This window comes from Pinus tabuliformis, chromosome 5_2, assembly GCF_031772625.1.
Source record: "Pinus tabuliformis cultivar Carrire ecotype Pingquan chromosome 5_2, CPIR1, whole genome shotgun sequence".
NCBI classification, from domain to species: Eukaryota; Viridiplantae; Streptophyta; class Pinopsida; order Pinales; family Pinaceae; genus Pinus; species Pinus tabuliformis.
Window position 1 is genome coordinate 1,110,338,034 of NC_142306.1, and position 144,179 is coordinate 1,110,482,212.

At 39.2% G+C, this 144,179-nt stretch overlaps 1 protein-coding gene across 1 annotated transcript; it reads right to left on the reverse strand.

Annotated features, from left to right (window-relative positions):
* Positions 1-11,512: 11,512 nt before the first annotated feature.
* LOC149163112 (chromatin remodeling protein EBS-like) lies at positions 11,513-12,076 on the reverse strand. Its single transcript, XM_089435348.1, has one exon. It carries the CDS (start codon positions 12,074-12,076, stop codon positions 11,513-11,515), a length of 564 nt encoding a protein of 187 aa, XP_089291474.1.
* Between the last annotated feature and the right edge of the window lie 132,103 nt (positions 12,077-144,179).

Genomic DNA, 144,179 nt, shown 5'->3' on the forward strand with positions numbered 1-144,179 from the left:
TGCAATATTTGGTTAAGTGGAAGAACCGTCCCATTGAGGACAGTTCATGGCTTAACACTAGACAGATACAGCAGGCAGACTATTCAGTCAAGAATCTCATGGACGGGAGTCATGAACCTTTCTTACCCCGGGAGCCTGATGCAGGAGCATCCAGCTAAGGGCACCATGACTGGGTGTTGGTCTCAGCTAAGGAGGAGAGGTTCATCATTATTTACATTTTATTTATGTTTGTTAATTAAAAACAGTGTTAGGAACTTGTTTTATGTCATTGTCAGTTAATAGGTATTTAGGGTCAGCACAGTTAGGTGGAGGTGGTTACAGCCACACCGTTGTCTTGTCTTTCTTTTGTTTATTTTACAATTATTTACTTAAAAAAATCAATAGAAAGAAATATATTATCTCTGTATTCTACTGAACGAGAAAAATTAAAACAACAAGATAGTTATCAACTGTATAACTGAAGAAACAACTGCAAACAGTTTGCATAACTATATTGTAACATTACAAAACAGATGTACCACAGTGTGGCAAGGGTTCGACATTTTCAGCACAGAAGAATAATACAAAGAGAGATATTTTTCATTCCTAAATCCATCTGTCTAAATATTGTTTTATTATCTAATTTCTATCATCTGTAACGTAAAGACAACTATAAAATTTACCAGAAATCCTTCCAAATTAAACAGAGACTAAGTTCCAGTAATCAAGTGACAAGCAGAGATACAACTTTTAAAATCGAAGACAGACAGAGGCACAATATCAACGCGAAGACTGAGCATATAGTTCTAGTCATATCGACAAGCTACAAAAGTACCAGAGAATGTTGCAGCCAAAGCTGTTCATTAAACAAATACAACCACAGAGGAGAGCATTCATAAAAGAGGTAACCCTATACAACAAAAATTCTTTTCATTCATCTTTAAAAGCGTTACAGTATCAAAACCTACATGTAAATTATATAAATACAAGTTCTAAATTCTAGTGACCCTAAGGCCGAACAAACTCTCCTTCGGGAGCAGAACAGAGAAAGCAGGGTTAGGGTTATAACCCTGGAATCATTACAGACCACTGAAGAATCAATGAAACCAATTACAACTGAACTCGAAGGCCAAATTTCCATCAACCAGATGATGATACAATAGAGACCCAAGTCGACTGACTACACTACGGAAGGAAATGGCTAAAGAAACCCTTGACTAAACTAGTTGCAATAAGGAATGATCCTACCGGTTCCATTCGAAGGAAGGGCCGAGTGGTAATCCAACCAGAAGTCACAACGACCTATAAAGAAACCATAAAAAAGCATTAGCATCGTCAACTAAAGGTTAAAGGAGGAAAAGGGATGAGTAACAATAAGTGAGAAGAAGCAATGAAAGGACTTACCAGTTCGATAGTCAATGCTGGATGAAGGAACCCACACTTAGGCTGCGGCCATTGCAAGAAACGCTGCTCACAAGGAGTAATAACTATTAGCACAGAAGAAAAACTGTGGATGTAACATTTAGCAGAGAACGAGTTAATACCCTGCCGGAGTTGAGCGAACGTAGAGGAAATGATCCTTTTGAGGCTGCAACTTGTGTTCACAACATGTAGACAAATCAAACAAAAAATAACTATACAGGAAGCTGAAGAAACCATTAAGAAATCTGAGTAGAACGCATGAGGAACAAAGGAGAGACAGTGAGCACTGGATCACCGAGAGAGCAGAGAAGCCCTCACAACTATGCCAACAATCAAGTGCTAGAGCCGAGCTAAGGAGAATGTGAACACAAACACTGAGCATAGTTACTCACTTGCCAACAGAGAAGCCCATAATCGGCATGAACAGAGTATCATTTTGAAACAGTTACAGTCACCCACAGAACTGGCGAGCAGAGCTCTCACACCAAACAGAGCAGAACAAAAATGATGGAGAACAACAAAAGTGTTAGGGTTTAGCCAAGAGCGAGAAGGAAACCCGAGGCTAGGACAAGTGTCCTCTCAGTGTACAGGGTAATCAATACAAACATCAATGCAACCAAAATATCAGCGCTAATCCCTATTTACCAAACTAATCACATAATTGTTGATTAAATCATTTGTTGATTAATTATTATTGTGGTGATTAAATCATAAGTCACGGGCTGGTCCCATCAAAGCTCCCCTAGGGATTCTTCTCCTTCAAAATTTGAAATCATGTGAATAAACATATCTTCTTTCTGTGCATAACCTTCATTCCTCTATTCTATTGTTCTTCAAATTTGTGCTCAAAAATGTTTCCTCCTAAAACAAAAAATACCCCATCAATTGGGACTTTAAGATCCATTTATAATCCTCTCCAAGATTGTCTTTCAAATCCCATCAACTTTTCATCATCATTATTTATTCTTGTTGAACATCCTTCTAGCATCAAACCTCTTTCCTTTAACCATTACCTCCTAAGCTCTCTCTACTTCTTAGCTTTTGGAAACTCTTGCAACCTTTGTTAGTTACATCCTTTGTCATAAATATCTTATATTTTTTCACTAGTTTTTCTTCATTACATGCATTTGTTAAGCCACTATCAATTTGTAACCCCTTCTTTTCTTAAGGGTTGTACATCTATTTCAACCATATTCCCTTCAAACCACACCCTTATCATCACCTATTTATCTCACCACACCAATAAGTGCAAAATATAGTATACCTTCTTCAAATAAATAAATCTTAATCTAAGTCATAATTTCTTTTATTAATCTCAACTACAAACTCCACTATATATTATTTTACATTAATACCCCTCCTACAAAATCAATCACAATAGTGATATGATAAGTTTAGTTTTTAATGTACAACTAAATTCTAAATACTACATTCCACTAACTAAATATTTACCATCTATCATGCCATCTATCCACTGAGAGAAAAAATTAAAAAACATATTATTATAAGAAATTTTTCCTTGACTCATCTATCCCTTGAACTTGGTAAATAGGATTTCTCAAAATGATTTTTTTACACAAAACAATTATGTTGAAAGCTCAAAATATTTGATATTTTAAATTCAAAAAGTTCATCACTAATTCAAATGTATCACTAAAATATTCATTCCAAATATACAAATAAAATATTCACAAACATATTTAACTTCACAACACATATACAATTCAAATGAATACTACTTTACATTCAACCAGTTGAAAAGCATTAGTCTTAAATTTACCATCTCCTAAAAATACTTAAACATCTTAAACAAAACCTATATATGAAGACATTGATCTTTGAAATTGTCTCACAACCACAACCATTTATAAGAGTAAATCTGTTCTCAAAATGGGGCACTTAGGCTTCTTGTCTAACTTACAAGAACCTCTCCCACTTCCAAAGCTTTAAGGATTCCCAAGTCTTATTGATTAACCAATGCAGAATTGATAATATGCTTGAAATTATAGGTGTATGCTGATGTTTATTTTAAACTATTTATGTGTTGTAAATGATTTCATTTAAACTAATATAAAGCATATAACAGTGAACAATGCAACAACAAGCATCACACATAAGACAAAAATTAATGTGGAGTTCACCCAAAACTCTTGGGCTACATCTCCTTAAGCTCTAGTCAACTTGACTAGGATCTCTGGGAATATGGCAAAGTCCTTTTACAAGCTCTTGGCTCAACTCCACTGTTTTACACAGGAACAATGGGCTCAAAACACCATCTCTCCCTCGCTCTGAAGCTCTCGACTCTCGCTTTAGCTCTCGGCTTTGGCTCCTTTGTCAGTATGTGGCTTTAAAGCCAATCGACGCTATTTGTTTGTTTCCCCTCCTCGGGCTCTCTGGCTCCGAGCCTCTGTTCGCTCAAATCCCCTCTGAGCGTTAACCAATCATGGCATAATGTCTTCAGGGAAGGTGGCCACCTGTTCTGCAATGGAAGGGACTGTCATTGCGTTGAAAATCCCAAAAATATCATTCTCTCTTTACACAGAGGAATACTCTAAAACACGGGAAAAACTGCCAATCTACCATTTATCGGATTTCAAAAATCATTAACTCTGCCCTAGACTCTCATCAGGTCCACCTGTAATCACTATCACAAGTTGCAATGCCCCTATGCCGTGGTTCCTTTTGTATTTGTAAAAAAACATTAAAAACACTGAAAATCCAACGAAGGGCTTTATGGTGGACTTCAAATAATTATGCAGCAAAATTTATAACCCTTTCAGGTCTGGTCGTATCGCATCGACGCATATATATATGTGGCCCCACTCCATCGTATTACTCCAACGCGATATTGTGATGCGATTGATCGCAATCGCGTATCGCATGGACCCGTTCTCTTTCCATATGGCATGGCCTATGCTAACGCCAATCTGTCGACACTGATATCGGTGATCACAGTATCGCTTGGCTCGGGGTCCCGCCTTAAGTCCCATGCCATCACCGAATGTCGATCTACCGATTTCGATGATCGCAGTATCGCTGAGCCCGGTCCTTATGTTATATCGCATGTCTACCTCTGACTCAATATGTCAAGGATCAACGATCGAGGGTTTCTCCCCTTTCCGCTTAAGTCCACTCCTTTGCCCTGGTTTAATGCGATTTCCCTTCATAAGGGTTTTTTTTTGCCCATTTTAGAGGATTTTTCCTCTTTTTCTAAAGAACATAGGGCATCTTCTTTCTGCGATAACTTCTACATCCTAAGTCCACTTTTTCCCATTCAAGTTGTAGTAGATTCAGAATGAAAAGATCTCTGCAATGGGGCTATTTCCAGGAACTTACTTGGACTTTCATTTTCCTCAGTGAGGAACACTTAGACTTAGGAGTCTATCCAAAATCCATTTTGGATCATGCCTTCCCACTAAAAGAACTTTTGGTCTCCAAAAGAGTGATATACTGATTTGAACAATACTTGAGAGTAACAACACCCTCTTCTTCCAGCGTACATATACTTGCCTTGCATAGTGCCTCTAAACCAAAGCCTTTGACCACATTCCTTCCTAGATATGTTGGTCCTCCTGGGAAGAGCTGCCTTCTTCTTTGTCTTCCTACAGAACTCATGCTTAGATGGTCATAGAAGGTAGTTTGAACTTCTCTGCCTTGATCATTAATCCAAGGTGGCTCAAACAAATGTGAAGTAGACCTGCTCCACAAAAATTTCATTTGTACCTTTTTGACAAGCTGTCAGCAACAACTATTAACAACAATAGGAATACAGACAACAGTTGAATGGACTAAATTCTTGGTTCAACAAAACAAACAAATCTTGTGAACACCTCCATGTCTTACATCTGCATACAAATGATGGACTAGACAACAAGCCCACGAAACATGCCTTTAAAACAAATGACCCTTCAAGTCAAGCATGTAGAAAAAGACCATTAGGACTCTTTTCAAAAGATGAAACATTTCATCACTATCTCCATCTTGGAGACCAAGTCAACTTTCCTCAAGTCAACATTAGATGCATGTTTACATCAAAGCAATCAACCCTTCAAGTTAATTACACATACATGTTCAAATACAAGGAGAACATCAACATCCCTCTGTTCATGCACATCATGCTTATGCATGAATTTCACCCTTCAACTTTCACTTAAGCACTCTGTACTTTCTAAGCTGAAATGAAATATAATGTTGCAGCAACAAAGTGAGTCTCCTACTGAACCTTTTCCATTCACCATCTTGGTAGAAACTTGCAACTTGCATCTCATACAAAGAAATGCAAATAGATGCATCAATAGACATGCAACCTTAATTGGAAAATAACTCTAACCATTTCTTACCAATCCAGTTCAAAGGTCTTTCCTTTGTCTACACAACAAAATCAACAAGTGAATCATTCTCAAGCACATCTACCATGGAAACTTCATTTCCATTTTTGCCATCGTCTCTTTCCATTTTCTCCAGCTTTTGTGGAAACATTGTTGGATTCAGAGTCCAACACCTTTTAGCAAGATACCCTTGCTTATGGCAGTAAGTGCAACACATGTGCATCCTCTTGACAACATGATTTTCCTTGTCCAATGGACCTTTGGCTCTTTGCTTCTTTTCCTTCAAAAGTTTCCTGTATGTGGCAATTCTCTTCCAAACATCTAGAAACATGATGGTTATCCAAACCACAAAAGGAACATGCAATTTTTTTCCCATGCTTATGTGGGATTTTACCATGCTTTGCAAAATCAAAAGGAATATTATTAGAACCAGATTTATACCTGCCTCTTTCACCTTTATTGCCTTCATGAGGAGGTGAAGCAAATGAAGAAGTGGCTCCCTTTGGAACACCATCAATCTCTTCAAGGCTGTTAGAGTTTCGACAACTCTCTCGTTCAAGTGTGTGCTTCTGAACACCTGCATCCTGCAAGTGATGTTTCAATCTATTACATTCCTCCTGAACACAATCTTCACACTCTACATTGCAACCCCTTCTTGGAGTTGTTTCAATGGCCTTCATGTCAGCTTTGGAACTCTTTCCATAAGACTGTCCATAGCCAAGACCAAAATACTTAGGCCTTTCCTCTACCATTAGTGGTTCAACAATACCTTGTGCATGCTTTCCCAAGCCCTTTCCTTCATAGCCCATCTTGGACATTAGCTTGGAACCTATGCCTCTAGTATGTTTTTCAAAAGAACCAATATAAGCATTCTTAGAGGAATTTGAAGGCAAATTTGAATGGTTTACTTCTTCTTCAAGCTGATACTTGACCAAGGCTTCTTTGGCAACAAAGAGTTGTGACTCCAACTCATGCATCCTTTTCACGTTCATGTTTGCAATATGAAGTTGCCTCTCCATTTCCTACAGTGTGTCGAAAAGCAACTGCTTCTCTTCCTTCATGGAATTCAACTACTCTCTAAGTATGCTGCTCTTCCTTCCATCCTCATACATTTCTCTCACCTTGTCCATCTGATGAAAAAGTATTGCTTCAAGTCTCCATCATAGAGTCTTGTGATGAAGGAGGAATTTGAGGATTCACTTGTAGAGGTTGTCATTATACCAATGAACAAAAGAACTTCAAACAAGATTAATAAAGAGCTTATTTAAGCAACCTTTTATGCTTTAAGGACTACCTTGAGGTCATTTGGGATAGAAGAATGCCTTTAGCCCTTCTTCCTTCTTGTCCTTCCTGGATTGAGATATCAATAGCTTTCCCTTCACCTTTACAAACTCAAACAATAGTGACTCTGCAAAACAAGCATACAATCAACCTTTTGTTGTTCAAACACCTTTCAGACAAGTAGTGTTTTCTTTGTCAATCAAGCATTCTGATATAACCTTCTTTGAAGGCGGGGTTAACCAAACTTTAGGCCCTCATACCACCTGATCTGAAAACGGGCACTTAGGATACTTTTCTAACTTACATGAACCTCTCCCACTTCCAAAGCTTTAAGGATTCCCAAGTCTTATTGATTAACCAATGCGGAATTTATAATATGCTTGAAATTATAGGTGTATGCTCATGTTTATTTTAAATTGTTTATGTGATGTAAATGATTTTGTTTAAACTAATATAAAGCATATAACAGTGAACAATGCAGCAACAAGAATCACACATAAGGCAGCAAATTAATGTGGAGTTCACCCAAAACTCTTGGGCTACATCTCCTTAAGCTCTAGTGAACTCGACTTAGCTCTCTAGGATTATGGCAAAGTCCTTTTACAAGCCCTTGGCTTAACTCCACTGTTTTACACAGGAACAATGGGCTCATAACACCATCTCTCCCTTGCTCTGAAGCTCTCGACTTTCTGGCCCTTGGCTCTGGCTCTGGCTCTCAGCTCTAGCTCTCGCTCTATGCAAATGACAACTCTTGGGATTTTCACTTGACTTCCAAGTGACTCCACTCAGCTACGCTGCGCATTAGCTCTGCATTCTCTTTGCGTTCCATTTCTGCGCTGCTCTCTTTCGCCTTAGCTTTGTTCTTTGGCTTAACCTTCTGTGCTCATGTCATAGCTCCTTTCCCCTCTGTCTTTGTCAGTCTGTGGCTTTAAAGCTAATCGGCGTTCTCTATTTGTTTCCCCTCCTTAGGCTCTCTGGCTCCCAGCCTCTGTCCACTCAAATCCCCTCTGAGCATTAACCAATCATGGCATAATGTCTTTAGGGAAGGTGACCACCTGTTTTGCAACAGAACGGACCGTCATTGTGTTGAAAAGCCCAAAAATAGAGTTCTTTGTTTACATAGAGGAATACTCTAAAACACAGGAAAAATTTCCAATCTGCCATTTATCGGATTTCAAAAATCATTAACTCTACCCTAGACTCTTATGAGGTCCCCCTGTAATCACTATCACAAGTCGCAATGCCCCTCTGCCATGGTTCCTTTTGTATTTGTAAAAATACATTAAAAACACTAAAAATCCAATGAAGGGCTTTATGGTGGACTTCAAATAATTATGCAGTGGCATTTAAAACCCTTTCACGTCGAGTCTCATCGCATGGGCGCATATATATATGTGGCCCTGCTCCATCACATTACTCCAACGCGATATTGCGATGCGATTGATCGCAATCGCGTATCGCATGGACCCGGGGTATTTCCATATGGCATGGCCTATGTGGACGCCAATATTTGTGATCGCAATATCGCTCGGTCGAGGGTCTCGCCTAAAGTCCCATGCCATCACCGATGCCGATCCGCGTGCCTCTCACCTGATATGTCGGGGATCAACGATTGGGGTTTTCTCCTCTTTCCGCTTAAGTCCACTCTTTTTCCGTGGTCCGATGCGATTTCCCTTTATAAGGGTCTTTTTTTGCCCATTTTAGAGGATTTTTCGTCTTTTTCTAAAGAACAGAGGGCATCTTATTTCTGCTATAACTTCTGCATCCTAAGTCCATTTTTGCCCATCAGAATGAAAAGATCTCTGCAATGGGGCTATTTCTAGGAACTTCCTTAGACTTTCATTTTCCTCAATGAGGAACACTTAGACTTAGGAACATATGCTCTAAGGGGAATAATAAAATATCTTCAATGACAATTTGAAATGATAGCTAAACCACAACTATAACAAGAAATATTCTGTAGTAAGAAAATAGGTGATATGGTTGAGAAAAATATGGCAAACACAAAATTTTTCATGACAAAGATCCTTAGCTTTGAGAAATATTAATTTTAATCAAATTCACATTTATAAATTAATATGGAGAAATTTTAGAGACAAAAGAAGCCAAATGGAGAAATATCTAGTTTGAAGATAATGTCATATAACCCTTTAGAGATATAATGTTATATGTCAATAAGGTCTATTAACATATTCCATGCCTAGCAACAAAGAAGCAAATAAGAACCTATGCAAATTCATATTTAATAAAGTCTCTTAACAAACTTCATTGGTAATTTTACTTAACTCACTATACAATGCCATATATCAATGAGGCTTGTTAACATATTTTACCCATTGTAATAGAGAATCAAAATAAAATCCTATCTAAATTAGTATTTAATAAGCTCTAATGCCATATATCAATGAGGTTTGTTAACATATTTCACACATGGTAGCAAAGAATCAAAATAAAATCCTATGTAAATTAGTATTCAATGAGGTCTATTATCATATTTCACTTGGTAATAATGGTTCAGAGTAAGTACTTGTGCAAATTAGTAGCTATAGATAAAGTTCAAAAAGTAATGTAACATAGAAAAGGGAAAATCCCAAATCCTAAAGAGTTTCACAACATATTTCCTCCATAACATTTGTATCAACATTTGGCATGAGATGAAGGAATATAGAACATTTTTTGCCACTCACACCTTTAATGCCACTTAAGAAGAAGATTACAGTAGCAACTAATGGCTAAAAGAAATATTACAGTAAGTAATTTAGTTTAGTCATTACCAATGTACACATCATTAACATATATTGAGAAATATGAATTGTAATCAAATTCACATATTATAAGTTAATATGGATTAATTTTTAAGACACAAAAGAAGGCATTGTTAGGGTGAACTATCCTACTAGTTTGAAAATATAGTGGCATAACCCTTGAGAAATAAAATGTTATATATCAATCAGAAATATGCATATTTAATCAATAGTAACAAAGAATCCAAAATAGGAACCTATACAAATAGATATTCATTCATTCAGTAAGTATATATATATATATATATATATATATATATATATATATATATATATATATATATATATATATTTCTACATGACACCATTCTACTTAGAGTGTGACACTACTCTATTTAGCATGTTGATATGGAAATTATATTTGCAATTGAAGCCTGTTGTGGGAAATAACATATGCAATTGTGATTAGAAAACTAGATTCATAGCTTCATAGTTTAGACTTGTAGCCTTCCTACCATGCCTTGTTGTTTTTGTCTCTCAATTTTGTCTTCTCTCTCTAGTGCATTCTATTTCATTTTAATTTGCATAAGGGACACAGTGCCATATATCCATTATAAGTTAAACCAGAAATGAATATATATATATATATATATATATATATATATATATATAGTTTTAGATAACATGGCATAGAGAGGCTAATCAATATTCAATAAAAAAATTCCAGTGATAGTTTTACATAAGCTGGGATAGAATGTCATATATGAATGAGATGTCTTAACATATTTCACTTCAGAATAGGAATCTGTGCAAATTAGTATCTACAGATGATGTTCACAAGTTAATTTGTGAGATGGAAAGGGAAAATGGCAAAGCCTCAACAGTTTCACTACATATTTCCTCCATGCTTTCTCATATACTCTTAGTGTCTAGAGTTGAAAGCTATCAAGGAATGAAGAACATTTACAATATCCAATTTGTATCTCAATAACACAAATGTCATGGAGTGAGATTTGGTATGAGTATTTTTGGCTAAGTAACCAGATTACCAACATTTGTATTAAGTGGGATAGTATCCACAAATGCAAATATGGATTTTTGATCTCTCTGAGTGATTTTGAAATTAGAGATCATATTTTCATTTGTGGATTAACCTATAATGGATATATGGCATTGTGTCCCTTATGCAAATTAAAATGAAATTGAATGCACTCTAGAGAGAAGACCAAATTGAGAGACAAAAACTACAAAGCCTGATAAAAAGGCTACCAGTCTAAACTATGAAGCTATGAATCTAGATTTCTAATGACAATTGCATATGTGATTTCCCACAGGGTTCAATTGCAAATATAATTTCCATATCAACATGCTAAATGAGTAGTGTCACATACTAAGTAGAATGGTTTCATGTAGAAATAAAAAAAACTTTAACCTAAATCTTATGCTAAGTAGAGTGGTCTTATGTAAAAACAAAAAACACTTTAACCTAAATCTTTCCATGGAAAAACCTCATTCATAAAATCCTCCAATAATATAATTGTGAACTTTCATAAACAATTACTGTCAAGTAACAGTAAAATAATAAAGCATAAATCATAACAAATTGTTTGCCCGACCATCATTAGATCATTCCACAGCAAACTGTTCATAAACAAAGCAGAATCTTCATGCCAGGTATATAAATCACAAAAAGGTACCGAATTTATTCGTTATTTTAACCTATTTCAACGTAAATTCATGGGAATGTGTGCAGATCCACTATTTGTGTTGGTCACGAGTACGATTACGATAACGAGCAAAACACATGGCGGGGCAAGTAAATTCTGGAGGATTTCCCGTCAACTGTTGTTCAAGCGTGAGAGGGCCGACTCTATACCTGCCATTGCATTTAATGCAATAGTAATCAATCCTGTAACAACTCCCGCTCTCCGTTTCGTATTCGAATCTCCAGAAGTAGGTGGGCCCATCTCCATCTCCATCTCCTGCGGCGGATGAGGATCGTTTCATGGAGTCTTCTATGCTCAATACATTACAGGTTCCCACTACACTTGTCCATTCCTCCACCGTTTCCCTATCAGAAACCAGCAACTCATTCACGCCGTGGAATGGCTGCCTCCCTGCCTTGGTCTCCTCAGGCCTCAAGCACCATCTGACGTGGACTTTATGTTTGCCCTGCCCAGAATTGTCAGGCTCAAACTTGGTGATTTTGACGACTGATGTGGACTGCCCACATCGGAGGCGCACGAAGTCGTCCACCATCATACTGTCTTCGGTTCCGGACTCTTGGCTGCTCGATTCAGCGACTTGTCTTTCCGGTGTCATTTTTTTGGATAAATTCAAGATGTATTAACTGATCCCACGTCTGCCCTCCCTGCATAGAACGTCGAATCCGTTAATTAAAAAATGACGGTGATGGTAGTAGGGATCGATTAGGGCAAGCTAGGGAAAGATCTAAGGTTAGATGCAAGATTGATTTATTTAGGGCTAGCCACAACATTTGATGGAATAACAGTTTTATGAACCCCATGATTTTAATAGATACTATTTTTTTTTTTAGAGGTAAGAAATATGGAATAACAGTTTTATGAAGCCCGTTTTGTTTTGTAAGAAGAAAGAAATCAACCATTTTCTTAAATCTAGGGGATAGGTTTATTTTTTTGTTTTTTTTTTAATTCAAGGAAAGAAATCAATCTTTCTTAATGAGGGTTACTCTTAGGCTTGTGATAGCAGGCAAGACAACAATATTTATCAAAATCTTAAGTCTTTTCAACAATTAAAAATCCCTAAACAAAAATACAATCTAAATATTTACAATACTAGAAAGATTTAGAATTACTAATTAAGTTAAAAGTTTTCCAACTATTTTAACCCTACATAAATTTTCTCTTTCCAAACAAACCTAAACAATATTTGTCCAAACATTGCACCTGAAACTTAAAAAATCTCTCATCATGAGAAAATGATCTCTACTACCCATTTTCACCAAACCCTAAATAATGGATACCTGCATGGATCTTGTTGAGTTTTTAAGTGCAATAGATAATAGCACAATATTTCTGGTAATTATTTCTAATGATGTTGATTTTCTAATGATATGTGCATTTATCTTAAATTATTTAAACAACTTGTGGTTATACTTTTCAATCTACAAAAAGCTCTAAAGTTGCATGGAAATTTGATCTACATAGGGCTACCCACAATGTTGGATAGAATAACAATCTTATGAACCAAGTGATATTGTCTAGGACCATAATAGTCAAGTATATAGATCTATTTTTCTTTTGGAGCAAAGAAATCAACCTCTTTCTTAACCTAGGACCACAAGTGTATAGATTTTTTTAGCTTCATGGAAAGACATTGGTCTTTCTTAACCCTAGGGTGGACTAAGGTTGAGGTTGGTGGTAGAATACCAAAAATACAATAATATTTATCAAGGCATTATACATTACATGACACTAGGAAGAATATGAACTAATGTGAGAAATATAAGAGCCATTCCACCCAACCATGAGAGATAACCCTAATCCACATAATAGATCTATCTCAATCTTAAATCTATTTGACAACTAAAAATCCTATAAAAAAATTCAATCTAAATTTTACAATATTAAAATATTTTCGGTTACAAATTACCTTAAAAGTTTTCCAATATTTGTCAAACTTCTATGGTGAAACTTAAACAATCTCCCTCCAAACATATCCAAACTTTGCTCCTCAAACTTAAATAATCTAGATCCAAACAAATTTGTCCAAACTAATTGAAACTTAAACAATCTTGATCCAAACTTTACTCCTGAAACCTAAACAATCTCCTTCCAAAATTTGCTAGCAAAACTTAAACAATCTCAATCCAAACCTTTCACCACTAAACAATCTCCTTCCAAAATTTGCTAGCAAAACCTAAACAATCTCAGTCCAAACCTTTCACCACTAAACTTAAACGATCACTTGTCCAAACTTTGCACAAGAAACTTAAACTAGTCCAAACTTTGCACCCTAAACTTAAATAATCACTCTCATAAGAGAAAATGATGTCTAGTACCTAATTTCACCAAAACTCAAATAATGGAAATATTTATAAGTTAAACTCCAGTTTAAATTCAATATTTAATAAATATAATATGATCTAAAATTTAAAATTTAAAACAGTATATATTAATATAATATGAAATAATATTTATTTATAAAAATAAAATTATAAAACACTATTTATTTTTATGTGTGGTCCACTTACATAGGAGATCCATTGCCCCAAATTCAACTAAAACTATGAGCTAGATCCTCCCATTCCACTAGAAGAGGTGGTCTTCTACTAGGAAGGTGATTTTAGCGAAGGAACTCCAAGAATTGATATAACCCTTTGTCTTTTATCTCTTTATATGTTATATAGCTAGCCTAGATTCATCTTAAGTCTATATCTAACAACTGCGATCAAATGTCCTTTACATCTCTTGGGTGTGCACTTGGTAGATTGGGACATAGTATGGTTTTATTTTTATTATAATAATTAATTTTATATTTTATTTTATTTTTAGTTTTAGTTTTATTTAATTTGACCAAGTCTTAAAGTTTTATTCATAAGTATCACTATTTTTTTTTAATTTAATATAATTTTTTTTACTGGATTACATAGGGCCTTTATAAGCAATAATTTTATTTTTTTATTTATTTTTAGTTGAGCCCACATGTAAATGTTTACAACACATTACACCACTAAATTTAATAAATTCCAGTTCATTCCCTCTATATCCTAGGATAGTCGGTAACCCTTTTCAGTCCACTATTTCAATACAATTTCAATAATAATGCACATTAAACAACTTAAATTCAAGTTTTTAAAATCCTCTAGGAAGATAGGGTGCAACCATTTTCTTTTAGATTTAATTTTTAAAATGTTATAAAATAAATTTAAAATAAAATATTTATAAAATATTTTGATTTTGATATGACTCAAGTGGTACTATGGCCCATCGTATTTTAACAAAGCCTATTTACAAGTTAATAATATTCATAGTAAAATGGGGGTGAACATCATGGTTAGAATGTTTTAATAAAAAAATGTTATAAAAATAAATTAAAATTATTTCCAAAATAACATTATAAATATAATTGGGGAGCTTAGTTCTCAACCCATTTTTTAGCCTATAGTTCAGCCTCCACAACCTTAGATTCAAAATAGGCCAAGCATTGATTCCTTATGCCTTGGCACATATAATACCACCGCCTCAAGCTCCCCTTGTACCTCATGTCCTCACCCATTTCAATAAAATGGTCCTCATTCCTCAACTATTGGACACATCCTCTAGGCTTCCTCACTAAGGTCCATCTGCTCCTTGTATTTCTAAACATACTACTATCCTTGCTCAATGGCCTGTTAGGTATTCTAAACACACTACCAAACCCCTGAACCTATTGCCAATAATGAAGAAAAAAAGCTCAAGTCACTCACTCTCATTCCTCCCATATTCTCTCACTCTTTGACATTCCATTCTAATACCAGGTATTCCTTACCAAACCCTAAATTAAATCATTATCTATAACATGATTTTACTAAGGTGCCTCACACTTGAGGAGGTCAAGTTGTGGCCCACATTTATCTAGTAGACATTTAGATAGTTATAGAGAAAATTTTAGGTGTTGGTTACTTCTAGCGTGCCTACTAGAAGTGTCGTACATTCTACTTATATGAGAGTAAAGTTAGTGCTAAACTGTTGCATGGTTACCAGGGTTGGTCTTTTTGCAAAATAGGGTATCCACTTTATGGCATGAAACCCTTACTCTATCATGGTTATATTATTGTAGCATTTGATTACTTTACTAAATGGCTTGAGGCTATGCATACATTTAACAACACTTGAAATGGATAAATAATTTTTTTTGAACCAAGTTATCCCACTGTTTGGTGTTCCACAAGCAATAGTTATGGATCAACCAAAAACATTTCCTAAATCATATGATGACACAACTAACTGCTCATCTAAATATTTCCCATGAAAATTCCACTCCCTACTATCCTCAATCTAATTGAGAGGTTGACACAATCAACAAAGTTCTTAAGACTATGCTTAGCATGGTAGGGTCCACAAATCACACTAGCATTTTCTCCTTTTCATTTCTTTGTGGTCGCAAAGAAAGTGAGGAATGCTACCATATTTGCACCCTTTGTGTTGGTACATGGTCTAGAAGCTATCCTCCAAATGGAATGCAAAATTTTATCATTAAAACTTGTTATGAGACTTCTTGGTGCCACTTTAGTATAGCCGGAGAGTCTTTTACATCTAACTCTTTTAGAAGAAACACTACCCTATGGTGCTTGATGCGGGAGCATCAAGACCATTCTGAATTGTAAATATGGGGTAAAAAGGGGGTGTGATAAATTTTAATATTTTGGTATTTTAAATAAAGTAGGAAGTGAAGATTATGTAAATATTCTTCTTCTAAATAAAAGGGTATGAGGGAAATAGTTTAGGAGCAGAATTTGGGATAGAATTTCTATGTTTTCAGTTAAAATTAGGATGAGAAGGAGGATAAAGCTTCACGCTTTAAATCGTTATGTAAAAGGAAAAGCCTGCTTTTGTAAAAGATAAGGATAAAAAAAATGCCTATCTTTGATTATAAAACAAAAGGCAGAAAATCTCTCAAGAAAAGAAGGAAAGAGCGCGCCTGAGCCTACTTTAAGGCAAGAAACCATGCGCTCTGCGTGAATTTTTATTCAGGCCTCTGTATATATATATATTCATAAGATTATGGAATAAAGTGTGTGGGCGAGGTGCCAGAAGTATCTATATGAAATTGTTCTCTGGCGATTCTAATTTTGTTATGTAGTCTATTATTCTTTGCATTGGGAGGTGGAAGCGTTTCACTGTTTCCACGTTAAACATGGGAGTCGTTTCTTTTCCAATTAATTCACAGTATAATTGAATTCATGGCATGATATGGTTATATTTTATAAACGCCGCGCATCTTATTGTTTGTAATGCAAATGAAAGAATTCATAGCAGGCGTGAATGACCTTTTGTTTCTCTGATTATTATTCGACTGTGGGTATTAGAACCAGCGTTCTAATTTCATCTCATTACAACCAGATCCAATTCCTCTGTTTTGCGCAGAATAATGTTTCAACATTATAGTGGCGTCGAGGAGACCTCAGGAGCGGCGTTGTGTATTCAGTTTGAGAATACCTGCGGTTCGTAGGGAGACATATTGCAACAGGGCCGAGTTCTGGAATTTGGAAACGAGCTCCGTCATTCGGAGGTGGAGCAGCTGCTAGTTATGTCAACCGACGAATAGCGGAACCACGGAAATATTAACCAGTGCATATGAGAGCATCGGGTCCGTTGATGAAAGTCTTTGTTTGAACAGTCGTCGGCTTGCATATATGCGTCGGATGTGACAACAAAAAGGGCGGAGGTATATATAACCGACGGACATATATATACATCGACCTAAATCGCAGAAAAGGAAGAGATATAACTGTTGGTCATAACATAAGAGACTTTGCTATGGCAAAAGCCAGCGCATGCAACCGTCAACAGTTGTATATATAACGAGTCTTGCATATGGTAAGGCCGGGTAATATCTCCATACGAGCCTTGTCTTTGGTAATCATGCCATGAGTATATGTATAGATAAAGTGGATATAGATGTTGTGTGAGGTATCTCTTTTAATTTCCCTCAAGAGCCATATATATATGAGCCTGTCCCCGATAAGTTGGTTATTTTGGATGCGCATGACCATTCTCAGTATGTTTCTTTTAAGAATTCAACAAGAGCACCGTGGGTTAAACAAGTATGATTTTTATAGCACTGTGTGATAAACAAGCATGGGTTTTTATAAATTCCACATCAGTGAATGAGTTTTCTATGCATGGTTGTCGAGGATCCTGGTAGGAGTGGCCTGGGGGCGGCCTGGGCTGCATCAGGTGGTATCAGAGTGGGAATACTTTGCTGAAGATGTTTGTTTTTTTTTTAGAACTAAAGTGTGATGAATGATTTTTAAATTTGATATGCAAACTACACGAGTGGATTGCAGAAACAAAGGGAGGACAAGATCATGCAAGATCTTAAAGGTAAGATGATTTTCTGATTTGAAATTTGTGAATTGAAGTTTATGGTTGCAGAGAAGTGGCAGTGAACCTGAAGAATCCAATAAGGAATTGGATAGAGAAGACAACTGAAGTGTTCTCAGGAGAGAGAAGGAGATTGCAGAAGCCTAGAGGGAGCAAAGGTGTTGCTCAGGAGAAGGTTCGAGACAAAGGACCGTGCTTACCAAAAGACTTAGTAAGGAGAGCTTAGTGAGGTAAGATTGCAGCCAGGAGGACTAGCTGTTGCAGAGGCTTGTTGCAAAGGAGAATCAACAGAGGTTGAAGAAAGTTGCAGATAAGAGAAACCTGAAAGAGCAGTGGAGAATGCTCGAGAGGTTCCAGCAGAGGACCAATGATTACCAAAAGACCAGATCCGGAGGGAAGGATTGGTGAGGTAAGTGGCAGCAAGAGAGTTTGCTGTGGTAGAGGCTTCATGCAACTCATAGGTGAGGAACTCATGGCGAAGGAGAAGGAGAAGATGACTACTGATAGTCATAGCAGGGGTTCAGGAAAAAGCCACGGTAGAGGACATAAGAAAGAGGATGCCAAGGTAAATGGCAAGAAGATGAGTCCAGAGGAAGTTGAAATGGAAGAATACATTTGTGAACCAGAACAAGGAGAATTTCTGGGAGATAGTGAAGATGAAGGCTTGAAGACTGAAACTTCAAGTAGGACCAAAGGGTCATATATTTTTAAATCTGACAATTTGTGGGTGTTTGCAGGTGAAAGACAATTGGCTGATATTGTCGTGAAGAAGGAAAAGCAGAAGGTAGATGGGTCTTATATACAGCTGGAGAAGGTGATCATGGAGAATCAGAGAAGAGATCTAGAGAAATGGCACATAAATGAGATGACTGCAGGAGTTCGAGAAAGAGAGATTGCAGTAATGAAGGTACAATTGCAGGTACTGGAAGAATGGCTACAAGAGCAGAAAAGGAAATGGATCTTTCCACTGAAGGGAAAAAGAGTGATTTGGCAACAATTGCAGAGGAAGTTGGGGAAAATTGAGATTGCCTTATTAAAGAAGGAGCTTAGAGTTCTTATGCCAGAGATGGGAATTAAAGATTCCAAATGCAGATTTGTTCGAAAAGAAGCAATGGAAGAAGCAGTCAAGACTGAAAAGTCTCATGATTTAAAAACTAATGAGTTGCGCATGTTTGCAGGTACAGAACAGGAAGATAAACAAGCTTTAGAGTTTGTGCAAGAAGAATTGAACCTGAAGGCTGTTCAGATCGATAATGAGTTAGCAAGATCTCAGAAGCAGATGGAGAAGAAGGAGTCTAATCAGGATGTTGATGCAGAAAGAGAAGGACCAGCTGATGATTGGTCAAACACTAGTGGAGGTGTGCAAAATCATGTGAAATTTCCAAGGTCTACTCCTAATGAAGTTGTTGAATTGTATAGGAAACTAGATCTCCAGAGAAGAGAGTTGGAGAGACAGAGGACTTATTGGATGAAGAAACAAGGGAAGAGAGTCTTTGGGAATGACAGTCATAAAGCAGAAGATGGTAAGAAGGAAGGACTAGCTAACAGTCTCATGGTGAAGGCAAATCAGCATACTGATGTGCTGATTGGGATGGAATAGCATACTGAGATACTGGCAGAGGGAAGTAAGGCACTGATGCCTTGTGATTTTTATTTTAACATGTGTTTTGTGAATGCATGAATTGTCGCCGGTGCTGAGAAACATTTGACTCAGCAGAATAGTCAGTTAAAGAGAAAAGAAGTTCTCTGTTCCAGAAAACAAGAGGGGGTGGATGATCGGGTGGCAGTCAGAATAGAGACGAGCATAGAAGCAAGAAATCAGCAGCTTGAAGATTTATTGGACCAAGAGATTGAAAGCATCAGAAAACTTATGATTACAGTATCCTGGAAGAGGCCAACAACAACAAAACAAAGGAGAAGCAACAAAAGCAAGACAACAGAAGATTACAAGAATGCAGCTAGTGGAGCAAGGCAGCATAAGATATGGAAACCTGGAGAAAGACAACAAGGAATAGCACATGATGACTTGTAGCACAAGATATGGGATCCAGGCATCCATAGATCCAAACACATGATCAGGAGATCATGATTAATTTTAAGGTTGGGTGTATGATGCCGGAGATCAAGACCATTCTGAATTGTAAATATGGGGTAAAAAGGGGGTGTGATAAATTTTAATATTTTGGTATTTTAAATAAAGTAGGAAGTGAAGATTATGTAAATATTTTTCTTCTAAATAAAAGGGTATGAGGGAAATAGTTTAGGAGCAGAATTTAGGATAGAATTTCTATGTATTCAGTTAAAATTAGGATGAGAAGGAGGTTAAAGCTTCACGCTTTAAATCGTTATGTAAAACGAAAAACCTACTTTTGTAAAAGATAAGGATAAAAAAAAAATGCCTATCTTTGATTATAAAACAAAAGGCAGAAAATCTCTCAAGAAAAGAAGGAAAGAGCAAGAGCACGTCTGAGCCTACTTTAAGAAAATCTCTCAAGAAAAGAAGGAAAGAGCAAGAGCACGTCTGAGCCTACTTTAAGGCAAGAACTCAGGCGTCTGTATATATATATTCATAAGATTATGGAATAAAGTGTGAATTTTTATTCAGGCCTCTGTATATATATATATTCATAAGATTATGGAATAAAGTGTGTGGGGGCGAGGTGCCCTAAGTATCTATATGAAATTGTTCTCCGGCCATTCTAATTCTGTTATGTAGTCTATTATTCTTTGCATTGGGAGGTGGAAGCGTTTCACTGTTTCCACGTTAAACATGGGAGTCGTTTCTTTTCCAATAAATTCACAGTATAATTGAATTCATGGCATGATATGATTATATTTTATAAACGCCGCGCATCTTATTGTTTGTAATGCAAATGAAAGAATTCATAGCAGGCGTGAATGACTTTTTGTTTCTCTGATTATTATTCGACTGTGTGTATTAGAACGGGCGTTCTAATTTCATTTTATTACAACCAGATCAAAATCCTCTGTTTTGCGCAGAATAATGTTTCAACATTATAGCGGCGTCGAGAAGACCTCAGGAGCGGCCGTTGTGTATTCAGTTTGAGAATACCTGCTGTTCGTAGGGAGCCATATTGCAACAGGGCCGAGTTCTGGAATTTGGAAACGAGCTCCGTCATTCGGAGGTGGAGCAGCTGCTAGTTATGTCAACCGACGAATAGCGGAACCACGGAAATATTAACCAGTGCATATGAGAGCATCGGGTCCGTTGATGAAAGTCTTTGTTTGAACAGTCGCCGGCTTGCATATATGCGTCGGATGTAACAACGAAAAGGTCGGAGGTATATATAACCGACGGACATATATATACATCGACCTAAATCGCAGAAAAGGAAGAGATATAACTGTCGGTCATAACATAAGAGACTTTGCTATGGCAAAAGCCAGCGCATGCAACCGTCAACATTGTATATATAACGAGTCTTGCATATGGTAAGGCCGGGTAATATCTCCATACGAGCCTTGTCTTTGGTAATCATGCCGTGAGTATATATATAGATAAAGTGGATATAGATGTTGTGTGAGGTATCTCTTTTAATTTCCCTCGAGAGCCATATATATATGAGCCTGTCCACGATAAGTCGGTACCGTAAATGAATGCATATATATTTTGGATGCGCATGACCATTCTCAGTATGTTTCTTTTAAGAATTCAAGAAGAGCACCGTGGGTTAAACAATTATGATTTTTATAGCACTGTGTGATAAACAAGCATGGGTTTTTATAAATTCCACATCAGTGAATGAGTTTTCTATGCATGGTTGTCCAGGATCCTGGTAGGAGTGGCCTGGGAGCGGCCTGGGCTGCATTAGTGCTCATAAAATACACATCAAAGAGCAATATGACAAAAGTGTCAAGTGTTTGGTACCTGGCTTGATCTCAAGTGTAGTTTCAATAGGATACTATCTATAGCTGTGTTGACAGGCATAAGAGAGAAATGATTTTTTTAAAGTTATTTAATGAAATAGTTCACATAGACACAACTACTGTTAAAAAAAATAAAATACACATTCACATGAAAAATACCAAAACCCATGAAGTTGTTCAATTTATTTAGTACATATAAACATAACATATAAGACAAACATCCAAGGAATAGTCTTGTAACATTCATGATACATTCATGAAAATGTGTTGGCTCAATGAACTTTAATTGTTAAGCTAAAGGTCCAAGTAAACACTTACAATGGTGATCCACTAGCTCTAGTACTGGAACACTAAGTCACTTCTTACTTCTCCAAGTAATGATCTTCTCTTCTTTGTCAACTTAGAGAAGCAAGGCTAGCTCTCCAAAGCCTAATCCTCAAAAAAAACCCATAGTTATGAGGTTGCTTTTATAAGAAAAAAAATGACTTTTGATATGCATGACTCTTGAATTACCCTCATGACTCTTGGACTCCTAAAAAATTTTGAATTTCCAATTCACTCATTTGTAGCATATGACTTTTCATATTCCACATGAGTTTTTTAAAAACTGGAAGCTTTCGAGTCAATTATTGTTCAAAAATGAGAGGGCCAACTCTATACATGTCATTGCATTTAATGCAATATTAATCAACCCTGTAACAATTCTTCATCTCAGTTTCATATTCGAATCTCTGGAAGTAGGTGGGCCCGTGTCCATCTCCTGCGGTGGATAGGGATCGTTTCATGGAGTCTTCCAATCTCAATACATTACAGGTTCCCTATACTTGGCATTCCTCCACTATTTACCTATCTGAAACCAACAACTCATTGACGTTGTGGAACGGTTTCCTCCTTGCCTTGGTCTCCTTAGGTCTCCAGCACCATCCGACGTGGACTTTATGTTTTCCCTGCCCATAATCATCACACTCAAACTTGGTGATTTTGACAACTGATGTGGCCTGCCCACAACGGAGGAACACGAAGTCGTCCACCATCATACTGTCATCGGTCGTAGGGATGCCAAGGAATTTCGGCTCTCGGCTGCTCGATTCAAGGACTTGTCTTTCGGGTGTCATTTTTTTTCAATAATATGAAGACGTATTAACTGATCCCACGTCTGCCCTCACTAGCAAGCATTGAATGTCCAATAGTGTCACTCTTCTATTAATTAAAAAATGATGGTGATCGTAGTAGGGATCGATTTATTTTAGGATTCAGAATAAGAGATAAGTACAAATGAGTTTAAAAAAATGCTTTAGTCAGTGCGAATTCAATAGAAATAAATAAATAAACTATTTTTAATTTTATATAATAATAAAGTTTAGAATATTAGAAATGTAGTGTTTATGAAATAATATTATTGCAATGTATGTAATAGTAATTAAAATTGTATTAATGCACATGTAGATTTTTATAAATAGTATAAGAGTGTTTATGATAAAGATATTTTTGTTAAAATATTTAATATGAAAATTTCATTCCTTCAAAACTCATTTTAGGTTAGTTCTAACTATTTTCAAGTAATTAGAATCCAACCACACTTTAGCCTCTTAGGTTTTTCAAGTATTCAATGAACGAGATCCAATCATTTCAAGTATTCAGTGAACTCGATCCAACCCATTTCAATTAATATATTAATTTCTATAGGCATACTACTTTCCAAGCTTTGGAAAGCTCTAATATTAGATGGAATATTGATCTACCTTGGGATAGCTACAATGTTGAATGGAATAAAATCTTATGAACCCAATTGATGGGGCCAGCCCATGTGGTTCAGGTGCAAACAACCGTTGTGAATATAATAATGTGGTGGATCTGTTGGATAGTTATGTGGGTTGATTTATAATCTGCGCCGTATGGATTTGTTTTTATGAGGGTTGTACCTTAACCCTCTGTGCTTTGAACATATGTCCTCCTCTAGATCCCACGAATCCATAAGGGTTTGGGGTTTTCACCCTTTCGCGCCCACCTCACTCTTGTTATTTCGCTTAATCTTTTTGCTCTGCAAGCTCTGTAACTCGCGGTCTTTTCCTCTGGGTGCGGTTTTGTTACTTGTTTGCTCGGTTCGCTGTTACGACTCCTGGTTACCCTCTCAGCTTCAGTCGTTGTTTGGTCCGATATGGCCCTGTTACTCCGGCGTTCTATAATTGATTTGGTCTCCGCTTGCATGTCGAACGTTGTTGTGGTTTGAGTTTTCGTTATTTTCTTTCCTTAGAGGGTCCCCATCTCTGCATATGTTGTTTGTACCGTGTGTATGATTTTGATTTTCTTCTGTTGACAATGTTCGCCCCTGTGACTACTGTTTGCTTCCGGCACCGGTTCGGCTCCTCTTCACGGTTCTTGATAACTCGATGGCGGCGTCCTCATTTGGAATCTCTGCATGCTTATTCGGTAAGTTTGGGTTCTATGGCGGAATTTTTTTGTAGCCTTCTTTTCCTATTCCTAATGTTGTGGCTCCTTCATGAGCACGGGTCCTCTAGGGGTTGGGTGGAAGTTATGGTTCTTCGAACAGGTAGGGCTCCGTCGCCTTTTGTCTGCTCGCCTTTTCAGAGGGTTTTTTCTTTTACCCGGTTTATACTGTCGCCTAATCTAATTCTTCCTGCGCATGTTCTTGCAGGTGTGACTGTTCGTGGTTACCGGTGTTTGAGCTTCCGGCAGTTCGGCAAACACGGGTAGTTTTCCTTTTGGTGTTTGGCAACTTGTCTTAGGGTGTTTCGACTTCAACTGTTGAACTTGGTTACTGGTCTTAGACTGCTCTCCATATGTGCTTGACTCTTGGTTAGTTGCTGGGCCTGGGTATGATGGTGAGTTGCTGGGCGTGGGTATGATGCTAAATCTTGTGCGAGTCGGTTTCTTGTTTGCTGTAGGGTTAATGTCTTCGACTGTGGTTTTAATTTAGAAGAAACTTATATTGGAAATCTATACATATATATTTTGACCGACTGTGCGATGTATTAGTATGAATTTTAATGACTGTGCGGTGTATTCGGTGTATTCGTATGAATTTTAATTTAGGTGAACGACAAGGACTTGTATCATTTTTTTCCACATACCTGTGATGAGGCTTTCTTTAATGGTCGGGTTGTATGAGCTTTGGCTACTACTTGTGGTCTAGCTTGTTAGCGGCAGTCTTGCATATGATACTCTATTTGCACAAATGGAAGCACGATAGGAATATATATATATATATATATATATATATATATATATATATATATATATGCACATAATGTTTTTCTTATTATTACTTCTCTGTTCTCTTACATGAAGTCGAACCCCCGCAATGGTTTGTTTCACCCATTTTATAATATTATCTACAAACAGTTTTGTAACTGCTAGTTGTGTTGTTGGTTATAAAAGTTGTTTCATACGGGGCTTTTCCATAGCTAGTTAGTACATTCTGTTTTACATGTATTTCTCAACCGTAATATGGCTGTTTGGAAAACAAAAACGCTACCTAATCACTACTGTTACTAATTAAAATTAAAAACCATAACAATATTGTTTTTCTTTGTCTTTTTGGCAATTTAAAGAGTAAAGTAAAATATATAAAAAAAAAACAAAGACAGATCTACTGTCCATCCAACGAATTGTGTCCTCTGTCCTTTTCGGATCCTGCATCACCAATGATATTGTCCATGATCATAATATACCCTTTTTTCTTTTATAGGAAAGAAATCAACCTCTTTCTTAACCATAGGGCTACAAGTCTTCTTTTTCTTGTTTCAAGGAAATAAATCAACCTTTCTTAATCCCCTTGCTATAGTGAGTGAGGTTTGTGGTAGAAGGAAGTAAAACAATATTTATCAAAGCATTATTAGTCATCATGTCCCTAATTGACATAATAAATCTATCTTAATCTTAAATACATTCAACAACTAAAAAAAAAAGGTTCTAAACTTTTATGTTAAAACTTAAATGTTCTATTTCCAAACTTTGAAGTTAAAACTTAAATAAAGAACAAACTTTATTGTTGAAACTTAAACAGTCTCTGTATAAACTTTGCACCTCAAACTTAAACAATTCCTCTTCAAGAGAACATGATCTCTACTACTTAGTTTCACCAAAGCTTAAATAATGGATACCTACCTCCATCTTGTCCAGTTTTCAAGTGCAATGAATACTAGCACAATATTTCCCAAAACTCATAATTACTTCTAATGATGTTGATTTCTAATGATATGTGCATTTATCTTAAATTATTTAAACAAATTGACTTTATTGTTTTTAAGCTAGGGAAACCTCTAATGTTGGATGGATAATTTATCTACCTAGGTCTAGCCACAATGTTTGATGGAATATAAATCTTATGAACCTAGTGATATTGTTCATGATCATAAATATTCACTTATATATATATATATATATATATATATATATATATATATATATATATATATATATATATCTCTTTTTTCTTTCTTTCACACTAAATAAATCAACCTCTTTATTAACCCTAGGGCCACAGGTATATAGATATTTGGTTGTCTTCAAAGAAATTGGTACTAGGGGAACAATACAACAATATTTATCAAGGAGTTATAAGTCATCATGTCACTAGTAATAATTTGAACTAACGTGAGAAATATAAAAGTCATTACACCCAATCACCATTGATAACCCCAATTGACATAATAGATCTTTCTCAATCTTAAATTTATTCATCAACTAGGGAACAATACAACAATATTTATCAAGGAATTACAAGTCATCATGTCACTAATAATAATTTGAACTAAGGTGAGAAATATAAAATTCATTACACCCAACCACCACTCATAACCCCAATTGACATAATAGATCTTTCTCAATATTAAATTTATTCACAACTAAAAGTCCAGAAAAAATACAATCTAACTTTTAGAATGCACAAAGGGTTTAGAATTATAGATTAACTTAAAAGATTTCAACTATTTTAACCTAGTATAAATGTTCTAAGTCCAAACTTTGCACTTGAAACTTAAACAATTGTTGATTAGGAGAAGAATATCTCTACTACCTAGTATCACCCAAGCTTAAATAATGGGATACCTTATTGGATCTAAGATATTTATAAGTTTAACTCTTTTTTAAATTCAATATTTAATAAATATAATCTAATTTAATAGTTAAATTTTAAAATAGTGTATATTAATATAATATGAAATAATATTTTATTTATAAAAAGAAAATTATAAAAAAATACATTATTTTTTTATTTTTATTTTTATGTGTGGCCCAAGTACATAGGTGATCCATTGCCACTAAGTCCTAGGAAATTATGCCCACACATCCAACAAAAACCAAAGAGCATTGACCTTGTAGTCTCCCATTAAATTGACATAACCCTATGTCTTTTATTTATTTATAAAGTATATAACCAACCTCCATAAATCTTAACTCTACATCTACCAATCCCCCATAGGGATCAAATGTGCTTTGCATTTCAAGAGTCTACCCTTGGTAGATTCAAAGTTAAGATGGACTTAGTATGGTTTTATTATTAATTATAAATAAATAACCATAATTATTAATTTTATATTTTATTTTATTTTATTTTATTCTATTTTTATTTTTAGTTTTGTTTAATTTGACCAAGTCAAAATGTTTTATTAATAATTATCACTATTATTTATTATTATTTCATTTTATTTTTATTTTATTTTGACCCATTAAAAATGTTTACACCAAATTACAACATTACTACATATTGATGCATAGAACCTCTCTAGTCAATTAATTTTAATATTTTATTATTTTTTAGTTGATCCCACATGTAGATGTTTACAAAATTTTACACCACTACAACATCTCCCCTTTACCCTTTTTATTTTAGATTTAATTTTTAAAATGTTATAAAATATATTTAAAATAAATATTTTGATTTTGGAATGAGTTATGGTTTTTGGGAAAGTGGTATTGATTAACCATGGTATTTCTCGGTATGTAGTATTAATAAGCCATGATATTGGCCCTTGGTATTGTAATATAATATCATTTTAGCATGATCTACACCTATATTAATGTTTATGTTATAACATTAGTTTTTATAACATAAATAGAGCTAAGGAAGAAATAACAAAGATAGAAATTTGGGAATAATGAGAGAAAGAAGGCCTAGGGTTTCTATTAATTTTGATGGATACTAGGAGGAACAAAGGCAACTACTCGAGACTAACATTGTAAATATAATTGGCCAGCCTATTTGTCAACCCATTATTCAACCTATAGTTCAACCTAAATAAACTCACATTCAAAACATGCGAGCATTGGTATCCATATGTAGTAGTACATATCTACACCACTTACAATACCCATTAATGATGGTTGAAAAGATATAATCCAACCACAACCTTTATGTTCAGTTCAAGGGTAGCCAAAAGCTTCATTGCAACCACCAACTCCTCCCCTTCAACCTCATGTTTTTCACCAATTGTAATGAAATGCTTGAGGTGTTCTCCCATGCCTCAATGATTAGACCAATCCTCTAGGCTTGTTGACCAACATCGTCCATCTGTTCCTCAAATTTCTAGACATACTATTATCCTTGCTCAACCTACTCCTCAAGTCTTCCAAACAAGCTACCAAACCACCTCAACCTATTGCCAGCAATGAAATATAAAAGGTTCAAGTCTAGAGGTCTTATTCCTCTCATTGAGTGACATCTCATCCTCCCTCTCACATATTAGAATGAAAGTGCATAGATGTTTTCATATTTAGTTTATAAGCTTATGGATTACATTTATTTTCTCCTAATGTTTGGTTTCATTTATCATCACTAGTTTATATAAACTTATGGAAATTTTCTATATTTATAGATATGGTTTCCAAACTAATTTATCGACAAGAGTTTTGGGGCTTTATGATATGTCTGTTATTTATTCTATTGAGGATGCATGTACATTTTCCATTTTTGAGGATGTTTTGATTGTCATTATGCCAAAAGATGAAGAAACAAGGAGTATTATGGGGATACAGGTTTATTTTATGTTTTTGCATGATGGTGGTGGTTGTAACACATATAAACATGTATAATGATCCTTTTTTTCTTTTTTTTCCAAGAGGCATGAGAGCCATGTTTGTTTATGCATGTTTTATGGTAACTTTGATTAATTTATTGAGTTATATGGTACATATGATTTATGATGATCTTATTATTATGGTTAAAATTCATATTAAATGACTTATTTTATGAAACAAGGGGGTGTTGGAATAAGGAATTATTGAGAGGGAGAGTGAATCATTAATTAAGAAGCTCTATTCCTTTTCTTATTATGCTTGTAGTCCCTTCTTTCATTATTTTACTTGTGAGATCATACATTCACAAAAATAGTAAGCCAACAATATTTGAGACCCACAAGTTCAAACAACAATCACATGAGTAACATACATTTGACAAATAGTCTTTCACATTGAAACAAAGATGGAAAAAACCACCAACTTTTTTGTTTGTTTATGATGTAAGTTAAGCACCCACTTAATTACATCTATTTGTTTGTGAGAACCCACTCAGCCGAGGCACTAACCCCCTTTGGTTAGCAAGCACCAACTTGCCAAGAAGCACGAAGCACCAACTTCTTCCTTTTTGAGATCCCTGACTAGCTTACGGGAAGAACCATGTGAAGCACAAACTTCAAGGATTTGTTGCAAGCACCAACTTGTAACTCCTTGGATTTATGCAAGCACCAACTTGCATGAGGCACCAACCCCCAAGCCTTCTCAAGCACCCACTAGAGATGGAAGCACCAACTTCGTGTATGTAGGCTCCAACCCACACTCACATTGGAACTGAGTGTTTTGTGTAATTTGGTAGACACTCTCCCTTATATCATCTCTATTTTCTTCTCACTCTCCTCACTATGCTCACTTTGTAACAATCAATCATTGCATTCCATGCAGCTATGTTCTCTCCTCTTCATGAGAAGTAACTCAACTCTAGGACTTTTTCTCTCCATAGCACACACACAACTCTCATTCTTATTTCTCTTCAGAGTCACCTTTGGCCTTTCTTGCACCACACGCAACTTCCACCTTTCTCACACGAGCGCAAGCAACTTCTACATTTCTCACATCACCACAACCAATTTCTACCTTTCTCATAGGAGCACAACTCTATAGGTCTCTTACCTCTGCATAGGAACTCTAGGCCTTTCTCTAGAGAACTCGCTCTCTCTTAGCCTTACACAACAATGCACACACATTTAGATTTTTCCCTTAGCTCTCTTGCAACTATGTTACTTTCCTCCCATTGCTCATCTCAGATTTTGGGTTTTGTTCCTCTCCAGCCCCATGATTGATGTTGCCACTGTGTCCTGTATTCAAACTCTATGACTGTACCTCAGCATGGCTCAACAATTCTTCTCTTACATCTCACTTGGTCACTGCGATAACCATGAGAATGGGAAATTTCCAGTTTCTCCATACTCAGAATGAATTCTAAGTCCACCTCCACACTCCAATCATGCACAGTACTATCTGTGAACAACGCTCATATCATTGAGGTTCTCCATTCTTATTCATGGTTTGGCACAGCTTGAATGTCCTATGACATGGCTTATTGGTGGACATAGGCATGGCCTTCCTTGCCATTTTTTCATCTCGCGTGAGCTTCTTGCCTGAGTGAAGAATCAAAGATCAACCTTGCAATCCTTGATCGCCTAGGTGTGGGAAGATCCATGCTGAGACATTAATTCTTAGATGACCTGCACATTACTTCATGAGTCCCATACTTTCATTTAACTCACTAAATATGTGCATTGGAGCATAGAGATGGTTTTTATCAACTCAAGGTAGACCCAACACTCTTTCCCGAATATTGTGGTCCTTGCTACCTTCACCTATCGATCTCTGATAGTCTCCATTACTCCTTACACCAACTCCCATGTTTCTACATTCAACTCACAACTCCCGACCCATACGCCTTTAACTTTATGTACTGCGTTATGAGAGAAATTACACATTGCAACTTCATAGTAGTGCAATGCTCTTGTTGGGGACCAATCTTCCTATGCTATGCTCTGCGTGCTTGGCTCTATGGATTTACATGACCAAGAGCCTGCCCAATATCGAAAGCTCCCTCCATCGCAACTTTTCAATAACCAACTATTCTAAAGTTTAGATATCCTAATGCTCTCATTGTCGAGCTCCTTCTCCTTAACCTTTAACGCTCTTATTACCATAGGGCTGATGCATGTGACTTGCCGCTTAGCATTAAGGTGCTAAGCCTTGAGACTCCTCTCGATGGCCATTCTCTCTTTGTTTATTGCTCTGTGCCCTTGGTTTTTTTACCACTGGTCACCATGTGAATGTAGAAATTCCCACTGCAGATCACCTTGTAATGCAATATACTAAAGCAAAACACTTGATCTACTTCTACAAACAATTTAGCGAAAGATTAATCGAACATGAGGAACATCAATAAGAACACATATAACTAATAAGAAGGAATCAATCACACATAACACAGAAGAAATATCCAGGGGAAAGAACTAGCCTAAAACCCCATCTCTGTATTATCATACAAGTGGAAATATAACCAGTATTACAAAAAGAATCAGCTCAAAAGCTATCCTGCTCTCTTTGCAATACCTCTACTTCTCATAGCCAGTCAAAGAACTCTATCTAACATTTGGTTTGCCCTCCAAGCCTCCTATTTATTTGCACAATTTTGATTGGGGTCCAGTGCAACCACTTGTGTGAATTGGCCTCTTCACATGCTCACTAACCTCTGATCCAACTACGTAGTCATGAAGGAGATGAATCCTCGCCATGGATGAGATTCCTTTATAGGAAAAATATTCATCCAACTAATAGTACATTGTCCCTTCTTTGATATCAACTAGGTCTCTTTCTGAACTGACATGCATGAGTTATTCATGAGAGAATCTTGACTGATTTGAAGTGCAACAATTATATGCAAGCATGCATTAACTAAGTGAACTTAATTTAAACAAACTGTTTAAATCAATTATAACTGGACTTGACTCACTTAACTGAGCCAACTAATTACTACTCAAATTAGAACTCATCCTTATCTCTTTAACTGATGGATAAATTCCTTAATTAATAGACAAACAAACAAACTTCCACTGACCTCGCTGTTGGGCTAGAAACATACTCTGATGCTGAAGATCTATCTGCTACTGACATGTGCTCCCTCTCTGACCTCTCAGCTGCTGCAACACTCCATGCATCTTGCACTGTTGCACACCTCTTTGTGCCAACCTCCACTGGTGCAACACTCCTATGCCTCTTGCATCGTTGCAGCCTGCTAGCTCTACACAGTCCTGGGACTCCTGCACTATAGCTCTCTCTGCTGCTCTATCCGCGTCTGTCTCTACCCAATCAATCAGTCCTGCTACTCCACATCGGGGCTCCTATAGAAAAGTCAAATCAAAGAGGTTGGATACCTCAAAGATCCTACCCCTCCTCCTTGGGACGATCACTCCACATTGCCCCACCTCCTACCTAGAGGTATGGCTGCATGTGATCCCTTTGCCCACCTGGCTCGAAGTTTCCCCCTACTGGAGGTCTCTGCATGAATAGATGTCTCTACTCAATCTCCTCTCAGCTTCTCTAGTTGTGGCTACTCCACAACCTCTTGAAGCTGCTTCACCAATCGTGGCTCCTCCACAATCATCTGAGACTTCTTCTGGTGCTGCATGTTGAGAGGTAATTTACTCTCCCTCTCAACCACCAAGTATCTAACCTTTGCCTTCCTCCTCAAGGCTTTGCATGCATCTTGTACCTCAAGTGCATATAGGTTCTTGGCTAGCACACCAATCTATTTCCACTTTCACGCTGTCACGAAATTTTTTGGAAAAAGAGCTTATCTTAAATCAGCGATATCTCCCTCATCCGAACTCCGATTCACCCGATTTTTTTTTGAATTTGGGTTTTTCTCCGCAAGGAATCCAAATCTGCTATTTGTTTCTGAAAATTTTGTACAGAAATTTTCAGATATGCTCTGCAAACTCTCAGCCCAAAAATCAAAACTTTGAAATCTCCTCTCAGTATATGGTTCTCTCGCTTGATCACCTTTGCTCTGATACGATGTAGAAATTCCCACTGTAGATCACCTCGTAATGCAATATACTAAAGAAAAACACTTGATCTAATTCTACAAACAATTTAGCGGAAGCTTAATCAAACATGAGCAACATCAATAAGAACACATATAACTGATAAGAAGGAATCAATCACAAATAACATAGAAGAAATATCCAGGGGAAAGCACTAGCCTAAAACCCCATCTCTGTATTATCATACAAGTGGAAATATAACTAGTATTACAAAAAGAATCAACTCAAAATCTATCCTGCTCTCTCTGCAATACCTCTACTGCTCATAGATAGTCAAAGGCCTCTATCTAACATCTGGTCTGCCCTCCAAGGCTCCTATTTTTTTGTGCAATTTTGATTGGGGTCCAGTGCATCCACTTGTGTGAATTGGCCTCTTCACACACTCACTAACCTCTGATCCAACTATGCAGTCCTGAAGGAGATGAATCCTCATCATGGATGAGCTTCCTTTATAGGAAAAATATTCATCCAACTGATAGTACACTGTCCCTTCTTTGATCTCAACTGGGTCTCTATCTGAACTAACATGCATGAAGAGAATATTCAGTTATATGAAGTGTAGCAGTTATATGCAAGCATGCATTAACTAAGTGAACTTACTTAATTTAAACAAACTATTTAAATCAATTATAATTGGACTTGAATCACTTAACTGAGCCAACTAATTACTACTCAAATTAGAACTCATCCTTATCTCTTTAACTGATGGATAAATTCCTCAATTAATAGATAAACTGTTGCATGTCCTCACATAGACTTCATGTTTGATTTTTCACAACTAATTAACTCATGGAGAATTAATTAATTTATTTTCAAACAACTGTTAAGTTCAAATTCGAATTTTACTTCCTATTTTTAGTCCAGGGACTGACTAAATTAGGAATCCATCCTGAACTGCAAAAGATAGAATGTTATTTTTAGCATTTCCATTTTTCATTCCCTGTTGCTCAATCCAGCAGTGGTACCCAAACTGCTATTTATAGCACTTCTATTTTAACAATTTCTTGTTGTCATTTTCAACAGTGACAACCCACTATCACAAGCCCTCTATATCATAACTTTTTCAAGATCCAACCATTTTAATTTCCAATGTCTTCAACCTTTGATTATTGACTTAAGATTTGATGTCATCACTCCATGTGGTGACTCCTTAGTGGTGACATGTGTCACCCATTTCTAGCCTATTAGCCTATCTAATAAGGTTGAATATGCCTACCACATGTCTTGTCATACTGCCACGTCATGCGGACATCAGCTGCCACTGTACCTTGTGAGAGGTAATCAAATGTTTCCATGTGTCCTTATCAGAGAGAATGAGACACTGCCATGTGTTCTTATCGGAGCCAATCATATGTGTCCATGTGTCGTGCTAGAGGAGAGAGAGGAGGACTCGTCAACCTTAGTTTTTCACCAAAATCATTTGTTAATTCTCTTGTGGCATTCCTTGTTTCTTTTAAAGGATTATCAACACTTATTAATATTGCAATATTTTAAAGGTTGCTCACTTGAGAAAGTTCTCATATTGCGATCTCCGATATGTCGATGTTCTAATACACCAATCTCTGGGATTTTGATATCCTCCATCCTCTGATACAACTTGCTTCAATGTATCGCACCTCTGATATTCTCATATAGTTGATATGCTGACCTCTAAAATTCCAATGCACTCATATGCTGATCTCGAGGGTTCTGATCTCCTAATGGACCAATATGTTGACCTCTAACCTTCCAATCTCTTGATGCGTCGATACGTTGACCTATGATCATTGATGCTCCGATACAATAACCTCCAATTGCCGATGCACTGATATGCTGACCTTCGATTACCGATGCGCCGATATGATGACTTCCAGCATTCCAATCTCTAATATGCCGATACATTGGACCGTCGATCTCCAATATGCCAATATTCCTTCTTGCCTAAGGCTTCAAATCCTTGAACTTTAGTAGGCCATAACTTTTGAACCATGATTCCATTTCTGGACTTCCACATATCATTGGAAATCTCTTCCAGAGCAAGCTCCAATGGAGAGGGTCCAATGAAGGCTTTAATCCCATTTTCTACCTCAAATATGGATTCAATCTCTCTAACATTATTCTAATCCTTGACTCTCTCAACAGTTGGAATCATAACCGTCAAAGTGATCCTCTACATTAAGCTTGCAAGTACCATGGACTTCCTTATGGACCATAACTGCCAACATTTGTTGCACCAAGCCATCCAAGCTAGTCTGGTTTACATCAATTCCAACACTCCTACCAATATTTAAGTAATCCCAACTGCCCAACACATCTCCCCATCATGATCATTGACATCAATGCCAACACACTTGCAGATTCCTTCACTAGGCCATTGGCCATCCTGACAATGCCAACTATCCAACAATATCCCCCTTTGGAATTGATGGCAACACTCCATCCTTCTCTTCATGTGATGGCCAAAACGCACGCTCCTTCCACACATCTCATTGCATGAGACACCAATGGCCTAACTTCTTATGCACACGCCATCACAGCTTCTCCACATATTCTCTCCCCCTTTGACATCAATGGAAAGGGGCTACAAGATATATTTTTCACCTTATGCAATTAATGACTGTGAATACCAGAATCTAGGTGTTGAGATGTGAATTCTACTCTGTAGACATCTCTTTAAGGACTCATTGCTACTGCTGCTCCATAAACTGGGAATATTTGATATGTTCCCCCTAAATAGATACTGCCTCTAATTTGAATGCCTCTAGTTTTGGACTTCTTATGGCTACTCGCTCAATACTCTCCACTAATGCATATTTTGTATCAATTTAAAAAAAATTGATACCAATTAAACTGCTCATGGTATTGTTGTTGCTGCAAATACCAAATGATGATGCATTTCGGCTTGTTCTTCTTCGCTATTGTTGCTTCATCTTCTATGTTCACTTCTCATGAGCATCTTTACAGTCAACACTACCCCCCCATAGTTTAAGCCTCTATGCGGGGACTGATCCTATGGACCTGACTTGACTGTGAGATTCATGTCATTCTACACTTCTACTGCAGCTCATCTTCTTCTCACAACATAAGATATTGTTGCATACTCCTTATGTTGGCTACACTCCTACTTCATCAATGAGATGCAATTTTCTTTTCATTCCTTTTAGCTTCCTGCATCTGACTTATTCAACCTCCTTTGAGGCCATTCTCTTCCTTCACTGAAGGAAAATAGAGGATCTAATCCCCCTGAGCAGATAATCCTCCTTGTTCTTCAATACCTTCCAGCTTCATTTATCCTTTTGTAGAGCTATATGTCTCACATTCTGGGACTTGGATAGGTATTAAAACCTACTTTTGCACTCACTAGATTTGTTCCCAAAATTATTACATTTGAAGCATTCTACTTCACTTAGCAAGGGAGAGAAAGCATTGTCATTTCTAAGAGAAGAATTCTGATACTTAGAGGTCCAATGCGTATTACATATGGGATTTTCATTTATTTCAACTTTGATCCTTCTACAATCAATGGCTTTATGTCCAAAGATATGACACTTATAGCAATGACCATAAAACAAATAGGCATTCCTATTGTTAGAAGAATTATGGGATTGTGCAAGAAAATACCTTGGTCATCTCGCTAATTGGTTCGTTCTCCATTGACAATTTCCTCTTTGTCCGGTGGCTCCTTTGTCTTCATTAAATCTTCCATGATGATTCCTCTCATGGCTCTGTGATTCGTTGAATCCTATGGACCTAGAGTTTACCTTCCCAATAAAATATTCTTATGTCTTAGAGTATTCAAGATCAGTTTTGATTTCTGAGAGCCTTTGACTCTTCAGGATCTGATTTAGTCTCTTTGTCCCTTCAACAAAGTTTTCATCTAGACTCTTCTTGGTCTTTGCTTTCTCAAGATTGGTTCTGAGAGAGACAACCTCTACTTCAAGAATCTGACAGTTCTCTTCCCATTCTTGAATCAGGTCTTGAAGAACTTCTTATTTTCATTTGGCCTCCTCCATCTCAAGCTTCAAATAAATAATATCATATTTTCATATTTGTGAGATCGTTCCCCTTTTCAACTTGAGTAGCTCCTGTTTCAACTGCTTCTTCTCCTCTTCGAGTCTCTCATTGTTTCCTTATTTTTATTTCAGTAAAAGGACTATAATCTCGTTGCTCTTTATAGCTTCTTCAAGATTTTCTTGTTATAGGAAAAATACTCATTATAATACTTATGCATACCTTCCTCTACACACTACAGCTATTCCTTCGTATGCTTATTTGTCTTCCTTTCTTTCTTTAACTCGAGGGCACTGATGAGTTCCTTGCTTTCTTCTGATTTATCTTAGACTTGTTTCCAAATTTTAGATTCTCTTCCCTTTTAGCCTTTTGTTTATAAGGGAGATTGGAAGAGAAATTTCCAACTTTTCCACAGTCAAAATACTTAAATGGAAACTTCCTTGTATATTTTCCTGAGTCAAGCTTCATTTTTCTGTCTAGTTGAGCCAACTCCTGATCATATTCACAACTCGAGAAATCTTGATGATATTTGTGCTCCTTTCTATTCCTAGATACTTTGAACACTGCTTCCTTGACTTCTTCACCAAGTCCTCTAATCATATTAGTCACCTTTGTAGGAATTTACAGGGTAAGTTCGTCAAACATAACACCAAAGGACACCGCTCACAAACATATCATAGATCAATACAACAATATTCTTGACGTGGTTAAAACCATCAAAGAGGGAAACAGTGCATGGCTTGAGCCAACACGTCCACTTTAGGCATTTTATTAATAAAATAACGAAAATTTACATAAGCTGCTCTCATGAACGATTACCCTACAAATGACCCTCCATGCTCTTTAAATAGAGATCATGGACCAATTGGGTGTTAAACCATGGATCAAGTGTTGGTAATATCAAGGAGAGAATGAAATATCAAATCACGTCATGTCTAGAACATATCGTGACCATCAGATTATAATTTACAAAAATACATAGTAAATAAACAAACTTTATCTAACTCTACACTAGACCAAGTTATACTTGACTATTTCCTATGTGTCGGAATATCCTAACATCCCCCTTTAAGAACAACTTGGGATAGGATTGAAGGATGTACAAATATGACACAATAGGAGAAGGAAGGAGGCATTAGAGCCTATCCTCCCTTAGTGACAACTTCCTGAACTCTAACCATAAATCGAAGTTTAGTAAACTTCGCCTCTGTGAGAGCCTTTTTAAAGATGTCGACAACTTGATCATCTATTGAACAATATTTCACTTCAAGAATATGGTCATGAATGAGCTTTATAATGAAGTGCATGTGTAGTTCAATGAGTTTTTTGTGCTGATGTTGGATTGGATCTTTGCATAGTTGAATGGAACTTTGATTATCACACCAAAGTGTAGTCAGATGCTATTGCTAAAAGCCAAACTCTGACAAGATGTGACGAAGCCACAAGGCTTCCTTACTAGCTTCTATGGCACCATGATACTCTCCTTCCGCTGAAGAAAGAGAAATGACACTTTGTTTCTTGCAAGACCATGTAATAGGTCCTGAACCAAGAGTGAACACATAACCTGCCGTAGACTTCCGATCATCAGGGTCACCAGCCCAATTGGAATCAATGAAACCAACCAATAGAGGAGATGCTTCTGCATTGTAATGAATCCCAAACTAAAGTGTACCTCGAACATAACGAAGTATTATTTTAGCTGCTTTCCATTGACTTTCATGTGGGTTTTGCATAAACCAAGCAATAAGGCCAACATCAAAGGAAAGGTCAGGATAAGTATGGGTCAGATACAAAAGTTTTCCTACAAGTTGATGGTATAAGGTGGCATCAACTTCAAGGGAAGTACAAGTGACTGAAAGTTTGGCTCTAGACTAAAAGGGAGAAGGGTCTGGCTTACAGTCTTCCATGTGAAAATGGCGTAGAAGATCATAGGCATACTTGGACTGGGAAAGGGAAATACCTTCCTTGGATTGCAGGACTTGAAGACCAAGAAAATAATGCAAGTGTCCTAAGTCTGTCATTTCAAATTTCTTCTTAAGGTTGGACTTCACATGGTTTATAAGGTTGTGATCAATATGAGTAAGGATAAGATCATTAACATAAAGAACAAGAATGATAAGGGACTTGCCCACTTTCTTGGTGTAGACAGTATTGTCAGAATGACACCTAGAAAATCTAGTTTTATGCAAAGGTGTCAGGATCATAATATTTCTGCAAAGGTATTAGGATCATAATTCATTGAAGCTTGAGCCATTAAAGAAGAGGTTCTATCGAATTGAGAACATGTACGTCACTGATCTGTAGGATCACTGACAAGAGCACCTGCTGCATCCCAAGTAGCATGGACCCATTTTGGAAGCTGAGGAGCTGAAGGAGGATCCTGAGAAGGTGGGGAAGGATTGTTATCCTTGATGTCATCATTTGAAGAAGAAATATTTTCATAAGTAGAAGGGATAGAGAGAGGTGGCACATCTGTCAAACTAGGCTCGTAAGCCGATATATTTTTAGCAAACTTTATATCTCTTCTAATGATGACATTTTTGGACTTAAGTGGAATAAGTCTATATCCTTTGACATCTTCAGAATATACAACAAAAATACATTTTTCACTCTTAGCTTCTAAAGCTTTATGTTTCTCATTTGGAATATGGGCCCATGCTTCACTTCCAAAAACATGAAAGTGACTTACATATGGTTTAATTGAGCTCCATGCTTCTTCTGGAGTGGTATTCTTTAAAACCTTAGTAGGAGTGCGATTTACTCTGTAATTTGTACAGTTAATTGCTTCTGCCCAAAAATTAAGACTAATTCCTTTCAATTGAAGCATACAATTAGCCATTTCCTTTAAGGTGTGATTCTTCCTTTCAACTACACCATTTTGTTGTGGAGTATATGGAATAGTATGTTGCATTTGAATTCCATTCTCAGTGCAAAAGTTTATGAATTTTTTGTTAACATATTCTCTGCCATTATGAGATATTAGCTTAAGAATTTGATGTCCAGATTGTTTTTCAACAAAGGCCTTAAAGGCCAAGAACATGTTAAATACTTCACTCTTGAGCTTTAAGAAGTATACCCAAGTGCATCTAGAGAAATCATCAATGAAAGTTAAGAAATACGTATAGCCAGAGAATGAAACAACTGAAAGTGGACCACATAAATCACTAAGAACAAGTTGTAAAGGGGCTGAGGTATGCCAAGTGGCACGTTTTTCAAAACTATCCCGATGATGTTTTCTGAGTACACATTCGGAACAAACACCATCTCTGCAAGATACCATTGGAAGACCTGTCACCATATTTTCTTTACATAGATTCTGAAGGCAACGATAGTTTAAGTGACAAAATAGCTCATGTTATGAAACCAGCTCACAAAAAGATAGAAAAGATAGATAAACGCCTTAGAAATAAGCCTCTTTAAGGGGGAAATCTCCTTTACATTACACAAATGAATAATTCTTAGATGATTCAAATGAAAAAACCTCCTTTCTATATATAGGAGTTTATGGGGTCACAATATAACCAAGATGACCTAACAATAATAATATAAAGGCACAAAAATAACAATAGAGGGATTCTATGGGACACAATAATAACAATATGGGGACAATAGGGGTACAATAATAATAATAAGGGATACAACGACAATAGTAATGGGGGGATCACTAATATTATAGGGACCTAACATGCCCCTCTCCTTCAAAAAAGTGTTGTCCTCAACACTTGAGTAGTTTCGGATGCTTCTGTATAAAATTCTCATCCTCCCATGTGGAATCTTCAACAAGTAAGTTCTTCCACTTGATGAGATACTCTGAAATTGATCTATTTTGTAGCTGTCGAGTTCTTGTTTCTTTGACTGCTTCAGGTTCCAATATGATTTTTCCTTCCTCATCAAGTTATGGCAATATTGTCTGAAGTAGAAGCTTGTCACCTATAACCTTCTTTAAGCATGAAACATGGAAAACTGGTTGCACTCAAGAAGCTACAGGAAGCTCCAATTTGTATGCCATAGTACCTATATTTTGCAACATCTTGTATGGACCATAATACTTTGGTGATAATTTGTTATCCTTCTTAGCTTGATTGAGGGACATTTGTTATATGGCTGTAGCTATAGGAATACCCAATCACCTACATCAAAACTTCTTTCGCTACGATGTTGATTTTCTTGTTGTTTCATTCTATTCTGTGCCAAGGTGAGGTTATCCTTTAAGAGCTGGAGAACTTGTTGCTCAGGCTCAATGTGATCTTCCACTGCTTGAACCTTAGAATTTTCTCTTAAATATGATGTGATGGATGGTGGATGATATCCATAAAGTGCCATAAATGGGGTCATTTTTGTTGCAGTATGGAAGGAAGTGTTATACCACCATTTAGCAAGAGGCAACCACTTGATCCATTCTGTCTGTTTATCAGATACAAATAAACGAAGATATCCTTCCAAAAATTTGTTTACTATCTCAGTTTTCCCATCAGATTGAGGATGATAAGATGAGCTATGAGCTAACTGAGTACTAAGACAAGAAAATAATTATGTCCAATAATTTCCAGTGAAAATGTGATCTCTGTCACTTACAATAATCTTTGGGTTTCCATGTAGCTTTTTAATTGTTTCCATAAATGCAGTAGAAACTGTACTCACTTTAAATGGATGAGATAATGCACAAAAGTGTGCATACTTGGTAAGTCTGTCCACTACCACCATGATAACACACTTTCCTTCAGACTTGGGTAAACCTGTGATAAAATCCATTTAAACCTCCTCCCAACATTGGCTTGGAATGGATAAAGGTTGTAATAGTCCTAGAGTCTTAATTGTTTCAACTTTATTTTGTCAAACCAAACATTCCACCACAAACTTTTGAATATCTGATTTAAGGTCATCCCAAAAAAAATCCTTCTGAACCCTGTGGTAGGATTTGAGAAATCCTGAGTGCCCTCCTAAGGGAGAGGTGTGCAATTCCCTAAGAATATTTTGTTTGAGTTGGGAATTCTTACATAGGTATACCCGATATTTGTACCATAATGAATCATTTTTCCAGATAAATGTATCAGATGTACTAGGATCTTGTTGTATCTTTTGAATGAGTGCCCACACTTCCTCGTCATTCTTCCATTCATCCCTTGCTTCATTTATCCAATCTGGTTGGACAATAGAAATGGCGCAAGGAAATGCTTCCACATCCTCATCATTTCTTGAGAGTGCATCTTCCACAACATTTTGCTTCCCTTTTTTGTAGATGATTTCAAAGTCATGAACCAACATCTTTGTGACCCATTTTTACTACTCTTCTAAAGATAATATTTGTTCTAAAAAGTGTTTAAGACTATCATGATCTGTTTTTACCTTGAAGTGTCTTCCCATTAGGTAGGGTCGCCATTTCTTAAGTGCATGTAGTATTGCCAACATTTCCTTCTCATAAATAGCTTCGTGTAAATACTTGCCTTTGATTGGACGACTTTTGAAAGAAATGGGTCTTTCTTCTTGCATTAAAAAAACACCGATTCCATTTCCTGAGGCATCACATTCCACAATAAAGGTTTTTCTGAAGTCCGGTGTACTAAGACTGGTGCTTGGCACATTGCCTTTTTAAGATGTTCAAAGGCCTTTGTTTCTTCTAGAGTCCATGAAAATGCATGTTTCTTCAATAATGTTGTTAGTGGTGCTGCTATTCTCCCATAATTCTTAACAAACTTGCAATAATACCCTGTCAACCCGAGAAATCCTTGTAGATGCTTTATGGATATGGGGATTTTCCATTCCTTAATGGTTTTAATTTTGCTAGGGTCTACCTTAACACCTTCATGAGATACAATATGACCCAAATATTCCACCTCTTGTACTCCAAAGAAACAATTGGAGATTTTTGCATATAATTGTTTCTCCTCGAATAGTTTGAGCACCATGTCAACATGTTGGACATGATCCTTCCAAGACTTGTTGTAGATTAGTATATCATCAAAAAGTACTAACACAATTTTTCTAAGGAAGGGTTTGAAAATGGAATTCATCAAACCTTGAAATGTAGAAGGTGCATTAATAAGGCCAAAAGGCATGACCAAAAATTCATAATGACCCTCATGAGTTCTAAATGTTGTTTTTGGAATGTCTTCAGTCTTCATTTTTATTTGATGATATCCTGAATGAAGATCCAACTTGGTGAAGTAAATTGATCCATGCAATTCATCCAATAATTCATCAATGACAGGAATGGGAAATTTATCTTGTGAGCTTGTTGATCTCCCTATAATCTAGACACATGCGCCATGATCCATCCTTCTTGTGAATTAATATTACTAGAGTAGAGAAAGAACTTTGAATAGGTTGAATTATACCAGCCTCTAGAATTTCTGCAACCATACGTTCAATTTCACTCTTTTGGGCATAGGGATATCTGTACGGCCTGATGTTTTGAGGAACACTTCCTAGAATCAAATGAATAACATGATCATGATCACGAATAGGTGGGAGACATTTGGGTGTCTCAAATACCTTGGAATGATTGTCCAAGACCTTTTGGAGATCTAGAGAAATAGATGATTTCGATGTGGGAACCTCTAGCGAACATAACTGTGCAATTACACCTCATTGTTCCTTCTTTAGAAGCTTTGTCATATCGTTAGAGTTGATTATCTTTCCTAGTTTCCCTGCAATACCCCTTAATTCAACTTCCTTTCCTTCTGCAGAAAATTTCATCAAAATTTCTTGAAAATTAAAAGCTATTCTACCCAAGGATTGTATCCATTTGACTCCTAGTACAACATCAGCACCACCCATTGGAATGGAAAGCATTGGGCTATTCAATACATATTCTCCCATGGATAACTTGATATTATGGCACTTTCCAGAGAAATTATGGTTCCTCCACTTGCAACCATCACTTGACACTCTGGTGCTAGATACAGGAAGCAATTCCATTCCTTTGCTATCTTACAATGAATAAAATTATGGGTACTTCTCGAATCAATCAACACTATTACCTTTTTCTTCTTGATATGTCCTTCTATCTTGATTGTTTGAGTAGTGGTAATTCCAACCAATGCATTACAAGATATGGTCGGATTCATTTCTTCTTTATCTAGGGTTTGTTCCTGGAGTATATCCTCTTCTTTTGACATTTCTTATTCCTTTTCTTCCTCCTCTTCACAATCTATGTAGAATAATTTCTTCTCAACACACTTATGACCTTTAGTGTATTTGCTATCACAACTGTAACAAAGCCCTTTTGCTCTTTTTTCTTCCAATTGTTGTGGTGTCAACCTTGTAGGTTGTGGAAGGCTAGGGGCAGCAACACCTCCATCTTTATAGTTGTGAGTGTTAGGCTTCCTGGTTGCCATAATTTTGCTTTCCATTTTTCTTGCTAACCTGAATGCCTTCTCCAATGAATCAGGTTCCCAAAGGCAAACCTCATGTTGGATATTATCCTTTAAAGTCCCTATGAACACATCAATCCTATACTCCTCTAGAATATCTTTTACCCTTATGTTCAATTTTTGGAAGTCCTGAATGTGCTCCATCATTGAACCCTTTTGTTTGAGATTTATAAATTGGCTAAAAAAAGTGTTACTTTTTGTATCCTCATAATGTGCTATCATTTCTTCCGTAAAAATTGCCCAAGTGACAATTTGCTTATGAGAGCAAAGCCATAGATACCATACAAACTGATTTGGTTCCAAATATAAGGTTTCAATACGTACCTTTTGTGTGTTTTGCACATTTGGAGATTGAAAAATATCTCCATCTGTAGTATCCATGTTCCGAGATCCTTTCCATCAAACTTCCTCACATCGATTTTTGGAACATGGTGGGTCTTCAATCCAACATTAGAGTCTATGAAATCATGATTAACATTTATTTTGTTCTCATCATGAGTTTCCTTTACTACCCTTTCACCATTAGTGACCATTTCTTGTAGCAACTTATTCAAATTTATCTTCAATTCTTCCATCTTATCATCCATGCCATTCATCTTAGCTTCCATCTTAGAGTGCATGCCATCCATCTTAGCTTCCATGTCATCCATCATAGTTTCCAAGCCGTCCATCTTAGCTTCCAAGTCATCCATCTTAGCTTCTACGCCTTTATTTAAACCATCCATCTTAGATTCTACCTCCTCTTTAAACCATCCATCTTATTTTCTATTACCTTTTGTGCGAGTGAAATTTGTTGCACTTGGTTTCGTAATATTGATATATCATGTTGCATTTCTTCCTCTTCTTCATGAGTCATGCTAGAGCTTTTAGGTTGCTTACTAGGTGTTTTTATTTTCTTTCTTCGAGGCATTAATTACCGATAATAATGCTTCACTATGCCCTTTGAATTCCTTCAAACTAATTTTTCAAACCAAGCTTATGCAAAAATTTAAAAAACACACACCTTTTTTCACTTGTAGGAGCTCGATATTGAATCTAATGTACCTCTGTAATTTTGGATTTCCCAATTCTAAAATTGTGACCTGTAGTAGCCCTCTACATCCTCTTTTCAATGCCACCAGTCTGATCAAAATTGGATTCTCCAAGGAAGAGTTATGCCAAATCTGCCACGGTGACGTGATTATAGACTAGTTCACTAGAGCGAACTTGTATGATGTACCATGTGTCACTGTTTCTACCTTAGTACCTGAAACTAATACACAGAATATTAGACACTATCCTATTTCTGAAACTTTTTAGGAGATTTCAATCTGATGCTCAAAACAAAAGTTATGATGATTTTCCCTAGGTCACCTGTTTGGAATGTAATTCAGGAGTCAGCAACAACACCAACTTCCTTAGATCATATCTCTGCAAATATAGTGAGAAAAGCTCTGAAATTTGGATACAAAGTTCCAAACGATTTTGGTACAAATGGTTTTTTTTTAGCTTCTAAAACATCTCAGAATAAAAGTTCTAGCCAAAATGGTACAATGGCCTATTTGGAGCATTGAAACCCTAAAATCCAAAGCTCTGATACCAAATGTTATGAAACCAACTCAAAAAAAGATAGAAAGTATAGATAAACGCCTTAGAAATAAGCCTCTTTGAGGGGGCAGCCTCCTTTACATTACAAAAATGAACAATTCTTAAATGATTCAAATGACAAAACCTCCTTTCTATATATAGGAGTCTACCGAGTCGCAATATAACCAAGATGACCTAACAATAATAATATAAAGGCACAAAAATAACAATAGAGGGATTCTATCGGGCACAATAATAACAATATGGGGACAATAGGGGCACAATAGTAACAGTAAGGGATACAACGACAATATTAATGGGGGGATCACTAATATTATAGGGACCTAACAACTCATGCCAAAGTTAGCCCTCTTCATCATTATAAGCAACAAATACCGAGGGAAGATTTGATGACCTAAAGTTGTTAAACTTATACAACCTTGTAGAATCATCAACAATTCCAGTAGCTAAAATATGTTTGGAATCTCTTACGTCCTTAATTACAACATCGTGAGGTGAAAATTCAACAATTTTACCTTCACCTGAATGATTTATCTGATATACAGATAGAAGGTTGCAGGATAAGGTTGGAACACATAATACATCTTGTTGGGCATGGAATCCCCCCAAGGCATGTTTTGGGGCTCAAAGCCCAAGTTTTGATCTAATCTTGTTGTAAAGTCTCCGCGAATTGCAGGTGCAGAGCGCGAAATGTATGATAGAGTCACAGGGTTGTCCACCCTAGTCTTGTAAATGTAATGTCGGCCTTCCCATGGTCCGCAGACCATGGGATTGTATAAATAGAGTGAGGCTGTAAGTGTAGAAGGAGAAGAAGTCTAAGGGATTGAGTCGCAAGTGTAAAGTGTGTCTTGGGTTGTAGAGTAGGAGAAGGATCTATAGCTGAGTGCGTAGAGGCCTAGTATTTCGCAGTGGAGTACGCGGATCCTTGTAGCTGAGTGCACAAGGTAGAGTCATGTTTGTAACCAAAGAAGAAAATAATAAAGAGAAGTTTACCTTAATTTTGTGTATTTATTCTTGGGTTATTACATGTTTGAGATAAATTGCGATTATACTATTTATTTACTGCGTGCACATGTATGAATGATTTTGATGCACCGAACTCCTGTGCTCAATCCAATTAGGTTACAATTTATAGCACAAACAACAATACAAACAGAAAAATTCTGTTTATCTTTAAGAAGGCGGAATGTCGAAATGAAAACCCTGTTACAATTAAAATGAGAACTAATTCTTTCGATTTGTTATACAGGCGCAGCCTTCCAATTCTTTTACCAACGCATAATAGGTAACATCCACTGGTTTCAAATGAAACAAAAACATTTGCCACCTATCTACGTTTCATTCTTTGCAATTTACAAATGTCATCAAAACCATTTACGCCCCATCTGTGTTATTAGTGTTGCAATTAACGAATAAAATAACCATATATCGATTGAAACATTCCAATGCAATCTATTTCATTTGCCAGAACGTAAACATCACTAAATCGTTTTATATCTGTGTTAAAACGATTTTACACAATACATCTATACCCAAAAACGCTTTTCCACTGTAGATTTACGTTTTAGCTTTGCTGGTCTGGAACAGGAGGTACTAAAACTTCGCTCTGCTCCATTAACTTAGATCCCTCTGCATTTTTTTCCAATCTGCCGTGATTTGGAATGGCGCTGTCAATGATTGACTCCTCCCGAAATGGTATGATGTTTCTGCAACAGAACCAATGCTCTCTGGTTGACTTCAGCAAGTGCTAATGACGGTGATCGCGACAGGACTAATGATCCGTGCTCCTGGCGCAACTGCTATGGGATACCAACAGAAAAACTTTCGCTTGATACAGCTCAAAATCCCAATATTCTCTCGTGTTAATCTGATCATAATAAATCTACAAAAGTTCAGTATAAACGCATCTATATCTTCTGAGACCCAATGCCAATAAACATGTCCATCTTCAATGTAGCCCAATGCATTTCTAGAGGAATACTGTGGGGGTTGTTTACATACATAAATTGCCACAATTCAAACAATTCATAAAAAAAACACTCATATCAATCTTCACAGCCAACATACATTGAGCGCACACGCTATTTCTAACCATCAACCTTCGCAGAACAAAAAATTGCCTTTGATCCCTGTTCATAAGAACGATCTCGGCTTTTTTCCAAAAAACAGAGTCTTTAAAAAAAAAACAGAGTCTCTCCTATTATTCAGAGCTTTTCGCTCATCTAAAAAAAACACACCCAAAAAGACTCGCCCTCCCCGAAGAGAAATCTCTTCGTTTATTACCACTTCTTCACATTAACTCCACTAACTAATTGATAACACAATCTTCTAATTTAAAAATCTTAACAATAAAATCTCCTACCTATTAGCGCTTGCACACACCTGTTTTAACAAATCTTATCACTAAGTTACTATAATAACTAATTATTTGAGAAATCGCCCTCCTCAATAAACTGGATTTGAACAAACCGTGAAGGAAATTCACCCTGTCAAGCCACAACATGTGGACAAATTTCCACATTGCTGACTAGTTCTGATGCTCCTGCATCAGATTTATATTGCTAAGTATAACATAATGCATACAAGTAGGCTAAGTTAATCAACGAATAGTGGAATACTAGTAAGGAATTGGGTAATAACAGCATTTGGCCCCTGAGTAGCGCTGCGGGAAGGCAACATCTCAGGTTGCGAGGTACGGGTAAGTGCACGTAGCAATGTGTGCTCAAGGTTGAACGACAGACCACTTGAACTCATCAGACATCTCCAGGGTGCAAAAACCTAGTTCTAGCACCCTCCCATACTACTTTGGGTGAGATCTCAGTCCACGCTCCATGGACTATTGCCGAAAGGGCCAATGGTACTGGGATTTGTTTGGCTAAATCACCTTTGAACTTGGGCCAAGCCCCAACAAGCCAAAAAATGGTTCCATTGCCAGGACCGAGATCTGCATAAGAGATGTCTGATGCCGTGTCACTGGAATCTGACAACGAAAGAAATTGAAGCAGGGAAAATTTTAAGAACCCCCCTTAAATTTATATGTATAACAAATGGGCGAATCTCCATGGTATATAGGAAAAATGGAAGGCGATTTTATCAATAATATAATATGTATATATAATTTTTTGGCGAATTTCTCACCAGGCATGACGAATATTTTATTCAATTATAAAATCTTGTAAGATATTGGTGAGTATTTCACTAAATAATAAAACTTTGTAAGGTCCTAGTGAATCTTAGCATTGTGAAATCTTGGAGAATTTTTTGAAAAAGTATAAAACCATATATGACAAGAGCCACATGGTGGAAATATCACTGTTTTTTTCACATTTCCACGAAATGGAACTTGTTTATAAAATTATAAAAAATCCAACCAAGTCCCTTATAATATGCAGGTAAGCTTATAACAGAGTCTGATACATCTACTATGCTTATCTTCATTCAAGTGTCATAGCTGCTATACTTAACACTGTGAATCACAACTCTCTCAGAACTCAACTCTATAGTGTAATTAAAACCTTTGGAAATTGAATTTGACAACTCTATAAAAAGGATTAGTGAAATAGAAGCTTTTGTGAATGAGCCCACTATATATCACTACTAAACAATCAATCCAGACTATGAAGTCTTCCATCTTGATCACAATCGTGCTCACGATCAAGGGAGTGCAACCACCTAGCTTGATATAATAGCCATCATAGCTTCCAATAATCAACAACCACCTTGCAAGGACATCCAAGCTCATGTCTCATGAATTTTATTCATCAATCTTAACTAATATAAATCTTAGAAAGATAATGTTAGAATCCTCTCCGGATTTACTGTTAATACAAGGGTAAAGGAAATTTTCTAGCTCAAGGCACTAGCCAATACCAACTTTGGTATTTGTGACCCCTTTGTGGGGATGCACCTACCCTGCCCCGTTGGGTTTCTGCCTTGTAACATAGTTCAAGGATCACAAGACTTTCCAATCTTCCTACTCCATTAGACACACTTTATATGCTATACATAGTGAATGGAAAAGAAGCATTATAGAACACAGAATTTCACAGAAGGAAGAAAAATCTTAGCAAGTTCAATATCAAAATCTTAACCACTGATTAATAAAGAATAAGAAGTAGTGTAATGAATTGTTCCGAGTTATTTATTTACAAGCTGTAAAGAATGTAGTGGAATGGAAAATATTCTTAGGCAACCCTTCAATATTTTCTACTAATATGTCTGTGCATGTACATATGAAATTAAGAGCATTGTTGAATACAAAGTTTCCTTTTCTCTTGCCTCCATTTTGACAAATCAGTGTGAAATCAGTGTCACTTTGAATCTCCTTTCCCATGTGGATGTTTTGACAAATCAATGTGAAATCAAAGTCACTTTGAATTTCCTTCTTGCGAGGGATCACATCCACAGTTGATTAGTAAAATAAAATCTACTATATATTATGTTCAAGAAACTGACTGCAATCTACAGTGGAAACGAGATCTCAATTATTATTCTGAATTTGAATATCTCAGGACAACATAAGAGATAAAAATGCATATGGCCTTAGTAGCTAGAAAACAATCACTCCATAATTACAAGACCACCTAGATTTCGGCACTTAATCTAAATAATGGCACTAGTTGTAGTGCTTATTTGCATTAACACCATGGAAAAGCGAAAAAATGTTTCAAAGGAAACTTACTTGTAATGTTTTGAGAATATTTAATGATAGCATTTGAACCTCATAGCTATGGTGGGGAAACTAGGGAACCCAAATATTGGAAGATATCTCATACCAAATCTGAGAAAAAAATAAAAAAGGGAAAAAATCAAAATCTATAAATCAAGCAATGAATTGTTTGCAAAGCAAATACAATTCCTTTAACTAACAATTAAATTGTGGTGATATATATAAATATTTAGTAAGAGGGTAACTTCAAATCATGGAATATTACCTTTTCCATTACTGTCATCCCTCAGTGACTGAGATTACAAATCAATACTTATGGAAAGATTGTAAGAAATTCTGTGAAATAGTAAAGCGTAACCTCTATTTTCAAGCAACAAAATCAAGACATTGTTACATCAAGAGCCATAATTGATACATAATCAATGAATCAAGTCCTTGTATGGCACAAGCTTGTTTCACAACCTCTATTTTCTCAATAACAAAATCAAGACATTGTATGTGGTTATTGCCAAAAGGATTTCGTTCTAATTTGGAAGAGGATCTTATCAAAAGACATGGATTTATTCAAAGCTACAAAGCCTAATGGGTTACTGAAAAATAAGTTGGAATATGGGATCATGGTACTTAAATTGAAAAAATATGCTTTCCTTTTAGAAACATTATAGTTATACAATGTTTTTTGAAAGCATTAGAATTTGAAATTGGGCCTTTCTATCAAGACAAATTTTCATTAACAGAATGTACTTTCCTACTTGAAACGTTGTATATATTCAAGAAAAACTTGAAAAGCATAAGAGAACTTAGCATAATGTACTTTCTTTCCTTCCTTAACATTCTTAAAGAGTTGAGGTTCCCCAAGTCATCAGGTAACTTTCGAAGGAAATGACAGTTAGTAATAGTCCAATTCACAACTAAAGATGTGTCACAAATACGAGGGGGCATCTCCTCCAAATCACAAAAGTGCTCCAGGTTAAAATCTAGCATTATTGGAAGCTTAATGCTCGACTGGTTGTTATTAAACCCAGACATTTTCCCATTCTTCACTAAAAGCTTAAAGATAGCTTCTCTAAGTTGTACATGACTTTACTATGCTCTTAAAGTGGGGGCACATGCAGGCTCTCCAAGTGAATAGTCTTAAACTAAGTGAAGATAAGGTCGATAGATCATTCAATGTGGATCTCTTTAACCCATAATTGAATACTATGTCTCTCTTGAACCCATAATTGAATACTATTAGGACTTTCAAATTTTTCATGGAACTAAAAAATGTTGGAAGCAAGTATTTGCTTCCAAAAAGAGTAAAACTAAAGCCTCTGCTTGAGGACAATTGATGTCACACCACTAACACTTCTCCATGGAATCTATATAGGTAAACCACAAATGCAGAATTCCATTAGAATATTGTGTTTATTGAATACACAAATGAAATCATTGCATTTCTTTAAAATATCTTTTGAAATCAAAATTACTGAAATTACATATCGATAACCTAGTGGGTGTAGGATAAAATTCACCCGTGTCATTCACAGAAAGCATGAGAAAAAAACCTAATACTATATATAAAACCAAGAAAAATTCAAATTCATCACTTCTAGGGACCTCGTAACCACCCTACCAATACACAAGTATGTTCCTGTTTGCAGTTAGAAAAATTACCCAAATTACAATCTGTTTACTCCAGCATATGTTGGAAAGTTATAGAAGGATGACTAGTGCAATCAATCCATTCCTTTTATCCCTAGATTTGTTTCAGTTTAAAACAAAAGTATACAAATATACTTTTCCAATGCCTATGCTTTAACCATTCACCTTAAGATGTTTTTACAATATAATTTCCTTAAGTCTATTTAATATCTTCATTATCATAAAAACCAACCTATATCCATCTTAACTCCACATCTACCACTCTTAGGGGGATGAAATCTATTTATCCCTCTGAGCACTTGGTAGACCCAGAATTAAGATGGATCTAAGATGATATAATTTCCCCTTTAAATAGTCTTTGCTCGCATGAATACCATGGTATTACCATGGGTCAATATCATGGGTTATCATAAACCTGGAGCTTAAAAATTACTATTAGTAATTTATAAAAATTAATAGTTGAATTTTATTTTATTTTTTATTTTAACCAAGCCCCGAGAGGGATCAAATATTTTTTCACTCTATGATATTTTGGATATCACGATATTTGATACCTCTCCGGGGTTAGTAGATCCAGAGTAAAGATGGATCTATGTTGGTTTAATTCCTTGATTTAAATAGGCTACATTCCAGGTGAATACCATGGGTCAATACCATGTGCCATTTTTATTTTTATTAATACTAATATTAGGGTTAATAATGTTTTTTTGCATGGTATTAATAACAATCTAGTCCATGGTATTTGTCCCATAGTATTTTGCCCATAGGTTTCACCTAAATATAACGCATTTTTTGAGTGTTCGTAAATATAAGGTGACTTATGGAGTAAATATAAAAAAATGTTTTATTTGTTTACCATACCTCTCGTTTATTTATATTTTTATTAATTTACCATATCTCTTTTACAAATATGGTATTTGGCGCATAGGATTCACTTAAATAAAACCTCTTTCTTGAGCCTTCATAAATAGAATGAGGGGTATGGACTAAATATAAAAGAGGTTTTATTTATTTACCATACGTCTAGTTTATTTATATTTTTATTTATTTACCATACCTTTTGAGTAAGTATAAAAAGACGTTTTATTTATTTACCATACCTCCACTTTACTTATATTTTTATTTGTTTACACCCTTGCATGTATATAAGGAGACTTATGGAGTAAATATAAAAAATGTTTTATTTATTTACCATACCTCTCATTTATTTATATTTTTATTAATTTACCATACCTCTTTTATAAATATGGTATTTGGCCCATAGATTCACTTAAATAAAACCTATTCTTGAAAATGGGCGAATGGAAGGTTGTCACTCCTAGTTTCAAGGGCTAAATTTACCTTTTTTACCCTCTCCCTTAAAATAAGGTGGGATATTTGAGGTGATTTGTAAAAATGTGCTATGATACAAAATATTCGCCCACTAAAAATTTAAAACCCCTTAATTTCGTGAAAGGGCGAACATTTGCCCCTAAAATTTTCTATGAATTGAAGGATGGTTGGACAGAAAGATTCATGAGTTCACAGTGCAGGAAAATAGGAATCCATGAGTATTGATGGAAGGGTAGTTAGAGCGCTACTTATATACAAAAATCCATGAATTTTTCTTTGCATCCTCCCCCTATGAGTTGTATGAGTGGATCGCGAAGCGAGCAGACAGTTAGGGAAGGTGTAGGCTTGACAAACCTATTGTGTGGACTCTAGAGTTGGTGTGCAAACTAGAAGCATCAGCAAATAAGATCGTGCATGCTGTGGACCATTGGCTCGATCGAATTATAGGAGGGTTTATCACTGAATTGACGGTAGACATTCCAGTCAGCTACAACGAGGTGGAATGACGCTTCCTCAAAGGACTGTGAGGTAACTACATTAAATATTTGAACACTTGGATTAAAATGATATTGTGTGAAAAGTGGGTTATGCGAATACATTGATGTTTGGGGCTATGCAAAGTGGGAGGATCCACTGAAATGGAAATAGTGAAGAATTAGAGACTAGTCCCTTGATTTCACCTCTGTTAGAAAGCAAGGAAGAGCTCGCGAAAGTTTCACTGAGAAGTGCGATCAGTCTAATAAGGCAGCGAATTCCATGCATACCACCTCCACCTACACCACCACTAGTTTCATCATCTTCACCCCCATATTTTCCCACACCACCTCTGCCACCACCACAGTTCAATATGGCGAGCACAATAAAGTTGCCGGTGTTCAAAGGGGTAGGGAATGAAGATTCGGACCAATTTTGGTTCATGGTAAAGGTTGTACAAGAAGTGAAAAGAGTCACGGATGACAACATAAAGAAGGCAATGCTGGTGAGCGTGTTGTAGGTTTGCGCACTGATTGTTGGGTGCGGAGCATGATTATTTAGAGGTCTTTGTATTAGCTGAATGTATATCCCAAGAAGTTTGTACACCCCTCCACGTGGGGGGGTGCGGGGGGGACTTGTCCCCCACGTGGGGGTTTGGGGGGGCTGATCCCCCCCGGTTGGGGGGTCCAGGGGCTAGCGGTCCCCCAGTGGGGGTTTCAGGGGCAGTGCCCCTGAAGCTAAAAATAGATGTAAAATTGCCTTGTAAATGTATATTAATTTCTAGTCAATCTAGGCCGTTCATTAGGCGGATGATTTAACGGTAAAAATTATGTTTAGTTTAGGGTTTTTTGCCTTAGAAGGCAACCCCTCTCTTTGTATGAGGGCATTGTATTAAGGCTATGTAATAGATGTGTATTCTCCGAGTGAGAAACAGAGAGGTGAGACTGTGACAGAAAATAGAGGATATTACAGTGGATCTGCTGTAGGTTGTTTCTCTTCATTTTTCTAGATAATATAAAAGGAAGGACTGGCTGTTTGGGGTGGACGTAGCCCAAACTGGGTGAACCACATATATCTATGTCTCTCTAGTTTTATGCATTTTCTGTGTTTATATTTCTGCAATATTCTATGTGTTCCATTGCTCGGTTAATTTTCTAACAACTGGTATCAGAGCTGAAGGTATATTTTGCTTATAAACTCGCAAGAGAGAAGCATTCCTGGTTTGAGTGGGAGCAATGACGGAAGATGGTAGGTTTAGGGTCGAAAAATTCAATGGCCAAAACTACTAGCTGTGGAAGATCCAAATGGAAGATTATCTATATCAGAGAGATCTGTACCTACCATTGAGAGGAAAGACAAAGAATCCAACAAGTACGACAGACATATAATGGAATATTCTCGACAGAAAGGCACTTGGAACAATATGGTTGTTCCTAGCAGCGTCGGTAGCATTTAATATTTCAAAGAAAATGATAACAGAGGGTTTAATTTCGACATTGGCCAAACTATATGAAAAACCCTTGACCTCAAATAAGGTATTTCTTATGAAACGTTTATTTAATAAGAAGATGTCAGAAGGTGGATCTATTGCTGATCATTTAAATGATTTTAATATAGTTACAAGCCAGTTAAGTTCTGTAGGGGTAAATTTTGATGATGAGGTTAGGGCTCTTTTATTTCTATGCTCATTTCCAAAAAGTTGGAATGGTTTAGTTATGGCCATTAGTAACTCTATTTATGGATCTAGTACTTTAAAGTTTGATGACGTTGTCGGTGCTATCTTTAGTGAGGAAATGCGACAGAAAATTTCTAGTGAGACATCGGGTAATGCTTTGAGTGCATAGTCTAGGGGAAGAAAAATGGAAAGAGGAAAGAGCTCAGGATATCACAGTAAATCAAGGAAAGGAAGATCCAAGTCCAGATCGGGGATAGTGTGCTGGAAATGCAGAAAGAAAGGACACCTAAAGAAAGATTGTAGATCTCGGAAGGGAAAAGAAGGAGATGCATAGCAAGAAAACAATCATGAAGTAAATGTGACAAGTGAGGTGTTACAAGATGCTTTGATTCTTTCTTTGGAAAATATTATTGATTCCTTGGTGGTAGATTCAGGGGCCTTATTCCATGCCACACCTGATAAGAAATATTTTCATGACTATGATCAAGGAGATTTTGGACAAGTCCATTTGGGTGATGATAAACCCTATAAAATCATTAGAATGGGTACAATTTTCATAAAATAGTAGAATGGAAATCAATGGCTATTGAAGGAGGTAAGGCATGTTCCAGATCTGAAGAAAAATCTAATTTCAACGGGGCAGTTGGGAGGTGAAGGTTGTGTAACTACTTTCACAGATAAAACCTGGAAGGTCACTAAACGATCCCTCGTAATAGAAAAAGGAGGAAAGGTTGGTACATTGTATTTATGCAATGGTATTTTTAATTTTGTTAATGCTTTAACCTATACAGGAGAAGATACGACATTGTGGCATCATAGGCTCAGGAACATGAGTGAGAAGGGGATGCAGATTCTTCACTCAAGAAGTTTGTTGCCAGGTTTGAAGCATGTTGATTTAAAATTCTGTGAGAATTGTGTTTATGAAAAACATAAGAGAGTCAGATTCCTTAGAGTTGGGAAAGAAAAGAAGAGCGAAAAATTAGAGCTTGTGCATACAGATGTATGGGGACCTGCTCAGGTATCATCTCTTGGTGGCTCTTGTTATTATGTTACTTTTATTGATGATGCAACCAGAAAAACTTGGATTTATTGTATTCGAAATAAATCTGATGTATTTGATATTTTCAAGAAATGGAAAGCTTTGGTTTAAAATGAGACAGGACAAAGGTTGAAGTGTCTCAGAGCAGATAATGGAGGTGAATATTGCAGCAAAGAGTTTGATAGGTACTGTTAGGTTCCCATTTTGTCTATTTTTGATTGTATATTTTGCCATTGTATTATCCTCTTCAACCCTTAAGTGAAAGCCTTTGCTAAGTGTTTTGGCTTAATCACTCCAAAAGGTACAGAATAACTTTCCTCATTACTACATGTTTAATTATTTAACACGTAATCATGCTATCTTTATAATTATTCCCTGAAGTTGATTAAAGTGTTGACTAATTGCTGAAACTGCCTAACTGGCAGGATCACATTTTGCCATTGCTGAAACAGAGGATACAGCGAAAACTGTGAAGCTGAAACAACAAGAACAGCATGAACCTCAATGCTGAAACACCACGAACAACATGCGCACTTTGAGAAACAGTTGGGATTTGCGTAACAAATCTGCATCAGCAAAAGAGTCTGACCAATTACTATATTGGTCGTAATGATCATGATCCTCATGGCTGTAACAATATTTTGTTATCAAGAACTGACTTTCTTATTTTTGGTACAAAAGGGTTGAAACCGAATGTATGAAAATCTGTTGTAAGAGATGTCTCCTCTATAAAGAGGAGACATCTACATTAGAGAGGGGGGGAGGGAAACCTATTGTAACAAAGAACTTGTAGTGAAGGGATGAGACTGAATCTCTTTCTCTAATATGGTTTATTGGCAGATGAATACAATTATGTTATGAGTATTTTATTTTAATTCCTGTGTTCTGGGGAATCTTGAGAAGGACAGGGCCCACCTTCATCACAAGATTCACCCATCTTCTTTATGTTGTGTGGTGTGTGTGTGTGATTTCTATTTATATTACAGTTACTACTTCTAATGATATTTACTTTTGCTGAAACTCTGTTTTCCTTTTAGCTGATTGATGTTGCATATGAGTGCCTCACCGGTGATTAGGATTTACAGAGTGTATGTGTGAACTGGACAACGGAGGCAGGTGCTGAATGTCATTACTCTGAGGATAGGGTCCTGATCCTTTGTTGCATGACAACCATCACTTCCTTTTGCAGACTTGTTTCCTTTAAAGTTATTTGTTCTTACTTCATTTTCTGCAATAGGTTGTAACTACTGTAACTGCTGTAACACAGGGTAGGGATTTCATAAGATAGTAGATTGTTTATACTACAACTTTTAATACCATTAGGATTGAGTACATATAGTACGTAGTCACCTTTGGAATAATCATACTTTCCCGGGTTGATAATTAATGTGGCACTCGACTATTTTATTATTAAACAATTAAAGTGACCAACATTTTGGCGCCGTTTCCGGGGAAGGCGACTGAAGATTTTAAGGGTATTAACATTTTTCTTTAGAAATGTAGGATGCATGAGAGGACGCAAGAAGGTTAACTATTCAGGCGGCAAAGTCAAGGGAGGAGGAAGAAAAACTTTTATTGACGATATTATTTCAAAAGCTAAGACATCCCAGAGGTTAAGCTCTCGGAGGCGACCCAACACTCTTCCCAAACAGATTTTCAGACAGAGGAAGTAGTGGGGCCAGAGAGGGTTATAGAATCATCAGAATATACTGAGGAACCGGTGGAAGAAGACTAACGATCAGTGGAAGAACCAATAGAGGAAGTTAAGGTGGAGGAACCAATGCAGGACATTGAAATTCCAACAGAAAATTCCGAAGACCGGGAAAGCGCATCAGGAAAACAACCAATGGAGGATAACAATGAAGGAATTTTCGGTGGAGGTCGCAGAATAGAGGGAAGGGGAGAAAATTCTCTCTCCACCCTGGAATTCCCCATTGGAGATCTCCCCAGAGGAGCAACTCCTATGAAGAATATCCCGCTTTCAGCATTACCCAATTTCCATGGGTTATCCACAAAAGATCCTGATGAATTTCTCTTTGAATTTGATATACTGTGTAGAAGCTATGACTATGTTAATTCTGCTCAGAAATTAAAACTGTTTCCAGCCACATTAAAAGGGAACGCATTAAGATGGTTCATGAGCTTGGGAGCTCATGTGATTACAACATGGGACCAGATGAAGGAGAAATTTTTGGCTAAATACCAAGATTATTGTCGAACGAGAGAAAGGAAGGAGGAATTATTCAAGATGACTCAGAAGGAGGACGAAAGTCTGGAGGACTTTGTGGAAAGGCTACAATATAACTTACAACGATCTGATCATCCTGATATGAGTAAGGATATTCTCAAGTCAATACTGCTAAGAGGGGTACGAGATGATTGTTTAGATATGTTGAATATGCTTGGAAAAGGAGACATATCTAAGGAATCCTATGATGAGATTATCAATCTCTGTAAAAGATGTTCAAGAGGAGCAACAAGTAGACCAAAGAGCAAAGACAGTACATACTCAAGAGTCCAGAAATCAACAAGTGGAGGAGCAACATGGGCCGAAATAGGTAACTTACTTGAAGAATTTAAAACTGAAATGTTAAGCTCTTTTGCTTCACAAATTGATACCTTGCAGGTTAAAAAGAAGCAGGCAGAAGCAGAAGCTGCTCTGGCTATTTTATGCTCTAAATGCAGGGAAAAACACCCACTAAGGGAATGCCCCCTGGACAAGGTACCAATTTGCACTATCTGTGAAAAGGACCATGAGACTCAACAATGCCCTTCTTTGCCAGGAATAAAGGCAACACTGTAGCCAACTAAAGAAGAAGCTGAAGCAGTGTACCTCCTCACACAGAGAAGACAATGGCAACCATGAGGACCAGGTACGAATTATAACTTGTCGTTTAATCGTTGGAATAATCATCCTCCTTTTCAAACAAATTACCCACCCTTCAACCAAATGCAGTACCCACACCTTAATCAAATGAATTTTCCACCCATGCAGCAACCAAGCCCTCCTTTTGTTGATCCTATGATGTGGAATCCTTGGGCTTTACAACAAACCTATTTTAATCAATGGAACCCGAATTGGACAGCTCCACAGATCCCATTTCCAAACCAATTACCTCAGTATCAACAATCTCTCTCCCTACCATCAAATGCCACACCTAATAATAAGACAATAAGACCTCAGCTGCCTGTACAACCTAACCCCAACCCGAATAATAATAAAGCTCTGCAAGTAATTGATGTTCAAAACCAACTGGTTTCCCCTATGCAATGCAATGACATTCATTTACGCTCTGGAAGAATACTTGAACCCATTATTGATGACATCACTTCCGATTCTGATAAAGAAGAAATCGGAAAAGAAAAGTCATCTAATGCTGAAACAGTTGGATCATCCTCTAATAACAATGCTGAAACAGTTGAAACATCTTCTAAAAAGACTGCTGAAGTAGCAGAGCCACCATTCCCTGAACATTTGGCTCTTACCAAAACACTTGAGCCACCTGCTTTTAATATGTTAGGAGAGCTGCAGAATTTATATGTTAAAATTCCACTCTTACAAGCACTAAGAGATGTACCGATTTATGCTAGAACTGTTAGAGATATTTGTATTAAGAAACCTGGGAGAAAAGCTAAAGACCCCCTCACAGTTCATGTGATGGGTGATCTAGCTGCTCTAATGTTAGAAAAAAATCCCCCTGTGAAATATGGTGACCCTGGTCACCCTACAGTCACAGTTCAGGTTGGTAAAACCTTTGTTTCTAGAGTTCTGGTAGATTTGGGTGCTGCAATAAACATCATGACACTTGAAACAGCACAGTTACTGCAGTTAAATTTTTTTATTAGGGAAACCCCAACCATTCTAGAGCTGTCTGACCGCTCCACAATCAAACCTGAAGGAGTCGTTGAAGACCTGATAATTTCAGTCAAATCTTGGAACTACCCAGCTGATTTTGTGGTGTTACAGACCAAAAATAAGCTGGGGGGTCATCCATTGATTTTAGGGAGACCTTGGCTGGCTACAGCAGATGCCTTCATTGGTTGTAGGTCAAGTTCAATGACAATTTCTAATGGATGCAAAACCAAACAGCTTACTATGTACCCTCATGCCACACCTATGATTAACAATGATAACTCTGTATGGTTAGATTATGAGGACGATGAGACTCAACCCATCTTGACTATCGGACAAGCCCTAACTTTTAAAGATTCAACAGAAGATGAATTAATTAGTAGCTTTATTTATGAACCTTCTTCGGTTAAATCTGAAATACATGGTCACTTGACTTCAATCTTGGAATCTGAATCACAACAGAATCTTAAAACTAAAGATTTATCTCAGACTTCAGCTGACACCCCCTCCAAAAGTATAGCAGTCGAAATCGAGCATGGAAAAACATTAAATATAAACCCTAACTTAACATATGCTGAAACACAACATTTAATGAAGTTACTCCACGAGAATAAACGAGCATTCGCATGGGATTACACAGATATGAAGGGAATTTCTTCTGAATTATGTACTCACCGAATTTATATTAAAGAAGGATCCTGCCCAGTCTGCCAACCCCAACGACAAATGAATCCCAATTTAAGGGAAATTGTGAAAGAAGAACTTCAAAAACTGTTGAATGCAGGATTCATATATCCTATATCTGATAGTGAATGGGTTTCACCATTAGTAATAGTACCTAAGAAAAATGGGAAATGGAGAGTGTGTGTGGATTATAGAGCTCTGAATAAGGCTACTCAGAAAGATCATTTTCCCTTACCATTTATTGACTAGGTACTAGATAATTTGGCAGGTAAGAGATTCTTTTCCTTTTTGGATGGATTTAGTGGATATAATCATATCAAGATTGCACCCCAAGATCAAGACAAGACCACTTTTACTAGTCCATGGGGGACTTTTGCCTATAAAGTTCTTCCATTTGGACTATGTAATGCCCCAACAACATTTCAAAGAGCGGTGATAGGAATTTTTTTGATATGCTTAATGATTCCTTAGAAATATTTATGGATGACTTTACTCCTTATGGTGTGACTTTTGAAGATGCTTTACAAAATCTTGAAAAAGTACTTAAACGATGTATAGAAGCACATCTTGCCTTAAGTACTGAAAAATGTCATATGATGATGAATCAAGGTACTGTTTTGGGACACTTCATTTCATTCCTAGGAATTCAAGTTGATCCAGCTAAAGTACAAGTAATTCAGACTCTGCCTATCCGGAAAACACAAACTGATGTAAGAAGTTTTTTAGGACATGCTGGATATTATAGAAGATTTATCAAGCATTTTTCTAAAATAGCCTCTCCCTTGTTTGTGTTACTTATGAAAAATGCTGAATTTAAGTGGACTGATGGTTGTCAAAAAGCATTTAATGAACTTAAACATCAATTGTCTACAACTCCCATTTTAAGAGGACCTGATTGGGCACTCCCCTTTCATATATCCTCTGATGCTTCAGACACTGCAATTGGAGCTGTCTTGGGTCAAGAAGAAAACAATCTTCCCTATGCTATCTATTTTATTAGTAAAAATATGACCCCTGCTGAACTTAATTATACAGTCACCGAGAAAGAATTCTTAGCAGTTATTTATGCTATTAATAAGTTTCGACATTATATTACTGGTTACACTACTTTTGTGCATACTGATCACTCGACCATTAAATATTTAATGAACAAATCAGTTACAAATGCTCGAGTTACCAGATGGTTATTATTATTACAAGAATTTGATATCACAATTGTAGATCAACCAGGTAAAGAAAATGTAGTTGCTGATTTTCTTTCTCGGTTAAAGACTGATGAAAATATTCCAGTAGATGATTCTTTCCCTGATGAATATTTATGTGCAGTATCTGCTCACTCACCTTGGTATGCAGACATTGCCAATTACTTAGTTGCAGGGAAACTACCATCACACCTATTGCATAGAGAGAAAAGAAAGATCGTTCAGCAAAGTGCTAGGTACAGTTGGATAAGTGGGTGTCTCTTTCACACAGGACTCGATCAGGAAATTCGAAGATGCATCAGAGAAGATGAAGTTTATGATATATTGAAGGCTTTCCATGATGGCCCTTGTGGAGGGCATTTTGCAGATAAAAGAACAGCACACAAAGTTCTCAGAATGGGTTACTATTGGCCCTCACTTTTTAAGGATGCAAAGAAATATGTTAGGGCCTATGATAGCTGTCAGAGAATGGGCCAGCCTAATCACAGGGATGAAATGCCACTTAACCCTCAGGTAATACTTGAACCTTTTGAAAGATGGGCACTAGATTTTATAGGTCCCACCAATCCTCCATCCAATCAAAGAGTTTATATACTGGTTTGCACATATTATATGACTAAGTGGGTAGAAGCTAAGGCACTCATCAAAGCTAATGAAGAATCAGTGTTAACTTTTCTATTTGAAGAAATCTTTGTTAGGTTTGGTTTGCCTAGAGAACTAGTCACAGATGGAGGACCTCCTTTTAATTCTCATGGCTTCAAAGATACACTTCAGAAATATCACATTAAGCATAAGATGACTACACCTTATCACCCCCAAGAAAATGGGCAAGTGGAAAGTACAAATAAAGTCATAGAAGCCATTTTAACAAAGACAGTCAAGGAGAATAGAAGGGACTGGTTTCAAAGGTTGCCTGAAGCATTATGGGCTTACAGAACTACTTGGAGGAACACTACGGGTTTTTCACCTTATGAATTAGTCTATGGTAAAAATGTTGTTTTTCCTGTGGAATTTGAAATCAAAACCTTAAGGACTGCTTTAGCTATTAACCTTGATTTGACTGATGCACAGATAGCTAGGTTGCAACAGCTTCAAGAATTGGATGAAAAGAGGTTGGATGCCATCCATCAAACAACCATGATACAACAACAAAGAACCAGGTGGCATGACAAAACTATTAAGCACAAGCAGTTCCAAAAAGGTAATTGGGCCTTACTGTATGACTCTCGTTTTGAAAATTTTCAGGGGAAATTAAGAACAAGGTGGCTAGGACCTTATGAAGTAGATGCTGTTTTTCCAAATGGAACAATCAGACTCCTAACGATTGATGATAACAGAACACCATTATTAGTGAATGGGTATCGACTCCGTTTGTATCAACGACCTATTTCTAAAGAGGATTTCAAAGCTACTTGCATGAAAGACATACACTATACCTTTTTGGGGGAACTTGCTATCCCTCAATGCACTTAATTTCCTGTTTATGTATTTATTTCTAGATTAGATTTCTTAACTAATAATCCCTGTCAAGGGTTGCCATGTTACAATTAATTATTTTGCAGGTCTTAGCTTTGGATGGTGGCTGAAAAAGAAAGGAAGAATTAATCTGCAGATTGGAAAAGCATTGTCATTTCAGATCATAATCCATTTCCCGTTACTGATACACCATTTCCCGTTACTGATAATCCATTTCCTGATGCTGATACACCATTTTCCGTTGCTGATACACTATTTTTTGTTACTGATAATCCATTTCCTGATGCTGATACACCATTTCTCATTGCTGAAACACTACTTTCCAGTGTCAAAACACCAAATCCCACTGCTTAAACACCAATCTTTTCTATTTTTCCTAAATATCCCCATTTCTACTCCCGAGAATGAACTATTATTTCAAAAAGAAATATATCATTCTTTATTCAGAGGAATCGGCCATTTATCCTGTTAATAATACCCCTTCACTACTGCTTCTCGTGAATAATAAAAACCTCGTGGACAAAAACCCTCACACCTTACAAACCCTTTCTTTTATAATGATCATTAACCTATTAAGGACGAGGTAACACTTTTTGGCGCAACAACCAAAGGTGAATTGTAAAGGTATGCATGTTATGTGTGAATATTAAATTGTAGATAATGAGGAGATAAGTTGACATGACCGCTAAAAGCGTCGTACTGCCAACCATAACATTCAGCCTCAGTTGGGGGGGGGATTACCAAAATATCGTAATCATTACAGGACACGCCTATCACCGCCATCCCTATTCCTCCCAGTTGTGTCTAATCCACCTTGCTTATGCTTGGCCACGTCATAATTTCATTTTGCAACGTTCTGCTTTGTTTTGACTTCAGCAACTCGGCTCTGCACTCTGTATTCTTCCTAAAACAGTAACCATGGGTGGAGATGCTATTAGACATGAACTGGGCTTGACGGCATTTCTGGAACTTTACCCAGATGCATATCAAATCTCCCTTTAGGCAGGATGGGTGGACTATTTTAGAAGACTTCCAGAATTTGATTTGCAGCAAGTTCTTGAATTTTCATGCAACTTGAGGGAGGGGTATTCTACTTTCCAAGGGGTAAAAATCCCAGTAACAGAAGAAGACATAGCACAAGTTTCGGGGCTTCCAACCAACGGCATTCGCTGGTTCAGTAGGAAGCATCTTATCCTCAATGTGCAACAAGATTTCCTGCTACTTGGGGAGCAGGTGGAAGCAAAAGGTAGGGGTGTTGCACTGCGGTCATTACCACCGCCTTGGCCAAAAGTTGCAGAATTCGTCAAGCACTACTTCACTTGCAAGGGCCGCTACCAGGTAGTCTACCAACGTGACTTTGTCTTATTAAATCATTTGCGGCATGGTCGTCTAGTAAATATGCCTTATTATCTCCTTGGATGTCTAAAAAATATGGCACATTACACTACGAACTCTAGGCATCAACTCCTCTATCTCACACACCATTGTTTGGTCCAACTCCTGATAAATAGAGGCTTCGTTCTGCATAACCCGCCTCCCCCCATTAACCCTCCCTAGCAAGCTGAGGAAAATCCTCAGCAAAATGAAGAAAATTCCCAGCAAGAAGCTGAAACTTAGCAACCAGCAGCAGGAACACCCCAATTAAGCACTGAAAATCCACTGGACTCCTCACCCCATGATGAAGCCAAACCGTCCACTCCCATAGTTCACATCCCTACTGATGATTCAGACAAGGATACCCTCATCACGTTCCTAAAAAGGAAAAAGCAATAGAAAACTGCAACCCCGTCAAAAAGAAGAACCAGGGTCTCAGTAAAGGCAGCCACTATTCTTGATGATTTCGTGAGTAAAAGTCCTCGCAAGAGGAAAACTACTGTCTCTCCTGGTTCCCTACCGCGGCAACGAACAACGTTGTTTGCAGCAACTGAGGCCATTCCTCCTATTATTTTAAAACCCCGTATTTCCCATAGCCCTGAACCTTCACCTCCTTCACCCTCAGATGCCGACAAATTCAAACTAGACATCCAAGCTGATATAGGACATGTGGCTGTTACACAAGAACTAGCCACAAACCCAATAGGTGAAACACAAGAACCACCTATTGGGGAGAAAAAATAAGACGACCTGCATGTGGCTGTTACACAAGAACCAGCCACAGACCCAATAGGTGAAACACAAGAACCACCTATTGGGGAGCAAAAAGAAGACGACCTGCATGTGGCTGTTACACAAGAACCAGCCACAGACCCAATAGGTGAAACACAAGAACCACCTATTGGGGAGCAAAAAGAAGACGACCTGCATGTGGATGTTACACAAGAACCAGCCATAGACCCAATAGGTGAAACACAAGAACCACCTGTTGGGGAGCAAGAAGAAGATGCCCTAGGTGAAATTGATACACAAACAGACCCAATAGGTGAAACACAAGAACCACCTGTTGGGGATGCACATGAGGAAGATAATGCTGAACAACAATTTTCTTTTCCTTTGGAATCTGTAACTGTAGAAGCCCCAGTCACTCTAGCCTCCCTACAAGAAGAAAATGAGTTCTTAAAATCAGAAATTAAGGCCTATCAGAAAGAATTAGCAATGGCTAGGGAAGCCTATAAAGAAGAACTCAACCTATACATGTTAGCTCAAGTAGCATCTCAAGCTGAAAAGAGTGTAGAGAAAGAACAATACAATGAATACATGTGTAGTGAATGTGGGGATATCTATACTCAGGCCGGATATAAAATAATTGCAGTCCCATTGACTGGAGCCAACCCTGTTATATTTAAAAAGGAACACCTTGTTGTTCCACAAGAACCAGCAAGGTCTTCAAGGATTTTAGAAGAGGAAGCAGAACCACCTCGGCCTACCCAAGTTAGTGATGAGAAGAAATCTAAAGAAGAAACAGAACCACTCCGGTCTACCCAAATTATTGATGAGAAGAAATTAGAAGAGGAAGCAGAACCACTTCGGTCTACCAAAATTATTGATGAGCAGAAATTAGAAGAGGAAGCAGAACCACCCCGGCCTACCCAAGTTATTGATGAGCAGGAACCAGAATCAAAATCTTTTACAACTGTGCATATACAAACTGAACCTCCCTGTGTTAGTGATGCTCATGCACAGACTTCTACTTTTCAAGAATTAAGCTACACATGGAGAGCAGAATATGACCTTTCCCAAGGAAAGGAATTTCAAGAACAGAAATCATTATGGTTTAACTATGCCTATAGGAATTGGGAAGCAATGGAACAGTCTCGTGCACAGCACAAAGAAAATAAGCAATTAAAAGCCAGACTATCCCTTATCCTCGATTTGGTCCAGCGCTTACTGGCTTCAAGAAAGCCTTCTTTTAATTACTCTGTATTCTTGAGAGAACGCTTGGCGTTCCTCCAATTGAAAGCAATAAAGGATGTCAAACCACACCAGGTCTCTACACCACAACAATTCATTGAAACTTTTGCAGAATCACCAAACAATGATCATAATTTGATGTGCGAATTCTATCTTCATAACGAGGTTATGCCTGAAGATAGAAAGATTAATTTACTTCCTATTTGTGGTGATATTCAAATAAGAGCTTTTATTTCCTTTTTGGCCAACCAATTCACTTGGCAGAATGCTTTCATGTCTGCACAACACAATGAGGAGAACTGTCTTCTCTGGATTCGCCCAGAACCACAGAATGCAGCCATATTCCTCATGGAACATCAACGGAATCTATGAGAGACAGGCATGACCGATCACATTAGGAATCTGCAAGTAGCAGTCTTGGAAGACTGCCAGCATTATGTCAAAGCTAAAGGACCTCTGGCCATAAAAGCAAATGAATTTTTTCTGGGAACAATGTCCCAAAGAAAGAAGGGAATACCATCCCTACAATCCCCTCAATCTGCAGGCAACAATCTCAAGGATAGGTGCTTATGTAAAATGCATGAGACAATGTGCTGAATGGTGGATTGGGTACCGTTTTCATTTCCCTCTCTTATGGCTTCCTGGAGAACAATACAAGGCTCAATTTTCATTGACTAAAAAGGAAGAATTGACAGCATGGAAAAGAATTCAGAATGCCCAAGGGTTCAGAGACATGGCTGACAGCACTTTCTACACTTACTGTATAAGCAATCTACACTGTTCAGCCCAATATTCTGATTCCGATTCAGATTAGGCGTTGCATGTGGACATGCAACATTTTCAGTTGGGGGGGATGTTAGGTTCCCATTTTGTCTATTTTTGACTGTATATTTTTCCATTATATTACCCTCTTCAACCCTTAAGTGAAAGCCTTTGCTAAGTGTTTTGGCTTAATCACTCCAAAAGGTACAGAATAACTTTCCTCATTACTACATGTTTAATTATTTAACACGTAATCATGATATCTTTATAATTATTCCCTGAAGTTGATTAAAGTGTTGACTAATTGCTGAAACTACCTAACTGGCAGGATCACATTTTGCCATTGCTGAAATAGTGGAAACAGCACAAACTGTGAAGCTCAAACAACAAGAACAACATGAGCATCGATGCTGAAACACCACGAACAACATGTGCACTTTGAGGAACAATTTGGATTTGCGTAACAAATCTGCATCGGCAAAAGAGTCTGACCGATTACTATATTGGTCGTAATTATCATGATCCTCATGGCTGTAACAATATTTTGTTATCAAGAACTGACTTTCTTATTTGTGGTACAAAAGGGTTGAAACCGAATGTATGAAAATCTATTGTAAGAGATGTCTCCTCTATAAAGAGGAGACATCTACATTAGAGGGGGGAGGAGGGAAACCTATTGTAACACAGAACTTGTAGTGAAGGGATGAGACTGAATCTCTTTCTGTAATATGGTTTATTGGCAGATGAATACAATTCTGTTCTGAGTATTTTATTTTAATTCCTGTGTTCTGGGGAATCTTGTGAGAAGGACAGGGCCCACCTTCATCACAAGATTCACCCATCTTCTTTCTGTTGTGTGGTGTGTGTGTGTGATTTCTATTTATATTACAGTTACTGCTTCTAATGATATTTACTTTTGCTGAAACTCTGTTTTCCTTTTAGCTGATTGATGTTGCATATGAGTGCCTCACCGGTGATTAGGATTTACAGAGTGTATGTGTGAACTGGACAATGGAGGCAGGTGCTTAAAGTCCTTACTCTGAGGATAGGGTCCTGATCCTTTGTTGCAGGACAACCATCACTTCCTTTTGCAGACTTATTTCCTTTAAAATTATTTTTTCTTACTTTATTTTTTGCAATAGGCTGTAACTACTGTAACACAGGCTAGGGATTTCATAAGATAGTAGATTGTTTATACTACAGCTTTTAATACCATTAGGATTGAGTACATATAGTACATAGTTACCTTTGGAATAATCAGACTTTCCCGGGTTGATAATTAATGTGGCACTCGACTGTTTTATTATTAAACAATTAAAGTGACCAACAGGTACTGTTCAGAGAATGGAATTCGTAGAGAGAAGACAATTCCAGGAACACCACAAGAAAATGGCGTGTCAGAAAGGATGAACAGGACAATCATGGAGTGTGCAAGGTGCATGAGATTGCATGCAGGATTGCCTTTACAATTTTGGGCAGATTCTGTAGACACTGTTGTTTATCTAATAAACAAAGGGCCTTCAAGTTCCTTGGATGGTGGTATTCCAGAGGAGGCATGGACAGGTAAAAAGGTAAACTACTCTTTTTAAAAGAGTTTTGGTTGTGAAGCCTTTGTCCACATTAACAAAGAAAATAGAACAAAGCTTGAGGCAAAATCAAGGAAATGTACCTTTATTGGATGTGGTGTTAATGATTTTGGTTATCGTTTTTATGATTATGAAAAATACAAAATCATTAGGAGTAGAGACGTCATTTTCAATGAAAGGGTCTTTGTATAAGAATCAGTTGCAGGAAAAGAAATAGGAAAAATAAAACAAGGAATACATAGTTCTTAATGAGATCAATAAAAAAGTAAAGGTGCCTGAAAATAATAATAATCAACAATCACACCAATAGTAACAACCACAATAGCAACAGGCACCTCAAACACCTGAAAGTGGTGTTAGAAGATCTACCAGGATAAGTATACCCCTTGAATGATACTCTTCTTCATTATATTATTTATTATTGACTGATTCTGGTGAACCCGAATGTTATGAAGAAGCAATGCGGGTTGAAAGCAAGAAAAAGTGGGAGCTAGCCATGGAAGAAGAGATGGACTCCTTAATGCATAACCAGACTTGGGACTTAGTCAGGTTGCATGCACGAAAAACTACATTGAAGAATAAATGGGTTTACAGGCTTAAGGAAGAAGATGGAGGAAAACAAAGGTACAAAGCTAGACTTGTGGTGAAGGGGTTTGCACAGAAGAAAGGCATTGATTTTGATGAAATATTTTCTCCTGTTGTTAAAATGACTTCAATCAGAACTATTTTAAGTCTAGTAGCAGTTGAAGATTTTCATCTTGAGCAGTTAGATGTAAAGACAACCTTTCTCCATGGGGGTTTGGAGGAAGAGATATATATGCAGCAACCACAAGGATATGAGGTGAAAGGGAAGGAGAAACTAGTGTGCAGGTTGAAGAAGATCTTGTATGAATTAAAACAGGCTCGAAGGCAATGGTATCTAAAATTTGACAAGTTTATGTCTGAACAAGGATATACTAGATGTCACTCTGATCATTGTGTTTATCTGAAAGAGCAAAATGATGGAAACTATATTATATTGTTATTGTATGTGGATGACATGCTTGTTGCAGGGTCTAACATGCAGGAAATAAATGTGCTCAAAAGGAATTTGGCAAACTCATTTGCAATGAAGGATTTGGGTGCTGCAAAAAAAATCCTTGGTATGAGAATAACTAGAGACAGGAAGAATCACAAATTAACATTGTCTCAAAGTGAGTACATAGAAAAGGTGTTGAAAGGGTTTAATATGCAGAATGCAAAACCAGTTAATATACCTTTAGCTAGCCATTTCAAATTAAGTAAGGAGGAGTGTCCCATGACTCAGGAAGAAATGGCTCATATGTCGAAAGTTCCATATGCATCAGTAGTTGAAAGGTTAATGTATGTAATGGTCTGCACAAGGCCTGATATTGCACATGCAGTGGGAGATGTAAGAAAGTACATGAACAATCTAGGAAAAGAACATTGGATGGCAATGAATTGGATTCTCAGGTATTTGAGAGGTACCACAAATCAAGCATGATGCTTTGGTGGTTCAAACATTGCTCTACAGGGATATGTTGATCCGGATATGGCAGGTGACAGAGATAACAGGAGGAGCACTACAAGATATGTATTTAGTGTAGGTGGAACAACTGTTAGTTGGGTTTCAAAAATATAAAGTGTTGTTGCACTTTCAACAACAGAAGCAGAGTATGTTGCTGCTACAGAGGCTAGTAAAGAAATGATTTGGTTACAAAGGTTTCTGGATGAATTGGGTAAGAAGCAGGAGTTGGGTAGGTTATACAGTGACAGCCCGAGTGCCATACATCTTGCAAATAACTTTGCATTTCATTCCAAGACTAATCATATACAACTCAAGTACCATTTCATACGGCCAGCATTGGAAGATGGCGAGTTGAAGCTGGAAAAGATACACACTAGCCAGAATCCTGCAGATATGCTAAAAAAAGTTGTAACCAGGGAGAAACTGAGAATATGCTCAATTTCAATTGGTCTTCAAGGATGACGGTGAAGATGAGAAATAGCCAGGTCCAAAGAGGAGTCATTGTCTAGCAAATGAAGCAACGGTGTAGTTGCTACAATCATTCTCCAAGTGGGAGATTTTTGGGTGTGGAGCATGATTATTTAGAGGTCTTTGTATCAGCCAGATGTATAGCCCAGGAAGTTTGTACACCCCTCCACACACGGGGGTGTGGGGGGGACTTGTCTCGCTTGTGGGGGTTCCGGGGGGCCAGTCCCCCCCAGCTGGGGGGTCTAGGGGCTAGTAGTACCCCAGCGGGGGTTTCGGGGGCAGTACCCCTGAAGCTAAAAACAAATGTAAAATTTCCTTCTAAAAGTATAGCAATTTCTAGTCAATCTGGGCCTTTCATTAGGCAGATGGTCTGATGGTAGAACTTATGTTTAGTTTAGGGGTTTTTGCCCTAGATGGTAACCCCTCTCTTTGTATGAGGCATTGTATTTAGACTATGTAATAGATGTGTATTCTCCGAGCGAGAAACAGAGAGGTTAGATTGTGAAAGAAAACAGAGGATATTACAGCGGATCTGTTGTAGGTTGTGTGTCTTCATTTTGCTGGATAATAGAAAGGAAGGATTGGCTGTTCGAGGTGGACATAGCCCAAACTGGGTGAACCACTTATATCTGTGTCTCTCTAGTTTTATGCATTTTCTGTGTTTATATTTATGCAATATTCTATGTGTTCCATTGCTCTGTAATATATAATTTTCTAACACTGATGCGGTACATTAAGCATTCCAATGACAATCCAAATGCAGGGATCACAGATATCCAAACTGCACTAAACAGGGAATTTAGCAGGCCAAAATTGGAGACCAAGTCAATTATCAGGTTTAAGGAAATTGCGATGCTTCCAGGTGAGACCCCCTAGGAGCTAGATCAGAGACTGAAGGGTATGATTCATGAAGCCAACATGACCTTGACAGATGGGCAGCACCACGCATGGTTTGTAGCGTCACTAATACCACATCTAAGGACCACACTATCACAGTAGAATTTATCCACCCACGCCGAAGCTTTGGAGATTGCAATGAGACTGCACGAGACCCCAATACAAGATCCTAGTCTGGGAATCCAACAGTTCCACATGCAACTGAAAAACGTGTGTCTGGAGATGCAGAGTTTGAAACAGGATAGGACAACTTGCCTAGAGGCGCATGAGGAGGTATGGTGCATAAAGTGCAAGGGCCAAGGACATGACAAGGAACATTGTCTAGTTTTCGTGAACTAGCTGGAGGGAGGAGGACCAATGCCATTGAGACCAGAGGCATAAGCAGGACCGAGTGCAGTGCCTACATTATGGTGCGCGATTTGTTAGATAGGAGGGAAACATGCTACAAATAACTGTCATCTATTACAAAAGTATACGCAGACGTCCCAACAATTATTCTGCAATTTCTTCAGGTCAGTAAGACATGATCAGTGCACCAGTAGAAGTTATGAACTGATGATGGATCAGACTCTTACCTACAGGGTGTAGACCGAAATTCGAGCCCTCGATCGAAATGAAGGGATGGCGCGCACTAGGTTTCAAGGGCACAGACGAGGCCGAGGTGAAATGGCACTAGGAAGGGGTCATGGGTAGCTGATTTGTTACAATTGCAAAGGGCTAAGGCATTATGCCCACGATTGTACAAACCCGACGAGAACATCATTTTTATACTATACCCATTTTGATCATGAGATGGAGGACTGCCCCACACTGATAGCAAGGTTTCGCGATAAAGGAATACTCCATCCTCCCCCAACTCAGAACCTGCAAATGATGAGGTCTGAGCCGTGCGAGGAGGACCTGAATGTAAACATCATGCTCCGAAGTGGTATCATGATAGGAGATGACAAAGGTAAGCAGCCAAAAGAGAGTGCTTGGGTTTGCAAGGCTCCAACAAAGGAACCAGAGTTCGATTTGGAGTGCGCGAAGGAGAAATTCATGGAAGCTAAGAAGAGCTTCATAGAGGCCTCCACTTTAGGTAGTAAAGACAAACTAGAACTAGATATGAACCCATCAATGATTACTACCCTTCTGGAGACATGCATGAAGCTGTTGCACGACAGCAAGGTTGTGAAGGGACTATAAGAACTCATCACTAGATGTGCTGGATCAGGGGAACCATGGGTAGCCTAGAAGCTCGAGAAGCACATAACATGAACAGGAAGGGAGATGATATTGACTGTGCAAATCGGGGAATATGAAATGGATCAAGTGATTTTGGATCTAGGATCGGACATGAACATACTGCCAAAGCAGACATGGGAGCACATGGGCAGGCCCACATTGCAATGGTCTCCTATTCAATTGCGAATGGCGAACCAGCAAAAGATCCTACCAATGGGAAGATTGCAGGGAATAATGGTAGATATCGAAGGTGTGAGTGCACTTGTAGATTTCGAAGTGATAGAGATTGTTAATGACAACAATCCCTATCCCATGCTACTGGGAATATATTGGGCAACTGACATGAATGGAGTGATAAATCTAAAGAAGCGCAAGATGATTTTTGAGAAAAATTCACTACGCGTAGTGGTACCTTTAGACCCTGCCAAAGGATCATGTTACACAGAGCCAGTACACAACAACTAGAGTGATGACAATTTGGACTGTATCTACAATATAATCACGCAGGAGGAGAACTGGGTGAATCCTACAATGGATGGGAGGATTTCGTGGGAGTGTGAAAGCTCCTACACATCAAATTTAGACAAGGAAATATAAAGATGGTAGAACCGGTTACACAAGGTAACCACACTCAATTGCAACATGATGATAAAGTCACTACACTGTGTAGCAACAGAGGCAAGGAATATGCCTATGTATGATGGGTTAACTGCAGTGGACGAATTCCTAAACAAATTTGAAAACGAAGTACCGGAACAACAGTGTTTCGACGCTCTAAAATGGGCACTACACGCTACACCCGCACAGTGGTGGGGTACACATCAAAGAAGTTTTGAGAACTGGCGCAATTGTAGAAGAATGATGCTCATACAATTTGGAAAGCCTCAAATGCAGATGAAAGCTGTCTATGATGGAAGAAACATCCTATGCGCCCACCTCTCCAAATCGGCATAGGTGTATGGTACGCAACCTACATGAATGCACACCATACTCGTGATAGAAAACGGGATCAACAAGTAGGAGCAGGCAAGACGACGACACGAACGATGAAGTATGATAAGACCAAGTGCGTCCAATATTATCCACGTGGAACCCTTTGACAAAGTATGCGAAGTACTAAATGCGGTCCACCATGTGAGATGCACTGACTGGGATTTGCGTGTACCAACGGTTCTCTGGGCTTATAGGACCATGTGAAAAAACCTGACCACGCGGGCACTTCCAATGGTGAAGTATGAAGAAAATGCTGTAATCCCTATGGAGCAGGCAAATCCTAGTCCGCACATGACAACACCCATAGATACAACGGTTCGTGAAGCCTGGAAAGAAGATATCACACAGCCACAAGAAATAGAACACATAGGACTCGACGAAGAAATCCAACGAGGAAACCTTAGACTTCGCGAACTTGAAAAAGATAGGGTACGACTAAGAGAGAAAAGCACTTTGATGGACACGGAGGTCAAGAAGCTGGAAGATGAGATAAAGGAAGAGTTCCTCATCGAGAAAAATAGGAGGATAAGGCAAGATGGGTATGATCATACTAACAAGTTTGGGAATTATCACCTTGAATTGGTTACTCTGATGCCTTAGCTTGGACCGCATATCGCCAAACGTAGTGACCAGTGTAGCGCATTGCAAGTAGTGAAGTGAACGATGCCGACCACAACAATGGAAGGTGGGGATTCTCCGTGAACCATGGTGGAGGACGAGATGGAGCCCCACACCAGGTGGTGCAACCACCTGACTAGCCATGGGAAGGACAGTCTTAGCACTCCAAGCAGTTGAAAGGAAGCGTTGGACTATAAACTATTATGCCCAGGAGCTGTGCAATATTGGGGATGCGCACAGAAGCAAAGCATCACAGTTTCCACGTCTACGCAAAGAGAGCTGCGCTGTCGCACGGATTGACCAGAAATTGACCGTTGAGGTCACTATTCATGATGGGATGTGTGACTTGAGGCCAAATGGAGCGAGTGACGGGCATTTAAGAAGCGATTTATGGGCAATATTTGGAAAAATCTGCCACCAAGAAAGCATTAATGGACCGGAATTGGGGGGAACAGTTGAATTCGAATTCAAAAGGCGCTATAAAATACAAACAACTGCCTAGAAAACAACACTTGGTCATTTGAGAATTGAGCGATTGAGAAGAGCACTGAGCATTGAGAGCCAAGCGATAATTGAGCCCCTGAGTTCGCGAGTGATAGAATACAGCCTAGATATGATGACCGCAACTAAGGATGGTTTGGGAATTGAAGAGATAGCCACTGACGAGGCCACACAGACCCCAATGGTGGAGGATGTTCCAGAAGGTGCCGGGGTTGTGGCAGAGATCCCCAAATCACTACGTACACCAAGACCCATGAAGAATAAATAGGAAATGGCTCTAGTGCGCGTGTCCCTGACGAACCCGCTGTGTAGCAAACTATTGATGGCAGAAAAGGGGAAAGTTGTCACGAAAGAAACATATGAGGAAGAAGAATATTTGCAGGCACTGATCATCACAGAGGAAGAAGACGAAGGCATGGAGGAGGATATTCAACCTACATGCTCCGTAACAAAACTTCCTGCATATGTCCCTCTGCGGAAAGGGAAGACCAAAGTGATGAAGGACCTGGACGAAACCAAGAGTTCACTCCAGACCCCGCTCCTCCCAGATGGCATTGTGTTTGAAGGAACGCACCTGGGCCGCATTCCAACCATGAAGTTTGAAGACTGGGACCTCACTGACCGCAAGAAGTTCCCTGACCTAGAGACTGGGAACCTCATGAAGCAGAACACTAAGGGGGTGGTGACAATGTTAGAGCCACGGATGTGGTTGCGCGGTGTGGAAAAGGTTGGGTTGCTACACTTATTATGGGTACCACATTTCCACCATGTGCCCATCACCATTTTTGTCATCAGGCAGCTAATTTTCCTAGTGCATGATGGGTATCTATGGCTGGAGTAGCCTATCGCCATCACGATAAACCTCACTCACCACATTTCTCAGCTCCCCTACAAAGGAAAGGACCCTTGACCATAGCTGAAGGAAAGGGTAGTGATTTGGCCCTTGCAGAAGCCATGAAGAAGAAATACAATGTTATAGACATTTTTGTGCCTTACAACATGAAGCATGAAATGTCAATAATCTAAGGGATCCAAAGTCCCTAAACATGTTGTTCCTACCCCTAGAGGAACAAGGTCAGCAAACCACAGAACTAAATATCAGTTCTCCACCTGAAAACACTCAAAAACAAGCTAATTCTGGATCATGTCAACTGCTCCACTGAGCATCTGCGCTGAATGTCAACTGCTCCACTCTGTACCTGCGCTGAATGTCAACTCTAATGAAGGCTACCTGCGCTGGGCGAGATTGGCCAAGTGGCATAGTCATTCCTCAAGGTGTCAAATGCCCAGGAAGCTTCCAAAATGACACTTGGATCAGGGAATTCGCCTTGTGATGAGTAAGAGGATCTAGATCTCCAAGTGGAAGCAAGAAACTCCAAGTGGACTCAAGAACTGAAGAATAACTGAAGTGGGAGAGGACACTAGTCAGCTCCATACCAAGCTCAACCTGACTCATCCTTTCTCCAAAACTCCTATATATAGAGCTCTCTCATGAGGTCTAGGGAGGTTGGAATCTTGTGAATGTAAGGAAGTGCTGTTGGTTTGAGTATAGAACTATTGGGTGATTTGCTTGAAGGAGGTGAAGAGGAGATTTCTTTCTGCTGAGAGGTGTCGCTGGATTGGGTCTCTTATGGTTGTAACACTCTCAGAACTTTACTTCTTCCATTAATAAAGCATTTGAGGTTCTTCTATATGCATGTGTCTCTGTGGCGTATTGATACTTGTATATTTGATTTATTCTAATCCTTGAATCAATTATGAATGTATGCTTCTTGTAGTTTTCCTCTCTTGTTATTTTGCAGGATCTTGGTGTAGCTGGGCCAGTGAAAGAGCAAGGAGCTGGGAGCAAGCAACAAAGAGGGAAGATTGGATCAATCATTAGCGGAAGATAACGGTTAGTGGATCTCTTTCTCCTCTCTCTTACATCTCATAAAGAAGTAATCTTGAATAGCTTTGCATTCGGTTGTTGCTGAGGTACTATCACCATTAGAGTGGGATAGGGTCATTCCGTATTGGATACTTTTCCCAACAACAAATTTGCGACTCCGCTGGGGATCGTATCTTGTTGGTTGTTTGTGTTTTTGCTATTCATTTCATAAACACAGGGAGTACCGAATCGAACTGCATTTGGATCTTTCAAATGCAAAGTAGAGGGCAGCTACTCTAGCTCAGTTTCTGGGCATGTTTATGATTTGAAGAGCTGATCCACAAGGACTCTAATAAGCTCTTAGTGATAGCTTTTCATCCTCCTTTTCATCCCTTAGTGTGTACTTGACTGATAGCTTCTGATTTGGCCAAAAACTGTGAATTTTTGAGCAATCTGTGACCCGGAAACCAAGAGAAACGAAAGTTTCATTCTTCAGTGCAGGCTGTGTGAAGGCTGTCTGCATTTCAGTGCAGTTCCCGAAGGGGCTACCTGCGCTGAATGTCAAAGTGACAGTGTACTACCTGCGCTGAACCAGTCTTGCCTTGTGCTACTGGGGTTTCCTGCTGTTTCTTGCCTTGTTTTCACCCTTGTTTTTGCAGCCTGTTACCAGTCAATGTGCCTATCTGAAACCAACTTTCCTTACCACTATTCCGCCTCGGTTGTATAAAGAAACTGTATTTGTTCTTTGTGTATTTCTTACATCATTTGCAGTTTCCCATAATGAAAGTGAACTAGTCTTGCTGTGGCCTCTTAGATCTAGACCTGTGATAAAGTGTCGTTTTGATCTTAAGAGTTAATTATTTGCTGTTCATAGCTGATTGAGCTTTTGCTTTCATCATATGGTTTGAATTTATATATTTCTAGTGTCGAAACAAGTAAATCTTAAGGTGTCTTTTGATTTTGGACAAGCTTGTTTGCTTTCACTTGAAATTGAATTCAAAGTTATACAACAGCTTTCTTTTTGTGTCACACAAACATTAAGAAAGAGAAAAGAAATACTTGCATTGTGCATGTGCATTATGACAGTTTACATGTTTATTTAGGAAAAAGTGCATTAGTGTGTACTCTATGATCTGTGTGAAAATATGTTGTCTTTCTTTTCCCTCAGTAGTTAAGATTTTCAAAGTTGAAAGATTGAAAAGCTTGCTTATCATCTTAGACTGCATTTAGGAGTGTTATCATACATCTCGTGGTGATCCATAAAGGCAAACTGCTAAACAAGATCAACCTTAAAATAAATTGAATTTACATAACAACGCATTGAAACATAACGCAAACACATAGAGGTCTAAGCTAGAGACGTGTTCCGGCGTCGTTAAACGTGATATCTTAGCATTGAGTGGTTGGGTGATTCCTCCACGGTGAAGCGATAAGTATCAATACGGACTTGTGCTCCCACGTACCGTCGCGTATATATTGGGAGACCCCTATAGGAACAAAGCCTTTATCCATAGGAAACCGTGTCGGCCGCCCTACTGATCGCAATGCAGTGAACACAACATTCACGAAGATCGACCACTCGTACCGTAAAACGTATTCTGTGGTTTTGCGAAAAGTTTGGCACACCCTCTGCCTAGAACTCCAGAGCAGTTTCTTTTGGCCTTTTTCAAACTCTATAACTGAAAAAGTCCATCCGAGCATTTGTCACTTCGGGCTCGTTAAAACATCGAAGGAGACTAGAGTCATCTTTAGCTTTTTCTCGACTCTTAAAAAGTGAAAAAGCAAGTTGTGTCTAAAGCGTCGTTATAAAATTTATTTTAAACGGAACATAATCACCTCCTATTCCTGCGTTGATCTGTAGGTTGAGAACATGGAACGCCCCAACCAAGGAATTCCACATGATGGAATTCCTAGTCCTTTCTCCTCTTGGGGAGAAGTTGGTGCGCCCCACATGGCCACATTGTCGCTTCCAGGACTGACAATTGGCCTGCCTATTTGGCTATTCTCAACCAATGTAGTTCAGAACACCATGGTTCCTGAACAGTCGAGTCAACAGTTAGATCAGTCTAGAGCTGCCCACCAGCCTTCAACTTCCTATAACTCTTCCTCCGATCCTTCATCTTCGCAAGGTAGAGCCGGCAAAAGCCAAGCTCCCATGAAGAAGAAGGAGAAGAAGGAGAGAGAGAAGAAGAAGAAGGAGCCTAAGGCGACTGGGGGCAAGCAAAAGACATCTGACAAAAATCCACACACAGCACAGACCGGGCCTAAATCGCCATGTGTCATATGTAGAGGAGACCACTTCCATAGAGATTGTCCCTGTATTCCCCGGATACTAAGGGACTGGTCCCCTCGGTTGCACAATTCGGGAGCATCAACCTCTGATAGCCATGTTGAATGCTTACCGTCAACCAGCGAAAGTGAAGGTTCAAGACAAAGAGGGGGAGCAAGATCCCCCTGCAGACTGTGTAAAGGCGATCACGCCATCCACCGTTGTCCCTTCTTAGACGAAGCGAAGAGAGTTTTGGAAGATCGTCCGGTTTCACCGTTGAGACTTCCTCCTGGATACAAAAAACTCGTGCCAAGTCCTTCGTTGGTTGAAAATACAGCTGGCCCACTCAAGTGGTCAGCTGAAGTGTCAGTCATTGAAAATGAACCTACTGAATCCAGACCAGACGAAAGTCTAAAGGTCGATACGGCAGTTGACCCGGTTCCGCCTTCAGAGGTTTCATCTTCAAATGACACCGTCATTGAAGATTCATCTTCAAATGACACCCTCACTGAAGAGAATAAGGATGACACCATCCAGATTCTTTTCATCAACACAGACTCTGATGAGCATCAGGGCAATGCGCCCATTCCTTTATCGCAGGAAGGAACATCGTCACGGTCATATCCGGCCGTATATTCGGTCCCACCACCAAGCAACCTGGTTGTGTCCTTTGATTGGAACCAACTAGGCAGACCCCGGTTTCCAGCCAGTATACCATTCAGAATCATAGTCCAAATTTACAGAATGGTAATGGCTGGAACTATCATTGATGAAGGGGCATCTGTGAGTATCCTTTCCTCTATTGCTTGGAAAGCACTGGGTTCCCCAGAGCTTTTACCTGAGATAAGAAATCTCTCGGGTTTTGATAAAGGAACCAGTCGACCATTAGGGATCCTCCCCAATGTACCTGTTACATTGAAAGGGAAGACCGTTCAAATGAACGTGATGGTTGTTCAAGGACCCTTGGATTATAACCTACTCCTTGGACGAGACTATATATATTGCATGGGAGCTATAGTCTCCTCACTCTTTAGAGTAATGTGTTTTCCACACGAAGGAAGAATGGTCAAGCTCGTAGACCAACTTTCATTTCCGGGATCACGCATCGCAAATAGTCACATACCAACCCTCAATGGTCTATTCACCCAAGAAATGTCTCCACCCCCAATCCTCCTTCCCGATGAGTGCGAGTGATTCGGAAAGATGGGACTGGAACCCAGGGGGCATGCATCCTGGTCTGCTTCGGGCAGAGGAAACCTTGGGTATAAGGTAGAATTTTCGCGGAAGAATATGACTAGTCCGTACCCCGTCCGTGGATGGAAGAGGGGTTGTTCTAGAACAAGATTCTTTTGTTAAGGTTACTTGTTTGACAAAGGTCATTCACCATTGTCTACTTCGGTAGACAGTGCCGAGGAAATGTTTTCGTTTGATGGTGTTAACAAAACAATTTTTGGGTAACCAGAAAGAGGCAAGCCTCACCCTTCAAAACAAATGTTTTATAAGATAAGTAGGGGCAGCCTTGAAATTATACTTTACACCTGGGGGCATGCAACCTTTTGGAGTGCAAGCAAGGGACGACTATTTATTTTTTAAATTTTTAGGTCCTCCCTTTAAACCTGTAGGTCTAACCCTTTAAACTCGTAGGATTAGCCGTTTCCAAAATTGCACAAAGAAAGGATATGAGGAGCATAGCTTCGTGAGATAAAGCTCCATAAAAAATAGCTATCTCACAGGAGACATTTCTTATCTTATGACTGGTATATCGAGCAGTTTTACCGCGGAATTTATGCTCGTTAAAAAATAGAAAAGCGAGATCCGAGCAGTTTTAGCACATAGTTCATGCTCGTTAAAAAATAAACACAAGGTTGAGCAGTCAAGCTCATTAAAAAACTAACATACCCGGTAAATAACCATTGTGATCGTAAATTTATTAGCCATAAAAAGCCTTGGTCGTGTTTGCACCTGCCACCTCCATTCCATTTGGCCAATCTTTCACCTCCATATGATTGTTTACCTATTTTGAGGAACAGCTGCGAAGAGTGATTTCACTTAGCCATCCTTGTGACACTGCCGTGATTGGAAAATTCCAACCTGTACCTGGAATCTGCTGCTATCCCTGTTTATCACTCGTTCCTCAAAAGACGAGTCTTCTTTGAGCTCTTTTCTCCTGACTCGTAAAATATGAAAAGTTTGCCGAGTTTTGGCCTTCCAGCTCGTTAAAATGACCGGAAGAGCTATCCCTCCTCTAGATTTTAATCTTTTTGGACCTGAGGGATTATTACACAAAAAGGTCGAGCGCTTGTTTTATTCGGCTCGTTAAAGTTATCGAAAACTCATCCCTTCTGTATTGTTTTATACTTTTTCGGACTTAAGGGATTAGATGACGAAAAAGGAATTTTGGAGTTAACTTTTTGTACCTTTTCAGACTCTCTAAAAATGAAAAGGACCGAGTTTTCCTTGTCGTTAGACTCGTTAAAATGATTAAATAGCGACAAACTTGTCTTTAGACGAGAACGAGTTTCCCTATCGCTAGGCTCGTTAAAACATAGCGATGGGCTTGCCCAAAGGGCAGGTTATAGAACAAGCATATGTTATCCTCCTCAAGCTTGACAAAAATAAAGAGGTACTGGTCAGAAATGACTGGGGAAAAATTGGGAGAACCTCAAAGCTTTAATGGTAGCAAGTCGCTCTTGAACATGACACTTTGTCCTCCGTATCACATCGGGTTGGGTTGTTTCATTCACCGGTCTCATCACCATGGTCCTCGCCAAACCATCCACATTTGGGGTAATGCTACCGATCCATCACATCAGTGTCGTTATATGTTCAAGAGATGTTGTTCAGAAAGAGTCAACCGTGTCCCATCCACTGCCATACATTATCCTTCATCCACCCATGATCGCCACCCTGAATCATATTTCACAGATTGTTTTCACCTCCACTAAAATCATTAGCTCCGTTCCGTGTCACTGATGTGGGATTCATTAAGGCCCTCCTTTGACGGATCGCTTCTTGTCGACTTCAGCTCATTATCCAAGAAGTTGATCTAGGAACAACCCCTTCAGTACTTTGAAGCTTGCATGCCTCAATGGCAAGTTTCTCACTTCCGGCGACAGGTATACATCAATGACCTTCGACCAGAAGATTTTGCGTGGTGTTCGACGCCAAGTCCTTTATTCACACCACGTGAATTGTACTGCAGTACCTTGAGGGTCATTGTCATTATTGGTGATTCCTCTCGCGCTTGTTAACGGTTTACATCATTGACCGGTAATCAAGCGATGTCTTTCCATGTTCGACTTCAGCGCAATTCTCACATGGATCGACTTGTACTTAGAGTGAAGATCGAACGAGTTTGAAGACCCCGGATCTAGTTTCATCCATCCGGGCTGCGATATATATTCAGGAAATATAAAAACATTTGATATGTACATCATTGCAGCAGATGATCATCCTACTCAAAGGATGATAATTTCAGCAGAGAATTATCAGTCTACCATCAGACGATCGTCTGTTCTATGTACCAAAATGAATTTATAAAGCTGAGCATGGGAATGCCCGCCTCAGCTAGATCATGAAAGCAGAATGAAAAATAATGTATTGTATTGTATTTTATTACAGGTCACCTCTCAGCGATTGAATGAACTTCGGATCCTCCTGATAAAGCATTTCACCCGATAAACGACCTCATACTTTAGGGGGCAACTGTTATAGACATTTTTGTGCCTTACAGCATGAAGCATGAAATGTCAATAATCTAAGGGATCCAAAGTCCCTAAACATGTTGTTCCTACCCCTAGAGGAACAAGGTCAGCAAACCACAGCACTAAATATCAGTTCTCCACCTGAAAACACTCAAAAACAAGCTAATTCTGGATCATGTCAACTGCTCCACTGAGCATCTGCGCTGAATGTCAACTGCTCCACTCTGTACCTGCGCTGAATGTCAACTCTAATGAAGGCTACCTGCGCTGGGCGAGATTGGCCAAGTGGCACAGTCATTCCTCAAGGTGTCAAATGCCCAGGAAGCTTCCAAAATGACACTTGGATCAGGGAATTCACGTTGTGATGAGTAAGAGGATCTAGATCTCCAAGTGGAAGCAAGAAAATCCAAGTGGACTCAAGAACTGAAGAATAACTGAAGTGGGAGAGGACACTAGTCAGCTCCATGCCAAGCTCAAGCTGACTCATCCTTTCTCCAAAACTCCTATATATAGAGCTCTCTCATGAGGTCTAGGGAGGCTGGAATCTTGTGAATGTAAGGAAGTGCTGTTGGTTTGAGTATAGAACTATTGGGTGATTTGCTTGAAGGAGGTGAAGAGGAGATTTCTTTCTGCTGGGAGGTGTCGCTGGATTGGGCCTCTTATGGTTGTAACACTCTCAGAACTTTACTTCTTCCATTAATAAAGCATTTGAGGTTCTTCTATATGCATGTGTCTCTGTGGTGTATTGATACTTGTATATTTGATTTATTCTAATCCTTGAATCAATTATGAATGTATGCTTCTTGTAGTTTTCCTCTCTTGTTATTTTGCAGGATCTTGGTGTAGCTGGGCCAGTGAAAGAGCAAGGAGCTGGGAGCAAGCAACAAAGAGGGAAGATTGGATCAATCATTAGCGGAAGATAACGGTTAGTGGATCTCTTTCTCCTCTCTCTTACATCTCATAAAGAAGTAATCTTGAATAGCTTTGCATTCGGTTGTTGCTGAGGTACTATCACCCTTAGAGTGGGATAGGGTCATTCCGTATTGGATACTTTTCCCAACAACAAATTTGCGACTCCGCTGGGGATCGTATCTTGTTGGTTGTTTGTGTTTTTGCTATTCATTTCATAAACACAGGGAGTATCGAATCGAACTGCATTTGGATCTTTCAAATGCAAAGTAGAGGGCAGCTACTCTAGCTCAGTTTCTGGGCATGTTTATGATTTGAAGAGCTGATCCACAAGGACTCTAATAAGCTCTTAGTGATAGCTTTTCATCCTCCTTTTCATCCCTTAGTGTGTACTTGACTGATAGCTTCTGATTTGGCCAAAAACTGTGAATTTTTGAGCAATCTGTGACCCGGAAACGAAGAGAAACGAAAGTTTCGTTCTTCAGTGCAGGCTGTGTGAAGGCTGTCTGCATTTCAGCACAGTTCCCGAAGGGGATACCTGCGCTGAATGTCAAAGTGACAGTGTACTACCTGCGCTGAACCAGTCTTGCCTTGTGCTACTGGGGTTTCCTGCTGTTTCTTGCCCTGTTTTCACCCTTGTTTTTGCAGCCTGTTACCAGTCAATGTTCCTATCTAAAACCAACTTTCCTTACCACTATTCCGCCTCGGTTGTATAAAGAAACTATATTTGTTCTTTGTGTATTTCTTACGTCATTTGCAGTTTCCCATAACGAAAGTGAACTAGTCTTGCTGTGGCCTCTTAGATCTAGACCTGTGATAAAGTGTCGTTTTGATCTTAAGAGTTAATTATTTGCTGTTCATAGCTGATTGAGCTTTTGCTTTCGTCATATGGTTTGAATTTATATATTTCTAGTGTCGAAACAAGTAAATCTTAAGGTGTCTTTTGATTTTGGACAAGCTTGTTTGCTTTCACTTGAAATTGAATTCAAAGTTATACAACAGCTTTCTTTTTGTGTCGCACAAACATTAAGAAAGAGAAAAGAAATACTTGCATTGTGCATGTGCATTATGACAGTTTGCATGTTGATTTAGGAAAAAGTGCATTAGTGTGTACTCTATGATCTGTGTGAAAAGATATTGTCTTTCTTTTCCCTCAGTAGTTAAGATTTTCAAAGTTGAAAGATTGAAAAGCTTGCTTATCATCTTAGGCTGCATTTAGGAGTGTTATCATACATCTCGTGGTGATCCATAAAGGAAAACTGCTAAACAAGATCAACCTTAAAATAAATTGAATTTACATAACAACACATTGAAACATAACGCAAACACATAGAGGTCTAAGCTAGAGACGTGTTCCGGCGTCGTTAAACGTGATATCTTAGCGTTGAGTGGTTGGGTGATTCCTCCACGGTGAAGCGATAAGTATCAATACGGACTTGTGCTCCCACGTACCGTCGCGTATATATTGGGAGACCCCTATAGGAACAAAGCCTTTAGCCACAGGAAACCGTGTCGGCCGCCCTACTGATCGCAATGCAGTGAACACAGCATTCACGAAGATCGACCACTTGTACCGTAAAACGTATTCTGTGGTTTTGCGAAAAGTTTGGCACACCCTCTGCCTAGAACTCCAGAGCAGTTTCTTTTGGCCTTTTTCAAACTCTATAACTGAAAAAGTCCATCCGAGCATTTGTCACTTCGGGCTCGTTAAAACATCGAAGGAGACTAGAGTCATCTTTAGCTTTTTCTCGACTCTTAAAAAGTGTAAAAGCAAGTTGTGTCTAAAGCGTCGTTATAAAATTTATTTTAAACGGAACATAATCACCTCCTATTCCTGCGTTGATCTGTAGGTTGAGAACATGGAACGCCCCAACCAAGGAATTCCACATGATGGAAATCCTAGTCCTTTCTCCTCTTGGGGAGAAGTTGGTGCGCCCCACATGGCCACATTGTCGCTTCCAGGACTGACAATTGGCCTGCCTATTTGGCTATTCTCAACCAATGTAGTTCAGAACACCATGGTTCCTGAACAGTCGAGTCAACAGTTAGATCAGTCTAGAGCTGCCCACCAGCCTTCAACTTCCTATAACTCTTCCTCCGATCCTTCATCTTCGCAAGGTAGAGCCGGCAAAAGCCAAGCTCCCATGAAGAAGAAGGAGAAGAAGGAGAGAGAGAAGAAGAAGAAGGAGCCTAAGGCGACTGGGGGCAAGCAAAAGACATCTGACAAAAATCCACACACAGCACAGACCAGGCCTAAATCGCCATGCGTCATATGTAGAGGAGACCACTTCCATAGAGATTGTCCCTGTATTCCCTGGATACTAAGGGACTGGTCCCCTCGGTTGCACAATTCGGGAGCATCAACCTCTGATAGCCATGTTGAATGCTTGCCGTCAACCAGCGAAAGTGAAGGTTCAAGACAAAGAGGGGGAGCAAGATCCCCTTGCAGACTGTGTAAAGGTGATCACGCCATCCACCGTTGTCCCTTCTTAGACGAAGCGAAGAGAGTTTTGGAAGATCGTCCGGTTTCACCGTTGAGACTTCCTCCTGGATACAAAAAACTTGTGCCAAGTCCTTCGTTGGTTGAAAATACAGTTGGCCCACTCAAGTGGTCGGCTGAAGTGTCAGTCATTGAAAATGAACCTACTGAATCCAGAACAGACGAAAGTCTAAAGGTCGATACGGCAGTTGACCTGGTTCCGCCTTCAGAGGTTTCATCTTCAAATGACACCGTCATTGAAGATTCATCTTCAAATGACACCCTCACTGAAGAGAATAAGGATGACACCATCCAGATTCTTTTCATCAACACAGACTCTGATGAACATCAGGGCAATGCGGCCATTCCTTTATCACAGGAAGGAACATCGTCAGGGTCATATCCGGCCGTATATTCGGTCCCACCACCAAGCAACCTGGTTGTGTCCTTTGATTGGAACCAACTAGGCAGACCCCGGTTGCCAGCCAGTATACCATTCAGAATCATAGTCCAAATTTACAGAATGGTAATGGCTGGAACTATCATTGATGAAGGGGCATCTGTGAGTATCCTTTCCTCTATTGCTTGGAAAGCACTGGGTTCCCTAGAGCTTTTACCTGAGATAAGAAATCTCTCGGGTTTTGATAAAGGAACCAGTCGACCATTAGGGATCCTCCCCAATGTACCTGTTACATTGAAAGGGAAGACCGTTCAAATGAACGTGATGGTTGTTCAAGAACCCTTGGATTATAACCTACTCCTTGGACGAGACTATATATATTGCATGGGAGCTATAGTCTCCTCACTCTTTAGAGTAATGTGTTTTCCACACGAAGGAAGAATGGTCAAGCTCGTAGACCAACTTTCATTTCCGGGATCACGCATCGCAAATAGTCACATACCAACCCTCAATGGTCTATTCACCCAAGAAATGTCTCCACCCCCAATCCTCCTTCCCGATGAGTGCGAGTGATTCGGAAAGATGGGACTGGAACCCAGGGGGCATGCATCCTGGTCTGCTTCGGGCAGAGGAAACCTTGGGTATAAGGTAGAATTTCCGCGGGATAATGGCAGAGATGTGCACTAGGGAGAGCTATGCGATCCAAGTTCTTAGCAAGCAAAAGATAAACATGGAAGAACTCAGCTTGTAGTGTGACGAATTGGTGTCTTAGAATCAACAGTTGGTGCAGGTGGTAGATGACTCTTGTCGACGTGTCCCAGAGCTAGCCATCCCAGTAGATCTACCAGTAGAGGTGTAGATACACAATTTGGCAACTAGAGTCTGTGAGGCTAGAGAAGAAATGACCAAGGTTCAGCTGGAACTGAATCTTCAGATTGCCGAGTTGCAGTTAAAGGCACAACCTTCCACTCCCTCGGAGGTCAGAGAATAGCACGCTAGCACTATCGCAATGGGATTGGAAAAAATTGGAGGTGCAGTGCAATATTGTTGGTGAGGTAAATCGCCTCTACGGACAGAGGCGATCCCCACTAGCCCAGAATGGGTCTAGCAACAATCAAACAATGCTAACACGCAGGTTCCTAATTACAAATTAAAGGTAAATGATGAGAGCCTACTTGGATTCCAACGCTAGTGTTGTAGAAGAGTCGACACTCCTGTTCCTTTGCTTCGGCTGGTCACGATCCTCACGATCTTCGTGAATGGACACCTGCTCATGCAAAGAATGACACAAATACAAGCATAAAATCCAATAGATGCAATTATATATCGGTCAGAAAAGATATAACTCAAACATCATTACAATGAACAACAAGAGTGGAACCATAATGATAGTCGTCTAATATTGATAAACAACAAAGAAGAATACAACCATAGTTCTGACGTCAAATCCTCCTTTGGCTGGGTGATCAGTTACATATGTCTTGTAAAGCTTGTCGGGATTGGGAACAAGCCTCTCTTTCTTTGATTATGAATGCAAAGAAGACTCTTACAGCAATCTCTTAGACTTCTGAAAGTATAATTCTCCCTATGCTCGAACTAGCTTGTCAAAGGCAACAGAACAAGCTTTTATAGATGGAGGAGAAGGAGATAAGATCAATCACACCATCTATGGGATTGGGTTTATCCTCAAAAAGCTATTATGGATAGAGGAAAGGGAGATAAGATTAATCACGACATCCATGGGATTGGCATTATCCTTAAAAAGCTTCATGAGTCGAAAGGAAAAAACCTTCACGCGTGCATTTGTTAAAAAGCTTTCCCAAACTCGGTTGGCGCGAGTATAGCTCTGAGACAGAGTGCCAACTGGCGCGCCCTCTTTGGAGGATTTCCCTCATTGGCGCGAGTAGTACACTGTGGATCTGGGCTAATGGAAAAAGGGAACTTTTTAAGGATATTCTGCAGGAGATGTCTTCAGGGCATATGAAGTCCATACTTAGGGGAACATAATGCAAGTGTTTTCAAGTTATGTCACTTCTCACAGGTCCCGGAATGAGTCCTCCAAAGTGTGGGAGAGGGGTAACAGGATGGTGAAAAATGGTGACAAATTACTGTGTAACAGATGCCCCCTAAAGCATGAGGCCCGAGAGAGAGAGGGGTGAAATGCTTTACAAGAACACATGCAACTGAAAATGCTGCCATTGGAGAATCTACATAGAGAGGTACAACTGATATCTCAAGTACATGATATATGTGGTATGGGCGCAGCCATCCATAATAGAGTACATAATAATCTAGATCCAAGGTATGGGCGCAGCCATCTGGTGAGGATTGATGAATAGACTCAGGCATGGTCGCAGCCATCCAGTGAATGAGTCATGTAATAATCACAATAATCCACAAAAATGCAGTCTGGATTCCAACAGACAAAATCCAGGGTCTTGCGCTTGATCTCGACCCGAACAAAAGTACAAGTTCAAGCATGCGAATACATGAGTTGAAGTCGAACATGAATGAACATCGTCTGATTACCAGTTAATAATGAAAACTGTTAACATACGCGAGAGGTACCACCAATAATGACAATGGCCCTCAAGGTACTATAGGTACAATCTACGGCGTGCGAATCAGTGAGCTGGCGTCGAACACCCGTAGAATCATTCGATCGGAGGCCAATGATGAAAACCTCACATCAAACACAAAGAACCTGCCATTGAGGCATGCAGGCTCCAAGGCACCTGAAGGTAGTCTCCAGGTCAACTTCCTGGATAATGAGCTGAAGTCGACAGGAAGTGACTGTGATCGAAGGTGGGTCATAATGTTTCCCACATCATCGACATGAGACAGAGGAGGATAAGATGTTTTGTGTGAGGTATTAGAGGGAGGTTGAGTATTCTGTAGAAGTCAACTTCTCTTGAACATATCGGCGGCACGACAGTGGACTTGGCAGTATTTGACATCAAATGATCAAGGGTCATGGTGATGAGGTAATGAGTAGATGAGAGGTAAAACAGGATAACCCAAACCCACGGAGGCAAGTGTAAAAACAAGATGAGGTGTCCCCACCCAGGCATGAATACAAATAAAGTGCCATGTTCAAGAGCGACATACTGCCGACATGACAATAATTATGGTTCCATTTTCCCCCACCATTTCTGGCGAGTACCCCAGTTATTTTTAGTAACAAGCTTGACGGGGATAGCATATGCTTGTGAGGTGTCATTTCAACGGAATTCGATGTCATCAGGTTTTAACGAGTCTGACAGAGGAAGAACTCGACGTATTTTCATGTTTAGAGAGTTTGAAAAGACAGCAGAAAAGAAACCTCCAGGGGGGTTCTTTTTCGTAAAGTTGTGTCTCTCGAGCCCGAAAAAGTATAAAACGATGCTCGAAAGAACTGCTCGACCAGTATGATCGAGGAGTATTTTTCGTAAGTAGTGACTTAGACCCGAAAAAGTAAAAAAGCGGTCAGAAGAACATCGTTTTGTAGCCAATAACGAGTTTGAACAACAAAAACCCAGTGATCTTTTTAAGTTTAAACGGTCGCAAAAGAGCTTAAAGGATACCGCCTCTCATTTACGTTTAACGAGTCAAGAGGAATAACTTGGCAATCTTTTCATATTTAGATGGTCAGAAAAGAGCTAAAAGCAGACCTCCATTTTTATTCTCTTTAATGAGTCAAAAAGGGAAAATACTCAGCAATCTTTTCATATTTTGCGAGTAAGAAAAGAGCTTAAAGGTGACTCATCCTAGAGGAACGAGTGGTATAAAGGGTAGAAACTGGTTCCGACAATGGTGGAATTGCTCAAAACATGTAATGGTCAAGAGGCTGGCTAACAAAACCACTCATAACTGCAGTCGCTCAGGAAAGGTAAAACAACCAAGTGAAAGCATATGATCGGCCAAAGAGATGGTGGCGATGGAATGAAAACAACCAAGGCTCATCTAGCAGAATTTAGCATATAAAGATAGCAATCACGAGATGTAAATCGGGTATGGGTTCATTTTTACACAAGCTTGAACCATGGAGAACTTTGCTTGGATTCGGTTTCATGTTTACACAAGCTTGAAACGACAAACTATGCTTGTGATAAGTTCGCATGCCCCCAGCATAATGATGCAAAACGAGGTACATGCCCCCCAAGCTTCATTGCATTCAACAAAGTGGATGGAATGAAGGTTCACTCTCGAGATCTATGAAAGACTCGACTTGTATTTTACGAGATCTTAATCAAAAGACTCGATTTGGAAAGGGATTTGTTTCATTTTTTAATGAGGTTGACACAGTAAAAGAACTATCCTCATAACCCTCGTTTCATTTTTTAACGAGCTCAACACAAGACAAGGAATTGTGCTCCAGACCCAGTTTCATTTTTGAAGGAGCTTGACATAGGAAAGTGAACTATGCTCCGACGAGACCTAGTTTCATTTTTTAAGGAGCTTGACATAGGAAAACGAAATATGCTCCGCCAGACCTAGTTTCATTTTTTAAGGAGCTTGACATAGGAAAATGAACTATGCTCTGCCAGACCTAGTTTCATTTTTTAAGGAGCTTGACATAGGAAAACGAACTATGCTCCGCTAGACCTAGTTTCATTTTTTAAGGAGCTTGACATAGGAAAACGAACTATGCTCCGCCAGGCCTAGTTTCATTTTTTAAGGAGCTTGACATAGGAAAACGAACTATGCTCCGCCAGACCTAGTTTCATTTTTTAAGGAGCTTGACATAGGAAAACGAACTATGCTCCGCCAAACCTTCATTAGAATGAACAAGAAGTCGGGGCTTCCAAGAGTGCCACTCTGGGTGGAAGGGTAATATCTCAGAAGTTAGGACCCAATGCCCCTAGGACACTATGCATGATGGCGGCATCACTGGATCTAGGCACGGGATAAGTGGCGACGTAGTTGATCTATGGTGGGGCAGATGAAACTGGTGGATGAAAACTAGGAGGGGATGACGACTGCGCAGGAGGCACCTGGGGACAAACGAATGATAATTGATCTATAGTCACCATCCTTCCATCGTGTGGAAAGAAAACCACACGGAAAAGTGAAGAGACCAGGGCCCCCATGGCATAAACATAGCCACGGCCAAGGAGAAGACTGAAATATAAAGCACCTTGGGTAACCGATACGTCTATATAGACGGTCTTGCCTCCCAAAGTAATAGGGAACTTTGGAAGGATCCCTAATGGTTGACTAGTTCAAGCCGTCAGATTCGGTGCGACTGGCACAAGCTGTGGGGAACCCAAAGATTGCCAAGTAGTGGCAGGCATACTGACAGATGCACCCTCATCCAAAACAGTGCCAGGTATCGCCTTATTATAGGTGTGTACCGTGACCCAAAAAGGCACATGGGATGAAAGGCACATGAGACAGAGCGCCAACTGGCGCGCCCTCTTTGGAGGATTTCCCCCATTGGTGCGAGTAATACACTGTGGATCCGCGCTAATGGAAAAAGGGAACTTTTTAAGGATATTCTGCAGGAGATGTCTTCAGGGCATATGAAGTCCATACTTAGGGGAACATAATGCAAGTGTTTTCAAGTTATGTCACTTCTCACAGGTCACGGAATGAGTCCTCCAAAGTGCGGGACAGGGGTAACAGGGACGGTGACAAATGGTGACAAATTATTGTGTAACAAATACTGTACCACTTTGTTGGAGCAAGCACTTGAGGTCCTCACAACTCTGTAGGAGGACCCCAACATCTAGTGCCTAAAAATAGGATTGCTATAAATATCAGTTTAGTCAATGTTGATCTTAGCAACAATGGATGGAAAAATCGAAGTGCTAAAAATAGCATTCTATAAATAGCATTTTGGGATACCTTCCTATTTTAGTCAGTCACTAAACTAAAAGAGTGAGGTAAAATTCGAATTGGATCTTAACAGTTGTTTGTAAATTAATTAATTAATTCATCTTGAGTTAATTAGTTAAGGAAAATCAAACATAAAGTCTATGTGGGGACATGCAACAGTTTCTCTATTAATTGAGGAATTTATCCATCAGTTAAAGAGATAAGGATGAGTTGTAATATTAAGTTGTAATCAAGTCTAGTTAGATTAATTCAAATAGTTTGTTGAATTAATGTAAGTTCAGTTAGTTGCTTGCATGCATGTAACTACTGCACTTCAAATAACTAAGTATTCTCTCATAAATAACTCATGCATGTCAGTTTAGACAGAGACCCAGTTGAGATCAGATGGAGGGAAGTGTACTATCAGTTGATAGAATATTCCATTGTGAATATTCCTCACATGGAGAAGGAATTCTTCCTTGACGATTGCGCAGTTACTTCTTCAGGTTTTGTGAGTGTGATGAGGCCAATTCACACATGTGGCTTCACTGGACCCCAATAAAAACTGCACAAGGAAATAGGAGGTCTTTGAGTTGTATTGTTTGATTGTAGAGAGAGCAGGGTAACTTGAGAGCTGATTCTTTTTGTAACTTGAACAAGATTTCCACTTATATGATAATACAGAGATTGGAGTTTTAGCTTGAGGCTTTCCCTGGGTTATCTCTTTTATGTTATGCATGATTGATTTCTCATTTCTGAGTTATATGTGTTCTCTTGATCTTGCTCAATTCGATTAAGCTTCTGCAAAGTTTGTAGAAGTAGATATTGTATTGTGTTTTAGTATATTGCATAATCTGTTGATCTACAGTGGGAATTTCTATAGTGAGAACTATAGCAAAAATATGACAATGTCTGAGGAACTGTGCAGGCAGTAGTCCTCACTCAACGGCTTGCGAGGATGCAACAAGCTAAGGCACTGAAGGAGGAGGTGGCCATAGCGCAACATAAGGAGGCACTTCTCAAAGCATGCGTCCAGTGGTGGATCGACGAGGCTTTCACTATCACAGCAAACATCAAAGGAAAGCTCGCACACATACAGGGGATGCACATGTTAATGCATAGAAGCACCCCAAACAAGGGGGTCTCAGAATAGAGGATGCAACAGATTTAGCAAGCAACGGCTCAAAGTGCTGCCGACATCAGCATGGTTTGAGGATAGTTGGAGGGGCTCCGTGCCAAGATGTTCGTAGTGACTGAGTGACTCAAGGGCAAGTCACAATGTTTGTGTTGGGGCTCGTTGGGCATGAATCCCCCAAAGGCATGTTTTCAGGCTCAAATCCAAAGTTTTTATCTAATCTTATTGTAAAGTCTCCATGAATTGCGGGCATGGAGTGCGAAATGTATGATAGAGTCATAGGGTTGTCCACTCTAGTATTGTAAATGTATTGTCGGCCTACCCATGGTCCGCGGACCATGGGATTGTATAAATAGAGCGAGGCTCTAAGTGTAAAAGGAGAATAAGTCTAAGGGATTGAGTCACAAGTGTAAAGTGTGTCTTGGGTCGTAGAGTAGGAGAAGGCTTTGCAGATGAGTGCGCAGAGGCCTAGTAGTCCGCAGCTAAGTGTGCGGATCCCTACAGTTGAGTGCGTAGGGCAGAGTCAAGTTTGTAACCAAAGAAGAAAATAATAAAGAGAAGTTTATCTTAATTCTCTGTATCTGTTCTTGGGTTATTACATGTTTGAGATAAATTGCGATTATACTGTTTATTTACTGCGCGCACATGTATGAATGATTTATATTGCTAAGTATAACACAACGCATACAAGTAGGCTAAGTTAATCAACAAACAGTGGAATACTAGTAAGGACTTAGGTAATAACAATGTTCGCCCCCCAAGTAGGGTTGCGCGAAGACAACATCTCAGGCTACGAGGTACGAGTAAGTGCGTGTAGCGACGTGTGCATAGGGTCGAACCGCAAACCACTCGAACTCATCAGAAATCTCTAGCATGCGGAAACCTGGTTCTAGTACCCTCCTATACTACTTCGGGTGAGACCTCAGTCTGCACTTCAGGGACTATTGCCGAAAGGGCCAGTAGTACCGAGATTTTTTTGGCTAAATCACCTCTGAACCTAGGTCAGGACCGGACAAGCCAACACATCATTAAATTGACCATTGTCTAAATGAATAGTTCTAGTCCCTACAACACTAAGAGATCTATCATCACCAACATATATATTTTTGGTGTTACAATCATTTAAAGAAGAAAACATGGCTTCTTTTTTTGCCATGTGATAAGAAGCTCCAGAATCAATGAGTCACTCATGGGATGTTGGCATTATGATTCAAGTGTTGTCCTTGATGGCAACTCACTCAGAGGTTGGTACAGTTGCTCAGAGGTTAGTACAGGTGATGGCACTTAATCAGAAGACAGATCTTAGTACAGCAGGCCAAGAAAGTTCATACACGCAGGTTCATTAAGCCCAAGTCGCGTGTACACGCAGGTTGGCTTCAGTAAAAGCACGTGTATGTGAAAACGTACCTTTGGTCCATGGCGGTTAATCCTTGGAAGTTGTGCCTATGGTTTTGGACCATGGCGTCTCGACGGACGTGTTGATCCCTAGTTTTGAAGTTGATGGTATTGTGTTACTATGGTTTTGGACCGTGGTATTGTAAAGGGCCTAAGGCTATATAAGGAGAAGATCATTAGGCAAATAGAGCAAGCAAGGTGCAAGAGTGTGTGAGTGATGAAGATCTGAGGAAGTGTGAGATCCAAGTGCTGGTTATGGGTTGGTGATCTGAACCAAGGTTTCACTCATGTGGAGGATGATGAATGATGGAACGAGATCTCAAGGCTTGGAATGATTATCTTCATATGGTTTGACTGTGGATAGATCAGATCTACTGACGCATGTTTATTATTATGATCTGGGTATGTTTTATATAGCTGCAGAGTTATAAGTTAGAATTTGCAGATCTGTACGCGGGTTGGCTTTGGTAAAAGAGCGTATACACGCAGGTTGGGTTCATCCAAGTAGCGTATACAATGTGAAGTATGATATTTGAAGATGAAGTTGGATCTGGTTGTTGTTATGTTGTCTGGTTGTTGTTGACAGGGTTACAGTGATTCAGAATTGGGTGTTTCAGTGATTGATGATGCAGGTTGTTCTACAATGGTGATTGTTTCATGGATCCAGTATGAAAATGTATGAAACGTGGTCCCGGGAAGATCGTAGGCCGGCACCTACGTACTGGTAAACATATCAGCCAGTACAAGAGCCAAGGGGGTTGTAGCTCCCTTCCAGGAGCAGCTGGAAAACGAGTGAAGGTTGTAGCCTTCTGTAGGGTTGGCACCTACGTACTAGTAAATGGATCGGCTAGTACAAAAGCTATGAGGGTTGTAGCCCTCTGCAGGTTGCAGCCTGCGTGCTGGTAAATGACTGCACCAGTGCATTGTAAAAGAAGTTTCTTATTAAAGAAGAAAGAGACGAATTGCAGCAGGTGGTTTTCACCCACATTGGGTTTCCACCTTATATCATGGTGTTCATGTGTGTGGCTCTTGTGTGATGTTCTGTTCTGTTATTCTGCACCTGTTTACTGTTAATATGCTTAATAATGATCTGATGCATTTACTGAAGATTAAGATAACTGAATTATAAGATCTCTGGATATACGCGAGTTTCATTAGACACAGTAGCGTGTACACGCGGGTTCACTTAATTGAAGTAGCGTATATGTTTCTGAGTATGAAATTGAAAAAGTTTTTTATTGATCTGATAATACTGATTCACCCCCCTCTCAGTATTATTTCCAACAATTGGTATCAGAGCAGGTCCTTTGGTAGAAGCTTGATCGCTTGAAGGAGATTCGTAGAACAATGGGGAAGAAAGCACGTCAGAAGAAGAAGACAGCTCAAAGGAACAATGACAACCTGCTGTTGAGTGGGAGTAAGAATTCAGATCCTGAATCACCTCAGAATGAAGCATCAGATCAAACCATAGATCAGCAAGATCTACCTAGCAAAAAGGAGAATGCCCTCAAAGAAGAAATCATCAAATTAGAAGATCTGTTGGAATGTGCCTCCAGAACTCGACAAATGCTGCTAGCACTGAATAAAGAGCAAGAAAACGAGATCCTCAAACTAAGGCATCAGTTGGATGAAGGAAGGAAAGCTGAAGAGACCTTGAAGAAGCAATGTCTAGACAAAGAAGAGCAACATCAAGTTGAGGTAAATATCTTGAAAAGTAAATTAGAAGAAAAGGATAAACTATTACGATTTCAAGATAGTACTAAGATCTTGGATGATATTCTTAGTAATCAAAGGTCCCCTGCTATCAAAACTGGTCTTGGTTTTCATGAGTCTATTGAAGGTGAATCTGGTTCACAAAGTAAGACAAGAATCTCTAATGCAAAATCTGAAAGGCTCTACAAGGAAATGAAAGGTCAACCTCATCAACAATCAAGGAAAGAGACTCCTCAAAGAAAATCTTTTACTCCTCCCATGAATAATGTTGAATGTTATGTATGTCATAATCTTGGACATATTGCAGCCATATGTAGAAGAAGAAGGTTTCAAGACCATCATGCAGAAAGATCATCACATTCAAGGTACTTTAATGGATATTGCTTTTCTTGCAATATATTTGGCCACAAAGCTGCTGATTGCTATAAGAGGAATATGAAACATGTAAGATGCTATGCATGTAACAAGTTTGGACATAAAGCAAGAGATTGCAGGAACAAAGCTCATGATAAGAAGAAATCATCAACATGCTTGAAGATATGGAAGAAGAAGGAAGTTCAGCCAGAAAGATGTGGCACAGCACAGGGTACTCAGCACAGCACAGACATAACAGACTCAGGGGGAGCTGAAGGCATAGAACTTCAGTGTTCTAATTATCATACGCAAGTTTCATGAAGAAAATCCGCGTATATACGCGAGTTTCACACTGCAAAGTCGCGTATATGTCAGTTTGTGAAAAAGCAGTGGGGACAGACTCAGAAAAGGGGTCTGATATGATCCAGTCCAGTATATGTTCTATTGGTTAACTGTTACAGTCTGCTGAGGATGTCTGGAAATGTCTTGATACTTATGGCACAGGCTCAGGGGGAGCATATACTTCAAATAATGCATTGTTGGCATTATGGTTAGAAGCTGTTGATAAAGTCTATGTTACATCTTGCTGTTTGATCAAAGGAATGGTATTGCAGGCTGATGCTTATGGTACAGATCATGATGCTACTGGTGGCCTTCATAAGTCTTGGTCTAGATATTTCATCACTATGTCATGTATCTCTTTTGTGATATCTCTTTTATGATGTCAAGGTCATGTAACGGCCTATGTTGGTTTCCCCACTATGCCTGGGATGAATGATGTAATGTTCATGTCTTATCATGAGTAAACTCTTAATGTATCTCCACATGGTTAGGTGGATGAGTCAATATTGGTATATCCCCACTAGTTTGGGTGATGAATGTATGTATTGAGTCTTTTGGTGATAGGAAGGTCTTCTATGATGTATAAGTCCTTGTTCTTCTTGAAGAACATCTTTTGCAGATCTTGCCTACAGTCAAGGGGAGCATGAACAACACAATTCAGCAAGAGCAGGATGGATAGATTGGTACACTTTGGCATACACAAAGGGGGAGCACATTTGGAGATTGCAGCAGGTACTCAGGGGGAGTATGGACAGCAGAAGGTATATCAAAGAAGAGGATATCTTGGTTCGCCCTTTGCCCTTGATGTCAAAGGGGGAGAGTGACTTGGTGTGGTGGTTGCCATCAAGTCCAAAGGGGGAGATTGTTGGCATTATGATTCAAGTGTTGTCCTTGATGGCAACTCACTCAGAGGTTGGTACAGTTGCTCAGAGGTTGGTACAGGTGATGGCACTTAATCAGAAGACAGATCTTAGTACAGCAGGCCAAGAAAGTTCATACACGCAGGTTCATTAAGCCCAAGTCGCGTGTACACGCAGGTTGGCTTCAGTAAAAGCGCGTGTATGTGAAAACGTACCTTTGGTCCATGGCGGTTAATCCTTGGAAGTTGTGCCTATGGTTTTGGACCATGGCGTCTCGACGGACGTGTTGATCCCTAGTTTTGAAGTTGATGGTATTGTGTTACTATGGTTTTGGACCGTGGTATTGTAAAGGGCCTAAGGCTATATAAGGAGAAGATCATTAGGCAAATAGAGCAAGCAAGATGCAAGAGTGTGTGAGTGATGAAGATCTGAGGAAGTGTGAGATCCAAGTGCTGGTTATGGGTTGGTGATCTGAACCAAGGTTTCACTCATGTGGAGGATGATGAATGATGGAACGAGATCTCAAGGCTTGGAATGATTATCTTCATATGGTTTGACTGTGGATAGATCAGATCTATTGACGCATGTTTATTATTATGATCTGGGTATGTTTTATATAGCTGCAGAGTTATAAGTTAGAATTTGCAGATCTGTACGCGGGTTGGCTTTGGTAAAAGAGCGTATACACGCAGGTTGGGTTCATCCAAGTAGCGTATACAATGTGAAGTATGATATTTGAAGATGAAGTTGGATCTGGTTGTTGTTATGTTGTCTGGTTGTTGTTGACAGGGTTACAGTGATTCAGAATTGGGTGTTTCAGTGATTGATGATGCAGGTTGTTCTACAATGGTGATTGTTTCATGGATCCAGTATGAAAATGTATGAAACGTGGTCCCGGGAAGATCGTAGGCCGGCACCTACGTACTGGTAAACATATCAGCCAGTACAAGAGCCAAGGGGGTTGTAGCTCCCTTCCAGGAGCAGCTGGAAAACGAGTGAAGGTTGTAGCCTTCTGTAGGGTTGGCACCTACGTACTAGTAAATGGATCGGCTAGTACAAAAGCTATGAGGGTTGTAGCCCTCTGCAGGTTGCAGCCTGCGTGCTGGTAAATGACTGCACCAGTGCATTGTAAAAGAAGTTTCTTATTAAAGAAGAAAGAGACGAATTGCAGCAGGTGGTTTTCACCCACATTGGGTTTCCACCTTATATCATGGTGTTCATGTGTGTGGCTCTTGTGTGATGTTCTGTTCTGTTATTCTGCACCTGTTTACTGTTAATATGCTTAATAATGATCTGATGCATTTACTGAAGATTAAGATAACTGAATTATAAGATCTCTGGATATACGCGAGTTTCATTAGACACAGTAGCGTGTACACGCGGGTTCACTTAATTGAAGTAGCGTATATGTTTCTGAGTATGAAATTGAAAAAGTTTTTTATTGATCTGATAATACTGATTCACCCCCCCTCTCAGTATTATTTCCAACATGGGAATGAGAAGAAGAAGATACATTTAGTGCATAACTAGACTGAGATGCTTGACAACCACATGTAGAAAGTTTTACTCCTGAAGATGAAGTTGAAGTTGAAGAGTGCTCCAAATGGACATTATGCTTCTTCATTGCTGCTTCTAAGGCTTTCATCTTCTTAAAGCATTTGGATTCTAAGTGGCCAAATCGATTACAAAAGTGGCAATATCTATCAGTCTTCTTCCCTTTGTTTTTATTTGCCTTATCATTTTGTTGAAATGATTTTTCATTTTGAGATTGAAATTGCTTAGGACCCTTGTTTGGTTTAAGACCATTCTTTTTAGGATATTTCTTCTTAGGATTCTTTGAATTTCATTGTTGCTGGGTGGCTAAGGCTTTGTTATAAGAGTTTCCAAGATTAAGAAGACCAAGATATAAGAACTTTTCTTATTCTCTTATTAAAGAATCACAAAAGGCATTAAAAGAGGGGGACTTGTAGTCTTGTCCTTGAGAAATAAAGACTTATCTAGTAGAATGGAAGGTGGAAACAAACACAAAGCAGGCTGGTGCCAACTTAGTAAGAATGGAATAGATAAGGCTACCATCTTCTTTATTAACCTTAACACCTTCTAAGAGAAGTCTAAGGGTCTTGAACTTGGACAAAAAATCTTCAATGGAAGAAAAATTATTGCAGTCCAATGTAAGAAACTCATTTTCGAGTTCATGGGCTCTAATTTCATTTTTAATTCCAAAAACTTTACTGACCCATTTCATTGCTTCATTAGGAGTATCATGTTCTGCGATATGGAATCTAAGGTCTGGAGAAATAGACATCCCTATCAACCCATGTGCTTGATCTTGCCTATTTTCCCACTTAGCTGCCTTATCTTCATCTTGAGGTTTGGTTTCTTGGCCTGAGGTTATTCTTTAAAGACCTTTACTTCTAAGTAAATCCACAATGTAGGACCACCATTGGACGTAGTTGGTGCTGTCAAGAATAACATGGCATGAACTTTCCATTTTAATAGAAACTGAAGGACTAGATGCTGAAACTAAGTGTTCCAATGGAAATATCTCAAACAATTAGGCTGATTAAAAATAAATGGCTTTGAAAATGGCTTCCGGATGAAGAAGTTATGGCCTTTTGAAGAAAAGTTGAAGATATCGATCAAGTGTGTGAATGTGTGGAAATGAATGATAATGTTATATTTAAAAAAGAATCACCCCCCTTTCTAAACTTAATGTAATTAGCTCACTTTAAAAAAAAAATTATGTGACTCACTTTTATAAATAAGTGAATGTCACTTTTACAAGGGTACTTTATGAGCCACCCACTAAATTGTAACTCAAATAAAAGATAAAGAGACTTTAGAATTATAAGTGACTCACTTTTTATAATGGGTGAGAACACTTTTACGTAAAGTAACTTTAAAACATGAGTTACATGTGCTTTTTGAAAAAGTAATTCAACATAAGGAAATACTTGAACTCAAGATCTCTATTCTCATAAAGTAACTTTGGACCAAGTGAGCTAGTTTAAAAGGTTAGTAATTATTTCAATCACTGAAGCTTTGGGGTGCGTGCTTACTTGAAAAAACTCTTTTTGGCCTACAAAACAAAAACCACAAAATCCAACATGGACATACAAAAAAAACAAACCTTACGGCTTGAAGTTAGCTTTAGCCAGAAACCAAATATTTTCCTCAATGTTTCTAATTTTCTGAGATCACACTAAGGCGCGACAGAAAAGAGCATACGCATGAGAAAAATCCTTCCTTTCTGTTTCTGATTTGCTCAGATCGCACAGAGTCACGGGCCAAAAAGAATACACAGAAATGAAAGGTGTAGATCCGGTAATAAAAAACATAGACCTAAATAAACTGAAATAAACATAGAGATGAGTAGCTAGAACTACAAATAAAGGCTGTATACCTCCAGATCTTAAAAATGATGTAGCTAGGGCTAGCGAAAAAATTTTCGCATGAAATGAAAGGGGTTCCTCAATGGAACAGATGCTCCTTGTTAGCACCTAAATCTACCTCAGGCTGAAAGAAGACAAAATTCAGGGTAACCACAAACCACGCTTAGTCTGGTAGCTAGCCCTACCAGAACAGGAGAGGGCTCTCTCCGAGTCACACTCAGTGAATAGATGAACGAAAAGGACTAAGATGACTTTCCAATGAAAAATTTATCTTAGGCTAGTAAGTGAAAATGAACATAAGGAGGGATTTTTATGAATGACTGTGTTTCTGGGATGTTATGGGACCACTGGACGTCAATGAACAGAGAACTTAACATAAAGGCACAGATTATTTCGTGAGGCAAGGTAGGCGGAAAGCATAGAAATTTTAGTTTTAAGATATGGCAGAATGGAGAGATTGATTAAGAAGGTGAAAAGGGCATGGACAACATGAATCCTTTTCAACAGAAGGATGAACACTGTACATGAAATTTTCCCCAGGTAGAGCAATAAAATTGAATTCTACCTAATCTCATTCGAAAAATTTCACCAGAAATGAATATGAAATTAAACATGGAACATAACAAGATACATATGAAACATAAGAGACACACTTGCTACACTCACAACCACAGGAATATCATGAATAGAGCCGCTGCCTTTCATTAATTCTTTCTAAAAATATACAATGCAGAAACAAAGTTTCTTTCCCATAGTCTCCCAGAAGTTACAAGCCAGCCAACCAAAAAAAATTGCTTTGCAAATGGTTTGCATACAATATATAGAATGTGCCATGAAGAGATAGAACGCCCAAGGGTCACAAAATGAAGGTGGAGAGCCAAGCATTAGCTACAGGTGCAGCACCAAAAACATGACACATGGCTTGGGTGACCCTTTGCCTTCCTTTGCCACTTGTATAACTGACCATATGGAGTGAAAATATTTATATAACCGTTGTGGTCCTCCTCCTGTGCATCATGCTCTTTTCCAGGTGACTTTTGTAGGCCTTCCCGATGTCCAAATTGAGTGCGGGATAGCTTTTTGGAAAGGTATTAGAGTCTAATTTACAACCCAATCAGAATTTTTTGATTTGGAGTTCATTTACCCTGTAAAACGTCAAATATCCCAATACTGGTCGAACTGTGCTAAATGAGGCTGCCTCAAGGCAGAGTGCTGTTGCGGTCAACTTTTGAATGTCTTCCTCAATCTCAAATTAAGCTCGTGATAGCTCATTGGAAATCCTATCTTGTCTACTTTCCATCCCAACCCGAATTTTACAATTTAAAGTTCATTTTCCCTGTCAAAAATCAAATCTCCCAAAACGGGTCGAACGATGCCAAATGAGGCTGCCTAAAGGCAGAGTGCTATTACAGTCAACTTTCGAATGTCTTCCTCAACTCCAAATTGAGCTCATGATAGCTCATTTGAAATCTACTTGTCACTAGCTATCATTTGGATCATCAAGCAAGTCATTTGGCCAACCGATCTAGGAAAAAGCTTGATTTTCCTCAGGTCACTCTAAAGGTGCATCAATTCTCCCAAGGCAACGGTATTTTTGACATTTCCTCAAAACCATAACAGCTGTGTAAAACGTGAAGGAGATTTTTCTTCCTTGGTCTATTATGGACAAAAAATTCTCTCAGTTTTCCCAAATTCATCTTTGATTGCTTAGAAACATCATTTGAGTGAAACATATCCAGATGTGTGGGACAAAGGATTTGCCGAAATGAAGCGAAATGAAGGGGATAGGGAGCTTCTAAATTCTTGAGGAAATTTTGGAAAGTATGGAGGGATGTTAGGAAGTAGGGGAAAGTGGAATCTTAGAAATTGAGTGAGGGAAAGAGGTCCAAAAACGCAAAACACAGGCCCAACCATAGAAAATTGCCAGGTTGTAGCAAGAAACTAGGGTTTGTGCGAAAATGAGGAATTTGGGGGATCTCAGTGATGGGAAGTGTTTGATAGGGTATTTTAATGATAGGGGAAGGTGTATGAATCATCAGGATACAAGATTTTCTGATGATTTGATCATCCAAGAGAAATTAGCTTCAAAACCCCAGGAGAGGGAAATGAACCTTGCCTAGGTGCAACTGAAGCACGAACAAGGTGTGAAATGACCCAATGGAACTTGAAATGATGATGACAACCCTCTGAATGATTGTAAACTCAGCTAAATGGTGACATGGAACATCATTTGGACAAATTTGACAAGGGTAAAATCACACCATAGACCTAATGCCTAGTGACCAAATTTTACTTGAAGACTCACTGAAATGATAAAATTTGACCTTGACACCTTAAAATCACTTGTGTAAGAGCATGTTTGATCACTGGAGGAAGGCTGCAAATACTGACACTAACATTGGCTCCATTGGGGGATGGTAGCTCCTTCCAGGTGCCAAGAACAGTAGATCTCTAGAAGAGCTAGACAGTGCCTTTTGTCCATTGGGCTATGGAGTCCATTATTCCGACAAACCAACATGACTCAATTTATTGACTGAAAATTGACTCAATGCAAACTGACATGACTAAAAAAAACTTGACTTTGAACTTAAAACTTAAAGCTTGGTGGTAGAGCATGACCACCTTTATTTCTTACAAGACTATATATCATCAAACTATATCAAACTGCCAATGTAACCAATCAAGAAGATGGCTTCTTGACTAATTCTTCCGATCACATCTTCTGGTAAACAATTGATATTGGTAACTGGACATCCAAAAACATAATTGGCCATGATCTCCTTCATCACTGAATATTGCAATAATCACCTTCACTGCTGTTCGCAACAAATTTGCCATTGGATCATGAAAAACATGAAGATTTACCTCCTGCTGAAGAAACAAGATGTCTTTTTCTTTTGATTCTGATCTTCCTTCATAATGTACTTCAGAAAAAGTATGTTCCAGGTCCTCAAAAATTTCTGAACAAGCAGATGAGTGGATTTCCCCTTCAAAGAAAACTTCAAAACATGAAACATATGAGGAAGAATCTGAAATGGAATCCATAATGGACTGGTCAGCTATAGTCTGAATACATTTATGATCATCTTGACATGATATGACAGCCAGATTCTCATTACATTCATCACATTCATCAATCATGAGAAAAGAAACTTCGGATGATTCTTGAAACCCAACATTAACATTTTTATCATCTACCATAAATTCATCTAGAGAAAGCTTTTCACTTACTTGACTGCAGATCTCATCTTGTTGTTTATGAACTAACTGGATTACCTCTTCATGAAGGCTTTGTTCTGATGACATGAGAACATTTGGACCCAAAACTTTGTCTTCTTTTATGGACCAATCTGAAACGACACTTTTTCTTTCATCACTTTCAGCCATATGGAACTCTCCAACCTGCTGATCTATTTCATGTAATTCATGCTAACTGTCAAGATGAAAAATTCCTTCATTTTCCACCGTACAAAGATCTTGATTTTGCTGCAAAGTTTCCTGAGCATCTTGATGGGACTCCTCTAGTTTCTCTTCATGTTGCTGAAATGGATTCTCATACAAGGCTTCCATGATATCATCATCCATAAAATTATCATCCCCATAGTATTTTTCAAGGCTCTCAATAAAACCATGAGCATGCTTGCAACAATCTTGAACTAAATTTAATGATGGATAAGATTCTTTATACTTCTCAAAAAATACTGAATGGAAATCCTTTAGACAATAAATGGAAGCAGGTGGCAAAATTTCATACCAAGATCGGGCTTCGTCTTCTAGAGTGGCCATGAATATCTTCATTAAGCAATCTTCAGGAAAATCAACCTTCAACTTGCGAATATGCATGTGAAATCGAACTAGGTGTAAAGCAGCATCCTTCTTACCATCATCTTTAAATGTAGGCAGATTCTTTGACCAATCTACCTTCGGAATTTTATTTGGGAAGCCTGGGATGTGATCTCGGCTCATGGGAGCGTATCTTCTTGCAATTCGATCCATATTGAGAAATCTCAAAGCTACTGATCCCTTTGCAGTGGAGTCACCATGAAGCACCGATTGTTGGGTTCTTCAGTGAAAGGAGTCACCAGGTGAATGATTTCAGCCATCTTCTTATGTCTGATCATTGTTCACCATCAACCATCAGATCTGAGCTTGAGATATGCCCTGGGGCAAAACAATTTTCAAGAAAAAGTATTTTCTCCCCAGTAGAGTCGCCACTATGTTAGCACCTAAATTTGCCTCAGGCTGAAAGAAGCAAAAATTCAGGGTAACCACAAACCACGCTTAGTCTGGTAGCTAGCCCTACTAGAACAGGAGAGGGATCTCTCCGAATCACACTCAGTGAATAGATGAATGAAAAGGACTAAGATGACTTTCCAACGAACAATTTATCTTAGGCTAGTAAGTGAAAATGAACATAAGGAGGGATTTTTATGAATGAATGTGTTTCTGGGATGCTATGGGACCACTGGACCTCAATGAACAGAGAACTTAACATAAAGGCACAGATTATTTCGTGAGGCAAGGTAGGCGGAAAGCATAGCAATTTTAGTTTTAAGATATGGCGGAATGGAGAGATTAATTAAGAAGTTGAAAAGGGCATGGAAAACATGAATCCTTTTCAATAGAAGAATGAACATTGTACATGAAATTTTCCCACAGGTAGAGCAATAAAATTGAATTCTACCTAATCTCATTCGAAAAATTTCACCAGAAATGAATATGAAATTAAACATGGAACATAACAAGATACATATGAAACATAAGAGACACACTTGCTACACTCACAACCACAGGAATCTCATGAAATAGAGCCACTGCCTTTCATTAATTCTCTATAAAAATATACAATGCAGAAACAAAGTTTATTTCCCACAGTCTCGCAGAAGTTACAAGCCAGCCAACCAAAACAAATTGCTTTGCAAATGGTTTGCATACAATATATAGAATGTGCCATGAAGAGATAGAATGCCCAAGGGTCACAAAATGAAGGTGGAGAGCCAAGCATCAGCTACAGGTGCAGCATCAAAAACATGACACATGGCTTTGGTGACCCTTTGCCTTCCTTTTCCACGTGTATAACTGACCATATGGAGTGAAAATATTTATAAAACCGTCGCGCTCCTCCTCCTATGCATCGTGCTCTTTTCCAGGTGACTTTTGGAGGCCTTCCTGATGTCCAAATTAAGCACAGGATAGCTTGTTGAAAAGGTATTTGAGTCTAATGTCAAACTTGACTAGAATTTTTTGATTTGGAGTTCATTTTCTCTGTAAAAAATCAAATCTTCCAAGAGTAGTTGAACTGTGTCAAATGAGGCTGCCTCACGGCAGAGTGCTGTTGCGGTCAACGTTTGAATGTCATCCTCAATCTCAAATTAAGTTTGTGATAGCTCATTAGAAATCCTATCCTGTCTACTTTCCATCCCAACCAGAATTTTTCAATTTAGAGGTCATTTTCCCTGTCAAAAATCAAATCTCCCAAAACTGGTCGAACTGTGCCAAATGAGGCTGCCTAAAGGAAGAGTGTTGTTATAGTCAACTTTTGAATGCCTTCCTCAACTCCAAATTGAGCTCAGGATAGCTCATTGGAAAGCTACTTGTCTTGAGTTATCATTTGGATCATTAACCAAGTCATTTAGCCAACCGAGCTAGGAGAAAGTTTGATTTTACTGAGGTCGCTCCAGAGGTGCCTCAATTCTCCCAAGGCAACTGTATTTTTGACATTTCCTCAAAACCATAACACCTGTGTAAAAATTGAAGGAGGTTTTTCTTCCTTGGTTTGTTATGGAAAAAAACTCTCTCATTTTTCCCAAATTCATCTTTGATTTCTCAGAACCATCATTTGAGGGAAACATATCCCGATGTGTGGGACAAGGGATTTGCCGAAATGAAGCAAAATGAAGGGGATAGGGAGCTTATAAATTCTTGAGGAAATTTTGGGAAGTATGGAGGGATGTTAGGAAGTAGGGGAAAGTGGAATCTCAAAAATTGAGTGAGGGGAAGGGGTCAAAAAAGGCAAAACACAGGCCCAACCATAGAAAATTGCCAGGTTGTAGCAAGAAACTAGGGTTTGTGCGAAAATGTGGAATTTGGGGGATCTCAGTGATGTGAAGTGTTTGATAAGGTATTTTAAGGATAGGGGAATGTGTATGAATCATCAGGATACAAGCTTTTCCGATGATTTGACCATCCAAGAGAAATTAGCTTCAAAACCCTAGGAGAGGGAAATGAACCTTGCCTAGGTGCAACTGAAGCACGAACAAGGTGTGAAATGACCCAATGGAACTTGACATGATGATGAAAACCCTCTGAATGATGGTAGACTCAGCTGAAAGGTGACATGGAACATCATTTGGACAAAAGGGTAAAATCACACCCTAGACCTAATGTGTTATAGACATTTTTGGGCCTTACAACCCCAAGCATGAAATGTCCATAAACCAAGGGCTCCTAAGTCCATAATAGTGTTTTTCTAACCCCTAAAGGAACAAGGTCAACAGATTATAGCTTCTCCCAGAAGTTCTCCATGAGAAACTACTCAGAATTGGTCAAAACAGGATCATTGCAGCTGCTCCACTGGCTAAGTGCGTTGCATCTCACCCAAATACACTGTGAGGGTGCGTTGCATTTCAAAAGTCCCTTCTGTGGGGTGTGATGGGCGAGAAATGACAAATGGCAGTGTCATTCCGCGAGGTGGAGAGGCAATGGAAGCTTCCAGAATCTTCTCCTATGACACTTGCCTCACTGAATTCGACCAAGGATGAGTAAGAGGCCCTCAGTCTCCAAGTGGAAGCAAGAACTATCAAAGAGAAGACACTAATCAAATCACAAGCTGACTCATCCCCCTTACAGATATCTATATATGGATCCCTCATCCCAAAGATCCAGAGGCTGGAATTTTGCATATTGTAGGGAATTGCTGTTGGTTTCTTGAGACAAACATCAGATTGTTGGGTGATCTAAGCTTTGTTTGAGGTGAAGAGGGGCTTCTTTGCTGGGAGGTTGATGCTGGGTCAGAACAACTGGTTGTAACTCCTCTTGGCTCTTTTCTTGTTTATCAATAAAATCTATTTGAGTTTTCCTCCATGCTTTTGTGTCATTGATGCTTGTTACATTTGTATGGTCAATTTACATCTGACCCTAGATTGTTTATGATTATAGATCCATGTCTTTGTATAGTGCTATTCTTCTGTGATCTTACAGGTACTTTGTGAAGCTTGGCGTGCAAGGGAGCAGGTAGCTGAGGACTATCAAAGAAGAGAGGGATCAAATCAGGAGATTGGCGCAAGACAGAGGTTGGTCTTTCTATTCCTCTCTATCTATAATTCATAAAGGAAAAACAAAAGTAGCTTTTCTCTGTTTGTTTCTAAGGCAGCTGTCACACCTTAGTGGGATAGAGAAGTTCTAAATAGACACTTTTCCCTGTAACAAAATGGTGACTCCGCTGGGGAGATAATTGGTTAGTTTGTTTATCATTCTTTGTTGTTTGTTTCATAAACTTACAAGTAGCATTCGAACTGCATTTGCCATAACAAATGCAAAGTAGACAACTGCTACTTCAATCCATCTAGTGGATCTGTTTATGATTTAAACAACTGATTCACAAACTATTTGATTGCCCTTGTGATAGCTCTTAGATCCTCCTTAGATCTACCCCTGATTGTTGCATTACTGATTGCTTTTTGCTCAGCCAAAACCCAAGAACTGAACTGCAAACTGTGACCCGGAACCCAAACAGAGTCTCGTTTCTGGCCCAGCGCAGGTACTGTTCAGAGATTCTAAATTTCAACGCACTTCCCGAGTGGACAACCCGCACTGCATTTTAGATTCTCTGTGTTACAGGTGCGCTGATCAGACTAGCTCTGTGCAGTTGTGGCTTCTGTGATTCATTCTTTCTAGTTCTATTCCTGAATTTTGCTGCCTGTGATCAGTATATGTCTGTTTGAAACCCCTTTTCCTTACTGTTATTCCGCCTCCTTTGTGCAAAAGAAATGTAGATGTTTTTGTGTGTTTGTTGAGTCGTTTATAGTTCTCCTTTGCAAAAGTAGCGTAATTGTACTGTCGTCCTTTGATTTGAATCTGTCGCAAGTGTCGATTTCAATCGTAGGAAAGAGTTTGATTGTTGTTGATGGTCGATTATCCTGTTACTATTGCTTTTGGTATGAATTTGTAATTTTCTAGTGTCAAGAACAAGTATTCATTTCAAAATCGTAAGGTGTTGTAATCGTCTCCATTTTTTGATTTCGAAAGAAGCTTGTTGATATTTGTCGCTTGAAAAGAAATTCATATTTGTGCATCAACTTTCTTTTTAGCATTCATATATTAAGAAAGTCGAAAACAAATACATGCATGTGCATTTGCATATAGACAGTCTGATTGGCTTGATTTAGGAAAGTGCATTTAGAGTGTGCTCTTTGCTCTTTGTGAAAAGATTCTGTCTTTCTTTTCCCTAGTAGCTAGGATTTTCATTGCATAAAGAAGATAAAAAGTTTGTTTATCATCTTAGATTGCATTTTAGGAATTACATCTACATCTCATGGTGAACCCAAAAGGAAAACATCATAAACAAGATCAATTTAAAATAAATTCAATGAATCTAACAATGCTTTGGAACTTAACGCACAACATTTAGAAGTCTAGGCTAGAGACGTATTCCGGTGTCGTAAAGCCTGGTAACTGTTGTTCTCACTGATGGTTGGGTGATTCCTCCACTTTGAGACGATAAGTGCCAGTACGGACTTGTGCTCCCACGTACCGTCGAGTATATTTTGGGAGACCCCAATAGGCTTAATCCTTTATCCATAGGAAGCCGTGTCTGCCGCCCTATCAATCGCAATGCACTGAACACAGCATTCGGGAAGATTGACTGCCGTACCGTAAAAAGTATTCTGCAGTTTTGTGATTGGTTTCGTAATCCCTCTACCTAGATTTCCAGAGCAGTCCCTTTCGTTCCTTTTCAGACTCCTTAACGGAAAAGGTCCATCTGAGCACTTGTCACTTCAGGCTCATTAAAAATCGAAGGATATTAGAGTCATCTTTTGTTTTTTCTCGACTCTTAAAAACTAAAAAAACAAGTTGTGTCAAAGCGTCTAAAATTCATTTAATTCAGAAACATACTTCCCCTTTATTTTAGTTGATCGAGTAATCTGCAATCGTGGAAGAAAGTCAATTGAAACCCCGGCGTTCGCGGAGGCTTACGAGTCAACCGTCTTTGTCTCCGGAATTGAAGCCAGTACGGACAAAGCGAACTCGTTTAACCGGTTCCAAATCTCCTGTTAAAGTTAGAACAAGTGTTCCAACAACATTAGAGACTTCGGTTACACCAAACATTTCTGGAATCCCTGCCTCTACAGAAGAAGTTCGGCAGCCACAGAAGGATAGTGGTACTGATCCTAGTCTGAGAGTAAACACTTGTGTTACCGAACCAGTTCCATTTTCAACCGGTTTGGAGAGTCTTGCTCTTCAAAGATCTCTCACTGTCGATTCCATACCTTCTTCGGCACCAGAAATATTCTACGACCTGACGGTCTTCCCCTTCCACCTCGTCTGATTGCCATAGAAGAAATTGTGGAATATCCTCCAACGAGTACTCCATCGCAATTTGGAGTCGGGATCACTTTTCATCAGAAGTTAGTCTACCACCAGGGGAAGCTCCTATAGAATCGCTAGGTAATCTTTTGGCTAGACTAAAAATGTCTGAACAACCATCAACATCTAGGACTATGTCGTCTAACATAGTGACGACAGAACTCCCAGCTATCACTCCGACAATGTTCGTTGGTATACCGTCTGTCCTGACTAGCTCTCAACCGCTAGAAGGAGCCCACTCAGGGGCCATTTCGACAGTATGGTCTATTCCTGTTTGTTCATCCGGAATAATATCCGGAAACTCTTATGTTGAGTCTCAACAAATTGATCCATTTGGAGGTCAATTTTGGCAGTCCGGCACCCAAGGGCAAACCATTCCCTTGAGTTCTGGATTACCACCATATGGGGGGCAGTATACCCTTTCATTATCCCCTCTGGGAGGATATCCATACGGGAGTTCACAACAACATTCAGGTTATACTGGAATTACCTCAAGCGGTTGGGTACCTATACTACCTCAACAACCAAGAGTTGTATATTCAATGCAACAATGCTTACCTATGTCAAATATGCCAACTACGCCAGCTATTGTGACGGTGTCGCAAGTTCAAGCACTCCCTGTCGTATTCCAACCTCAGGATTCTCAGGTTGTAATGCAACATCCCCTTGACCTTGCGACTCAACCACAATCGCCGACTGGTGGAATGACACAGGTTTAGAGGGGCACAATTACCCCTCATCTTGGTCAAACTGTTAGTATCGGGCAACAGCACATGGCTTCACAACCATGGCTAGTGCAATACCAACAACCGCAATTCCAACAAGTATACCAAGGATCTGAGCAACAAATCTTTGCTAATAGTGGACAGCCGTACATTCAAAACGGTCAGAATCAACCATTTTACAATGGTCATGCCCACCAACCTTACCAAAGTTACCAACATCAAATGCATTATGCCGGTATGCAAAGACCAACTGCTCAAGCAATCCCATCTTATCCTGGGTATGATTCACCTAACTTGAATCAGTAGTTACCCTTTGTGGCAAATTTAGAGTTACCTGATTTAAATAGGTTAACAAACGATCCAATCGCTTACACCCCTTGGTGGCCAGCGATTCCACATAAACTTCCATCAGATGTTCCTAAATTTAATGGAAATCTGGGTGAAGATACGTCGAATCATGTGATGACCTTTCATCTATGGTGTTCATCAAACACCCTAAATGACGATTCGATAAGACTTCGCCTCTTTCAGAGGATGTTAACGGGTCCGGCAGCAAAATGGTACATCGAATTGCCTAGAGCTTCGTTCAACAACTTCAGTACCTTAGCCACAACCTTTTTAACCCATTTTCAATTACCAATAAGGTACGAAACAGGAACAGAACTTCTTACCAATATCAAACAGACAACGGCCACTCACATATCTGATCATATACATGAGTAGCGACGTCGTCGTAGAATGGTAAAAACATGTCCCCGATCAGCTCCTAGCTGAATGGTTTATCAAGTCATTACTACCCTCCATCACGGAAGATGTGGCAAAGGGGGGAGTCGTAATAGAAGAGCAAGTTATCGCTCGTGCGCAATATCTGGACTTGATTTACACTCAGTCCGGCACGCTCTACAATAAAATACCTGACGCCCCTAGACCGGAATTCTCAATTCCTCCACCCCCTAAATCGAACAATGACTCTCATGCCGACGATGGCGTGATTGGCACAACATACACGAAATCGACAAAGGCTACATCCAAAAGGGCCCGTAAGATTTCAAGTCAAAATGCAAAAGATGAACTTCTTGCTTCGGAAGTAAATGCCGTATCAATAGATAAAGGCAAAGAAACCAAACAACTAGGGAGCACGAAGAAAGGCAAAGGGAAGAAGAAGAAATAGGAGGAATCATCACCTGAGAAATCTTCTTCAAACCCTCCTGGAGATAGGAAACCAAAAAATCCATGCATGATATGCGATGAGGATCATCAGACTGCAAATTGTCCACACAGAGCTGAGCTTAAAAAATTCTTCAAGAATTCAAAAACTTCCGCAGTGTTAACTGATCCGTTTCCAAATCCAGGAACAAATCTGGTTGAGAGTGAAGATGTTTCCTGGTGTCAAGTGCTAATGTTTTCAGTTTCAAAACAACAAAATGATGCTTTGATATCGACAAGGAACAAAGATTATGGGAATCCTCAGCTGTCGAACAACAAGGATAAAGATCAACCTAGTGGTTCGACAACAACTTCGACAGAAGTTGTGCCGCCCACCATTCCTGAATTGACAATAAAACCGCCAAAAGGAGTAGTACACAAGTCGACATTTAATCCCCGCACTAGAGCGGCACAACATTATAATATAGTGGAAGATTTGGCCCAATCGCCATCCGCTATGTCGACTCTTGAAGTACTACAGAATTGTCCATCCCAAAGGCAGGCTTTATTATCAGCCATTGGTGGGATAGACCCAAAGGATTTGAATCTTGTATCCTTCGACCATAAAGGATATGATCCTCAATTACCAGCTTAACTAGCTTTCCTTGTTCAAGTGAAAGCCCTCAACAAAACTGTTCATCGAACAATTATTGATGAGGGGGCATCTACATGCATTATGTCGATGAGTTGCTAGAAAACCTTAGGATCTCCAACCTTGTCGCGATCTTCGACGACATTGAAAGCATTCGGCGGAAGGACATATACCCCATATGGTATTATAAGTAACTTGAAAGTTGAACTAGGAGGGAAAACGGTAGAAATAGATGTTGAAGTAATCGATGGAAATCTTGATTACAACATCCTACTAGGAAGGCCATGGATATATGCTATGGCGGCTGTTGTGTCGACCTATTTTAGGAAGATTGCATTTCCCTTTCAAGGAGGGATTACAATCGTCGATCAACAAAACTTCCTCCCCAATGGTTCTCATGTTACAGGAAGCATTCCCATGATCCATGGAAGCCCCCATTCGCTTCAAAATATCAAAGTAGGCCTATTAAAAGATCTTATACTAATGGGAACTTTCGCCCTTCCACCTCCAATCAACCTGGCGGAAGTAGCGTCGATAGGAACTTGCAATATGATATCTTCTAAAAAGATCTCAGAAAACGATATCGACATGGATCATGCAATGGTTTTTCCCCCAAGACCAATGGAAATATTGTAGCAATCAATGTTCCTAGCATGGGAAACAAACCCAAATCAACGCTCATCAAGCATTTGGATAGATAGGTCTAAAGAATATGGTACCCCTTCGGATCCTTGGTCGCGAGTGCATGACACCGACGAAGGAATTGTCCAATCAATGGTAATTGAAGGGGCACCATGGAATGATTCCCACCATCCTTCCCTTCTCCCGGATTGTGGAGAAGATACTCAAGATGACCTTTATCATCCTTCAGTCTTTGATTTCCTATCGAATACTGTAAACACGGTGGATTCCAAGCGAAACTTGTCCAACATTGAAGAGACTATCGCCATAAATATATCGACCAAAACAGATGTTGTAGAGAATATTTATGTTGGAAAATTTTGTTCTCCTTCAGAACTGGAAATATATAACGCTCTTTTTCATGAATTCAAAGATGTCTTTGCTTGGTCATACAGTGAAATGCCAAGCATTGACTCGAGTATCGTTGAACACGAAATTAAGATGTATCTAGATGTCAAACTAGTACGACAACGGCTAAGGCAGGTGCACCCCAAGAAAGTCGCTGCCATTAAGGCAGAAGTTGAAAAACTTCTCTATGCTGGTTTCATCTACCCGGTTCCTCTAACCGATTGGGTATCAAATATTGTCCCTGTTATGAAAAAACAAGGAACAATTAGAGTGTGCGTCGATTATAGGGATGTAAATCAAGCTTGTCCAAAAGACAACTACCCTACACCCTTCATCGACCAGATAATTGATGAATGCGCCGGATGCGAAATCTTTTCATTCATGGATGGATTCTCTGGGTAATATCAAATAAATATCTGCCCACAGGACTAGAAAAAGACCTAATTTATTTGTCCGTGGGGCACGTTCGCATATCGAAAATTACCCTTTGGTTTGAAGAACGCAGGGGCGACGTTTCAGAGGGCAATGAATTATGCCTTCCATGACATCAAAAACATCATTCAACCATACCTCGATGACCTACCGGCTCATTCGCGAAAGCGTAATGATCACCCTGTTAGCGTTCGAATTTGCCTCAGGCTGAGGAAGGCAAAACTCGAGGCCACTTCAAACCACGCTCAACCTCGTAGCTAGCCCTACGAGGACAGGAGAGGGTTCTCTCTGATCAATCTCGGCAAAAGGTAATCAAAGAGGCTCGAGATGACTGAATTAATGACTAATTTTAGGCTAGGTATGAAGTACAAGGATTATGGAATTTATTTTTTGAAGTTTTTTTGAATTCAAGGGAAAGGCAATTTTGGGTGTGGGGATGAGGCACAGATTTTGCAGAGGTCTACTTGGGGCAAGATAGGTGATTGTTTTGATGCCTTTAAAGTGAGTGAATGAATATTCTTGAAAAGTGAGGAGCTAAGGAGAGCAAGGAAGTCTCAAGGATTCTCCTTAAACTGAAGAAAACATGGAAAATTAAACAAACTTAAAGGCAGACCATAGAAAATTTATGGATTCTACCTTAACACTTCATTTGTTTAATTGCAGAAGATTAAATAAGAAAGTGGTACACATACAAAACTTACAAGTACTGAGAGAAACACACCATCAACGCATAAGGCCACATGAATCCCAAATAGTGCTGCAAAACCCTGGTCTATCCTTTGCCAAAATTGCAGATAAACTATGTACAATATCAAGCTATTCCCAAGAGTCCAACCATGAAAATGACTAAGAAAATACATAATATAGGCAATTCAACCCATTCCCTTGCCTCTAGGGGTCGAGCTCATCATCCTAGGAGCTGTTTCAACCAATTCTAATCAAAGCACTACAATCTAGGCAGTCAAAACAACTTCCCTCTATAAGCTAGGAAACCAATTCATTCATTAAATTTTTGCTATTTTATGAATGAATCATCTAGAATAGGTAAATAAGTGTCAAGTCAACATAAAGTTCCATTAATTACATCAAGGAGGGTGAAAAATCCCATCACAAGTCAAAACTGGTCAAACTGGCTTCGTTTCCTGAGCTGAAGATGAAAACTTTGCAAAACATCCTGATGCGTAGCGCGCCTGAGCCCTATGTGTAGCGCACCTTTCCACCTGCTTTTGGGGCACTTCTCGGCATCCAAATTGAGCTCACAATAGCTCATTGGAAAGGTCTGGATGTCGAATTTCCAACCCAAGTGGAATTTGCCAATTTGGTGTCCATTTGCCCCTCCACAAGTTCATTCTCCCAAGACTGCTTCCTGTGTGTCCAAAAAGGGGCAGTGAGGTCATTTTTTGCATGTTTTTTGACCTTTTGGGGACCAAAACCTTGATGAAATGCCTTGGAAATAGCTGAGCATGTATATTTCATCATGAAAAATCCAAAAATGCAAACCATTTGCGTTTCTGACCTCCCAATCGTATGGGTCGCGCGCGGTGTGCTACGCGTTGAGCCCAAAAACCTATTTTTTAACCAAAAATTTCACAATTGACAAAATTTTCTCCAAACTTGTTGAAATTTGGGCTGGGGGTCCCCAATCAAGTACCATGCTCATCCAGAGAAGCCTTGGCCAAAACTCGAAGTGGATCTAGCCTCTTTCGTCGTTTTAGTGCTTTGCTTCAACCTCCTTGGATCTAGCGATTGTATTTTTGACATTTCTCTAAAACCATGACACCTGTGTAAAAAGTGAAGGAGGTTTTTCTTCCTTGGCATGTTGTGGAAAAAAACCTCTCACAGTTTTCCCAAATTCATCTTTGATTGCTCAAAAACATCATGTGAGTAAAACCTATCCCGATGTGTGAAACAAGGGATTTTGTCGAAATGAAGCGAAATGAAGGGGATAAGAGGATTCTAAATTCCTGGGGAAATTTTTGGAAGTAGGGAGGGATGTTAGGAAGTAGGGAAAAGTGGAATTGCAGAGATCGAGTGAGGGGAAGGGGTACAAAAGGGCAAAACACAAGCCCAACCTAGAAAATTGCCAAGTTGTAGCAAGAAACTAGGGTTTGTGGAAAAATGAGGAATTTGGGGAATCTCAGTGATGGGAAGTGTTTGATAAGGTACTTTAAGGATAGGGGAAGGTGTATGAAAATCAGGATATAATTTTTTCTAATGATTTGACCATCCAAGAGAAATTAGCTTTCAAAACCCTAGGAGAGGGAAATGACCTTGCCTAGGCGCAACTGAAGCATGAACAAGGTGTAAAATGACTCATTAGACACTGACATGATAATGACAACCCTATGAATGATGATAGACTCAGCAGAATGATGACATGGACCGACATTTGGACAACTTTAGAAGGAGTGAAAGCAAACCCTAGACCTAAAGCCTAGTGACCAAATTTTGCTTGAAGACTCTTTGAAATGACAAAATTTGACCTTGACACTCTGAGACCACTTTGTAAGAGCATATTTGATCACTGGAGGAAGGCTGGAAATACTGACACTAACATTGGCTCCAATGGGGATGGTAGCTCCTTGGAGGTGCCAAGAACGACAGATCTTTGGGAGAGCAGACCAACGCCTTATCCATTGGGCAATGGAGTCAAAAACTCAAACTAAAATGCATGACTGAAAACTGATGACTCGGATGACACAAATTGACTCTCACTCAACTAAAAACTGACTCAATACTTAAACACAATTGACAAACTGGAAATGATGCTCAAAATGGAGCTTATTCATCAAAACCTACTCTAACAGTTTCATTCATCACTTGATCAACTGAAATGAAACAACCAATGCAACCAAGTAAGTATCCCGTCTGCTGGTTGAATTCTCCACAAGTTCTCGCTTATGAATAACAAGAGAGAACTACTGAAAGGAAACTCCCATGACAACTTGGAAACAGATCCGTAGAATGATATGAATTCTCTATCCACCTCCAAAAACACTGCATAAGGATCTTGAAATTCAAGCACACTGGAACTTATCTCATCCAATGGATTACTTCTCTTTTCCTCATACCATGAATGCAAACTTTGATCTGAGCCTTGTGATGAGACCTCTGCTGAAAATGACAAAGAAACCGACTGCCGAATCAAATTTGTATCAATACACGTTTCAAACTCACATATAGTCAATGGAGAAAGACTTTGGCTGCAAACCTCATCCAAAACATCAGCTATTGGATCATGAAAAACTTGAAAAGACTGCTGCAATGTATCCATTGAAAATGTATGACATCCTTCTAGCTGTTCATCTTTTTCTTGAGAGATTTTATGAAGATTCTGCCTTATAAACTGAAATGATTCGAAACAAAAGGGTATAGAATCTTCCTGCATCATCAAATCATGTATTTCGTCTTCCACAACTTCATCTGTAATCTGCCCTTCAATTTCATTTGGTGGTTGCAAATCTGATGCTACAGGCTGCTCAAGAATTTTGTTATTTGTCTCATCCTCAACATTAACACTGAGAGATTGCTGATTTGTTATAGGCTGTTCATTTGAAGATTTACTATGCAATCTACCCTTCAAAAACTGAAATGATTCGAAACAGAATGGTATGGAGTCACCTTGAATCATTAAATCATGCGTGTCCACTTCCAAGTCTTCAACTGCAACTTGACAATCAATGGCTTTCAGGGGTTGCAAATCTGAATATGAGAAGTCTTGAACAAAATTTTCATTTCTCTCAAGATGATTCAAATCAAGACTTGTTGACATTTGATTTCTGATTGCATGGAAGTTGTCTCTGATGAACTGACATGAATCAAAGCAAAACGGCAAAGATCCTTCACTTTCTTCAAACTTTGCTGCACTTTCCTCATCAATGTCATAGCTAATATGCATCATTTGATCATTGTACTTGAGCTGCTGTAAGTGAACCTCTTCCTCCCACAAACTAGCTGCTAATTTGTCTGCAAGATTAGCTTCTGTTTGGAGAACATAATCATCATCATACCGATCAAACTGAGGCAAATCATCAGTATAAAAGACATCATCAAGCATACATGTCATATCAACAAATCTCTCTTCTCTAAGGTGATCTACAAAACAATCATTATCAGATCTATGACAACTAGGATAAGAAACAAAATGTTTTGGATCAGCAACTTGTTCTTCTTCAATCAGCGAGCCATGAGCTTGAACATCATAAGCATTTCTTGCGGTGACCTTCTCCATCATCTTTTCCACTGCACTTACCAAAATGTCAAGCTTTACCTCTAGAGATTTCGATTCCTCCGGAGCTATGTTTTTCATCTCTTCTTCTTTCAACCTTTCCCTTCGGATCAACAGATGAGCCTCTACATTTATGGCACTGTTTTGCATCTCATGAAGTGTTGCAATATTCCTTTCTCTCAGCTGAAACTCCATCTCTGGATCAAAGGCACCCGGATAGTGCAAGAGAGCAGATCTAGGAGTAGGCCTTATCTCAACTGGCATTGAATAATAAACTAGATTAAATATGGCCGAAAACTGTTGTACTGTCTCCCCTGGTAGTCTTTTCAGCTGGTTATACTCTTCTACAATCAAGAAAAGGTTCTGCCCGATCATCCACCTGTCGAGAAAAACTTTGACGAACTGCTGGAAATCTGAGATGCTCGTATCAGGCAGGGCTTTGAACCAACTCTTCACTTTAGCTTGCAAAGAAAGAGAAAAAAGCCTAATACTGACATCTTCTTCATCAATTTCAAAAAGGTTAAGAAAGGACTCAAAATTCTGCACATGTTGCTCAGCGTTGACATTCTTACTTTCACCATTGAACCTCGGCAAGTATAGATCATAGTTTTTGGGGAAAGCATGGAGAACAGAAGGTAAAACAAGAGGTTTATACCGATCTGGAATTTTACAAGGTGTATGGGTATGTACAGCAGGTATATAATCGGTCTTGGTCTTTTGAGGTTCATCAATCTGAAGATGGTCATCACAAAATTTGGAAAAAAGATCCTGATCAAGCTCAAAGGCATGCAAATCTTTGGTATTCACAATCCTCAAAGGGAAAGAAGCAACTACAGGCCTGGGATCTTTTCTTAAGCATAGTATACTTTGCAAAGCCTTCTTTACATTCTCGGGAAAAGAGAAGAAATAATTTAGAACAAAGAAAAAAATGTCTTGGATGCAATTCCAACTTGAATACCTGATCTGTCCATGTTGTCCTTTCATGTTTCTGCTGGTCAGGATCATCCTCCAGTGGAGTCTTTGGATCTGATCTCGAAAATGATTTAGAGTCGCCAGGTGAATGATTTCAGCCTTGCCAGTGTCTGATCATTGTCCACCATCAACCATCAGATCTGAACTTGATACATGTACTGGGGTAATTAACAAGTTAAATTTCACGTTTACAAGCTAGACCAGAGATTGACTGAAGCAACGTTTATCTACTTTCGCTAATGCAAAGCAAAAGTGTTTTGAAGGCTACCTGGCATAACTTCAGGCTCCGTCTGTAGCTTATAAAAAAAATGACATCAACCAACAAACCATTTGTTCTTCCCCAGTATGGTCGCCACTATGTTAGAGCTCGAATTTGCCTCAGGCTGAGGAAGGCAAAACTCGAGGCCACATCAAACCACGCTCAGCCTCGTAGCTAGCCCTACGAGGACAGGAGAGGGCTCTCTCCGATCAATCTCGACAAAAGGTAATCAAAGAGGCTCGAGATGACTGAATTAATGACTAATTTTAGGCTAGGTATGAAGTACAAGGCTTATGGAATTTATTTTTTGAAGTTTTGTTGAATTCAAGGGAAAGGCAATTTTGGGTGCGGGGATGAGGCACAGCGTTTGCAAAGGTCTACTTGGGGCAAGATAGGCGATTGTTTTGATGCCTTTAAAGTGAGTGAATGAATAGTCCTGATAGGTGAGGAGCTAAGGAGAGCAAGGAAGTCTCAAGGATTCTCCTTAAACTGAAGAAAACATGGAAAATTAAACAAACTTAAAGGCAGAGCATAGCAAATTTATGGATTCTACCTTAACACTTCATTTGTTTAATTGCAGAAGATTAAATAAGGAAAGTGGTACACATACACAACTTACAAGTACTGAGAGAAACACACCATCAACACATAAGGCCACATTAATCCCAAATAGTGCTGCAAAACCCTCGCCTATCCTTTGCCAAAATTGCAGATAAAATTTGTACAATAGTGTATCAAGCTATTCCCAAGAGTCCAACCATGAAAATGACTAAGAAAATAAATAATATAGGCAATTCAACCCATTCCCTTGCCTCTAGGGGTCGATCTCATCATCCTAGGAGCTGTTTCAACCAATTCTATTCAAAGCACTACAATCTAGGCAGTCAAAACAACTTGCCTCTATAAGCTAGGAAACCAATTCATTCATTAAATTTTTGCTATTTTATGAATGAATCATCTAGAATAGGTAAATAAGTGTCAAGCCAACATAAATTTCCATTAATTACATCAAGGAGGGTGAAAAATCCCATCACGAGTCAAAACTGGTCAAACTGGCTTCGTTTCCTGAGCTGAAGATGAAAACTTTGCAAAAAATCCTGATGCGTAGAGCGCCTGAGCCCTATGCGTAGCGTGCCTTTCCACCTGCTTTTGGGGCACTTCCTGGCATCCAAATTGAGCTCACGATAGCTCGTGGGAAAGGTCTGGATGTCTACTTTCGAAACCAAGTGGAATTTTCTAATTTGTTGTTCATTTTCTCCTTCAAAAGTTCATTCTCCCAAGACTGCTTCCTGTGTGTCCAAAAAGGGGCAGTGAGGTCATTTTTTGCATGTTTTTTGATCTTTTGGGGAGCCAAACCTTGATGAAATGCCTTGGAAATAGCTGAGAATATATATTTCATCATGAAAAATCCAAAAATGCAAACCATTTGTGATTTGGACCTCCCAATCGTATGGGTCGCACGCGGCGCGCTACGCGTTGAGCCCAAAAACTTGTTTTTTAACCAAAAATTTCACAATTGAAAAATTTGGGCTGGGGGTCCCCAATCAAGTACCATGCTCAGCTAGAGAAGCCTTGGCCAAAACGCGAAGTGGATCTTGCCTCTTTCGTCGTTTTAGTGCTTTGCTCAACCTCCTTGGATCTGGCGATTGTATGTTTGACATTTCTCTAAAACCATGACACCTGTGTAAAAAGTGAAGGAGGTTTTTCTTCCTTGGAATATTGTGGAAAAAGACCTCTCTCATGTTTCCCAAATTCATCTTTGATTGCTCAGAAACATCATGTGAGTAAAACCTATCCCGATGTGTGAAACAAGGGATTTTGTCGAAATGAAGCGAAATGAAGGGGATAAGAGGCTTCTAAATTCTTGGGGAAATTTTTGGAAGTAGGGAGGGATGTTAGGAAGCAGGGGAAAGTGGAATTGTGGAGATCGAGTGAGGGGAAGGGGTCCAAAAGGGCAAAACACAGGCCCAACCTAGAAAATTGCCAGGTTGTAGCAAGAAACTAGGGTTTGTGGAAAAATGAGGAATTTGGGGAATCTCAGTGATGGGAAGTGTTTGATAAGGTAATTTAAGGATAGGGGAAGGTGTATGAATATTAGGATATAAGTTTTGCTAATGATTTGACCATCCAAGAGAAATTAGCTTTCAAAACCCTAGGAGAGGGAAATGACCTTGCCTAGGCGCAACTGAAGCATGAACAAGGTGTAAAATGACTCATTAAACACTGACATGATAATGAAAACCCTATGAATGATGATAGACTCAGCAGAATGATGACATGGACCGACATTTGGATAACTTTAGAAGGAGTGAAAGCAAACCCTAGACCTAAAGCCTAGTGACCAAATTTTACTTAAGACTCTTTGAAATGACAAAATTTGACCTTGACACTCTGAGACCACTTTGTAAGAGCATATTTGATCACTGGAGGAAGGCTGGAAAGACTGACACTAACACACCCGCATCATTTAAGAACGATATTTCTACGTTGCCGACACTACAATATACGACTCAATCCACACAAATGTGTATTTTGCGTCAGTTCTGGTCGTTTACATGGCTTTGTAGTCTCAAAAGACGGGATTCGTCTCGACCCATGTAAGGTCCAGGCAATCATAAATTTGCCTCCACCTTCGAATTTGCTTCAGATTCAGAAACTCCAAGGGAAAGCGAACTTTTTGAGGACGTTCATTCCAAATTACGTCGAACTTGCTAAAGGTTATATACGTCTTTTGAAAAAGGAAGTGCCCTTTGTCTGGGATCAGGTTGCGCAAGCTTCCTTTGATGCTTTAAAAGAATCACTAACGAAAGCATCATTAATGTATGCTCCTCATTATCAAAAATATTTTAATCTGTATCTGGCTGCAGTAGATACGACCATCGCAATGGTTTTAGTTCAAGAAGTCGATGGAATTGAACATCCTATATATTATTTAAGTAAAAACTTAAATGATACAGAAAGAAAATATTCTTACGTTGAAAAGCTAGCACTTGCAGCTGTTCAAGCGATACAGAGATTTCGACACTATGTCCTCTTTCAGAAAACTACCATTCTATCAGATTGAAACCCCATGACTTATATATTGTCGCGACAGTTGCTGGGGGGCAAATATTCAAAATGGATAGCAATCCTACAAGAGTTTGATCTGTAATTTGTAAAATCCAAGTCAAAGAAAGCTTTAGTCTTCGCAAAATTATTGTGCGATCTCCCATCGTCGTCCAACGATGAAACATCCGAAGAAATAATCGTGGACGAAAGTTTGTTTTTGATATCTTCAAGCAATGAGTGGTATGGAGATATAATAATTTATCTCCAAACCCAAAAATATAGGCCAAACACCTCCCACTCCGAACAAAAACGTATTCGGTACCAAACAAAAGACTACATGATCGTTGGTGATACACTTTACCGTCGTGGTATCAATACAGTTCTGAGAAGGTGCCTCACCCATGAGGAGGCCGAAAAAGTCCTGAATGATTGTCATTCAGGCGCGTGTGGGGGGCATCAATCTGGATATGCTACAACGCAAAAAATGTTACGAGCAGGATACTTCTGGCCAACAATGTTCAAAGATTGCATAACCGTAGTCAGAAGTTGCCATGCTTGTCAAATTTTTGACAGCAAAACCAGAAGACCACCCGCACCTCTGCAGCCAATAGTGGCTGTTGGGCCATTCACCAAATGGGGCATCAATTTCATGAAATGTAACCCCACCTCGACCGGGGGGCATGGGTATATCATAGTCGCAGTTGACTATTTTACCAAATGGGCCGAGGCGATGCCTACATTAGATAATACTGGTGAAACAGCTGCCCTCTTCTTTTTTAATCATGTAGTCGCCAGATTCGGCATACCACAGACTATAGTCATAGAACATGGATCACATTTTCGCAATCACATGATGGTTGAATTAGCTGCCAAACTAGGGTTGTCTCACGACAGCTCTACTCCATATTATCCGCAAGCCAACAGACAAGTTGAAGTAATCAACAAGGTCCTAAAGCGCATGCTGCAAAGGATGATTGGAGTTCACAAAAGAAGATGGCACCTAATCCTGTACTCAGCTTTGTGGGCTTACCGAACATCGGTAAGGAATGCAACCGGATTTACACCTTTCCAACTGGTATATGGCCTGGAAGCAGTCTTACCAATCCAGTGCGAAATCTTGTCTCTCAAACTCGCAATTGATCTCCTCCCCGGAACTTCAGAAGAAGAAGCTCGTTTCTTGGAATTAATCCAATTGGATGAAACCCGTTGTGATGCCTCTTTGGCTAACGAAGCCCATAAGAAACGAGTCAAAGCGCAGTTCGACAAAAATGTCAAACCCCGTGTCTTCTCAGAAGGTGACTTGGTCTTACTTTACGACCAAGAATCCGATAAATTGGGAGCAGGTAAATTTAAGTCTTTATGGATGGGCCCCTATATTGTTAAACAAGTGTTAGCAAAAGGAGCCTACGAGTTAATGGATTATGACGGAATTCCACTGGCGCAACCTCGTAATGGGTTGTACCTCAAGCGTTACTATGCGTAATGGTAACCTGTATGCTTTTGTTATGTTTTTGTTTTCGCTAAAGTGTTTATTTTGGTCAAGTAATCCACTTTTTACATTTGTTGCAGATGTCAAACCTATTGGAGTCATGTGTTGGATATGCTGACGGAGCGAGTCATAGTTCGCGGAACCTATCTTTCGCAGCCTGGGCTATTTTTGATCCAAGCGGCGAGTTAGTAAGTTTCAGAGGGGTATGTATTGGTCAATCAACAAATAACATCGTTGAATATAGCGCGTTGATAGAACTTCTCTCTGATGCCATCACACATGGTATACGCAGACTAATTGTCAGGCTAGACTCACAACTCGTAATACTACAACTCACGGGTATATATTCTGTCCGAAACCCAGCTATTTATCGCATGTTCCTAAGGGTTAAGATTTTGGAAAGACAATTTGATTTTATTCAATATCAACACATTTCCAGAAACTTAAACACATTAACTGACTCATTAGCAAATTATGTGTTACATAGACATTTGCAACATTTATAAAAGAAAACATACCATCAATGTTTGCATTTGGATCATGTAACTTAACCAAAATAAAACTCCGAAAATCAAAAATATATATATAACTGTTTATGGTTTACACATAATGTTCTGTAACCAAGACAAAATCGGTCAAATGACCAAAAAAATCAAAATTCTAGGGGGCACCCTAGTCTAATGATGCTTGTGATAGCAAGTCACAGCCTGTGCGATCATGCGTAAGAGACGACTCCATCGTCTTGGCACACCAGTAGTATGCTGCTATAACCTCAAAGGTAGCTCGTCAGTCCTCACATCTGGAATACCAAGAGTGAGGCCCTCAACCTGCTCCTGTAATGCTGTGAGAGTCTCGGCCACATCGAGGTCACGAAGGATATCCCTTCTGACGGCCTCTCCGGCTGGGGCAGCAGCTGGTACTCTCAGGTGAACTACTGGATGAACAGGACCAACATCTGCATGTACACATGAGTTTGATTAAAGTCTTGATAGAATAAAGCACAAGGACATTATAAATGAAAAACGATAAACAGGAATATGGTCAAATATTTTACCAATGGCACCCCATTGTTCACCATCCGGCAGTACTAAATCTAGATCACCCCGGAAGTCCATACCCGCATATGGATACTCGGAATAAACCATCTCCTGACGATCAAACCACTTGAAGAAGGTATCAAAAAATGAAATCTGAGGCTGACCAGCATGCCTAGACATATGGTCAACCCATCTCTGCATACGTGGTTCAGTAGGTGAAGGTGAATCGAGTGCAATATACTGCAGCTGCATCAGTGGTATCTTCTCCAAGACAAAGGCGGTCAAAATAGAACCATACCCAAAGTTCTTCAACCTCCCGCTCTTTATCTTGGTCAACTGTTCTTTCATCACAAGAAGTACTGCGTCGCACCAGTTGAACACCTTCGGTTGGAGGCATTCCAAGGCATACTGCATATAAGATCGGTTGGCTACATGAAGAGCCGCACCACCGGCCATCCTACCAAAAGTAAACAGAATAGTCCTAAGGGACCTGTCAGTGACATCACGAATGATGATCTTGCCGTCTTTACTCGGCTGAGATCCCTCTCTGTAGTACCAGCGAACATAATCTCTCACGGAGTCACCTCCTCGGGTCGAACCTGATAAAGAGATGGGGGCACCCCGCCTCGATAAGCCAGTCAAGAAATAGATGTCTACTATAGTCAAGGGGATAGATTTGCCTTGATCTGGAAAACCTGGTTGGTAGGATCCCAAGCATCGAGCAAATACTGCAGTAAGTTGATCTGCTGTCTCATGCTAGAAATGCGGAATAACTTCAACAAGCCACAGTTCCGCAGTGCATTTACTGTAACCGGATCATGTAGGGCAAGCATGTCCTCTTCTTCATGCTCACGTTCTCGCCATGTAATGGTCATCTCACTCCAAAGATCTCTAAAAAACAAACAAGAGAAGAGTTAGATCCTGATTTTGGTAAGAAACGGGCAAAATTTCCATCAAAAATTGTGCATTAAATTCCTTTTCTGAGCCCAACGCACCTACAACAGTGTTGTAGGTGCGTTGAATGTCAGATAGCCTTTATACAGGCCAACATTCAATGCACCTTTCGATACACAGAGGGTGCGCTAAAAGCAAAACGAGTTTTTCAAACCCCAGGGGCTAAGAAAAACTAGGAATCAAGCTCAGAATGTAAAATGGAAACCATGAAATGGAAGAGCTCAGGTTTAGCTCCTACCTGGTCCAGACGGCGCCAAGAATCGTGCACAGAATCTCCTGAAATTAGCTGATGAAAATCAAAGGGGGAAAACACCTCCAAAGCTCCAACAAACCAAAGTTCAAATGAAATGGTAAAGTGAGAGGTAAAAACACTTTTTCATTACTTTTTACGTAGTTCAAAGTAAAATATTAGTGTTCTAACTCATTTTCAAGCATATATTGTTCATTTCTGACTAGTTTGATGAAGCATTTGAAAATACAATACAATCTTTGAAAGAATAAAGCTATTTATGGTAAAATAAAAAAAGGGACCATTCAATCGAGTAGTTTTAGCACATAGTTCAAGCTCATTAAAAAAGAAACATAAGACATGAGCAAACGTTTCCCCCCACATTTAAGCTCGTTAAAAAATGAACTATTCCCCGGTAAATAACCATCGTGAATGTAGTACTTCAGCCGTTAAAGCCTTGGTCGTGTTTGCACCATCACCTCCACTTTTTCATTGGCCGATCATTCACCTCCATTTGATTGTTTACCCATTTTGAGGAACAACTGCGAAGAGTGATTTCACTAGCCATCCTTGTGACACTGCCATGATTGGAAAATTCCAAACCTTACCTGGAATCAGCTGCTACCCGTTTTATCACTCGTTCCTCAAAAGATGAGTCTCCTTTAAGCTCTTTTCAACTGACTCATAAAATATGAAAAGATTGCCGAGCCATTGGCCTCTCCATCTCGTTAAAGGGACAGGAAGTGCTATCCCTCCTCTAGATTTTAATCTTTTTGGACCTGAGGGATTATTACACAAAAAGATCGAGCGCTTGTTTTGTTCGGCTCGTTAAAAGTATCGAAAATTCATCCTTCTGTATTGTTTTATACTTTTTCGGACTTAAGGGATTAGATGATGAAAAGGAATTTTGGAGTTACCTTTACGTCCCTTTTCGGACTCTCTAAAATTGAAAAGGACCGAGTTATCTTTGTCGTTAAACTTGTTAAAAAGATTAATAGCGACACACTTGTCTATAGACGAGAACGAGTTTCACTATCGCTAGGCTCGTTAAAACATAGCGATGGGTTTGCCCAAAGGGCAAATTATAGAACAAGAATATGTTATCCTCCTCAAGCTTGAAAAAAATAAAGAGGTACTGGTCAGCAATGACTGGGGAAAATTGGGAAGAAAACTTAAAGAAACTTTGTTGGTAGCAAGTCGCTCTTGAACATGACACTTCCACTCCGTGTTCGAGTCGGGTTGGGTTGTTTCATTCACCGGTCACATCACCATGGTCAGGCCATACCATCCACATTTGGGGTTAATGCTACCAATCCATCACATCAATGTTGTCGATATGTTCAAGACATGTCATTCAGAGAATTCACCTGTGTCTCACCCACTACCATACATTATACTCCATTCTTTCACGACCGCCACCCTGAACCTTATATCACTAGATCGTTTTCACCTCCATTAAAATCATTTGCTCCGTTCCGTGTCATTGATGTGGGATTCATTAAGGCCCTCTTGTGACAGATCACTTCTTGTCGACATCAGTTCATTATCCAAGAAGTTTATCTAGGAACACCCCATTCAGTACTTTGAAGCTTGCATGCCTCAATGGCAAGTTTCTCACTTCCGGCGACAGGTTTACATCAATGGCCTTCGACCGAAAGATTTTTCATGGTGTTCGACGCCAAGTCCTTTATTCACACCACGTGAATTGTACTGTAGTACCTTGAGGGTCATTATCATTATCGATGATTCTTCTCGCGCTTGTTAACAGTTTACATCATTGACTGGTAATCAAGCGATGTCTGTCCATGTTCGACTTCAGAACATTTCTCACATGGATCGACTTGTACTTTGAGTGAAGATCAGACGAGATTGAAGACCCTGGATCTAGTTTCATCCATCCGGGCTGTTATATATATTCAGGGAAATAAAGACATTAAATGTACATCATTGCTACACAGATAATCATCCACTCAAAAGGATGATGGCTCTATAAGAATCATCAGTCTACACTCAGACGATTGTCTGTCATATGTACATGAAAATGAATTTATAAAGCTGAGCATGGGAATGCTCGCCTCAGCTAGATCATGAAAATAGTATGAAGATAATGTATTGTATTGTATCTTATTACAGGTCTCCTCACAGCATTGAAAGAACTTCGGATCCTCATAATAAAACATTTCACCCGACACTAAAAGATTAACGGCCTCATACTTTAGGGGGCAACTGTTATAGACATTTTTGGGCCCTACAACCCCAAGCATGAAATGTCCATAAACCAAGGGCTCCTAAGTCCCTGAAAGTGTTGTTCTAACCCCTAAAGGAACAAGGTCAACAGATTACAGCTTCTCCTAGAAGTTCTCCATGAGAAACTGCTCAGAATTGGTCAAAACAGGATCATTGCAGCGGCTCCACTGGCTAAGTGCGTTGCATCTCACCCAAATACACTGTGAGGGTGCGTTGCATTTCAAAATTCCCTTCTGTGGGGTGCGATGGGCGAGAAATGACAAATGGAAGTGTCATTCCGCGAGTTGGAGAGGCAATGGAAGCTTCTAGAATCTTCTCCTATGACACTTGCCTCACTGAATTCGACCAAGGATGAGTAAGAGGCCCTCAGTCTCCAAGTGGAAGAAAGAACTATCAGAGAGAAGACACTAATCAAATCACAAGCTGAATCATCCCCCTTACAGATATCTATATATGGATCCCTCATCCCAGAGATCCAGAGGCTGGAATTTTGCATATTATAAGGAATTGATGTTGGTTTCCTGAGACAAACATCAGATTGTTGGGTGATCTAAGCTTTGTTTGAGGTGAAAAGGGGCTTCTTTGCTGGGAGGTTGATGTTGGTTAATTTTTACCCACACTTCCTTAACAGACTTAAAATGCATAACTTTTATAAGTTCTGATTTACTAAGATCAACGAGAATGGAATACTTGGCTTTACCATTGCTCAAATATAATTTTATTTTCCATCTTCATCAGTGGGAGGAATATCAAGGACATTGTAGTCTAGCAATACTGAAGACCAAACATCTACTCCCAAGGACATAAGATGCACTTCCATTCTCACTTTCCAAAAAGAATAATTGGTCCCATCAAAGGATGGTATCCTACTTGAGTAAGCTTCTTGACTCTTGTGCCTAGACATAATTCCTTATAGTTCTACCTTTGAGTGTTTAAACTATTGTTGAAGGGACCTCGGGTGAATCACTAATTAAGAAGCTCTATTATTTTTATTATGATGCTTATAGTCCCTTCTTACATTATTTTACTTATGAGATCATATATTCACAAAAAAAGTGAACCAAGAATATTTCAGACCCACAAGTTCAAACAACAATCACATGAGTGGCATACATTTGACACAATGTTTTTCACATGGAAACCAAGAGGGAAAAAAATACCAAATTTTTTGTTTGTTTATGATGTAAGTTAAGAACCCACTTCATTACATCTGTTTATTTATGAGCACCCACTCACAGGAGGCACTGACCCCCTTTGGTTATCAAGCACCAACTTTCCAAGAGGCACCAACCTCTTTGATTGTTTGTTAGAACCCACTAGCAGGAAGCACCAACTCCCTATTTTTGTATATCATTGCCCATCTTACTAGAAGCACCATGTGAAGCACAAAATTCATGGATTTGTTGCAAGAACCAACTTGTAGGTCCTTGGATTTATGTAAGCACCAACTTGTAGGAGGAACCAACCCCCAAGCCTTCTCAATAACCCACGAGAGATGGAAGCACCAACTACTTGTATGTAGGCTCCAACCCATACTCAAATTGGAATTTAGCGTTCTCTTTAATTTGGCACCCACTCTGCCTGATATCAGCTTTGTTCTCTTCTCACTCTACTCACTCTATAGCAGCACACTAATCTGCTCATCAATGGTCAGTCATCATAGTCCATGCAGCTCTATTCTCTGCTCTTCATTAGCAGGCACTTAGATCTTGTCCTTTTTCTCTCCAAAACACACACATACCTCTTCACCTTCTTTCTCTGGAGAGGCACCTTCAATCTTTCTTGTAGCATAGGAAACTTCCACCTTTCTCACAACAATGCAGGCAACTTTCGCCTTTCTCACAATAGTGCAGGGAAATTTCGCCTTTCTCATAGCAGCTCAACTCTCGACGTCTCTTACCTCTGCATAGGCACTCTTAGCATTTCTCTGCAGAACTAGCTCTCTCTCAGCCTTACACAACAATGCACGCACACATATATTTTTCCCTTAGCTCGCTTGCAACTATGTTTATTTCACCCCACTTCTCATCTGAGCTTTTGGTTTTTGTTCCTATGCTACCGCCGTTTGAAGCTGCCACTCTATCCTATATTCACACTCTGCGAGTCTACCTCAGCATGGCCCTTCCATTCTGATAATGTATCTGACTTGGTCATTGCCACTGCATTAACCATGGGAATGGGTAATTGATAGTTTATCCATACTCAGAATGAATTCTGAGTCCACCTGCACACTCCAACCAGGCACAATGATCTCTGTAAACAACACTCCTATCACTCACACTCTCCATATTTATTCATTGTCTCACACAGTTTGATTATCCTTCAGCATGGCTTCTAAGTGGAATTAGGCATGGCCTTCCTTCCCACTGTTGTGTCTTCTGTTAGATTCTTGTCTCAATGCATAAATAGAGATCGACCTTGTAGTCCATTGTGTGACTGTGTGGATCTCCATGCTGAAACATTAATTTTCAGATGACATGCACATTACTTCCTTGGTCCCATACTTTCACTTAACTCACTAAAGACGTACATTAGAGAACAGGGATGCCTTGTCTCACCTCAAGATAGACCCAACATTCTTTCTGGAAGGTCGTGGTCCTTGATTCCATGACCCATCTATCTCTGACAGTCACCATTACTGCTGAGAACAACTCCACTGTTTCTACATATAACTCGCAGCTATCGACCCATACACCTTTAACTCTTTGTATTTCAATATCATAGAAATTCCACATCTAAACTTCACAATAGTGAAATGTTCCTGCTGCGGGCCAATCTTCTTGTGCTACACTTTGCTTGCTTGGATATATGAATTTACATGACCAAGAGCATGCCCAATATCGGAAGCTCCCTCCATCTTAATAACCAACTATTATGAATTTCCAATATCCTAGTCCTCTGGTTGTCGAGCTCCTTCTTCGTATCCCTTACCGGGCTTCTCACCATAGGACTGCTGCCTGTGACTTGCCACTTAGCATTAAGGAGCTAAGCCTTCACACTCCTTCTAGTGGCCATTCTCTTGTTGTCAACTACCCTGCGCCCTTGGTTCTTTGTCCTCTCGCGACCATGTGCCATCCCATTATCGGAAGCCCTCTATATCGGAACTTTTCCAAACTCCAACTATTATAAAGTTACAATGTCTTCAACCTCCAATTTCCAACTTCTGAAATGACATCATCAATCCATGTGGAAATTCCTTCTGGCCCATTAGCCTACTGAATAAGTTCGAATATGCCTGCCACATGTCACATGTCACCTCGTTCTGGCCCATTAGCCTACTGAATAAGTTCGAATATGCCTGCCACATGTCCTGTCGTATTTCCACGTAATGTTGATGTCAACTGCCATTGTACCTTATCAGAGCCAATTAGATGCTTCCATGTGTCCTTATTGGATCCAACTAGATGCCACCATGTGTCCTTATTGGAGCCAATCACATGCGATCATGTGTCTTGCTAGAGGAGAGAGAGAAGGACCCGTCTTGCCTTTGCATCAAAATCCTTTGTTAATTATATTTTGGAATTCCTTAGTGCTTTTAAAGGCTTATCGACACTTCTCGATATTGCAATATTTTCAAGGTTCCTCACTTGAAAATGTTCCAATATTGTGATCTTCGATATGTCAATGTTCTCATACACTGATCTCCGGTATTTTAATATCCTCTAACCTCTGATATAGCGTGCTTCGATGTATCACACCTTTGATATTCTGATATCTCCGATATGGTGACCTCTAACATTCCAATGTGTCGATACATCGATCTCCAAGGTTCTAATCTCCTAATGCACCGATACGTTGACCTTCGGTCTTTCGACCTCCTAATGCATTTATACACTGACCTCCGATCACCGATGTGCCAATACACTGACCTCCAATTGCCAATGTATTCATATGCTGACCTCTGATTGCCAATATGTCGATATACTTGTTAGTGTCAGTCTTTCCAGCCTTCCTCCAGTGATCAAGTATCCTCTTACAAAGTGATTTTAAAGTGTCAAGGTCAAATTTTGTCATTTCAAAGAGTTTTCAAGCAAAATTTGGTCACTAGGCATTAGCTCTAGGGTTTGCTTTCACTCCTTCTAAAGTTGTCCAAATGTCAGTCCATGTCATCATTCAGCTGAGTCTATCATCATTCATAGGGTTTTCATTGTCATGTCAGTGTCTAATGTGTCATTTTACACCTTGTTCATGCTTCAGTTGCGCCTAGGCAAGGTCATTTCCCTCTCCTAGGGTTTTGAAAGCTAATTTCTCTTGAATGGTCAAATCATTAGCAAAACTTGTATCTAGATGTTCATACACCTTCCCCTATCCTTCATGTACCTTATCAAACACTTTCCATCACTCAGATCCCCCAAATTCCTCATTTTTGCACAAACCCTAGTTTCTAGCTACAACCTGGCAATTTTCTAGGTTTGGCCTGTGTTTTGCCCTTTTGGACCCCTTCCCCTCACTCAATCTCTGATATTCCACTTCCCCCTGCTTCCTAACATCCATCCCCACTCCCAAAAATTTCCCCAAGAATTTAGAAGCCCCTTATCCCCTTCATTTCGCTCCATTTCGACAAAATTCCTTGTTTCACACATCGGGACAAGTCGCACTCAAATGATGTTCCAGAGCAATAAAATATGCATTTTGGAAAACTGAGAGAGTTTTTTGTCCATAACATGCCAAACAAGAAAAACCTCCTTCACTTTTTGCACAGTTGTCATGGTTTTAGAGACATGTCAAAATTGCAATCGCCAGATCCAAGGAGGTTGGCCAAGGCACAAAAACGGAGAAAAAGGCCCGATCCCCTCCACATCTTGGCTGAGGCTTCCTTGAAGGAGCATGGCACTAAATATGTCAGCCCCAGCACAAATTCCAAGAAATTTTGAGCATTTTGGGTGATTTTTGGTTTTTAAGGCAAAAAACAGGTTTTTCCGCTTGACGGGTCTCAGCCCCCACGCGACCCTTTCACTTGGCAACTCTATTTTCAAAAAACTTAGCATTTCTAGATTTTGCATGAAAAGTTACACATGCTCACCAATTGCCAAGATATTTTATGAAGTTTTGGGCCTCCTGAAAGTCAAAAAACAAGCAAAAAATGACTTTCTGCCACATTTTTCACACACAGAAAGAAGTCTTGGGAGATTGCAATTTTGGAGGGTCAAAGGACAACCAAATTCAGAAATTCTAGTTGGGTTGGAAAGTAGACTCACAGACCTTTCCAACAAGCCTACTCTTGCCTCATTTGGACACCTGAAAGTGCCCCAAAAGTTCTCTCAAAGGCGCGCGACCCGTCAGGATTTGGCGCGCGACCTGTCAGGCAAATTGCTCAAGATTTCGACCAACAGCTCAGCAAAACGCAGTTTTGACTGTGTTTGACTTTTTGGAGTTGATTTTTATCCTTCTTGTTGTAAATGATGTAAATTTATGACACTTTTACACTTATGTATCTCTTCTGGAAGATTCATTCATGAGATAGGTGAATGAACTGGTTTCCTAGCTTATAGAGGCAAGTTGTTTTGACTGCCTAGTTTTCAGTGCTTAGTTTAGAATTGGTTGAAACAGCTCCTAGGTTAGTGAGCTCGACCCCTAGAGGCAGGGAAAGATGTTAGATGATCTATATTATGTACTCTCTTGCTCATTTTCATGGTTGGACTCTTGAGGGAGAAGCTATCATTGTATTATTCACTGTATCTCTGCAATTTTTGGCTAAGGAAGACCAGGGTTTTGCAGTCCTTTTTGGGATTCTTTTGGTTACATGTATTGATGGTGTGTTTCTCTATGTACTTGTAAGTGTGTTATGTGAATCATTTCCTTTCTTTTCCTTCTGCACATTAAGCAAATGAAGTGTTAAAGTAGAACTCATGACTATCATGCTCTACTTTTAAGTTTGTTTAATTTCAATGTTTTCTACTGTTTAAGGAGAATTAAAAGTTATTGTTTGCTCTCCTTAGCTCCTCACCTGTCTTTCTCATCCATTCATCTCAATCTAAGGCATCAATACTGTCTCCTATCTCGCCCCAAAGAACCCCCTGCAGAAACTGTGTCCAATCCCCGCACCCAAAATTGCCACTCCTCAATTTTCCACCAAAAACCCTAAAAATCCCAAATCAACCCTTTTGATCAGTTTACTAGCCTAAAATCAGTGTTACCCTATTGGTTATCTCGCCCATTGAAGATCTTTATCGAGATAGACCGGAGAGAGCCCTCTCTTGCCCCGTAGGGCTAGCTACGAGGCTAAGTGGTTTGATGTTGCCTTGAGGTTTACCTTTCTCAGCCTGAGGTGAAATTTCAAGCGCTAACATATTGGCGACTCGGCTGGGGAGAACAAACTTGTTTGTGGATTGATGTGTTTGTTTCATAAGTCTTAGATGGAGCCTGAAGTTATGCCAGGTAGCCTTCGAAAATGCTCTTGTTTTACATCAGCGTTAGTAGATAAACGCTGCTTCAGTCAATCTCCGTGAGCTTGTGAATACATCACTTCATTTGCATTTTACCCCGGTACATGTATCAAGTTCAGATCTGATTGTTGATAGTGGACAACAATCAGACACTTGAAAGGCTGAAATCATTCACTTGGCGACTCTAAATCATTTTCGAGATCAGATCCAAAGACTCCACTGGAGGATGATCTCGACCAGCAAAAACATGAAAGGACAACATGAACAGATCAGGTATTCAAGTTGGAATTTCATCCAAGACATTTTGTTCTTTGTCATAAATTATTTCTTCTCTTTTCCCAAGAATTTCAAGAAGGCTTTGCAAAGTATATTGTATTTGAGAAGAGATCCTCGGTCTGCAGTTGATTCTTTCCCTTTGAAGATTGTGAATACCAAAGATTTGCATACCTTTGAGTTTGATCAAGACCTTTCTTCTAAATTTTGTGATGACCATCTTCAGATTGATGAATCTCAAGAGACCAAGACTGATTCTATACCTTCTGTACATACCCCTATACCTTGTAAAATTCCAGATCAGTATAAACCTCTTGTTTTACCTTCTGTTCTCCATGTTGTCCCCAAAAACTATGATCTATAATTGCCGAGGTTTGATGGTGAATGTAAGGATATCAACGCTGAGCAACATGTGCAGAATTTTGAGAATTTTCTAGATCTTTTTGAAGTTGATGATGAAGATGTTAGTATTAGGCTTTTTGCTCTTTCTTTGCAAGCTAAAGTGAAGAGTTGGTTCAAAGCCCTACCTGATGCGAGCATCTCAGATTTCCAGCAGTTCGTCAAAGTTTTTCTCGACAAGTGGATGATTGGACAGAACCTTTTCTTGACTGTAGAAGAGTATAACCAGCTGAAAAGATTACGAGGGGAGACAGTACAACAATTTTCTGCCAGATTTAACCAAGTTTATTATTCGATGCCAGTTGATATAAGGCCTACTCCTAGATCTGCTCTCTTGCACTATCCGGGTGCCTTTGACCCGGAGATGGAGTTTCAGCTGAGAGAAAGGGATATTGGAACACTTCACGAGATGCAAAACAGTGCAATAAATGTAGAGGCTCATCTGCTGATCCGAAGGGCAAGGTTGAAAGAAGAAGAGATGAAAAACATAGATCCGGCCGAATCGACATCTCTGGAGGTGAAGCTTGACATTTTGGTAAGTGCAGTGGAAAAGATGATGGAGAAGGTCACTGCAAGAAATTCTTATGATGCTCAAGCTCATGGCTCACTGATTGAAGAAGAACAAGTTGCTGATCCAAAACATTTTGTTTCTGATCCTAGTTGTCATAGATCCGATAATGATTGTTTTGTAGATCATCTTGGAGAAGAGAGATCTATTGATATGACATGTATGCTTGATGATGTGTTTTATACTGATGATTTTCCTCAGTTTGATCAGTATGATGATGATTATGTTCTCCAAAAAGAAACTAATCTTACAGACAAATCAGCAGCTAGTTTGTGGGAGGAGGAAGAAGTTCACTTACAACAGCTCGAGTACAATGATCAAATGATGCATAGCAGCTATGACAATGATGAGGAAAGTGCATCAAAGTTTGAAGTAAGTGAAGGATATTTGCCTTTTTGTTTTGATTCGTTTCAGTTCATCAGAGATAACTACCATGCAATCAGAAATCAAATGTCAACAAGTCTTGATTTGAATCATATAAAGAGCAATGAGAACCTTGTTCAAGACTTCTCATATTCAGATTTGCAACCCCCGAAAGCCATTGATTATCAAATTGCAGATGAAGACTTGGAAGTGCACACGCATGATTTAATGATTCAAGGTGACTTCGTACCATTTTGTTTTGAATCATTTCAGTTTTTGAAGGGTAGATTGCATAGTAAATCTTCAAATGAACAGCCTATAACAAATTAGCAATCTCTCAGTGTTAATGTTGAGGATGAGATAGATAACAAAATTCTTGAGCAGCATGTAGCATCAGATTTGCAGCCACCAAATGAAATTGAAGGGCAGATTACAGATGAAGGTATGGCAGCCGAAATACACGATTTGATGATGCAGAAAGATTCTATGCCCTTTTGTTTCGAAGCATTTCAGTTTATAAGGTAGAATCTTCGTAAAATCTCTCAAGAAAAAGATGAACAGCTAGAAGGATTTCATACATTTTCAAAGGATACATTACAGTAGTCTTTTCAAGTTTTTCATGATCCAATAGCTGATGTTTTGGATGAGGTTTGCAGTCAAAGTCTATTTCCATTGATTATAGGTGAGCTTGAAACGTGTATTGATACAAATTTGATCCGGCAGCTGATTTCTTTGTCATTTTCAGCAGAGGTCTCATCACAAGGCTCAGATCAAAGGTTGCATTCATGGTATGAGAAAACGATAAGTAATCCATTAGATGAGCTAAGTTCCAGTGTGCTTGAATTTCAAGATCCTTATGCAGTGTTTTTGGAGGCGGATAGAGAATTCATATCATCCAACGGATCTGTTTCCAAGTTGTCATGGGAGTTCCCTTTCAGTAGTTCTCTCTTGTTGTTCATAAGTGAGCACTTGTGGAAAATTCGAACAGCAGATGGAATACTTACTTGGTTTCACTGGTTGTTTCATTTCACTTGATCAGGTGATGAATGAAACTATTAGAGTAGGTTGTGATGAATAAGCTCCCCTTTGAGCATCTTTTCCAGTTTTTCGGTTTTGTCTAAGTATTGAGTCAGTTTTTAGTTGAGTGAGAGTCAATTTGTGTTGTCAATTCATCGTTTTTCAGTCATGCATTTCAGCTTGAGTTTTTGACTCCATTGCCCAATGATTGAAAGCACTGGTCTGCTCTCCCAGAGATCTGTGGTTCTTGGCACCTCCAAGGAGCTACCATCCCCATTGGAGCCAATGTTAGTGTCAGTCTTTCCAGCCTTCCTCCAGTGATCAAATATGCTCTTACAAAGTGATTTTAAAGTGTCAAGGTCAAATTTTGTCATTTCAAAGAGTTTTCAAGCAAAATTTGGTCACTAGGAATTAGGTCTAGCGTTTGCTTTCACTCCTTCTAAAGTTGTCCAAATGTCGGTCCATGTCATCATTCAGCTGAGTCTATCATCATTCATAGGTGTCATGCGGAAAGATTCGTTAGTGCGGACACAACCGACCTCCCTAGAAGCAAAATCTTTCTAGTGACAAACAAGACAAATAAATCCTACCTTTCTCTAAACATGCATTGCAAATACAAGTAATCAGGGGATCTTTAACATGCCTTTAGTCCAACACTTTGTAGTAGTCCAGCCTCGCCGATCCAGATGAGCTCCTCCTTCTCTTCGAAACCTGCATTCACTAACAAGCCAAAAGATTAAATAGCACCTGATAAACTCATAAAACAATACATATATATCATATAGACCAAGGAGTATATGAAACAAACCATGAATAACAATCAGTTGAGAAAAATAAGTTCATTTGCATTAAAAGGTAACAAAAGGAACCATTACAACCTGAGCCTTGGTGTTGTGCAAGTCCCTCCTAGGGTCCAGCAAGAGTTTTCCTTTACTTTGATCAGCTCACCCACTCTCAAATAAGGCTAGGAAAGGATGGGAATCTCTCCTCTCAAGCTTTACAAGGGAGTCCTAATTCCAGCAGCATCTACCCTTAGGAATGTTCAGCTTTCAACCTCCCCTCCCTTTGGCCCAATGCCTGTATTTATAGTGTTCTAGAGGAAGTTATTCAGGTCCACCATCAATGGGATAAGCCCCTCTTTGGATGGGATAGCTCCCCTTTGGTAGGGATACATGAACCATCTGGAGGCGCTTCATACACGTCAAACAAGCTTCTAGAAGGCTCTAGAAATGACCACAAGTAACCTTTTTGGAGTGAAACTTGCGCTTTTTGACCTTTACAGGAGTACGCACCCATTGCTTTATAGACAGAGCGTAAAAGTACGCAGGTATTGTGAACTTGAGGTGCGTACACGCAGGTAAGGCTAAGAGAAACTACGTACCCAGAGATATATAGATTTTTAATGACTTTCTCTCTTTCTTGGAGTTTGACATGGAGAGCAGAGGTATGAGGCTTGCCAAGGAGGATAGTATGACAGTTGATGGAGCCATACTAACTGTAAGTAGTCATGGTGACAAATTTTAGTGTAACAGATTGCCCCCTAAAGTGCGAAGCCTGTAGTAGATTAGGGTTTCATATCATCTAGGAAGGGTGAAGTACTTTATCATTTCAAGGATTATCTTGTGGAGAGCCGAGTCGGAACCTGCAAGTATTCAACACAAAATACATATATATGATTATATCATCGCTGAGGTAGGCATTCCCATACTCAGATTGAAAACTTTAACTAATTGACTATCTACTGCTCTGATACAGGAATGATTCTGCAGTACATCATAATCATAGACTTTTGTAGACACAGTATGGACACAGCCATCTGTTTATAGTTAGTCTACTGTATAATGAATACAAAACTCCTCGTAGCCTGGATGGTGGAAACTAGATCCAGGGCCTTCATTTCTACTTCCCGAACAGGTACGATTCTATCCATGCGAATAAATGAGTTGATGTCGAACATGGTAGAAACCACTTGATTACCAGTCAATGATGTAAACTGTTAACAAGCGTGAGAGAGACCACCAGTGATGTCAATGGTTCTCAAAGTACCCAGTACAATCCATGAGATGTGAATGAATGAGTTGATGTCGAACATTTCACGGAATCCTTCGATCGAAAGTCAATGATGTAAACTGTCGTCAAAGGCGAGAAACCTACCATTGATGCATGCAGACTTCAAGGTACTGACGATTCCTAGGTCATCTTTCTAGATAATGTGCTGATGTCGATAGAAAGCGACCCGTTGCAGGCAAGCCCACAACACGAAATCATAGATCAAGTTGAAGAAATGTAGCTATAAGGACTGACTCAGGGATGGTCAAAACGGATGACGAGTATTTTGCAGATGAATGTTTATTGTAGAGACCTCTTGAACACATAACGACACGACAGATGGCTTGGTAACATTTGACCCAAAGTTAATACCCGGCTAAAGACTTTCAATGTGGCTTGATCAACTGTGAGGCAAAGGATTTCCCAACCCAGGTGAATGAAAAGTGTCGTGTTCAAGAGTGGTAATAAGGCTTCTTCTGAGACAAAGGATAACAAATGGGCTCATTTTTCTCTCTTTTCCCCCACCATTTCTGGCAAGTACCTCTTTATTTTTTACAAGCTTGAGGAGGATAACATATGCTTGATTATAAGCTCATCCTTCGGATGAGTCCAACTTAGTTTTGATTCGAACCCTAAGAAGGAGCAGTCCGTTCCTGTTTGTAATCGAACAGGTCCTTTACTGTGAAATTTTAACGAGTCCAGTATAGGCGAAACTCGGCGTTTTTCATTTTTAGAGAGTCTGAAAAACTTAAGAAGACTCCAGGTTGAACTTTTTCGTAAAGTTGTGTCTCCCAAGCCCGAAAAAGTATAACATAATACTTGAGAGAACCGCTTAGTCTTGCGACCAAGGAGTACTTTCATGATTAGTGCCTCTGACCTGAAAAGTAAAAAGCGATCAAGGACACGCTGTTTTATTTCCGTATCGAGTTTGAAACGACAAAAACCCGGCAATCTTTTCCTGTTTTTACGGTCAGAAAAGGGCTATAAGGGGACCGTCTTTTAATTCCGTTTTAACGAGTGTAAAAGAAACGCTCGGCAATCTTTTCATGTTTTAGGAGTCAGAAAAGGGCTTAAAAGATGACTCTGATGTTTTGGTTCGTGAAAAATGATAATTTTCCCTGAAAGTCCTTTTGTCCTGCACAAAAACGACACATTACTCATACCTGTTTAAGATAAGCAAAAATGCATTGAGAAATATCCTTCCATGGTGAAAAATAAACAAACTTAGCATTCATTTATCCAAAAAACCTATAAAAAGACCTTTTACCATGTCATTTTTACCATTTTACTGTTGAGGGAGAGAAAAGGGCTTTTGGCAAGAAACTTCCCGTGGACTTTGCGGAGAATCCGACCGTCGGAATCGAGTGCCGTCTCTTTCAGGTATTTCACAACATCCTCCTCTTTGTTTTCATCCATTTAGAATTTCATTTTAAGCCCTAACTTGATTTTTTGAGGGCTTTGGGGTTTTAGGATCCGCCTTTTGGGGTACGCAGGTGCCCCATGGGCGACCTGCGTACCCCAACATTTTCGTTAATGGGAAAATGGCCGGAGTACGCAGCCTACCTTCAGAACAACTGTGTCCCCACGCTCTGTTTTCTGAACGCGGGGTGCATACTCCGCGCAAAGTGAATTCAAAACCCTAAATCTCAAAACTAAACCATCAATTTTTGATTTAATGAATTCTAATGAATGTTTTCTGGTGTGTAGATTGCCCACCATGCTTGATTGGCGCGAAAGAGAACACGAAGATGTCGATTTGGCCGCAATAGATCATCAACCCTCCATTGATGCTTTGAAGGCATGCGGTCTCTACAAATACTGGGCCATACCTGGCATGAGGGCCCAGGTGCGATTCTTAGAATGGCTGGTTGAAAGGTGGAACGTTCAGGATCAATGCTTCTACATCGGAGGGCACCAGCTCGAGATAGAGCCCTCTGATATATATTTTCTCACTGGTTTGCCTAATAGGGGCGAGCAACTGACTCTCTCTGGGACTAGGCCGGGTGGCCAATCCCTTGCTAGCCTCCGGCTAGAGTGGTGCAACAATCAAAACCAGGAGAAAGGGATAGAAATTAAATACATATCCCTGCCTGAAATTATGGTAATTGCCTTTACAGTTACCAGACTCTGCGGCGCAGCCGCTTTGCATATTGCCACCGGGTCCCAAATGCGGATGGCGATAGATTGCTACCGAGGCACCATTTTCAATTGGTGTGACGCTGTGTTGGCCAATATGAAGGGCCAACTGACTAGGGCAAAGAACGGGCAATTAAAGACCTTTGGGTATGGGCCTCTAGTTGTGAGCTTTGCCCTAGAGAGGGTTTCGATGCTGATCCCACAGCATCTCACTGTTCCAGCTGGGCCTCCTCGGGAGCCAAAGTTGATGCGATGGGTTACGGTGATGGCCCGGCATCCTGATGAGGGAGCGGGAGTTGTTCGATTTCCTGCGGGTTACTTTCACTGGTTGGAGGACCAGGTCTTTGCAATCCAGGATTTTCCTTATGCCGGAGTAGATTTTCGCGGTGATCCGGACATGGTTCTTCCACAGGGAGAACAATGGGATGACAGAGGTACTTCATTCTTCACAAGTTTTTAAATTATTTACTTTTTTTTTGTTTTTATATCGTCTCAAAATTGACAGTGACAAATTTCAAAATGCAGATGTAGGTCCACAGCGTCCGGCCAATCTCCGGCCATTCGAGAGAAGAGTACCAGTTGCACCAGCACTGGCCCCACAGGATGCG

What these genes read in the sequence shown, in the direction of transcription:
- LOC149163112 (XM_089435348.1), bottom strand. Translation starts at nt 12,076, where the DNA reads ATGACACCGGAAAGACAAGTCGCTGAATCGAGCAGCCAAGAGTCCGGA.